Source organism: Canis lupus, chromosome 12 (assembly GCF_048164855.1).
Source record: "Canis lupus baileyi chromosome 12, mCanLup2.hap1, whole genome shotgun sequence".
Classification (NCBI taxonomy): domain Eukaryota; kingdom Metazoa; phylum Chordata; class Mammalia; order Carnivora; family Canidae; genus Canis; species Canis lupus.
In genome coordinates, this window is record NC_132849.1 from 6,021,101 (window position 1) to 6,163,169 (window position 142,069).

Here is a 142,069-nt window from a genome sequence, read left to right on the forward strand (position 1 = left end):
GGGTAGAAATGAAATTTCATCTCTGCTCCCTTAAAGTATCATTCCATAGTATCAATCAATCTCTTTTTTACCCCCTACCCAACCCCAGTTGAAACCATGAGGCATGGGGTGCCTGGATGGCTCAGCAGTTGAGCATCTGCCTTTGGCTCAGGGTGTGATCCTGGAGTCCTAGGATCGAGTCCCACACGGACTCCCTGCGAGGAGCCTGCTTCTTTCTCCCTCTGCCTGTGTCTCTGCCTCTCTCTCTCTCTCTCTCTCTCTCTCTCTCTCGGTGTCTCTCATGAGTAAATAATAAGATCTTAAAGAAAAGAAAAAAAAAAAAGAAAGAAACCATGAAGCATGGTTCACATACTGAACATGAAAGCCAGAGGAACTTCTTTGTTAAACCCAATTATCAAAGGGATCTAGTTGGAAGTTACACCATTTTATATTGGATTTAAACTCCAAAGGCATAGCTTAGCTCTCCCTAGAAGTTCTAAGAATACTGTGATTCAGTTAATTGAAGAAGTCAAGAAGCATATGATGCATTGGTAAGTCTCTGAACTTCAGAGACAGATGTAAGGGGAAGAATTTTTGGCACTCTTAGATTAAGAAAATTCACTGGACATTACAACCATATCTGGTTCACAGAGTGAATGAATCCATACTGCATGTTTTTCTCTGACAGTTAATTTTTGTTTCTCCACCAGTTTTATGAACCATCTCTTCCCAACATTATCTTTAGGTCCAGGGATCAAAGCTCTGGACTAGCAGTTCAGAAGCAAAGTTCAAACTTTAGTGGGACAAGAATCAGAAAGTAAATAAAGAAACCAGCTTAGCTAGTCAAACATGCATATGGGGAATTCTTTTTTTTTTTTTTTTTTTATGGGGAATTCTTATACAATGAGAGTTGCAACATGAAGTCATGTGCAGGTTACTTAAAGAAGACCAAAAAAGATTTTTTTTTTAGGATCTTATTTATTCATTCATGAGAGACACACACACACACAGAGAGAGAGAGAGAGAGAGAGAGAGAGAGAGAGAGGCAGAGATACACAAGGCAGAGGGAGAAGCAGGCTCCATGCAGGGAACCCGATGTGGGACCCAAAGGCAGGCACTAAACCACTGAGCCACCCAGGCATCCCAACAAAAATTTCTTTAGGGAATTGCTCCCCTGGAAATCTAGGAAAGATAGCTGCATTTACATAAATCCTTCTGTTCCACCCCTAAAACTTTCTGCCCCACAAGAGTTTCCACATGATACTCATCAGCTGTAGAACTCAAAATTGGATCAGGTGGAAGTAGATGGGGTTGTTCCAGCTGTGTGACTTGTCTTTGTGTGGGTTTCTAACTTTAGCCAGACTTATGAACATGAAGAGGTGGAGAAAATCAGAGAAATCACAAGATCTCTATGTGGAAAAAACGGGACGAGAACACCAATAATAAATTACTTAAGAGTAACCACCAATCAAAGAAAGGATAAAAGAATGGGATGAAACAAGTTGAATGACTCTGCCGGGAATAGTCCCTAGGTGGATGTGAATCACTACTTACTACATTAAGAACCAAGCATACTCAGGGGGAGCACAACCAAAATATTTAGCCCTCTTATCCACCATAAGTTTCACAATATGATTGCTAAAGTCTGGTTCTAGCAGCTTCTGGAAACTAAGGGGCTTTAACATAAAAATTCTATCAATTCTATTTATCATAAGGTAAAAATTCTATCTATCTTCTACCCTAAATTGGAAGCCTGGCCCAGAGACTAGACTACAAACCCAGCTATTGATTCTCTAGAACATCCACTGGCATGGACTTATGGTCACCAATTCTTCTCCCAAAAAGGTGTTCGGGACCCAGCAACAATTCAAGAAGGCTTGGGAATGTGCCCAAGTTACTAATGAAAATCTGTGTGATACTCTTGCCAGGTGAACTGAGGACACCCTGGGCCCTTAGTCTTTGATCCAGCCCATCCCAAAGATGTTGGCAAAGATTCTGGGTCTTGTCACAAGAAGGAATTCAAGGACAGACACACAGCACAGCAGAAGAGGGACGGACACAAGTAAGAAAGTTTTTGTTTTTTTTTTTAATTTTTTAAATTTATTTTTTGGTTAGTAGAAAAGTTTATTAAAGTCAAAAGTATACTCTTGAGATATGAGACAGAGAGAGAGAACAAGTTATACTCCTTGGGGTTTGGGTTTCTATTTTTTATTGAAAGTTGTTGACTAGGGGGTGGAATATTTATTACTTGGAGTGGGGATCTCTCAGAAGCAGAGTGTCTCATCTTTTCTTCCTTATTTGGTCAGGTTTCCAAACCACTTTGTCACCCATCTTGGAGCTGTTTGGTTTGATCCAGCTTCTGGGTGGCTTTGTTTTGAAGTGTTACCTGGATAAGCCTGACTTTCTTGATAGCTGGCTCTGACTTTCTCTTTGTTGGCCTCCAGGCATCCTGTTAGAACGTGACAAATTGCCTCTAACAACACTTGAACTTTTCTTATCTGACCACTTTTGAGTCTCTGGAAAAGGCAAACATTGTGTGATCCTTCTTTTAATCTCCTGTGTTTTAAAGGGCAAATAAGTGAAAATTAACTTCAAGATGTCTTTTCTTTACCATGAAAGAAAGCCAGTTCAGGGCAAAGCAGTTTGATTACATTTCAGATGGACAAGACCATTATTTCTGTGAAAAAGAAATCCATAGGCCCAACATGGTGCCACTTGCCCCCAGGACAGCAAACCAAGACTTAATGGCAGTTTCAGTCTCTCCAAGAGTAGAATTCTAAGCCAATCAATCTAGACTTCTCTGGTCAGCACCAAGGAGGAAATATGTCCTATGGGCCCTCTCCTTTCCTTAAAGGAAAATAAGGTAATGCACCTAATTAGACTCCCTGCTGTGACCTTACCTGAAACAATCCTTTGAAAGAGATTGCTAATCAATCTTTCCTTTCCTTTTGCTAATACCTTCTCGTCCCACTCTCTTTCCTATAAAAAACATTTTGTATAAAATCTTGAAGCTCCCACCCCTACTTGTTAGATGGCATTCTGCCCAGTTCATGAATCACTTAGTAAAGTGAATTAGATCTTCAAATGTACTCTGTTGAATTTTGTTTTTTTTTTTTTAACACACCTCCATTCAGTTTAAAACTTTTTACCCTTTGCCTTTGTCTGAGAATCATATTAATGGAGGATAGTTGGGAGAAAGGCAGGCCAGGGCAAGGCAAGGGGCACCATCCTAAGAATAAACTACCTTAAAAGGAAAAAGACCTCATCCTGTTATTCCACACCATCCTGAGAGGAGCACTCCGCCCTTTCCCACACAAACAACTACTTGATAGGTAGATGAGTATGTGGACAAAAACCTGATTGGGTGACAGGTGCAAGGAGGGTTAATCAGATTAAAACATCCAGCCATGATCTCATAAAAACCTTAGATGTAGAAACTCTGAGGGCAAACTTCTCTGTTCCCTTCCCTCTTGGGAAGCGTGTACTATTGCTCAATAACTTTGCTTTGCTGTCCACCACTCTTCATCTGGTCTACCTCTTCATTCTGCAAAGTGGTGTGACCAAAAACCACAGGCACTAAAGGAAAAATTCTGAAATTCAATATTTTCCCTCCTTTTAGTTATTTCATGATTAGCTTGGTACAGATTTGTTCTACTCTTAAGATTTACCCCCTTTCTGTCTACTACACTACTGTAACTGGAATTTACTTTCATACACACGTGTACAAGACTTGAATCCATTATGATTACCAGTATTTAGTCTTGTGTTGGGGATTTCCGACACAGTTGGTCTCATTTCCACCATATCATGTATTTAAAAAAAAAAAAAAAAGTTTTTCTTATGTTTTTCACTAGACTCGTTTACACAGGTACAGTTTTCTGTTTCCCTAAACTGTTCAAAAAATTCTATTTCCCTGATTAGTATATGTTTTTAAATCCTGGGTGCATAAGATTATGTTCCTTAGTTCAGGAAATATTAACATATGTGCTCTAGGCAAGGCTATGAGTGACAGCTCACTCTCTCCTGGGATGTGGGCAGGAACTGCCTGCAGGTCTCTGTGGCGCAATCGGTTAGCGCGCTCGGCTGTTAACCGAGAGGTTGGTGGTTCGAGCCCACCCAGGGACGAGGTGGCCTTTTTAGAACCTAGAAAACGTCCTTTGGCAGGGGCACAACCCGAGGGCTGACGCCGAGGCCGAGGCCGGCCATAAGGCCATCGCGGACTCTGGAGGAGGAAAACCCATGGCTGAGAATCCGGAAATCCTCGAAGGGCTGCAACCCTCTAAATGCCTTTTAACAGTGCAGTTGCTGCCATCCTTTGTCCCTTTCCTTATACTCTCCGGTAAGTTGGTCCTAGGTGTTTATGGTTACAGATAACGGCTGTCATCCTCGTTCTCGTGCACATATTTTTGGCCACCTGACAAATATTTCTGCAGAGTAGAGGCCCGGAAGAGCAATTACTCTAACATAGTCTTTCCACGGTTCCTATATCATCCAATTTGTTTTTCCCTGTTGACGGGTTAGTTATAACTCTTTCTTTTGTTATTTCAGCGACCGCTTCAGGCTTCATAGCAGCACACACCTGTAACTTACCAGCCTCCCTCCAAGCCATCTCCTACCTCTTCACATTCCTCCAATTTAATATCATTGGAAGAACTTAAAGATGACACTAGACCTTGAAATTGCAGATTGACTTGACAAATGATGGAGAAATGCATGTTCGGATTTATATAAGATACCTTAAAAGGTTTACCCGCCGTCCCCACTCTCACCCCCAAACTGTAAGAATAATAAGTCAGTATGATGGCCAGAATTATAAGACATAATCTCCATTAAATTTTATTATATATGTAACTTACTGAAATACATACTTTGGTATCGTATAAGCTCTTAAATAGTATTGGAAGGAAAGCGTGTTCGTTAGACCAGTAGAGGAAATTTAGGCAGCTAAGTGTTCCTAGGAGTTTGAAGAGAAAATAAGCCCAAGACTTGTATCAACTACAATACTGTCTATCAATATTTTCTGCATTATTAGTAAATCTAGAAGGCAACATAAAGCAGTTTTTAGATCAAAAACATCAAACCAATCTGATGCACACTAGGAGTCCTTTTATGAAATATGACATGATATATACATCTTCTGTGCCATTATATAGAAAATATTAAAATCCTTTGAAGTGTTTAAGTATTTGAGATTCATCCTTACTGTCCACCTGATTTTTTGTTCTTGTACCTAGCACTGAGACGACTAATTTATCTACAGCTAAACTATTTCTTGGTTTTGTTTTTGTTTCCTTCCCTGAGTCACAGATTCAGCGGGAAAGGAAATGTGAGGGGCACCTGGCTAGCTCACTTGGTAGAGCATGGGACTCTTCACTCTTGATCTCAGGACTGTGAGCTCTAGCTGACACACCTTGGGTGTAGTGATTACTTAAAAATAACACCAGAAGAAAGTAAGAAAGAGAGAAAGAAAGAGAGGGAAAGAAAGAGGGAGAAGGAAGAAAACAAGGAAGGAAAGAAAGAAGGAAGAAAGGAAGGAAGGAAGGAAGGAAGGAAGGAAGGAAGGAAGGAAGGAAGGAAGGAAGGAAGGAAGGAAACCCCATCAATAGCATCTTTGGACCCCCAGTGGGGGTCCCAGAAATAGAAGCTCCGTCACTACCCCACTTTGGGGAGAGGCACAATTGAATACACACCTCAAATCAGGTTGCCTGTGTCTGTTTGGACTCAGACTGGAGCTGGGACCAACTCAAGGCAGGACAAGACTAAGCTCCATCATCACAGGGCAGCCACCTACCTGACAGCACCGATGCAGATAATTCCAGAAAGCTCTTGAAAACTTTCCCCTTCCCTTTGGAGAATTTTCCACCTGCTCCCTTCCCCCTCCCACCCCAGGAAAGGATTCTTCAGCTTTGGCTGGGCCAGGACCCTCTAAGATCCCTGTAGGGTAGAGAGAGCCAGGAGGGCAGGAGCCAAGGGGGCAGCTGCACTTCCCTGAAGGGTCTCTCCCCGGGGTGGGAAGGTTCTAGAGCTCAGGCTGACCCTAGACCCACTGCCCACCAGAAGGAGCCCAGAGGGCAGGCAGTGCTGGGGGCATGGCCACCTAATCCTGTTCCTACAAGCACAGGGCACGCCTGGCCTGCACTATCCCGGAAGAGGCAAATAACACTCCACCTGCCTGAAGCTTCTCTGCAGCCTGCAGGCAAGAGATGTCTGGTTCCTGAAGGGACAAGCGGGGTCTCCTCCAGAGGACAAAGCGCTCCCCTGGCCTCTGAAGAAAGGTCATGCTGGTTTGGAGGGACATTGCCCAAGGGAGGGAGCAAGAGCAGCCTAACCAATTGTCTTGAGATGTCTGCCAGGTGCCTTCAAATGATGTCCAGTCTGTAAATATGAGGATGGAGGGAGAAAGTAAATGCGGGAAAATGTTCACTGGTGCACTTAGGGGAGGGATACAGTATATTACCACTCCTGCAACTTGTTCTGTATGTTTCAAAGTTTGCTTGTTGGCCTTAGAGGAGTGACAGAGTGTAGTCCCAAAGGGACCCATGCTTTGGCGCCAGCAGATGAAAACCCAGAAAATAAAGGTTAGATTTCCCAGTCAGAGAGAGCAACAGCGGGGTGGGGAGGTGTCCCATGGGCCCAGGGCTGAATCCAGCTGCCAATGGCTTCCAGCCCTACCCCCTGCTCCTCACCTCTCCCAGCCTCAGCCACACCTGGGGCTCTGAGGCCTGACCACGAGGGCACTGGCCTGTGCTGCATTCTGGTCTAGCTTAGCCCTGTGTGTGGCAGAGCCAGGGCCATGCTCTCTTTCTGAGCCTCCGTTTCCTTAGGAGTAAGGGGCGGCCTTGGCTCTCAGCAGGCAAGGAGCAGAGTCCCTCTACTTCATGACCTCGAACTAGTCCAAGGGCCCTGAGGACGGTACCTGAAAGGCTCCTTTGGCGTCCCCGTGGGCTCATTAGGTGGAGCCCAAAGCTCTTAATCTACGCATCTTTGGATTGAGTCCCAGGTGCTGTTGGTTTTCTTTAGTTCTGACAGGGAAATCTACCTTTCAGTAATGGTGGGGTGTGTGTGGGGGGGGGGTTGGGGGGAAAGCCAAGGTTGCTGCCCAAGGTTGCTGCACAGGGAAGAACGTGTTGGTTTTCAGAGCCATAGCACCCGTCAGCCTGTAGAGGAGACTTAGGGCCAGAGGAGCAGATCAGGGGTCTTCTGGATGTAAAAGTAACCTGAAGTCCAGGTTGCCCTGTGTGCTCTTCTTGGCCTGATCTCCAGCGTGAGGGGGAGCAGACCAAGGAGGCCAGTCAGGTTGTTAAGTGCTGGCGAGTCTGAGTCTTTCAGGCAGCAGCAGAACCCCATCCAGCCTCAGGCGTGAGGTTTGTTTTGTTTGTTTATTTCTGAATGGCAAAGGGAGCTGCGCAAGCCGGCCCAGGCCCCATTGGCCGAGCCCATGGTCCTTTGCGTGTTTGGAGCAAGAATAGAACTTGGGGTAAGAAAGAGGGCTGTTTCCGCCCGGTTTCGAACCGGGGACCTTTCGCGTGTGAGGCGAACGTGATAACCACTACACTACGGAAACCAGGCCGCCGGCGGCGCCCTCTGCCAGGACCCTGAAAAGCCTGGTGCTGCCACTACTGTTCTGCCCACCAGTTTCTTTGCCGAGTGCAAAGGCCCCTGGGAGCACCCGCGAGCCCGCAGGCCGGGGGACCGCAGCCCCGAGCGGCCCGGCTGGGGTTCCGCGTCTCCACCATCCCGGGCGCCCAAGACTCTGGGGGCCTCGGCAGTCCGGCTTCGGGATCCGCATCCAACGCAGGGTTTCCAGATCCGATTGGAGGGACCCCAGTGCTGGGACCCCCTTCCGGGAGAAGGGGGGGCGGGTCAGCTGCGTCCGAGCCCCAGGCGCCCCCGCCGCCCCCTTGGGGTCACCCGCCCTCCGGGGCGGTCGCCGGGGCGGTCCCCGCGGGGCGGTCAGCGCTCGGGGCTGGGAATCCTCCCAGGAGCCCGGGGACCGGCTCCCCCCGCCCCCGCGGGCCCCGCGGCCCCGGCCCTGAGCGCCTCTTCCCAGCCCTTCGCTGTGCGCTCCTCCGCGGTCCCCTCGGCCCAGGCGGTCCTTCCCATTCCTGCCGCTGTCACTTTTTCTACTGGACTAAGTCCATATTTTATTTTTCTAAATTTTATTTAAATTCAATTTGCCAACATAGAATACCACACCCAGTGCCCATCCCATCACATGCTTTCCTTAATGCTGGTCACCACCAGTCACGACATCCCCTCACCCTTCTGCAACCCTTTGTGTGTTTCCCTGAGTTAATAGTCTTTTATGGTTTGTCTTCCTCTAATTTTACCCCATTTAATTTCCCCCTCCTCCCTTATGGTCCCTTTCACTATTTCTTATACGCCACGTAGGAGTGAAACCATATTATGATTGTCTTTCTCCAATTGTAAATCCAATATTTTAATCACACTTTCGTCTTTTAGCAGGTTCGTAGCAGAAGGTGATGTCCTTAGGTCATTTGTCTGTTTGAAGATGTCCAACATAGGCCAAACCATGTATTGTGGCCTGTATTAAATATACTTGAAGATCAGGCTGTCAGGTGGAATACAGACCACAGAGATTTCAGAATTTGCCTGAAGGTGGAGGACCCAGGGACAGCCCATGCAGATTTCATGATCATAGGATTTCTCCCTCAGTGGTCTTGGGATTCTTTTTTTCTGGGCAGTTTTATTTCAACTTTTGCAAAACCCCAAATTTTTTATTTGCCTTTTTAGTTTTCCTGCTCAACAGGTCTTGGAGTGTGAATTTTAGCAAAGAAGTAAGGATAGTTTTCAGAGAAAGGTAATGTCTGGTATGTTTTCAGGTTTGCCTCTGTTAAAGAGCAAAAATGCAACTTAATAATTTGAAGATCTAATGACTTTATTAGATACCAGGCCAAGATCGTTGGCCTTTTTCAACTATGGCTCAAACTGGAGATGGGGACAGGAATGGACCATATCATTCTCATCAGCAACTGTGGGTAGGAGGGGAGGGCATTTTCAGACCAGGCCGACTTAGATCAGGAAATTTCATGACATGTTCCCCCTTTCTTTCCCTTCTTGATCTCTGTGTTTCCCTGCCCAGTCAGAGGAGAAGATCTATCATTTTTCCGTTTTGTCAGACACTTTTGAGGTCCCTCCTGGACAGAACAAAGGGAGCAGCTGCCTTCCCTCTACAGTTGTGTGAAGGTTTGCAGTCACTGGAGAAACCATAAACACTCTGAGCGCACGTGCACCTCTCAGGATCCTGCCATTATCTACCAAAGTGCCGCCTGTAGCTCCCCTGAAGGCTGAACTGGAAGGTGTTGGATTCCTGACTCCTCTAGGGGAGAAGCGGTACAAAGAGTGGACAGACCAGTAAGAGGCTGAAGTTGAGGGCAGAGCCAAAGAAAAAGTGCAAAGACAAGCCAACCCCAGGGATGATATAACAAAAGGCAAGCTCTAGAAGGGAAAGGCAAACTGATACTCCACATATTCCTTCCCCTCCCACCCTCGGTAGGATATGTGTGACATCCTCCTGCCCAAGAACAAAGAAATAAAAAAACACATGGTCAACTGATAAAAGATCACAGCCATGCAGGACATGAAATTCCATCAATTTGTCACTGTCTTACTGATTTACAAGAAAAACACCATCTTAATAATAGCCAGATCTCCAGGAACCCATTAGGTTCAATTTCCTGGAGCCCTAACATCACCTTCCCCTCCACACAGGATTGAAAAATAAACAAACGAAGGAACAACAACAACAACAAAAAAAAAACCCTGCATAATCAGTCACCTCTCACAGTTAAAATGTGACTTTTTCTGCCCATGAGTCCTAATCCTGTGCTGTAATAAAACCACCTTTTTGCACTGAAAATGTCTCAAGAATTCTTTCTTGACTGTTCACTATCAGACCCAAACATTGAATCACATTTACCCAACCATTCTGAGACTAAGCTTCTGGAACCTAAGACTTTGAGAGAGACAAGGATAACTTATTTTAATTGACCTCTCCATGTTTATCAAGAGAGTTTGCTCTAATTCGGAGATCAAGAACAAGGAGGATAGCATAGACCAATATCCATAGTTGACTGACAGGAAAACATGAATTCTGACATGATGTGGAGGTTGAGCAAAACATTGGAGTCAGAACTCTTAAGTGTTTTTGCTCAGAGCATTGGAAAGATGGGAACAAAGGATTCCAATGGAGATGGAAACACGGTCCGTTACAAATGTTCTAGAGGAAACACCAGGAGTTCTGTTCAAGACCTTGCTTGAAAATCTCCATACACCCTGTCCGCATTCCTGCTCCGTCTGAATCCTCCTTTTGTCAATCCTCAGTGCTCGCCCCCTCCTCACTCTGGGTGCCTTTCTTCCCGCCGCCTCCTCCCTGCAACCTGCTCTCCTCCTTGTTGCAAGGAAAAGGTGAGTTTCCAGGTCAGTGCTGTGCTGTAGCTGAGAGGTGCAAATTCCCTCTGTGACTTGGGCACCTGGCCGCCTAGGAAGCGTTCTACTTGGGGGACAGGATACCTGGGGTTTCGCCTGTGGGCTTGCCTTTTAGAGAAAATTTGGAAGGTAGGGTCTTTTAGATTATCCCTGGAGGAGCAGGCGAGACAAGGAAAGATAGGGGGAGGAAACCAGCTAGAGTACTATTCCAATGTTGCTATCATGAGAGGGCAGGAGAGACCTAGACGTCAATTCCCCAGTGGTCTAGTGGTCAGAATTCAGTGCTTTCATAGCTTCAGTCCAGCTCGATTTCCAGCTAGGGGATGTGCTTGCTTGTTCAGCCTCAGCACGCAGGAGCCATCTCCTTTGTGTACAGAGGAGTTTGATGGTGTACCATAATGGGGCAGATGCAGAAGGGTCTGGTCTCCTTGCAATTTGTGAAGCCCTAAAACTGATGAAGAAAGAAAAGTGGTGATGCTCTGCTTGAGTCCACTGCTGGTGACTCTTTGGAGGGGTCAATCCCTTTACTTGTGTCCCTATTTATCTTCTTCCACACAACTTGGTTTTTGTCATATCTCCTTTTCACACTCGGGGCAGTGACTTTAGAGATCTATTAAGCAGCTTGTGCCAAACGTAGACAACCATGCAGAGATTCAAGCCCAATTTGCTAAGCTGCTATTACTGAGAGAATGAGTTAAGCTTCTGGTAATGATTGCTTACTTTTTTCAGAGTACTCATACAGATAACAACTAAAACTAGGGAAACATGTTTCTAAAATATTATTTCAAGGTGCTAGGGAGATGAACAAAGCCAGCAGACACAAGGTAGAACCGCATATGGTGAGTTTTCCACTTTGCAGTTTTGGCTGAGAGCACACGTTGGTCTGCCCTATTTGGGTCAGCTAAATCCCAGTACACAACCAAACTGTCTTATTGGATTAAAGGAACAGAGGACAATGTTTAGGCAAGCATAACAGTTGAGAAACCAAGAGGTGGAGAGGAATCTCAAAAAGGAAAAAGCCACTGAAGGGAAGTTCTAAATTGTGTGTAAACTTCTGCCCAAGTTTCTGGCTGACTCCTGCATAATACATGTTGGGCAACCTCCAAGTGGTTCTGCAAAAGCTAAAGTGACAACTGAGATTTCACCTGTCATCCACTGCGAGGCAGAGAATTTGCAATTTGTTATCAACTAAGCCTGTTTTTATAAAAATCCAATGCTTTTGTAATACACAGCAATCCAGAGTCTGTATGTGTACCATTCGCAGTATCCACAATACAACCCAAAATATTCTGGTATATTACTCTGATATTACTCTACCCATACTCAAGATAAGACAATCATGGAAGACTGACCTAGACTTCATCCAAATGTTGAAAGTAAGAGGTAAGAAATACTAAGCCAGAATTATAAATATTTTGAGATTGTAAAGGAAAATATAACCATAATAAATAAAAAGTTAGAAAAAAGTATCAGGAAATAGAAATAGTAAATAAAGGACCAAATGTAAATGTTGACATTGGAAAGAGTTCTCAAAAAACAATCACTGGATGGATTTAACTGCATAATAGAAATGGCAAAAATTCAGTGAATTTCAAGGGAGAGAAACAGAAATCATCCTACCTGAAGCACAAAGAAAAATAATTGAAAAAAAGAAAATAAACAGAACCTTAGCAACCTGTAGGGCAATATCAAAAGTTCTAACATATGTAGAGTTCAAGAAGAGGAAAAAGAATAAAGCAGGGGGAAATTTTGACATCTTAATTTGTTGAGAAATATATATTTAGTACACAAAGAGCCTTTCATTGTTGGCTACAGCCTACAAAAGTCTGTCCCGTTTCAGGAGAGGGTAACAACCTGCGAACAACTGCAGCTCTTCCGCGGAGCGAGGACCTCACCCACCGCTCCTGTGCCTCCCTTCCTCGCCCCACGGCCTCCAGGCATCTCCTCCACACGCCCCCAGAGCAGTTCACAAGCACAGAGAACCGGACCCGCTGAGCAGAGCAGCCCATTTCCACTTCCAGGGGATGCCCAGAGGCTGTGCCTGTCGCTCACCGTCCGCAGAGCGGCTCAGGCGCGGCGACCGCGAGAGCGCGGGGTCGGCCCGACCAGGGCGAGGTTCCTGTCTGCGCTTGACCGGGTCAGTTCGCACAAGCGCTTTGGTCGCTTTTCAGGCACACAGCCCGCGTGTGAGATGCAGGCAGGACCAGAGCGGGGGTCCTCCGACGGAACGCAGGGCGCGCACAGGTCAGAGGGTCCCCTGTGGCGAGCGGGGGGCTGGGTGCTCAGCACTGAGTCTGAGAAGCCACCAGGGGACCCCCACCACCTCCCCTTCTTCCCCGGAGCCTCTTCTGCAGCCGTCTTTTGCAACACGCCGAGGACTCAGGGCTAAACAGAATTCCCGCGTGAAGGGAGACGTGGCCAAAACTCCTGACCCAGAATCTAGCCCAAGCCGTGGCGGGGAAAAGCGCCGAGTCCCCGCCACGACGTCACCAGGGCACCGCATGTTACTTGGTTTTCTCGCCCCCTCCGTCCCCTCCGTAGACCTACGCGCCAGAAGCTCCGACCACTCACCGATCCTGGGGTCCTGGGGGCCGCCGCCCTTCCTTCCGGGGAAGATCCAGAGGACTGTCCCTTGCCTTCTTCCCCCAAAACCAAGCCCTCGGGCCACGCACTGAGCGTTCAGAGAAAGCAAAGGCGCGCCCGAGCCCCGCCAGGTCCACACGTCCGGCCGCACCTCGGGGCTGCCGCGGAGACGCACCTTTGGGAGGCGGCCGCGGGCGGACACGAGGAGCCGCGAGGGCGCGGGAGGGGAGGCGCCGGCGTGAGAACCCGGGGGGGGGGGGCGCCTCGCCCGGAGGACCCCGAGGGACGCGGCCGCCGAGCCGCGCGGACGGAGACCGCCTCAAGGAAGGCCGGGCGGCCCAGCTGGACCCCGGGTCTCCGCCACAACCTGCGGCCCCTGCGGTTCTTCCGCTTTAGCTAATGCCAACTCTGCCTCCCCATGATGGGCCCAGGCCAAAGTCTTCTCTCTGACACCAGTTTTCCTCAGACTCTATATCCAGTAAGTCAGTAATTAGTATAGTCTGGTAAATACAGTGTGGACATTGATCTACACCACGGGGTCTCAGCATCGCACCACCCATACTGATGTGGTAACTCTTCGTTCTGCAGGGATTTCTGTGCATCATGCTATTTGAATGCACCTTAGGCTGGGGCTTCCCAGGCCTCTGCTTACTAAGTGCCAGTAGAGGCCAAACACACTCTCAAGTGATAATCAAAGTTTCCAGACCTTAAGCAATGTCCTAATGGGGAAGGGGAATGGGGATAGGGGTAGGCAAGCTTGTCCTCTGTTGAGAAACACTGATGGGCGCTACGACTCCTGTCCAGTCACTGAATTTGGGCTAACGACTCTCTTTATAAATGTGGGAAAGCCATCCAATGCATGGCCCTTACCTTATTCAGAGGTTGAGATTTGAGACTTTGGTCTCCGAATCCTCCAGTTGTGCTACCATTGCTCCTTTTCTTTGGTTTTATCCTAAAATTAGCCCCATTCAAGCCTGTCCTGGAAGGCCAGGGCAGTAAAGTTCAGTAAAGTTGTTCTTGACCTTTTTGAAACCTCACACCTTATTCAGTTTAGCCTGCAGAGAAGATTTAGCGATAGTATTTTCTTTACCAGAAACCCAGGGAGCAAGTGAACAGTACCCTCAGGGCAACCTGGGCTGAATTGTAGTCTCTACAGCCTGCACTGCTATCCAGATCCTTTGTCCCACAAGCAGGGGTTCTGTCATGGGTCACTTCTGGTCATTGAAAAACAACCAGATTGGGAGAGACGCCTAGAAGTCAGCTACCTACCCTGGACATGTCCATGAGGGACCCCAAACGAGTGCTGACCAGAAAGAAAAGCAGTGAATCCCTCCTATTATTAGCTAAGACTTCGTTCAAAGAGAAGGGAAGAAATCCCATGAGTTTTCAGGATCTAAAGTTACCAAAAGTCAACCTCATCAGGATCCCTGTTGGCTCATGGCTGGTGCAAATGAGTTGAGTCTCTTTGCCAAAGTAAAGCAAACAGGCATTGGCCAGACTATAGTGAGTGGACAATCTCCAATCTTGCCCTGAACTTCCTTCGCCAGTATTTCTGTGGATTCCAAGGCTGCAACTGAGTATTTTTCATCTGCCCTTGTTCAAAGAAGAAAGGAAGTGTTGGCTAGCTCAGAGGAGCATGGGACTCCTGATCTCTGGGTTATGAATTCAAGCCTCATGTTATGTGTAAAGATTATTTAAACTTCTCAAAAAATAAGGAATCAGGTATGAAGGGAATAGGAAAACTGCTACATTAGGGAAAGCTATCTTTGAGACAGTCACTACCTCTCTCCTTAATTTTAATTGCACTTTCCCAGGTAGATCTCCAGTGTGAGCCCATTTTACCCTCAGTGCACAGCTGACAGGGCCATGTATGTGGTTATGAGATTCACAGATGAATATCTTAAGTATAACTTTTTAAAAATACACATTCCAGGGGTGCCTGGTTAGCTCAGTCAGTAGATCGTGCCACTCTTGATCTCAGGGTCGTGAGCTCAAGCTCACATTGGGCATAGAGCTTACTTTAAAAAAAAATAAAGTAAAAATAAACATTCCAAAGAACATATAATACATCAAGCTCAACTTTGCCACATTTACAAAGATGGAAAAGAATTATATATTAGCAAATAAACAATGTCATAAAAGGGACTTTAAATGTCGGTTTTTCTAAGTAGGCTCCACACCTGATGTGGGACTTGAACTCACAACCCTAAAATCAGGAGTTACACACTCTACCAGGTGAGCCAGCCAGGCACCCTGAATGTCTGTTGTTTCCACTGAAGTTTTTTTTCCCTAGTTATGTTCATCCAATCTCTTCCCTTTCTCAAACTGACATTTACTGCCAAATCCTAATATTAGTATTCTGTTTCCAGACTATTCTTCCCCTTCTGTATCTTTGCCTCTCTCTCATCTTCTTTCATAATCTTCAGTTTGCAACATAGATCTTATAATCTGGTTAGCAAATTAGGGATCCTATATAGGACTCTATTTTCTGGGGCACCTAGGTGGCTCGGTTGGGCATCTGCCTTCAGCTTGGGTCATGATCTTGGAGTCTCTGCTTATTGGGGAGTCTGCTTCTCCCTGTGCTCCTCACCCAGCTGATGCTCCCAATAAATAAATTTTTTTAAAAGGCTCTATTTTCCTAGAAAGAAAAATTATAAATAACACAAGGCTTTATAAGGTTTTATTTCACAGTTAGAAATAAGTAAAGGAAACACACCTAAGATCAAAGACTAGAAAAGTGATCTAAATTTTTTTTGTTCAGGAAAAATCCAGATTCTGCTGAGTGTCACAGCAGACATTTTGCCTGTTCCTCAGCCTGCAGATAATAGATCTACTTTTCCTAGAGAATACAACAGAGAATCTTTGACCACAGGGGTCAACCAATACATAAGTAAGCATGTGTCCTACAATGAAATGAGATGAAAATGACAGCACATCTTAATCTGTTACATAGAGTTTTACATTTTTCAAAATTGAGCTGTTGAAAAAGAAGGCCAGAAGTAGAGGACTTGCACTACCTGATTTAAGACTTTTTGGGGTGCCTGGGTGGCTCAGTCCATTGAGCATCCAACTCTCAGTTTCCACTCAGGTCATATCTCAGGATTATGGGATGGAACCCCCCAGACCTGCCCTGCAGCAGTAGGCTCCATGCTCAGTGGGGAGTCTGCTTGAGGTTCCTTTCCTCTCTCTCTCTTCTTCCCCCCACCCTCTCCCTCTCTAGAACAAATCTTTTTTTTATTTATTTTTATTTTTTTAAACATTTTTAAAATTTATTTATGATAGTCATACAGAGAGAGAGAGAGAGGCAGAGACACAACAGGCAGAGGGAGAAGCAGGCTCCATGCACCGGGAGCCTGATGTGGGATTCGATCCCGGGTCTCCAGGATTGCGCCCTGGGCCAAAGGCAGGCGCCAAACCGCTGCGCCACCCAGGGATCCCCACAAATCTTTTTTTTAAAAAGACTACTTATTATAAGCTATGACAGGCAAGGCAATGTGCTAGTGGCAGCAGGATACATACACTAATAGGCCGAATTGAGAGCCCTGAAATTGACATCTATTTGGTCAACTGGTTTTCAGTAAAATGCAGTTCAATGAGGGAAGGAAATAGGTCCAATAAATGGTGCTGGAAGTAATAGTATCCCTATTGATGGGGAATGGAGATAAACCCATGTAGACCTATGGCTAGAGGAGTTTGGATTTTATTTAAAATGCACTAAGCTCATCCTCATTTCTCCTAAAAAGTCCCCACTATTTTAAATATCTCAACCAGAAAAATAGCTATGATGGCACTATTGCATCAATGGAAACTATAGACAGGTCTCCTTGAGAGGAAGCATTTTGGAGTAGTCTCTGCACATGCTCAGACATGAGGCATGTCCAAGTTTCCCAAATGCTTGGCTCTGGAAGTGCTTACTGTGGGTTTTCCTTCCCTTCTGACCACATCTGCTGGTGAGTCAGCAGTAAATCTCTGCAGGCAAAACATGGTCACAGTCAGTGCTGGGATTAAAAGCAAACCAAAAGACTAGTCACAGATGCCAGACCTAGTTTTGGATTGGAGCTGAGGCTACTGCTGCCACAACACAGAGTTTGCTGTGCAGATGCTGCATTTCCTTTAGTATTTTCAATGTAAAAGTATTCACAATATTTTGTTGCTTTGTTCTTGAACAGCTTGCTTGTTGACAGGATGCAACAGGAAACACAAATACCAACATTTTTGAAAAATGTTGATCAGAAGGTAGGATACTGAACAAGATAACTAGCCTGTCCTCTTCAAAAATGTAATGCCATCAGAAACAACAAAAACAAAGATATCAGAACAGAGTTCCAGGTAATAAGGACTGAAGTGTAAGTTGATTAGAGTCAGGTAGGGGGGCCCCTGGGTGGCTCAGTGGTTGAGTGTCTGCCTTCAGCTCAGATCAAGATCCCGGGGTCCTGGGATCCTGGGATTGTGTCCCACATCAGGCTCCCTGCAGTGAACCTGCTTCTCCCTCTGTCTGTGTTTCTGCCTATCTGTGTCTCTCCTGAATAAATAAATAAAATCTTTTAAAAAAATATAAAAATAAATAAAAATTAAAAATAACAATTAGAGCCTGGGAAAATATCAGTACCATAACATACACTCCTTTTTTTTTTTCTAAGAATTTATTTATTTATTCATGAGAGACACACACAGAGAGAGAGGCAGAGACACAGGCAGAGGGAGAAGCAAGCTCCATGCAGGGAGCCTGACGTGGGATTCAATCCAGGGTCTCCAGAATCACGCCCTGGGCTGAAGGCAGGCACTAAACCACTAAGCCACCCAGGGATCCCCCATAATATACACTTTTTTTTTCATAACATATACTCTTAATCCTTAATCTCTCTCATATATGTATGATACAGCCACAGATATTAAATGCATCTATATCTATATACATATATATAGATAAGACATTTTCTAAACAATGGAAAAAGTTATAAATGCAGCATATATTAGATATAGTTCTTAAATGTGATAATTGAATTGTATTAATTGTATAATTGTATGGTTATACAGAATAATGACCTTAATATCAGGAAATATATTCTGAAGTATTAGTGGTGAAGTGGCCTTGCATTTACCAAACCAATGGGAATGCAGGTTTGGGTCTATGTAGACAGAGAAAAGGAACAAGCAAACATTGTTGAATTCAGATGAACAGAATAGAGTGATAATTGTATTCTTCCAATTTTTCTATAGGTTTGAAATGTTTCAAAGTAAATTATTTTGAGGGAAATTGATTGTAAAATATGGGAGACTGAATGGCTGAGTCCTGAACTAAAAATGTCCCTCTATGGGTCTCCCCCTTGCTGGAGGGTATGACAGTTCTCAATATTACCTTCCAGTACAAGAAAATGTAAGTCACTAGTTTGCTGTGACTAGTGACTCATCTAAAGAATCCTTTCCTGGGGGATCCCTGGGTGGCGCAGCGGTTTGGCGCCTGCCTTTGACCCAGGGCGCGATCCTGGAGACCCGGGATCGAATCCCACGTCGGGCTCCCGGTGCATGGAGCCTGCTTCTCCCTCTGCCTGTGTCTCTGCCTCTCTCTCTCTCACTGTGTGCCTATCATAAATAAATTAAAAAAAAAAAATTTAAAAAAAAAAAAAAAAAAAGAATCCTTTCCTGGGATCCCTGGGTGGCGCAGCGGTTTGGCGCCTGCCTTTGGCCCAGGGCGCGATCCTGGAGACCCGGGATCGAATCCCACGTCGGGCTCCCGGTGCATGGAGCCTGCTTCTCCCTCTGCCTATGTCTCTGCCTCTCTCTCTCTCTCTGTGACTATCATAAATAAATAAAAATAAAAAAAAATAGAATTATAAAAAATAAATAAATAAAATAAAGAATCCTTTCCTGCCATCCAGGATTTGTCTTAATCAGCTTTACAGCCTGGAAATCTGGTAATTTTGAGGCTACTTTATATGTTTCATAGCTCCAGAATAAGATGTCTGGCTTTTATATTTAATTGCAAAAGACTAATCAATGGATACTTATTTTCAGAAATAAACTAACTGCAGAAAAAAAAAATCCAAATGAGAGTGATCTGAAACCTGCCAGTTCCTATAGATATACTACTTCTCCCTGTGTATTCTAGAGACCTCTGGGATGTAACTTTTGCTAGACCTGTTCAGGAAGTACAAGAGTGAACAAAAACTCTCAGGATTCTATCATTATTTCTTTGGGTCCTCCACAGGTAGACATGTATAAGACTGCTGCTCTGCTTACAGATGCCTGTGAAGGCAGAATTTTTGCCTGACTTATCTCAGTTCCCACGGTGTGAGACACAATGTAGTTTTGGTATCTGATACCAGGTGCTCAATAACATTTAATTTTGGAATGAAGTGATGCACCCAGACTTGGTTGCTGTCACTCTGGGATATAAATACAGTGGACATATTGTTTGAGTTTCCTGCTGTTAGCTGGAGAACAAAAACTTTGTAATTTTGATTTGTCAAAAAAAAAAAAAAAACAGGCAACAGAATGTTATAAAATAAACTCTATTATCTGAGATTTCTAAACTTTTATCCTTCAATGAAAATGAACACATGCTGAAGAGCTGATGAATAGTCTGCAACGACGACATTCGACATTTGGACTTATTCTTGATCCAAGTCCTTGACATTTTCTTCCAGCTGCTGTTGACTCCAGTTATCCATAGGATGAGGGTAGGGAGAGGAAAGGTTAGGCATCTCAAGATCATCTGTGAATCTAGGTGTTGATGTCTCTTACATAGTTATCAAATTTGCAGACTGAAAGGGCTATTATTTCTGCAATCAAGCTATCCCTTTGGAGTAAAAATCTAGAGTGGCTATGAAATCTGAGTCTTAGAGATGGAGCCCTCTTGCTTTCAGATTTAGGACTTTCTCTGTTTTGTTGTTTTAGTTTTTCTCATCAATGGGGGAACTGTTTGTGACTAAGCTTTGTTGAAATAAGAAATTTTCATATTTCCACTATTACTTCTTACCTGAAACAGAAGAAGGGGAGAAAAAAACTAAATTAAATGAGAATCTTCCACTGGTTCTACTGATACCTGAGGCTGAAGTGACAGCTAAGGAAGAAGAGGCCAAGTGCACCCTGAAAAGTGGATAAGCCATGGTGGTAAACTACAGTGTGGAAAGAGTTATATGAGCAGATTAAAGGTAAGAAAAATTAAGGGCCCTCACACCTCCCAGGAGATGTGCCTTGTTTCAAACATGCACATTCAGAAACAGTCTGTTCTAGAAATGAGAGGATATTTTGCATGGAAATCTTGCTCCTAAATGCATGTCATTTTTGGGGGTTTTTTTTATAGGAAGGTGGTGCCAAGGGAAGAGTCCTAGAATGTGAAAAACAGCAGAGTCCTTAGATACTATCTGTAATATTGTGGTTTATAATAAGAAATGTAAATTTGGTCTTTGTTCCAGTTTCTGGCAGAACTCCTAAAATGCTTATAATTACTCTTTTGTTATGTTAATGAGGTGACTTTTGGAAACTGCTGGAGGGCTGGAAGGTGATTCCCCAGGGAACCAACCATGATTTGGAAGACTGAAACTTTTACTTTTTTTTTAAAAGGCTTTATTCATTCATGAGAATACATAGAGAGGAGAGAGGCAGAAGGAGAAGCAGGCTCTATACAGGGAGCCCGACGTGGGAATCGATTTCAGGTCTCCAGGATCACGCCATGGGCTGAAGGCGGCGCTAAACCGCTGAGCCACCCAGGCTGCCCTGAAATTTTTACTCTTATCCTCCTGACCTCTGAGGATGAGAGAGGGCTGAAGTTGATTTCAGCCATCAGCTGCCAATGATTTATTCAATCATGCCTATGTAATGCAGCCTCCGTTAAAAACCCAAAAGAGGGATGCTTCGGTGGCTCAGCAGTTAAGCATCTGCCTTCGGCTCAGGGCGTGATCCTGGAGTCCTGGGATCAAGTTCCACATCGGGCTCCCTACATGGAGCCTGCCTCTCTATGTGTGTGTCTCTTGTGAATAAATAAATTAAATCTTAAAAAAAATAAAACTAAAAGGATGGGGGCCTCAGTGAGCTTCTGGGTTGGTGAACACACAGGTGCTGGAAGAGTGGAGCTCCCAGAAAGGACATGGAAACTCTGCACCCTTTCCCCATGACCTGCCCTATATACCTCCTCCTTCTGGCTGTTCCTGAGTTATATCCTTTTGAAATTAACCAGTAGAGCTCCTGGGTGGCTCAGTCCATTAAGCATCTGCCTTCAGCTCAGATCATGATCGATCCTAGGGTCCTGGGATTGAGCCCCGCATCAGGCTCCATGCTCATCGGAATCTGCTTCTCCTTCTACCTCTCCCCCTCCCCCTCTGGTCATGCTCTCTCTAATAAAATCTTTTTTTTTTAAGATTTTTAAAATTCATTTATTCATAGAGACACACACACACACACAGAGAGAGAGAGAGAGAGAGAGAGGCAGAGACACAGGCAGAGGAAGAAGCAGGCTCCATGCAGAGAGCCCGACGTGGGACTCGATCCAGGGTATCCAGGATCACACCCTGGGCTGCAGGCAGCGCTAAACCACTGCACAACCGGGGCTGCCCTCTCTAATAAAATCTTTAAAAAATTAAATTAAAATGGGATGCTTGGGTGGCTCAGCGGTTCAGCGTCTGCCGTTGGCACAGGGCATGATCCTGGTGTCCCAGGATCAAGCCCCACATTGGGTTCCCTGCATGGAGCCTGCTTCTCCCTCTGCCTGTGTCTCTGCCTCTCTCTGTGTGTGTCTCTTATGAATAAATGAAATCTTTAAAAAATTTAATTAATTAACCAGTAATCAGGGCTTCTGGCAGGCTCAGTCAGTGGAATATGCGACTCTTGATCTTGGGGTCATGAGTTCCAGCCCCACCTGGGGTGCACAGATTACATACATACATAGAAAAAAATAAACCTGTAATCTAGTAAGTAAAATGTTTCTGAGTTCTGTGAGCCACTCTAACAAGCTAATCAAACCCTAGGAGGAGGAGGTTCTCAGGAAACTGATTCAGTCAGATGTACAGGTAAAAACTTGGATTTGCTACTAGAATGTGAAGTGGGGGCCAGGATGGAAGCAGTCTCACAGGACTGAACTATTAAGCTTTGGAATCTGATGCTATCTTCTACGAGGTAAACCTAGTAGGTAATGTCAGAATTGAGTTCAATCGTAGGACACCCAGGTGGTGTCCCCAAAATTTATTTTTCCAAAATTTTTCTGTTGGTGTGGGAAGGACCCATTCTATATTAGAATTGGTACAGGAATCTATTTACCATCCAAATACAGTTCCACTTTTGCCATGAGGAAAGAGTGGTATCAAGAGGCTAAGTATTAACTAAAGCCACAAGACCTATAAATGAAAAATTTGAAGCTAAAATCCATACCTTGAGCCCTTTCACTACATCTCAAAGTTTAAGAAAAGAGAGAGGAAAGGCTCCAATCTAGAGGAAGCCAACAGACTCTACAGTTTATTGGGTACTGCGGCTGGGACAGGAATAAAACATTATAGAAAGTCTCTTAAGTATTCTTCTTAAGAGATTAGAGAGAAAGAAAGGAATCATCAGAAAGGGAAAAGGGGAATATTAATAAAGGGCAAAGTTAAACCTTGGACTGATCTATTTACACCCTGTAGAGACCATTATCCTGTAACGTTAATTCTACAGCAGGTTGTTAGAGGAGGCAATTAGGTTCTGACGGGGTACCTGGAGGTCAACAATGAGGAAGTCACTGGCAGCTACTGGGAAGATTAGAGTCCTGTCCTGGCAGGGCTCCACAAGAAGCCAGATCAAACCTGACCAACCAAGATGGCAGATGCCATCCATCCCAGGAAACCCCTGCAAATTAGGAAGAAAAAGCCAAAACTCTGCTTCCCACCCCAGGTAATAAATATTCCACCCCCTAAGTTAACAACTGTGAATAGAAGAAACCCAACCTGAGTTGGTCTGGTCTGCCTGAGTTCTGCCTCTCTCTCTGTGTATTCTCTCATGAATAAATAAATAAAATCTTTTTTTTTAAATAAAATCTTTTTTTTAAATTTGTTCCTTAAAGTTTTAGGTTTTTGGGTTGTTGTTGTTTTGTTTTGTTTTGTTTTTTCTGCTATCAATTCTCTTTATGATAGTAAGATCTAGAAGCTTTTGAAGGTATCATATATTTGGTGTAAAGATTATTTTCAAGTTAAAATATCTAAAATCTTATCTGAATTTCATTTATCTGACTAGAGCAGAACATCCTCAAAATACAGCTGCCACTTGAACCTCCCCCCACTCCAAGGGAGTTTCCTGAGAATTCAGCTGCATAGACACAGACCAATAGCATCAAAAAGTCCAAGAGAATTTTCCATACTTTTCCACTGAAACCCTGAAACCCTTTAAGTTGCTTTACAAACTTTTACCTCTGGGTATTCTGGGAGTTCTTCATTACTATGCAACTCCCACATGCATATGTAAATGAACCTTGTCTTTTATCTAATGCTAGTTAATTCAAAGGTCCTGGATCATTCAAACCTAAGTGGGTAGAGGAAAAATTTTGCTCCCAATACTCCTTTAGAATTTTGCTTAATCAAAAGCAAAATTTTTCAAACTGCAATTGGGAACCACTAATAGGTTGTAAAATCAATAGACTAGACTGTTTACTACAGGTTTTACTTAAAGAATGAGGAAGGAAAATAGACACATTACATATAATAAGGCCTTTTGTTTGTTTTAAACATAATATTGGGTTAATAAAGATTTGTGTTTTTTACTGTGTCTTGTAGTCAAAAAAATCTGTAAAACTGCTCCAGAGAGAATATAGATCTAATCCATCTACCCCTTCTTTTCTCTTTTTTCATGCTATACAAACATGATAGTTGAGAGAGGAATGCAAATCCCATCAATGGCTAGTGTTGGTCTTTCATAAGTAACTGTACATTTGGGATATTTCTATATTGGTGACCTGAGATCTCAGTAGGTTGTGGTCCTTCTCACATATTTCAGTTACCTAGTAACCTTTAAAAAATACCCCAAACTGGGATCCCTGGGTGGTGCAGCAGTTTGGCGCCTGCCTTTGGCCCAGGGCGTGATCCTGGAGACCCGGGATCGAATCCCACATCGGGCTCCCGGTGCTTGGAGCCTGCTTCTCCCTCTGCCTATGTCTCTGCCTCTCTCTCTCTCTCTCTCTCTCTCTCTGTGACTATCATAAATAATAAATAAAAAAAAATACCCCAAACACATGTGAAACCATTTTAATCAACCTCTAGCTGTGATATCTAGGCTTTTGTGTCAGGCAAAACCTTACCAGGTTCTTATAATGACAGCATGATTTAAAGCTACTTAGGAGGCCTGCCCTATTTCCCATGGTTCTCTTTATTTCTCTCTAACTCTTCCACCATGGGCTTCTTTTCCATTGGGCCTAAAGATTTTAACCTTCCTTTTTATGATCTGAGATGAATCTCTCTTTCTTAATTGGATTGCCAAGGCAAGAATCTCCTTCTGTTTATCTACCTGGGTCTTTACAAAGTTCACCTCTAGATTCCTCTTCCCAAAGCTAATTCACCACAAAGTCTTCCTCAAGTCAAGTAGCTGGGCTTCCCTATGCTTGTACTTGTCAATCATGGATAATGATTTACAGGTAGGGTCACTGGGTGCTGTGGGATTAACATAAACTTCCAGGTCCTTCCATTTTTCTGAGCCACAAGGCAACTGGTTCTAGTAATCTGAGAATAGTCCTATTCAGAAGAGGCCTTAGAAACAAAAGCAACATAGGTACAAGAAGGTAGAAGGAGAAGTGCCTGGGTGGCTTAGCCACTTAAGCGTTTGCCTTTGGCTCAAGTGATGATCTTGGGGTCCTGGAATCAAGCCCCACATCAGGCTCCCTGATCAGTGGGGAGTTTGCTTCTCCCTCTCCCTGTCCCCCTCCTCTGCTCCTGCTCTCTCTCTCTCAAATAAATAAAATCTTAAAAAATAAAAAATAAAGAAGGTAAAAGCAATCTTAGGTGACCTTTCTTAACTGGCACCTAACAGATCAGGCAGGGATGTCTATCGGGGTGGGCACTGCACACAGCAAAAGCTCAGTAAATACCGAGTCTGGTGTTTAGGGGATAGGCTGAAGATATTTTGGAGGTTTGTATATATTTTTGCCAATCTGAAGGTAATTTGGTTTGGTTTGGCTTTTCTCAACATAAGAGTTGAGAATCAAAAGGTGACTGGAATATTATAGTTTGAGTGCAATAAATTTGTATTTTGCCAAGGATCAGTATAAGCTATACTTATTTCAATTTTTTAGTACTTTATTTTTTTAGTACTTTATTTAGTACTTTAGTACTTTATTTTATTTATGAAAATAAAATTGAATTGAATATTGGGGTTTTGCTCCTTTTAAGCTCATGGCACCTTTCTGGTGCCACATTTCTCACATTTCCTCAAAGATTACTGACTTAGAATCTAAATTCTGCTTGCTTGTTCTTTTAGCATTATAAGACAGAGTTTATCTAATCTTGGCAAATTTTACTCAATTAAAATAATTGTTCTCTTACAATTTCCCATCTTTGAGGATTGTTCTTTTCTTCTTAGGCTTGCATTAGTGAGGTGTGATTTGTACCTAAATGATGGATTTCCCAGAGCTACTCATTCCCGGAGCCTAGAGTCTGGGGACATATGGAAGGAGCACCTAGGAGATAGCCCACTCTAGATTGAGGATTATGAGTCATGAGGCTTTGAGTAGCTGTGGCCTCCCCATCATCTTTTGTTTTCATAGCTGAGTATGGCAAGAGAAAAGAAGGCTCGGAGAATGACCTCCTCTTGTGGGTTTTGACCACTTACCTCTGGAAATACGATTCAGGTGAGCCAGAAGGCTCAGACTCTGTTCCCTGATATCTCTGTTTTCATTATACAGCTGGGCAACAGACTCCAGGCTCTGCCTGTCAAGGTTTGTTGTGTGTCCTATTCCAGGAAATAATTACAGTTTAGGCAAGTTAAACAGATTTGCTTGAGATAATGCTTTCTGCAATTCCCTTTCCCTTTCTTAGCCCAGAAGAAAACCCTGGGGACTCACACATTGGGACTTTAATGTGATGGGCCAGAAACTTAATTTTCACAAGGCCCTTAACAAATAGAGCTCATTCATTTGTGTTATCACACCTAATGTCTGAAATGATGAAGGAGACTTTTCTCATGAAATAGCTGCTGCTTTGGTGTGGAAAAAGAGGCCCAGTCACTGTTCTGGTCCAGCCCAAGACTGAGGAATAATGGGCACTGTGTGAGTACAATCCAGGAAGAGGATGTGGGAAGAAGATCCACAGTGTAGACAATGAAGGGTAACCAAGACATTAGGGAAGGAGATGAGGATGAGAATGGCAGCAGCAGAGACCCTCACTCTGAATGACTATCACACGAGAGGAGAGGAGCAGCAGAAAGTATATAGCAGAGGAGCCAACAAGATGGGTTTGGAGATCAGACAACTCTAAGATGGAGGGATAGCTCAGCCTTGGGGCCAATCTCTATCTGAGCCTATTTACTCATCTAAAAAGCAGGAATATTTATCCATGCCCTCTTCTCCCTAGTTGAGTCATTTGTAAGAATAAGTGAAGTAAGGTATATCAAGTTCTTGAAATCTTTGAAGCCTTGCAACACACAAGTCCTTAGATACATACTGCCAGAAGCAGGCAGACTTAGGCCACCCCTACTGTTTCCTTGATCAGAAATGCTGAGATGATGTTCCAGCTTTTCTTGAAGGCAGTCAGTGATGAAAAGAATCCCTTCAGGTGCTGGTGCAGGTTCTGAATCTCATCTTCTGGAGCCATTCCACCAAGACAGGGAATGAGGTAGAAGATGGAGAATCCTTATCACTAATGGGGTGGCCAAGGGCCTCTCAGCAAGATCCCTGCCTTTTACCATTCTTCTGCCAACTTCCTCTTTCATCAGGGATAACAGAGAACTTCCTTTAAGAGCCCTTAAAGGCCCTGAAACAAAGTATGGTCCAGTGTTAAGCAAACTCCACAGGACCACCTCTCAACACAAGGATATGGGAAGTATAAAGGAGGTTGACACAGGTGGAAAACTACCTGAGTAAGGTTTATCTGGTACTAGGAAAGATAAGGCCACCTTTTATGTAAGACTTCTGGGTACTAGTGGATGTCCCTACTAAATACCTCTCCCGCATGATTTATGACTGAACATCTTTTAATAGATGAAAAGACCTCCCTCTACATCTCAAGGTGAAATAGGAAATAGGAACAAGGAAGGCTTTGTAAGGGGACTGCCTGAGTAATAAAAGGCACCTACCATTGGCAAAAAGACAAAACCTGACATGGATTATATCACTATTTAAAAACTCAGTTAACACTGAGTGGATTAAGATAGTTTCATTCTCAGGGTGCATAGGTGGTTCAGTTGGTTGAGCACCTGACTCCTGAGTTTGGCTCAGGTCATGATCTCAGGGTTGTGAGACTGAGCCCCATATTGGGTTCCATGCTCAGCACATAGTCTGCTTGTCCCTCTCCCTCCACTCCTTCCCCTGCTCTCTCTTATAATTTAAAAAAGAAGTCTCTTTCTCATGCCTACAAGAGGACAGAAGACATACAGTTCTCTAATAATCCTAACCATTAACCCCAAAGGAAAGTCAAACAGTCAAGGGAAAGGAGATGAAGGTTGAGGTTTTAATCTTAATCTACACACACACACACACACACACACACACACACACACACACCAGTGTCGCTGCTACACCTTGGGACTCTTACATACCTGGAGGAGCTACACTGGCTAGTTTGGGTTTTTTTAGGAGAGGGGCATGCTAGTGGAATGGCTATTAGATTGGGCCTTTTTTCTAGTTAATAGGCTGGTTGTTGGTTTAGATCAGATGACAGCGCTAAGACTAAATCCACAGCCATTTTTTAAAAATGGTGTCACACAAAGAATGGGAACCCGATCATTTATCTGAAGGTTGCCAAGAGCTGAGCCTTGTCTTTAGGGAAACCACCTGATATTCTGGTACTAACATGAAACAATAAGAAAGCAAGTCATCTGAGGGGAGATGAAGACTGGATATTGGAACCATGATTCTGCATCTCCAAAAATATAGGCAAGACTCTCAGTATTTTGGGATGCTTAGGTGGCTTAGTGGTTAAGCACCTGCCTTCGGCTCAGGGCATGATCTTGGGGTCCCAGGATCAAGTCCCACATCAGGCTCCCTGCATGGGGCCTGCTTCTCTTTCTGCCTGTGTCTCTGCCTCTCTGTGTGTCTCATGAATAAATAAATAAAACCTTTAAAAAAAAAAAAGACTGTATTTCTCAGTTAGAAAAGCTTAAGGGACACTGTTCAGGAACTATAATTAGCAAGGACATTCCCTGAAAGCTATGATGCTTCATTTTAGACAAGGTCTATTAGATTTTATACACATGCTGAAGTAGTGGCAGAGAATCTGCCATGATCCCTTTAACTCTCAATCTGGTTTTTGCCTGGAGTCCATCAGTTTGTAAATGCCAGTGGGAGCCAGAGTGACTGAGGTGAGGTAGACCAGGAGCAATGTATATTACCTGACTCACCAGGGACCTGTATCTGAAACTTGGTCCCAGGTCTGTGTTCAGCCTAATCCCTTTCTCAAGGTTAATCTTTGGGGCCTGCCTACAGAGATGATCTCATTCAGCCTAGACAGAGGTACTAAGCATGTAGAAGTTACTGGAGTTTTATTCTCCATTCTTCCAGTGTTGGAGTTTTATTTTCTTTATAACAGGAGTACTCACTGGTGACTTCCACAGCAGAGCTGGCTTCCTGCACATCAGACAGGAAGGCATTGCTGCTGCGAGGTTGGTGAGAGTCACGGCGACTGGAATGAGTCAAATACCGTTCATCTAGTGAGTCTTCCAGGACTTCATTCACTTCTTGCTGGAGCTCCCTGCTGAGCCTGATGTGGTGATAGGGAAGGAGATAAGACAAGAGATTAAACTAAAGCAACCTGGAACCACAGCTTCACAGCTGGTCCCACCCGACACTCCTGGAAGAGTGCCAGAAACCCAAGAGGCCACTCAGATGAGAGAGCATAACAATCCACTTCTGACTGGGCTTAGTGTGCCTAGAGTTGGGTAGAAGGGAGCAGCCAGAGCTCAGTGTGCTGACTTCACCACAGGCAGATGGGGAAGTAGACTAAACTACTCTCAAATACACTCATGACATGTGCAGACCTAGGATAGTGGTTTGAAAATGCTGCAGACAACTTTTGCTTAATATAATATGAAATGGTCCATTGTATCCTGGCTTCTGAGACAATATTTTGCTTTGTTTTTGTTTTGTTTTTTTACCATACGGATTTTTAGAGTACAGAAACCAGGGATCTCTGGCTACTTTGCCTTTAGGTCAGACTAACTCCAGCTAACTAAACTTGATGAATTACTAGGAAATGGTAACCAGTACAAGAACCAGAGAATAAACAACATTGTTTAAAAGGACATATCACTGTACGATGAATGAATGAAATAGGTACAATTGGCAGTTTCTGAGGGGTTTTTTTCCTGGATCTGGGACTTTGGCCTCTCGGTCTCTTGCTTCAGGAGTCTTCTCTACGACTTTACCATTCCATTATCATTTCATCACTGAGTTACCTGGGTGCCAGTGGCTCCTGTCTATCTCCATCCTTCTTATCATTGTGACTTTCTGCGAATCACAAAATAGAAACAGCTAGTCAGAAATTGAGCAGATCCCATTTCACACATTACAAATATGAGGGCCTATATGACCAGAAATGTAATACTCTACATGTTTGTTCAGAATGCTCTGAGAGAGGGCTTAGGTTGTGTCTTCAGAGAAGTAGCCTGGCAGGCTTTCCTGAGTAACACTGGACAGTGTGTTCCTAGTGTGGTGAATCATCACTATGACATCTGCTACATCTGACATCAAGGCAAAAAGTTTATTTTTTTTTAAGATTTTATTTCAAAAAGTTTAAAATGTCTTTTGTCCAGTGCATAGAATACTTGCTCGGCTACTTTCTGGACTTCTCCAGCTGTAACCTTCATTTTTGCCACACAGCTAACTGGTGGCTAGACCATGGTTGTGTGTCCTATTAAGCTCTCATAAAGAACTCACTGCAGTCTCTGAGGAGCAAAAACTTCAGGAGAAACTACCTAACTCTTCTAACCAAATGACTGGGAAAAGGCACCTATGCATGCCAAAGTGTATGGAGAGAATTTTCCCTCCTTTTTTTCCCCTCCTCTTTCCTGACCTCACCTAGAGACCAGCCCAGTTGCAGAACTGCATTTATTGTCAAGGCAGCTAACAGTGATCTAACCCACAGGAGAGAATCTAGCTCTCTGATCAAAAGAAACAGGATAAAAGGACCTCTTGCCTAAAAAGTGTGAAGAGTGCTCCCTTTTATTTTCTATTTCTCAATTTTCTTGCCTCCTTGCTCTTAAAGTTATGCAGAACTGCAACGTAACGTATGAAGAGACATCTCTGAGAGAACTCAATTTTTCTGAACAGAGGAACTTGGAAAAGGGACTCCTGGGAACCTGAAAGTATGGAAGAAATACCAGAGAGAAAAGAGGCTGAAAAATGGTCTATGAGCTGATGACAAAAGCCCCAGGGCTCATCCCCAAACTGAGTATGTGTAGAATAGACCCAATGAATCATGACAAAGGATTAGAGAATTGAATTACCACACAAACCACCACCTACTCCAGACTAAACCAAGTAACATATTTGCTGGACAGACCCAAACAGCATATCAAAAGCATTGAACACGACCTGACATTGGAACTACTGACTATAGAAGGTGAGACAGAACTTGGAGTTGAACCTAATGGGGCTGATTGTCCCAAAACTTAATTTCCAGAGGGTTTTAACAGGACCCAGGGTCTTACAATATTCAAAATATCCAGAGTACACTACAAAAATATTCAACATAATAGAAACATATAATCATTTCAATAGATGAATAAAAAGCATTTGACAGAATTCAATATCTAGTCAAAATAAAACTCTCAGAAAATAAGGAATAAAAAGGAATTTCCTCAAATCAGTTGGAAACATTTCTTGGTTGGACCATACCTATTCATGTTTGCATTAAGAGACATATTTTTCCCCCTGTTGTCAGCAGTCACTAACATAAAACAAAAAAAAAAAATTCATTTGTTCATTCAAATATGAATAAATAAAACATAAAAAACCCCAAAGGGAACTTCCTCAACCTGATAAGGCACTACGATTGTTAATTAGAAAACTCAATATTATTTTAAGATTTATTTGAGAGAGACTGTGTGAGGGAGGCGCAAGGAGAGAAAACCCATACAGGGCTCAATTCCACAACCCTGATCATGACCTGAGCCAAAATTTAGAGTCAGATGCTCAAGTGACTGAGCCACCCAGGGGCCCCAGAAAACTCTGTATGATTAAGAATGTCAATTCTGCTCAAACTTTTCATAGATTCAAAGCAATGCCACTCAAAATTCTGGGAGATTTTGTTGCTGTTGCTTTTTTTAAAAAAAAAAAACACATAATGACAAGCTAATTGTAAAATATATATGGTAAGGTGAAGGACCTTGTTTTCCAAAAGGAGTTCTTAGATACAACTACAAAAGCATGATCCATAGGTTGGACTTCATTAAAATTAAGAAATTCTGCTCTCTGAAAGACACTATTAAGAGAATGAAAAGATAAGCCATAGATGGGGAGAAAATATTTGCAAATTAAATATCCCATAAAAGGACTTGTATCAAAAAATGTTAAGAACCCTCAAGATTTGATCATAAGAAAACAACTCAATTTTAAAATGACAAAGTGTGGGACCCCTGGGTGGCTCAGCAGTTGAGTGTCTGCCTTCAGCTCAGGGCATGATCCCAAGGCCCGAAGTCAAGTCCGGCATTGGGCTTCTTGTGGGGAGCCTGTTTCTTCCTCTGGCTGTGTCTCTGCCTCTCTCTCTCTCTCTCTCTTTCTCTCTCTCTCTCTCTCTCTGTATGTGTGTCTCTCTCATGAATAAATACATAAAATCTTAAAATAAAATAAATAAAATAACAAAATGTTTGAACATTGGCTTTACCGAAGATACAAGGAGAGTCAACAGGCATATCAAAAGATCCTTAAAATCATTAGTCATCAGGGAAATGCAAATTAAAACCACAATGCCATATACCCCACACTTACTAAATTACTGAAACAATAAAAAGAAAAAGAAAAAGAAAAAGAAAAAGAAAAAGAACAACAACCTAAAAATATCAAAATATCGAAAGTTGATATTGGGGAACAACTGAAATTTTCACCACACTGTCAGTGGAAATTTGAAGTGGGATGGCCACATCGGAAAACAGTTTGGCAGTTTCTTCTAGGTTAAACATACACTTACCACATGACCCATCAATCCCACTCCTAGATGTTTACCCAAGCGAAGTGAAGTGCAGTGAAAATGTATTTTTACACAAAAATCTGTATGTGAATCTTTATAGCTATTATTCATAATTGCCCCAAAATGGAAATAACTCAAATGCCCTTCAGTGGGTGAACAGATAAATAAAACTGATATATCTATATAATGGAATAGTACTCAACAGTTAAAAAAAGAAACCAACTACTGATACATTTTGCAGATGGAAAATCTGTATGGACAGAAAACAGATTCAGGGACTGGAACTGGGGCAGGAGACAATAGTTGACTACAAAGAAGCACAAAAAACTTTTAGTGGTGATAGAACTGTTCCGTATCTTGATTATGGTGTTGTTTACATTACTGTATGCATTTCTCAAAGCGCACAGAACTGAGGCTACAGTGGACTATTTTTATGTAAATCAATAATCCTTAAAAGAAAGAGGAAATACCTGTGAGGGTTCACCTTGGGCCCAGGTGAGTGACTAGGTATTTCTACCTGATAGCATCACTATTAATAGGCTGAGAAAAAGCACAAAACAGCAGGACATCTGGCTAAAAAGTCACTCTTAGAGTCTTTGAAGCATGGAGACTTACTTATGTGAGGATCTAAAAGGTCTCCGTAGCATGCAAGCCAACTTACCAGTGGTGAGTTTGCTGGCTAGGCTCTCTGCCAGCTGGCTTCCTTGGGCCAGTTGCTCACAGAATCTCTGCCCCTGGTAGGAAGCAATGTCAGTGCTCCTGAGGAAGCCCTCAAAAGACTTGACCGTGTTCTTTGTATGCTGAATAAAAAGGTAACAGACACCTTTCCCTTCCTGTATCCTCTGTCGTAAGTGGGTCAGTTCTTGGGCCTGAGCCTGAATTAGGGGATCATATTTCCTAAAGTAAAAAGAAAAGTAAAAGGTAACAGTGCATAGGTTACGGAAGTTTCAGCAGAGATATCTCATAGAATGCCCCTAAGGAATTTCCCAAGTTGAATTCTTACACAAGTTGTGGGACTTGCCTGTGGCAGAGGGAATGAGGAAACAGCATTGGGTTTGTTTCTTTGTTTTTCATTAACCTTACTTTGAAAAGATGCCCCTTCAGTTTCTCAGTTAAGCCCACATCCATTTCCATGGAATATATATCATCAAGCATTATGCAGAAAGTGACATGCACACACACACACACAAACCTCATATAAAAGTATTCGATAGGTAGATGTGGTGTTGACTCAAAGGATGAAAAGAAAATCCATGAAAGGGTCAAGAAGGACAGCATTCTTTGAAAAAGAATGAAAAAAAAAAAACCATAATAAGTAAGAAGACACTAAAGAGTAATAAAGTTCCAAGTAACAACAATTACATCACTCTAAATGGGTTTTCACCATTTTCTAATGATTATACAAATACTCTACATGGATTCTAATCTAAAATGTGAGCTCTCTGAAGCTAGAGACAGTGCCACATACTACCCAACTTACAGTACCCAACAGAGTGTATAACACAGGTAGGCACTCAGTCAATACTTAGAACCACATAATCCTAAAGCTGGACTAGACATTTATAGTCATCTACCTCATCTGATGCCTGAATCTCCTCCCTGCTGTCCTACTAAGTGATACTCTACAGATTGTCTTTCAAACTCTATTCCACAGAGTTCCTATAAAGTGTCAGAGCTGGTAAAGGCATAGACTAAAGAGCAACAGAAGCTCCAGACCTGGGCTTCCTGCAAACAATTATCTCTGTTTTAGTAGGTTTAATGAGTTTCTCAGATTTAATTTCAACAGAGTTAAAAGATATCTTGAATGCCACAATCCACCCTGTATTTGAAACCCTTCTGAGGATAAACAATGCTGGTCCTCAGCACATTAATAATCTATTTTCTATACAACAGCTGCTTGATTATCTATCTACCTAATAGCCCTACCAGTTAGTACTTCATATAGTATGATACTTAGAAAAAAAATCAAAGTTGAGAAGGAAAAACATTTTTATCATGAAAAGGCACTTTGGAAAGCTTGGAAAATATCTCTTGTGGTAGAAAATGCTAGTCCATTAATGACAACCACCATACCTATAAAAAAAAATAAAAGCATAATAATTACAGAAAATATTTGTTGAGATGACCTCCATATGTGTCAGAGATGGTTCTAACTTGTAATCATGCATTTAATCTTCATAACCTTCTGAAGGTTATGATACTGTTCATATTTTCATTTTACAGATGAAATAGCTGAGGTAACTGAGATGTAGGAAAGTTAAGGAAATTTGCCCAAAGTCACACAGCTGGAAGCCACATTGTTAGTATTCTATCTCAGGCATCTGTCTCCATTTTATTTATATGCTATTTAAGGAAGGACCCCAGAGACTTAACTACTCTACCAACTCACTCCCATAACCCCACAGTTGTCTTTATCTAGTTCTGTGCCTACCATGTACTTTTCTGTTTCTGTCCTTGGACGAATGTGCTCCTTATACTAGCAGCCTGGGCTACCCCACTTCAAAATAGTAATTCACACTTTCCCACAGGTACCTCCTTACCCAAGTCTTGCAGATGGTTTCATCTTCTCTGCCAGCTCCCTGCCAAACTGCACTTCCTCCTCCAGCATGGGGTCAATGAGGGCTTTGTACTCTTCATTCTCTGAGAAAATAGACACACTTGCCTCAGTGGAAAGCTGGACATGCTGCTATAGTCACTGCCTTCAATGGAAGAGGCAAGGTCCATCCCAAGTACAAATATAACTCCATTACCAAGCTCCATACTCCGATATCCACATCTCATTCCTCAATCTCCTACAATTTATTATCAAATTCCTCAACATGGCATTTGAGATATGAGGATAGAGAAGTTCATGGGCAGGTAACTTACTGAAGATTATTAAACTAGAAGGAAACAAGTCAGAATTCACATTGAGGTCTGGCTCCAAATCTTGGGCCACTTTACTAAGCCTAAGCCTCGTAGGCTCTTAGGTAAACCATTAACCTGGGACATGAAGTAGTGATTTCTTGTGTGTTGAGGGAAGGCTCCAAAGATTTTTTTTTAGATTTTATTTATTTATTTGACAAAGAGTGAGGAAGTGAGACAGAGAGAGAGAGAGAGAGAGACCATGAGCAGGGGGAGGGGCAGAGGGAGAGGAAGAAGCAGACTTCCCTCTGAGCAGGAAGAGGTGGGGCTCAATCCAGGGACTTCAGGAAGATGACCTGAGCTAAAAGCAGCTGCTTAATCAACTGAGCCACCCAGGCACCCTAGACCTCCGAAGATTATAGGACTGATAGTCCTCCTATGTTGAGAGTTTCAATAATCCTCATATTTCAAAGATTTCAAAGTTTATCTGGATACAACTGTGTAATATGTATATGAAGGGGAAATATCTGAAAGACATGTTCAAATGCTACCAGGTGTTGTGTTAGATTAGAGGGAGAACTAATACATAGTGCTTCCATGGCACTGGTCTAGTAGATTTTTCAAGAATTATCATCATGCTGTCATCACCACTAGTTAAAAAGGTAAATATTCTTATTACCATTAGAGATGAGGAAATTGAGGTATAAAGAGGATAACTTGGATTTTAACCCAGAAGTCTGACGCAAGGATACATGCTGTTGTTAATCACTGCACTGTAATATCTTTACACCGAGATCTAGGATGATATCTTTTTTCTTCTTTAGCTTCAAAAAATTTGTCTTACAATTGTGGTTTTAATGAATGATGTTAATAAAAAAAAAACACTTATATTTCCATACCCCAAAGCTCATCTTTTTTCTTTAATAAGTAGGCTTTTTAATTTTTCTCCATGTCTAGTAAGTTGGATAGCAAATTTTATCCCCCATTGATTTATTGAAATATAACTGTAGAAATTTGGAAGCAAACTCAACTTCAATATCAGCAAGAATCCTCCTAATATTCCTATCTCTCATGTGCCCTCACTTGCATCATGTTTCCTTCAGTCACTATAGCTTCCTGCGGGCCCCATTACCAACAGTTTTGGAATTGTCCAAGGATTTCCAAATGTGAGAACTGAGCATGGAGACGGAAGGGCCAGCTCCTACACTGACCCGGTCTGCTGGACTAAAGGCCTTGCCCACTTAGCCTCATTCTCATTTTGGCCACACATCTCAAAGTCCAGATCCTGGACTAGCTTGCTGTCTGCAAAGCTCATATTCAGGGAGAGATTGAAAAGGTGTTACAGAGTCTCTGACTTTCCTGGAAATACTTTCAATATCACCAGCGTGTGAGGAACAGCTTCTTAGAACTTGTGTAGGGAAAAAAATCTTGCTCCAGGCATAAGAACTTCCCTCTGTGTCTGCTACTGATGTTCTGATCTCCAGGTATCTGTGGTTCAGTTGGGAACAGATAGTTCTAAGCTCCTATAAGGCAGGAAGAGAATACTAACTAGTACACTTCTAGTGCATCTAGTATAATGCTTTGCAAATGGGTACTTAGTAAAAGTTGGAATTGAATCCTGAGATTTAATTAAGCCAACAGTGATGCTATATGTTTCTAGAATCTGACACATGTTCCTGAGACAGAAAAGACAGCTTAGTGCCGGAACCAAGATTTTAGCTTCTGTGCTTCTGTAAACTTTATCCCTTTCTGCCTCAGTGTTTCCATCTTTTGCAAACTGAGGGTAAAATACTCACTTCTACCTTCCTAGGACTGTGGTCAGGATGAGATTTATTTTGATGAAGAGAGAAGAATAAAGTAGAGTGTTTAGTTTCTCCTAGGGAAGATAGGCAATCATTTATCACTATGGTGACTGTGAACCCATAGGGCTTACTATATTTCTGCAGCTGGTTGGCCAAGATGTAAGCAGTAGCCCTGGATGTAAGGAATCTCTCTGTGAGGTCTCGGAAGTTCTGTTCGTTTTTTTCCAGCTGGGAGCACAAGTACTGATTGGTTTCCAGGCTGCTTATTTCTGTCCTTGGATCAGAGAAAGTGGTGAGCGATTCTGCCATGATGAAGCTTGTGGTGGTAGAAGTAGAGCCAGAACCTGGGGAGCAGAAACCCAAACAAATAATTAGAAACAAGTGAATAGATTATGGTGATGGTTGCACTGCCTGGTGAATTACTAAAAATCCTTGAACTGTACAACGCTAATAGTAAGTTTTATAGTTTGTAAATTATACCTTGCAGTGTCATTAAGTGGGAAAAAATGGACTTAAACAGGTCAAGAGTATACAGATGCAATTCATACTTACTTTGGGGCTAAACTTTGTAAGCATTCCACAGCTGTAACAATTCTTAACCACAAAAACAAGGCCAGAGCTCAGAGCCTAGGGCACTGCCTGCACTCAGGCTCTGTTAACAGTGCCAGACAGAGCATCCAGCCTGCCTGGTAACTGTTCAGAGTCACAATAACAGAACTAGAAAGTGGGGAGTGTCATGGAATCTTAGATGCCACTGCCTTCCAGTAGCTGAGGCCATGCTGATACACAAGGCCACCTGGTTTGTTGTGAAGGTCACCACTGACAGGACCACCCTCGAGCCCTAAGCAGCCACTCTCAGTATTTGTATGTCCATGTGCTGATACCACAAACTTATCTCTTTCTAAATTTAAACATATTTTCATTGTTTATTCCTTTAAGTGCATAGAAAACACGAAGGAATCAATAATTTTCCAAATTATTTCATTGTCTTAAAGACTGTTATGAAGTCACTTCACTTTTCCTTCATGAAAAATTTAAAACTTTTAGATACTCTTGGTGTTCTTTTGTTCTCTAGGTTTATTCCATATTAGTCTAATACTATAAGAAAAAATTCTGAGTAGAATATTTAATGTGTAAATAACTGTAAGGATTTCTATCTCATGTCTGAATTTTCTTCCTGCCATAGTCCAGGGTTATGTCCTGGGGAAGCATACTGACTTTTCAAAACACTTGAAGTCAAGTTTGACTTCCCTACTTCCTAGCCCTGTCCTACCTTTGTGGGTTGCTTTGTGTTTTAATCTCTATATACATATTTTGAGATTGTCACTTATGAATTTTATTCTTGCTCCACAGGGTATCTTTCCCATTTGTCAAAGTCATGAAAGAGTTTTTGTATAGGTCTTTGAATGCATGTAGTGGCCACCCTGGGATGACTTATAAACTAATTGTATCCTTTACGTCCAGAGTAGTTTTTGCAGAACACTGACAGTTTGTGTTGGCCCATGTATATTGACTTGCAGTTGTTTTCTCAGAACAAGGTAGAAATCAGGTCGTGGGTGGATGGTGGTTGGTTGTGATTCACAGCATTCCTGTGCAATGACTTCATGATGTAGAGGCTGAAGTTTTCAAGAGAGGCACAGTTAGGAGAGCAAGGCATCCCCTGACACCTCCTTACTTCCTACGGAGCCATTTCTCCCTCAGGTTTTGTGAGTCTGACACTAGAGAAACTTCTCTGGAGTATCTGTCTCTTCCCATTTTTCCAGGCTAGTGGCCCATACTTGTATGACAATGGCCACCTCCATATGTGTCACTGAACATTCATGACAAAGTGAAAGATGACCTGACAACCTACCTACCCCACTTGCCAACTTGAACTGGACTATGTGATAGTATTGGCTTGTGAGATATCTCAAAATTTTATGATTTCAGTCCTTTTAAATGTATTGAGGCTTTTTTTATGGCTTAGTGTATGGTTGAATATTCTAAGTACAATTGAAAAAAATGTATTATTCTGTTCTTTTTGGGTGGAGTGTTCTATAGATGTCTGTTATGTCATGTTGTTTAAGTCTTCAATCTCCTTATTGATTTATTGATCTTCTGCCTGGTTTTCTACCTACTATTCAGAGTGTGGTATTGAGGTATCCAACTATTATTGTTTTGTTTTGTTTTGTTTTTTAAGATTTTATTTATTTATTCATGAGAGACACAGAGAGGGAGAGAGAGAGGCAGAGACATAGTCAGAGGGAGAAGCAGGCTCCATGCAAGGAGCCCAATGTGGGACTTGATCCCAGATCCAGGGATCACACCCTGGGCCAAAGGCAGACACTCAACTGCTGAGCCACCGAGGCATCCCTCCAACTATTATTGTTGAATTGCCTATTTCTCTCTTTGATTCTGTCAGTTTTGGTTTCTTGTGTTTTAGGACTATTAGATGCAAATGTTTTTATTAGTATTATAACTTCCTCATGGTTTAACCTTTTTATCATTATAAAAGATCCTTCTTTATCTCTCATAAATTTTTTTAAAGAATTTATTTATTTATTCATAGAGATGAAGAGAGAGAGAGAGAGAGAGGCAGAGACACAGGCAGAGGGAGAAGCAGGCTCCATGCAGAGAGCCTGACGTGGGACTCGATCAAGGGTCTCCAGATCACGCCCTGGGCTGCAGGCGGCGCTAAACCGCTGTGCCACTGGGGCTGCCCTCTCATAAAATTTTTAAAAATTTATTTATTTTTCTGAGAGAGAGCACACACAAGCTGGGGGGAGGGGCAGAGGGAGAGAATCTCAAGCAGCAGACTCCCCGTTAAGAACAGAGCCTGATCCAAGGCTTGATCCCAAGACCCTGAAATCATGACCTGAACTGAAATCAAGAGTCAGACACTTAACCGATTGAGCTTCCAAGGTGCCCCTCTCATAACATTTTTTATGTTTTAAAGTCCCCTGTCTTTTTTGTCTGGTACTAGTATAGTCATTCCAATTTCCTTATGATTGCTATTTGCATAATTCTGGTATGTTATATGGCAAAAGGGATTTTGCAGATATAAATAAGTTGACCTTAAAATGGGGGAAATTATCCAGGTGAACTGACCTAATTACATGGACCCTATAAATTTGGGTCTAGAGGTCAAAGAGCCGAGAAGTCAGAGAGATTCAAAGCTTGTCAGGGATTCATTGAGGGAGAAACTCCTCATTGCTGGCTTTGAAGATGGAGGGAGCCATGGGCAGAGAAACCAAGTCCTTGATCCTACAACTTCATAATTAGTGGTACCTAAAATCATAAGCTGATAATTTTTTAATGCATTTATAATATCTGCCATACAGATTCAGACAGACTCTCACTGCTTCTGTGCATCCTTCTCTTCTGTTTTGTACTTGCATGTTACTATGTCTATCTAGATTTGGAGGCATAACTGCCAGTTATCATTCAGCCTTTTCTCTTTTTTTTGCACGTTCTACGTCTCTTTGGAGCCAAAGTCACCACTGAGGGAGGCTGAGTACAGGCAGCTGGTGTTACTGGAAGCCACAGGATTCTGATTCATCTAGACTCTGAATTTCACCCACCTGGAAGGTCCAAGCACACTCCTCACATCTTCCGGTCCGCAATATGTGGTTACTGCATAAAATCCTTGCCCTTCCCTGGACCCATGACATCTTTACTATTATTGGGGTATCTGGCCTACCCCAGAGCTACTCCTTTTCCTGGAGGTTCAGTACCTCAACCCCACTGCATAGGAAGAAGCTACTTACTAGGTGACCAGCTCAAGGCCAAGTATGCAAATCAAGGTTAAATGGTGACCATGATACTTTGTCTGGATCAGTCAGAGGTGTAGGCAAATGTGCCAAGGATATCGTATCTAAATATTCTACACTACAGAATCACACCAGAACTTAACTCCCCACCTTGAAAGATATAACCTGGAAGAGTACTTGTTATACTTCAATCAGAATACTAATCCTTCCAGAATCATAACTTGGCCCCTAATGCTTTTATTTCAAAAATCATTGCCAGGTTCTCCATATTTTTTTCGTTTCACAGCTTCTAGTTGCTAGATCTCTACATAGACCAGATTAACCTGTACAATAAACAGTCTAACAGAAGTAGTAAAAAGAATTACTGTTCTAATCTTGTATACACAATAAAGATTCCCACTGATACTCTGCAGAGGCAGCAAATGAACTGTGTTAGAGTGAACAGCAAACAAATACATTGGCCAGGAATCAAAACTAGGTAGTCCACATGAAGCCACGGCTACTGCCACTGAACTACCAGTGGTCTGAACTCAAGGCTCCTTGCATAGTTCATAACATTCCCAATAGTTCAGGTTCAGGACTCAGTGACTCCATAGGTGCCAACTATGCTGAGAGCCCTTCTGGTTTTGGAGTTTGGTTTGGAAAGAATCAGCTAAAAGAGAGCTGCACTACATGAGGCTACAAATTCCCAGCCGGGGTCTGAAATCTAAAATTGTACAAAGGTCTCCATGCTCCAATGACACCTTGGAGACTTGACTCCTAAGAACCTCTCTAAGACCAAGTTCCATAACATTTCTTCCATGGGAGCTTCCTTAGAGGGATTTTTAGTGGCCTTTATTTATTTCAGCTGTTAGAGAACTGACTTGAAGCCAGAAGGTCAAGGCACACCAGGGTTGTTATTTGCTTTCGTCCCTGTTTTCTAATTTCTAAGCACTGGCAGAGGTTCTTCCTTCTTCCAATATGAATCCATGTTTCAAAGCTAACACAGTATAGTTCCCATTGCCTCAATTAAAGTCAGTTCCTGGCAGTTGGGCCCTGCAAATCTTCTTCCATCATCTCTCAGGGTCAGTATGGTCCCAATAGCCAAGGGAGAGAAGATTGCTCCTGGTTGATTACTCCTTTGATTAGCGTGGTCCAGATGCCTTCAGGACCTTGATAATTAGGAACCAACATGTGAGGGTGGTGCAAACTTTTGGAAATTTGTCTTCGAAGAGTAAGACCCAGGCAAAGCAACCACAAACTCAGTCTTAAGCCACCACATATATTGCTGTGTTTTTTCCACACTTGGGAAATAAACCAGCATCACCACTAGCAAGAGCAAACTGAGAGCACCCTGGCAGCATTTAGTGAAAGTAAGTGTGCACACATCCTGTTCTCCAACATCCCACCCTTATGTGTATACCACAGAGAAATTGTGTGATTCCATGATGAGGTATGAATGGGGATGATCTTTTTAGCTTTACTTGTAGTGTCCAGGACGTGGGAACAAATTAGATGCCTATAAATGTGAGGAGAGAAAATAAAGATAATAAAAAGAGACAGGCCACAGTATTCTGTGCACCAGAAAGATATAATGAGCTAGATATTGAAAATCGTGCTAATAGGAAAGATTAGGAAAAGAAAAAAGATCTGCGGACTAATCTTTTATATCAATTAGAGTTCAGTTTAGAAAAAAATACTAGAAAGCTATTGATTTCATCTTGGAAGGACTGGAGAACAGTGCTCACACACTCTCTCTTCATCAAAGAAATAAAATCTTTTTTTAAAAAAGTGGTTTTAGGGTGCCTTGGTGGCTCAGTTGAGTGTCTGATTTTGGCTCAGGTCATGATCTCAAGGTCCTGGGATGAAACCCCACATCTGGCTCCCCACTAATAGACAGTCTGCTTGTTCCTCTCCCCTTTCCCCTCCCTTGCTTGTGCATGCTCTCTTTCTTAAATAAAATATTTATTTTAAAAAAATGGTGGTTTTAATCTATCCCCCTAAAATGGGGACCATGTTTTTTTTTTTAAAGACAAACACATTTAAATATACAAAGAGAAGCTACAATAAAAGGACCTATACTATACTCATTAGAGTGTATGCTTTTGGGGGTGGAGAAGGGAATGGGAGATGAACTAATAATGAAAGAGAAGGAGGGGGAGCCCGGGTGGCTCAGCGGTTTAGTGCTGCCTTGGGCCCAGGGCCTGATCCTGGAGACCGGGGATTGAGTCCCACATCGGGCTCCCTGCATGGAGCCTGCTTCTTCCTCTGCCTGTGTCTCTGCCTCTCTGTGTGTGTGTCTTTCATGAATGAATAAATAAATAAAATCTTAAAAAAGAAAAAAAAGAAAAAAGAGAGAAGGAGGAAAGGGCCTTGCTCAGAGCACCCAATTGCCACCATGTGTTCTGAACTAAGGAACAATGTTATCTTTGTCCTATGCCCCTAGGATCTAAGAAAATCCATAGGTCATCAATGACATGGAATTTCAAAAAATGCTGAATATTTGGCCAGTTAAAATAGGCAGGAAGAAATTTGTTTTTAACAACAGAAATCACACAATGAGGTGGGTAGAAGTGAAAACAACTGTCAGCAATCTCCAACCAACACTAAATACAACTAATTATGATGGATTCAAATCCTCTCAAATTGGATGTAAAAATAAATTCCAGCTATGGCAGTGTGTTAGACAGACAAGGGCTATATATTAAGAACAGTACAAGTCTGTCCCAGGCTAATTTTAAGGCATTGTAAGTGAAAATATAACTCTCAGACAAAGACAAAGGGCAAGGTGAAGCTTTTAAATTGGCTAAAGAAGTGATATTCTAGTGTCTACAGGAAATGTCAAATTGTTTTTCCCTGGCTGCCTTCTGTGGCCAAGATGGTGAGATAAAGGAAAGAAATCTTGGAATCTCACTTTTTATTCATCCTGTATAGGTTTCTGCAAGGCATCACAGTTTGAGGGGCACCTGGGTGGCTCAGTCGATTGAGTGTCTACCTTTGGCTCAAGTCATGATCCTGGGGTCTTTGGGGCATCTTGGGATGGAGCCCTGCATCAGGCCTGCATAGGCCTCCCTGCTCAGTTGGGAGCCTGCTTCTCCTTCTCCCTTTCTCCCTCTCTTTCTGCTACTCCCCCTGCTTGTGCTCTCTGTCAAATAAATAAATAAAAGCTTAAAGACATCACAGTTTAAAAGCTGCACTATTTGATTCTTGGTCTTTTCTAGACACTCAAAAGAAGCTTCAGAGGTGAGAAATTCAATTATCACCCAGGTTTTCCTGAGTAACTCAGCACATACTCAGAGCCAGCTTCCTGAACCTTCACTGTCTAAAGAACTGGTGAAAAAAATGGAAGGAAAGGTTTGGGAGGCACCAAGCAATGGGAAGGCAAAGAGACTGCTTTAGCCAAGGAGGAAATTAACTTTCCATAGGTCCACACTAGATTTAGGACCAGACACAAGAGTCTGAACTAATTTTTTTTTTTTTAAGAATTTAAGTAATCTCTACACCCAGCATGGGCCTCAAATTTACAACATGTGAGATTGAGTCACATGCTCCACTGACTGAGCCCGCCAGGTGTCCTATTTTCTGATGTTTTTCTAGAAGTCTGTTATCTACTTTGGAAAGAGATTTCCTCCCAGAATTAGGCTCTTTCAAATTAGATATATTTTTTGAAGATTTTATTTATTTATTCATGAGAGATACACAGAGAGAGGCAGAGACATACAGAGGGAGAAGCAGGCTCCATGCAGACCCGATGCGGAACTCGATCCCGATACCCCAGATCACACCCTGAGCCAAAGGCAGATGCTCAATGGCTGAGCCACCCAGGCGTCCCTCAAATTAGATTTTTTTGAGTGCCATTGCTTTATAGAGCTACCTTACATAAATCCCCTAGTCAAGCCTCTGCTGCAGGTGTTTTCTATGTGCTACCAGTTCCAAAGAGAACAGCCGTGGAAAGCTATCTGAGACTTGCTGTTTCAAAGTCCTTCCTGAGACACTTTTTGATTAGACCTACTGCAGCAGTTGAGAAACAAACATCTCTGAATTCAGTAGCAGAATTCTGGCTTCCATGTGGGAGGTCTGGGTTCCATTTGTGGTCAAAGGAGTGTTTTCCTTGCACTTTTATGTGTCCAGTGCCCTCTGTTGTATTATCTATGGCACTAACAGGACAGGTTATTACAGGGTTGTGAGACTCAGGAGGCAACACTAGAAAGGAAAAAAGGCAACTATACCCCTTAGGTTAATTCCAGAGCAGAACATGCTGAGGTCTAAACAAGGGATTTTTCAGAACTGTCTTTGAAAAGACAAGTATGGTGGGTCATTCTGAACACTTGAAACCAAAGCCATTGCTACTTCTGTCCTTACCGAGGGCAGATATCTGGAATTTAAGGCGTTATGGGTCACTGATTAGCATCTGGGTCTTGGGCTGACCTCCGACCAGCATCTCACTCGGGAGTATCAAGAAATGAAGGTCCAGGAAGGAGAGAAGCTGCGGGGCCCAGCAGACACCATAATGACTGGGGAGGCGTTAGCAGCCTAAGGAAAGATTTGTGCAAAGGAATTAGCGAGGATCTGAGGGATGCTACAGAGAAGGGACCTCAGACTCTTCTGTGGAAGTAGGCCCTAAAATATTTTTGTCACTCCTGTTTATTTTATACCCCCCTAAGCAAGACTTTTGGTAGAAGGTTCATTTTAATGCTTATGGGTAAGCAGCACTGGGGGCAGGCCATGACAATCACTCGCTCGGGAGGTTTAGAGGAGACTCTGGGAAAGGAAAGCTCTTAGACTCAAGTCGTTTGTGTAGGTCTGTTTTCATCAACTCTTTTCCTCAGCAGAGTAGACGAGTGTGGCGAGGGGAGGCGCCGGCGTGAGACCCCGGGGCCCCGCCTCGCCCGGAGGACCCCGAGGGACGCGGCCGCCGAGCCGCGCGGACCGAGACCGCCTCAAGGAAGGCCGGGCGGCCCAGCTGGACCCCGGGTCCCCGCCACAACCTGCGGCCCCGCACTGCCGACCCACCTCCGCTGAGGCTCCGCACGCTCGGGCCGCACCGCGTGCTCGGACGCCGGCCTCCCTCCCCGCCACACACCCGCCGTGTCGGAAACCGCGCGGCTTCTCTCGTCAGCCCCGGTCCCGGAGCCACGCGCTCTCCCTGCGGCCGGTCTCCGGCAAACGGCTGTCCCGACGCCGGCGGAGAGAAGGACTCCGCTCGCGACCGCCGCTCCGCCAAGACTGCAGGGTTTGCGACCTTTAACCTGGGGACCGCCGGCTGGGCCGCCGCGGAGCCGAGTCCTGGGCGCTGCGCGTCACACGAGCCTCTCCCGGGCCGGCCTCGAGGGGCAGGACAGGGCCGGGCCCCCTCGGCGCCGCCGCTCCCGCCGGGTCGAGCCCCGCACCCCCGCGTGCGGCCGGCGGACCCGCTCCGGGCGGCGGCGATTCAAGGTGTCGCAGCCGGCGACGCGCAAGTGCGCGGGGCGCGCGGACGCACCTCACCGCCCTCGCGACCCGCGCGGGCCCCCCGCCCCCCGCCCCCTGCGGCCCTCGCGGCCCCGCGTCCTCCCCCGCGGGCGGTAACGTCCCGGCCGGCCGGAGCCGCCCAGACGCCCAGGCCCGAGGGCCCGGGAGGAGAGGGGCCGCCTCCCCCGAGGTCCCGTCCCATATTCGGCTCCCGAAACGCTCTGGGAGAAACGGAAGGGGAGAGGTGGAAATAGAGCCGAGGGGAAGGAACAACTGCAGGCCATTTCCTTCTCTAAACGCGGCGGAAGATGAAACCGGGGTCCCGTGGCTGCCGAAGGTGAGTGTCGTTCCCGTCTTGGGGGGAGCCTCGGCCTGGCGGTCAGTGAGGAACCCGCCCCTGATCCATCTCTCCCGGGGCTTTCTGTGGATTCCAGGAATGCAACTGGGAAGTGTATCTTTAATGCACTTCCTTGACGGAAGAGTACTTTAAAATATTCTAGCAAAGGAAATGGCTCCTGATGGGCTTTGAATGCAGACTTCCAGGTGTGGGGGAAACCCGAGAAACCAACTGTAGAGGCTACTTTTAGGCAACAGGCTTGACCAATAGAAAGTAGAAAGGGCCCAGGGCCGGCTATACACCCCTCCCCCCTCCCCCGGCGGAATACAGACAGGCCCTCAGGTGACCTACCTCGAAATATTCATAGGCCCTAACTAACTAATGGGCTATTTACAATCAGGCACAGTTACTGAAAAAGGGAAAATGCCATAGTCGCCATACCTTCTCACCTTTTGCCTTTATTTTTTTTTTAATTTTTTTATTTATTTATGATAGTCACAGAGAGAGAGAGAGAGAGGCAGAGACACAGGCAGAGGGAGAAGCAGGCTCCATGCACCGGGAGCCCGACGTGGGATTCGATCCCGGGTCTCCAGGATCGCGCCCTGGGCCAAAGGCAGGCGCCAAACCGCTGCGCCACCCAGGGATCCCACCTTTTGCCTTTAAATACAGCCCCCACCCACTGCCTGGGTTGCCCACAGTCTCTGCTTGGTGACCTGCCCACCACTCCCCTGCCGTGTATTCAATAATCTTCTTTTTGTTCTGCCTCAAATGAATGCTTTTACTGCCTGTGCCACTGGGCCCTCTGCCTCCATCAGTAAGGCCCCCACATTTGGGGTCCCCCATCCCAACAGGAGACACCACAGCAACTAAAACTAAGAATGTCACACACACGTAGGGGCACTTCAGCTTGGTAGACTTGACTCTCAGGTTAAGCCTCTCTTACTTTCAATGCATTGTTTGTGGAACTTACTTAAATATACATTCAAAAAATATATAAGGAGTACATCAAGTCCACTTTTTGCTATTTTTACACAGATGGAAAAGAAAAATCAATGATAAAGTATCATAGATAGTCTTTAAATATCTGATATTTCCGTTAGAATCTTCCTCTCATATATATAAATAACCAGCCAGCCTCCTTTTTTTTAAAAAATATTTTATTTATTTATTCATGAGAGACACACACAAAGAGAGGGAGGCAGAGACAGAAGCAGGCTCCACGCAGGGAACCCGACGTGGGACTTGATCCCCGGTCTCCAGGATCACATCCCGGGCTGAAGGCGGTGCTAAACCGCTAAGCCACCTGGGCTGCCCCATCCAGCCTCCTTTTATCCAAAATGTGATATTCATAGCCAAACCCTAAAATCAGTTTACTCGTTCCAGCCTATTCTGGAACTGTATCTAAACCTCACTCCCATCTTCCTTTGTATGAAAAAAAAAAAAAAATTTCACTCTCCTGTAGTTGTCACCGTGCAACCTCATTTGGCAAATCAACCCAGCAAATGAGGCTCTCCATGAGACACTCTCCCTAGAATTAAGCAGAAAATTTAAATAACACATTATTTTTCCTGAGCAGAAATAATTAAAAGGCCTTGAAAGTGAACTAATGTTTACTTCAAGAAAAAATTCAGAGTAAACGCTAAGTATTGTAGACATTGTGCCTTTCCATCATCTTGGCAGACAACTGAAGATTTATTCTCTTCAGATCAACCAGTACATGTACAGGCTTGGTACAATACTAAAGTGAGAAGGGAAAGTAATAGCATACTTTGATCTGTGTGATGATTACATAAGAATATGCATATTTCAAAATGTATTGAGCTGTGCAAAAAAAAAAGTACAAAACTGGCAAACTGGGTGGCTCAGTCAGTTAAGCGTCTGACTTGATTTTGGTTCAGGTCATGATCTCAAGGTTGTGAGATCAGGCTCCGTGCTGGATATGGAGCCAGTTTAAGATTCTCTTTCTCCCTCTGCCCCTCCTCACTTGCTTTCTCTCTCTTAAAAACAAATAAATAAGTTGGCAAACTTGTACTACCTAACTTTAGACTTTCTATAAGCTCTTCTAAGCAAAACAGTGGGAAGTAGCATAAGAAAAATAATATAGACAAATGGAAATTAGTTGAGAGGCCTGAGATAGACTCTCCTACTTATATGGTCAGTTTTCAATAAAGACTTAACATTCTTTTAACCATTGAGTTGGTTTATTGAAACCAGTGGTGCTGTAAGAAAACTCTATTCCTACTTCATAAAAGTCACAAAAGTTAACTTTTTATGACTCATAGATCAAAACATTATAATTCTTAGAAGAAAACATATGAAAATATCTTTGTGAGCCAAGTAGGCAAATATTCCTAGCACATGGCACAGAAAAAACTTATTTTAAGAGAAGGGAATAGTAAATTAGACTTTATCAGCATTTTGAAAATCTACTCAAAAAGACACCATTATGAAAGGAAAAAGGCAAGCCATAGACTGAGACTAAATATTCAAAAAAAATACCTGACAAAGTACCTGTGTTCAGAATATATTATGAACTCCTAAAGTTTGTTTTTAAAAATCAAGCAATGCATTTTTAAAATATGGGGAAAAGACTTGAACAGACACTTTAGAAATAAAGATTTGTGTTTATTGACTATTATATCTTTATTATAAGAGTGCTCAGTATCATTAGTTGTCAAGAAAATGGAAATTAAAACCACATTGAGATATCATTACACTCAGTAGAATAAATAAAATTAGAAGTCTGAAAACACCAAGTCTTGGTAAAGATGTGGAACTATGTTAAAAAAATCATTCATGAGAAGGACGCCTGAGTGACTCAGCGGTTAAGCATCCGCCTTTGGCTCAGGGTGTGATCCTGGTCCCAGGATAGGGTCTCACATCTGGCTCCTTCAGAGGAGCCTGCTTCTCCCTTTGCCTATGTCTCTGCATCTCTCTGTGTGTCTCTCATGAATACATAAAATCATTTAAAAAAAAAATTCCTGGGGGCACCTGGATGGCTCAGCAGTTGAGCCTGCTTCTCCCTCTGCCTGTGTGTCTGAGTCTCTGTGTATCGCTCATGAATAAATACAATCTTTAAGAATTAAATAAAAAATCATTCATGACATTTGTTAAAGAACAGTGAGGCAGGCTTTATTCAGGAGGACTACTATTAGGGGGTTTTGCTGTAGATGATGTGGGGAACCAGTTGCAGAGTTTATCTGAGAACTGAATCTCATAGTCCTCAGCACTCTGGGGATATGGGAGGTCCTGAGTCCCCACACAGATTCTTGACCACATTGTTTTCCTGATACAGCTCCTCCGCTCCCCTTCCTTGAGTCAGTAGCCTATTCTTTTACCCTTTGAAGTAAACATGTTTTTCTCTGCTCCCCAAAGTTAATCATTCCTATAGCCAATCTGCTAGCTCTCTTAATAAAAGCTGGAGGAGACTCAGCCTCGGTCTGAGTCCAAATCCAAATCTGAGGCTCGGTCCCCTGTCCCGCAGATTAAAATTCAGTGAGACTCCGAGTCTTTCTTCATAATCCTCATCTCTGACTGTCCTGGCTCCATGGCAAGATGAGACCAGGCTCAACTCCGAATACAAGGGAGAGTGGGAATGTATAGCCTAGAGCAGAAGCAGTGAGGGTTAGTGAGCAAAAATTTACTAAGAGGGATCCCTGGGTGGTGGTTTGGCAGCGGTTTGGCGCCTGCCTTTGACCCAGGGCGGGATCCTGGAGACCAGGGATCAAATCCCACGTCGGGCTCCCGGTGCATGGAGCCTGCTTCTCCCTCTGCCTGAGTCTCTGCCTCTCTGTGTGTGTATGTGTGTGACTATCATAAATAAATAAAAATTTATTTTAAAAAATTACTAAGAAAATGTCAGGAGTAAGGGGGAAGATTCTGGCTAAATCAACCCAAGGGACTCTTGCTGAAGGCCTGCCAAAATGATCAGAGTTTAGTCAAGGAGAGAATTTTTGTGAACAACTAGAACTCTCTCTCCTACATTCTTGGCATGACTACAAAATATACAGCCACTTTGGGAAATATTTTGACAGTTTCTTATAAAATTAAACATATACCTCTTCCTCTTTGGTTCCATCAAACCCTCCTTTAGGTGTTTGTCCAAGAAAAATGGGGAAAAAATGTGTCTACAAAAATCCTAGTAATAAGAATGTTCATAGCAGCTTTATTCACAACAGCTCAAATGGGAAACCCAAATATCCATTATCAGGAGCATGGTAAAGAAATTGTGAATTTCTATGCAGTGGAATCCTACTCAGCAATAAAAAGGGAAAAAATCAGATATACACAATAACATGGATAAAATTCAAAGACATGCTGAGAGAAACAAGCAGACATCAACATACAGTACATCACAGAGTACTGTGATCCCATTTATAGGGATTTCTGGAAAGAGCAAAACTAAGTGAAATAAATAAGGATGTGGGTGCTTGGGTGGCTCAGTGGTTGAGCATCTGCCTTTGGCTCAGGTTGTGATCCCAGGGCCCTGGGATTGAGTCCCACATCAGGCTCCCTGCAGGGAGCCTGCTTCTCCCTTTCCTTGTGTCTCTGCCTCTCACTGTATCTCTCATGAATAAATAAAACCTTAAAAAAAAAAACCCCACTTCAAAATAAACAAGGATAGTGGTTGTCAAAAGATTCAGAGGATGACAATATTCATTCATACTTTTCATTCATACTTATTCATTCATACTTTTAACGTGAATGATCTAGTAAATCCCAGCACATCTGACGACAAATGAAATAGAATGCTTTTAATTAGTCCCATTTTACAAAACAAAGAATGAGGTACTTGACGTGTGTTTATCCAAAGCCATACAAGGGCAGAACCATTTTTTTCTTTTTTTTAAATTGAAGTATCATTAGTGTTATATATTAGTTTCAGGTGTACAGTATTCTATACCAAGATTTCTATACCTTACTCAGTGCTCCTCCTGATAGGTGTACTCTTAATCCCTTGTATCTATTTCACTAGTCCCCCTAGGAGCAGAACCATCTTTACACCCAAGAGCTGGTCCTCTGGAGCATGCATTACTTAAGTCTTTCTTCTCAGACTTCATTATATCAGGATTCCTCAATTATAGGGAGGGGAAGAAAAGGAAGAGGAAAATGGCAAGTGACAGAGGGATGGAAGTACAATTTTTTTTAAAGATTTGTGTGTTTTTTCATGAGAGACACAGAGAGGCATACATAGGCAGAGGGAGAAGCAGGCTTCCTGCAGGGAGCCTGAAAGCAGGTCTTGATCCCAGAATCCCAGAATCATGACCTGAACTGAAGGCAGACGCTTAACCACTAATCCACTCAGACTTCCCAGAAGTATAAATTCTTAACATTCCCTCCCCATCTCTTTCTCCCTCCCTACTTTTCTCCCCCTTTTCCTCCCTCCTGATTTCTCTCCCACACCAGCCCTGACCCTTCTCCCCCATTCTGTTAGTCAGGAACAATTCTCACCTCTCTGGATCCAGCTTCTGAACTCCTCCCTGCCCCCACCCCACACAAGCCTCCTAGGAGGTCTCGTTTCCCTTTCTGACTCCCACCACTTCCCCCACCCCTGCTGATATTTCCTTCCCCACTCCCAGGGATGGACTCCATCTACCTCTATGAATACACTGAGCTGGTGAGCTGGGCTTGGAGAGCTCTAGTACAGAGGATGCACAGTAGACCTTTCCTGTTACCTGCTGTATGGGAAGCTAAGCAGTCAACCCAAAAAAAGGCTTTTTACAAAGAACTTTCTGCCTTGAAAGACTTTTCATTCTTAGGGTTCTTCAAGGGACTAGAAGCTAAAGGAGAATTTATCCAACAAGTCTGAACAGAGCTTCCTGGTGAGGTGTTCTTGGGGAAAAGACAGGAGCGACCATCACCATGACCTCTGCCTTCATGGACTCCTTTGATAGACACAGGAAACAAAAGCAGAGGCCTCTTGGAAGGGCAGGCAAACTCTCATCACTGGGTGAAGACACAGCAATGGAAAGAGCCACCCCGGGAGCACAACAGGCCTTCAGTTTCCCAAAGACCCACAGAGCTCAGGTCCTGGGAATTGCAGCCCTGGGGTCTCTGCAGGTGCTGGCAATAAGGCAGGAAAGGAGCAGGTTGTGGCAAAACGGTTCTGTTGCCCTTTTAGTTTCAGAATCCTCAAGTGCACCAATTTCAAACCAGGCAACGTGATTGAGCTCTGTTTTGCGGAGCTTTAGAATTTGTGGTTTTCCTAGTGGATGGGCAGCAGAACATCCTGGGTGCAAGTGACAACTGCCTATGATATCAAGGGAAAGGCACAATATAAAGTCTCTGTGGTGCAATTGGTTAGTGTGTTTCGCTGTTAACTGAAAGGTTGGTGGTTAAAGCCCACCCAGAGATGGAGTGCCTGACTTTTAACTCCATGCCCTGTGTATCACCTGCACACTGCCTCACATAAAATCTGCATGACTGGATTCTGGGTCCTAGCCAAATCACATCAGTTAACTCTTTTTTTTTTTTTTTAAGATTTATTTATTTATTTATTTATTTATTTATTTATTTATTTATTTATTTATGAGAGAGAGAGAGAGAAAGACACAGGAGGAAGGAGAAGAGCCCGACAGGGGGGACTTGACCCCGGGACTCCAGGATTGCGCCCTGGGCCAAAGGCAGGCGCTAAACCACTGAACCACCCAGGGATCCCGACATCAGTTAACTCTTAAGTAACAGCCTCCCCATCTCCCCAAGTGAGGGGTATGATGTGGGAGTGTGGGATGGAGATTACCCTGTGAGACCTGGGGTGGGAAAAGTCATGGGATTTCTGTGGTCTGTTAATGTTCTGTACATTAGTTGGTACTACATCAGTAGTTATTCAAGTTGCTTGCATTGGTAAGGTTTTTTTAACGGTACAGATTTTATACTGTAGATTTAGTACACCTTGGTTGAAAAAATTTGGGGGTGCCTAGGTGGCTCAGTGGGTTAAGCCTCTGCCTTTGGCTCAGTTCATGATCTCAAGGTCCTGGGATCAAGCTCTGCATCTGGCTCTCTCCTAAGCGAGAAGTCTGCATCTCCTTTTGCCCTGCAAGCCCCATACCCCATAAGGAAATCTTAAATAAAAGTTTAAAGCCACTTGGCTATGTTAACGTTGAAGTTGATACTTCTGGTTTGGACAAGGCAAGGAGGCAAAGTAAGTTGAAAATATTTGTTGTGATATTTTTGCTGTCCTCAGATTTTTGGTTTTCCTCTGCTATCTGCTGTCTAATTAATTCTGTGTTGGTCACAGCCATTACCTTAAGCTGACACCCAACTGTTACATACAGGTGTGTCAAGGAGAGACCAAAGTGTTCATGGTCAAGTCTGCTCTTTTGAGAATAACTATGACTCAACAAGGGTGGTGGTGAAGTTGAGAAATCCTAATGGAGATTGGGGTGCAGTTAGGCTTAAATAATTCAGAGATGCCAAAGGAAGGACTCTGGCAGGTATTACACAAAGAAAATTGAGGGTAGGGGAGTCACCACATTCATCCCACAACTAAACTTTCAAGAACTTTTGGAGCATTCACACGTAGCCAAAAGATTGATCTGACGGGTTGGTCAGCTTCACCAGAATGAACTGTCCAGACTAGCTATTTGCTGGCTTTCAGCTCATCTGTCTGCCAAGGAAAGGAAAAAAAAAACAAAAAAAAAACAACTCCCCATTCTCGAACCTTCTGTGTTTGTTTGTTTGTTTTTTTCCTTTCTGCTCTCTTTCCCATCTCTCTTATAAATCCTGGCTTTGTCTTTGTTTAATGACATTCTTATAACTGTTCCAATTTCTGTAAGTCAACAATGAGAGATAACTCATTCAAAATCTCTTTACTACTAAGATTGACATATAATTTTCATATTCATCTCTGTATATACATCATAGCTCGGAGGTGGAGATGCTTCTGAGGAAAATGTAGCCATTGGACCATCCCAAGACAGATCCTTTCTAGTCTTGAAACAAAGCCAGTTCCCAATTAGAGGGTATGGTTCACATGCCCACTGTGATTTTCTCTGCCACTCTCCATTCTGGTCCTTTGTGTTCCACTCTCAGCTTCTGGTGGATCTGAGAGACCTGTTGTTTGCTTTGCTCTAGGATACTCTTTCATTCTGGGACAGACTTGGGGAGTGAAGGGTATTGGCATCCAGAGTCAAAGCTCCTAAAGTGCCAGAGCTTTGCTGGCAACCTTTTGGTTCCCATCGAAGGCCAAGACCTCCCCATCACTATTTAAGTCCTACCTCAGAATTGTGTCTTTACTTGTCCATCACGACCATTGTTTCTGTGGCTTCCATTTTTGTTCTGCGGTCTTGGCTGTGCTATAGAGAAATTAGCTTTGCAAAATTGAGTAAAAATGCTGCTCTTGGATATCAAACGCAGTGACCTGGGGAAGGGACAAAAATTCTACCAGAGACCCTCAATGGCTGACATGACTCTCTGATTCCTTGCATCAATCACCTAATCCACACAGAGATTGCATGGCTCTGTATGGCCTCCTGCCAGCAAGAGCCTGGAGTCATGCTCTTGTCCCAGGAACTTTCAAAAACAAGGAAACTTCTGCACCGTACAACAGTGGACCAACACAGAGCTTCAGCAACATCAGTCAAACCCGGGAGGAAAGGCATGAAGCCACCACCTGGTGGCTGGCCGAATGACCAGCCAAGGGACTGAGACCCCATCTGTGAGAGAGCAGGACTCGCTGAGGCTCCCTTGACTCAGGAAGGTGTATGGCTCTGATGAGGAAGCAGAGACAGCTGGGGACATATGGTCCCTAGGGTTGAACTGACGTTCAGCTGTACCTAGGCAGCTGAAAAAAGCCCTCAAGAATTGTTACTGGGGGCTCCTGGGTGGTGCAGTCCATTAAGCATCAGACTCTTGGTTTTGCCTCAGGTCTTGATCTGTTGGGCTCTGCACTCAGCAGAGTCTGCTTAAGACTCTCCCTCCTTCTCCCTTGGCACTTCCCTTCACGCATGCTTGCTTGTGTGTGTCCTCTCTCTCTCTCAAAGGCATCTTTAGAAAGAATTATTATTAGATGTGAAGTGTCATTACTTTGCTTACTGCCACAGAGAAATAAGGCAGATGATTTTATGGTATGATGATTATTCTCTAACCTGTGTTATCTCTGCTCTAGCCACTGGCCACGTGTAGCTATTTAAACGGAACTATGAAGTACAAAAAACAAATTTGAAACTTCGCTTTCTCAGCACTAGCCACAATGCAAGCACTCAACTGCCATATGTGTCCAGTGGCCTCCGCATTTGAAAATGCACATCTGGCTCTTTCATCTGGTGTGTCAGTTGCACATAAGATGATTTTATTTCAAAGTCCTGACTTCTTCTTCAGCATTAGATTCATTTTAGTCCATCTGGTACATCCCTAGCACCAGCAGCTCCTGTGTCTGTACTGATCTCTTGGTTTTTCCCTGAGCTTTATTTGAGGGGAGGGCTCTCTGCTTTTCCCTTGGCTGCTAAAGAAGCCAGCATGTCATGTTTTCCCTTGGCTGGCAAAGAAGAACCATTCCATGCCCTGGCTACTGCAGGGCAGTGGTAAAACCGGGCATGACCGGGGTTTTCTTGTGTTGATCATTCCAGCCCCAGCATTGCTCTAGGTTCCTGTAAGGCTGCCTCAAGGGAAAGCTTGTGGAGGCTCCTGAGCTCTGCTGATTACCTCTGTTCTTAACCATAACTACAAGATTTTTTCCTTTTATGTAATTTTATAGTTACATCCTGTTTGTGCCAATGCCTACTGGTGTTAGAATTGTGATGCTGATATACAATTAATTTTTAAAATAAATTTACTGCATAAAAGATGTAAATCAAAGTATGGAAAATATTACCTAATCGATGCTAAAGGTCCATGGATGTGGCCAAATATGGAAGTGCTATGTTCATTAATGAACTTTGAAAAGCATGGTTCTGTCTCATCTTTATGGGATACCCTCCCTTCCGCTTGTCACTCCAAAGCACTCCCTTTGCCCTAAGTCAGTAGGCAGGAGTGCTCAGCGTCTGTCTCCTCTACACTTTGAACACAAAAGGCAGTCTTTTTTTTTTTTTTTTTTTTTTTCCGTCGAGCTTCAAGGGAGCTTCCATGTTCAGACCATTAAGAAGAGTCGAGATTTAGAGAGAAGATGACTGGGAAAAATTAGAGAGGGTGACAAAACATGACAGACTCTGGGAAATGAACAAAGGGTAGTGGAAGGGGAAGGAGAAGTGGGCGGAGGGATGGGGTGACTGGGTGACAGGCACTGAGGGGGGCACTTGACGGGATGAGCACTGGGTGTTATACTATATATTGGCATATCGAACTTCAATAAAAAATATTTTTAAACTTTAAAAATTAAAAAAGAAAGAAGAATCGAGATTTAATAAAAAGTCCTGGTTGGGACATGTGATTGCATGGTCTCTGGAGCCATGGAGTCTGTTTCGGGGGAAGACTAAATTGCTGTGTGTGTTCTTTCTCCTTTATTTCACCAAATGATTCTCAGTGTTTCGTAGGCTTTACTTTGAATCTTCTCTCTCTCTCTCTCTCTCTCTCTCTCTCTCTCTTTCAAAATCAGGGAGGTTAAGAAAAAAAAAAATCAGGGAGGTTGGGCAAGAAGGAGGGGAAGCAAATCTTGGTGAAGTCTTCTCAGTTAACACTGGCAGGATGGTCAAGCCCAATGGCTCTGGAGGCAAACTGCCTGGCTCTGAGTGCCAGCTCTCACCATCCCAGGGCTAGGGCCCTTTGAAAGTCAGCTTGGCCTTTCAGTGTCTGGGTATTCACACCTGCAACGAAGGGTGGTAATAAGCTACGCTATCTCAGGTCGTTACGTGGACTAGACAAGTTATACGCGGTACAGCATGGAGGGACGTTGTGCTGGTAACACAGTGAAGCTCTGAGAAAACAGTTAATAGTATTATAATTAAGACTTTTCTTTCCACCTAACTGCACCACTGCTGACTTTCGACATTCCCCAGAATAAATGAGGAGTATTAAAAGGTTTAGTTGGCCTCTTCCCCTCCATATTGGTGAGTAGCACTTGGACAACCGGTTACTTGATAATTTTGATGGTGATTTAACTGACAGTGGAGATGGCATGGCAGGGAACTGGATCCAACTTCATGAAATCCTTGTAGCTTGGACAACCATGATGAGATGGTTTAGCTCATGGAGGACAGTCTTCTGCACATGCTTCTAGCAAGTGCTTTTAATATCCAGCCAGGCTTACCCTAAATATTATTAGAAAATTTCAAATATGCACCAGTGATCCCCTCCTATTTTAAGAAGAGGGAGAAGGAGAAGAAGAAAGAAGAAGAAAGAAGAAAAAAAGAAAGAAGAAGAAAGAAGAAGAAGAAGAAGAAGAAGAAGAAGAAGAAGAAGAAGAAGAAGAAGAAGAAGAAGAAGGAGGGGGAGGGGGAGGGGGAGGAGGAGGAGGAGGAGGAGGAGGAGGAGAATAATTATTATTTATCTGGAAGATGTAGATTTCCTCTTTCAGTGATGATGGAGTATTTGTAGTAAACCAGTATTCACCCTGAAAGGCAAGAAATAAAAATAGATAACAAGATAAAAATTTTCATCAGAGAAACAGAATCAATCTTATTTTCTTCAGGTCTGCTGTGAAGTCACAGAGAGACTCCAAGGCAGCCCACCCAGTAGAAACGGCCCTGCCCTCCGAGTCACGGCTATGCCACTCGTGGGCTCTGTGCCACTTAGAACGGTTTCTCGCACTTCCTTTTCATCCCTCCGTTCCAAGGCCTGGATTTCTCTGGACACTGTTCGACGGTAATGGCCACAGGCCTCCTGTCAGCGGCTTTAAAGCAGCCCAGGCAGGAACCCAAGGGACCACTTTTGCCCAGAGGGTACCAGAGTCCCCCCCTTCAGCCCAGAGGACCGCGGAGGAGCGCACAGCGAAGGGCTGGGAAGAGGCGCTCAGGGCCGGGGCCGCGGGGCCCGCGAGGCCCGCGGGGGCGGGGGGAGCCGGTCCCCGGGCTCCTGGGAGGATTCCCAGCCCCGAGCGCTGACCGCCCCGCGGGGACCGCCCCGGCGACCGCCCCGGAGGGCGGGTGACCCCAAGGGGGCGGCGGGGGCGCCTGGGGCTCGGACGCAGCTGACCCGCCCCCCCTTCTCCCGGAAGGGGGTCCCAGCACTGGGGTCCCTCCAATCGGATCTGGAAACCCTGCGTTGGATGCGGATCCCGAAGCCGGACTGCCGAGGCCCCCAGAGTCTTGGGCGCCCGGGATGGTGGAGACGCGGAACCCCAGCCGGGCCGCTCGGGGCTGCGGTCCCCCGGCCTGCAGGCTCGCGGGTGCTCCCAGGGGCCTTTGCACTCGGCAAAGAAACTGGTGGGCAGAACAGTAGTGGCAGCACCAGGCTTTTCAGGGTCCTGGCAGAGGGCGCCGCCGGCGGCCTGGTTTCCGTAGTGTAGTGGTTATCACGTTCGCCTCACACGCGAAAGGTCCCCGGTTCGAAACCGGGCGGAAACAGCCCTCTTTCTTACCCCAAGTTCTATTCTTGCTCCAAACACGCAAAGGACCATGGGCTCGGCCAATGGGGCCTGGGCCTGCTTGCGCAGCTCCCTTTGCCATTCAGAAATAAACAAACAAAACAAACCTCACGCCTGAGGCTGGATGGGGTTCTGCTGCTGCCTGAAAGACTCAGACTCGCCAGCACTTAACAACCTGACTGGCCTCCTTGGTCTGCTCCCCCTCACGCTGGAGATCAGGCCAAGAAGAGCACACAGGGCAACCTGGACTTCAGGTTACTTTTACATCCAGAAGACCCCTGATCTGCTCCTCTGGCCCTAAGTCTCCTCTACAGGCTGACGGCTGCTATGGCTATGAAAGCCAACACGTTCTTCCCTGTGCAGCAACCTTGGGCAGCAACCTTGGCTTCCCCCCGCCCCCCCCCACCATTACTGAAAGGTAGATTTGCCTGTCAGAACAAAAGAAAACCAACAGCACCTGGGACTCAAGGCAAAGATGCATAGATTAAGAGTTTTGGGCTCCACCTAATGAGCCCACGGGGACGCCAAAGGAGCCTTTCAGGTACTGTCCTCAGGAGGGCCCTTGGACTAGTTCGAGGTCATGAAGTAGAGGGACTCTGCTCCTTGCCTGTTGAGAGCCAAGGCCGCCCCTTACTCCTAAGGAAACGGAGGCTCAGAAAGAGAGCATGGCCCTGGCTCTGCCACACACAGGGCTAAGCTAGACCAGAATGCAGCACAGGCCAGTGCCCTCGTGGTCAGACCTCAGAGCCCCAGGTGTGGCTGAGGCTGGGAGAGGTGAGGAGCAGGGGGTAGGGCTGGGAGCCATTGGCAGCTGGATTCAGCCTTGGGCCATTGGGACACCTCCCCACCCCACTGTTGCTCTCTCTGACTGGGAAATCTAACCTTTATTTTCTGGGTTTTCATCTGCTGGCGCCAAAGCAGGGGTCCCTTTGGGACTACACTCTGTCACTCCTCTAAAGCCAACAAGCAAACTTTGAAACATACAGAGCAAGTTGCAGGAGTGGTAATATACTGTATCCCTCCCCTAAGTGCACCAGTTAACATTTCCCCACATTTACTTTCTCCCTCCATCCTCATATTTACAGACTGGACATCATTTGAAGGCACCTGGCAGACATCTCCAGACAATTGGTTGGGCCGCTCTTGCTCCCTCCCTTGGGCAATGTCCCTCCAAACCGGCATGACCTTTCTTCAGAGGCCAGGGGAGGGCTTTGTCCTCTGGAGGAGACCCCGCTTGTCCCTTCAGGAACCAGACATCTCTTGCCTCCAGGCTGCAGAGAAGCTTCAGGCAGGTGGAGTGTTATTTGCCTCTTCCGGGATAGTGCAGACCAGGCGTGCCCTGTGCTTGTAGGAACAGGATTAGGTGGCCATGCCCCCAGCACTGCCTGCCCTCTGGGCTCCTTCTGGTGGGCAGTGGGTCTAGGGTCAGCATGAGCTCTAGAACCTTCCCACCCCGGGGAGAGACCCTTCAGGGAAGAGCAGCTGCCCCCTTGGCTCCTGCCCTCCTGGCTCTCTCTTCCCTACAGGGATCTTAGAGGGTCCTGGCCCAGCCAAAGCTGAAGAATCCTTTCCTGGGGTGGGAGGGGGAAGGGAGCAGGTGGAAAATTCTCCAAAGGGAAGGGAAAAGTTTTCAAGAGCTTTCTGGAATTATCTGCATTGGTGCTGTCAAGTAGGTGGCTGCCCTGTGATGATGGGGCTTAGTCTTGTCCTGGCCTTGAGTTGGTCCCAGCTCCAGTCTGAGTCCAAACAGACACAGGCAACCTGATTTGAGGTGTGTATTCAATTGTGCCTCTCCCCAAAGTGGGGTAGTACCGAGCTTCTATTTCTGGGACCCCCACTGGGGGTCCAAAGATGCTATTGACGGGGTTTCCTTCCTTCCTTCCTTCTTTCTTTCCTTCCTTGTTTTCTTCCTTCTCCCTCTTTCTTTCCCTCTCTATCTTTCTCTCTTTCTTGCTTTCTTCTGGTGTTATTTTTAAGTTATCACTACACCCAAGGTGTGTCAGCTAGAGCTCACAGTCCTGAGATCAAGAGTGAAGAGTCCCATGCTCTACCAAGTGAGCTAGCCAGGTGCCCCTCACATTTCCTTTCCCGCTGAATCTGTGACTCAGGGAAGGAAACAAAAACAAAACCAAGAAATAGTTTAGCTGTAGATAAATGAGTCGTCTCAGTGCTAGGTACAAGAACAAAACATCAGGTGGACAGTAAGGATGAATCTCAAATACTTAAACACTTCAAAGGATTTTAATATTTTCTATATAATGGCACAGAAGATGTATATATCATGTCATATTTCATAAAAGGACTCCTAGTGTGCATCAGATTGGTTTGATGATTTTGATCTAAAAACTGCTTTATGTTGCCTTCTAGATTTACTAATAATGCAGAAAATATTGGTAGATATTATTGTAGTTTACACAAGTCTTGGGCTTATTTTCTCTTCAAACTCCTAGGGACACTTAGCTGCCTAAATTTCCTCTACTGGTCTAACGAACACGCTTTCCTTCCAATACTATTTAAGAGCTTATACGATACCAAAGTATGTATTTCAGTAAGTTACATATATGATAAAATTTAATGGAGATTAAGTCTTATAATTCTGGCCATCATACTGACTTGTTATTCTTACAGTTTGGGGGTGGGGGTGGGGACGGCGGGTAAACCTTTTAAGGTATCTTATATAAATCCGAACATGCATTTCTCCATCATTTGTCAAGTCAATCTGCAATTTCAAGGTCTAGTGTCATCTTTAAGTTCTTCCAATGATATTAAATTGGAGGAATGTGAAGAGGTAGGAGATGGCTTGGAGGGAGGCTGGTAAGTTACAGGTGTGTGCTGCTATGAAGCCTGAAGCGGTCGCTGAAATAACAAAAGAAAGAGTTATAACTAACCCGTCCACAGGGAAAAACAAATTGGATGATATAGGAACCGTGGAAAGACTATGTTAGAGTAATTGCTCTTCCGGGCCTCTACCCTGCAGAAATATTTGTCAAGTGGCCAAAAATATGTGCACGAGAACGAGGATGACAGCCGTTATCTGTAACCATAAACACCTAGGACCAACTTACCGGAAAGAGTATAAGGAAAGGGACAAAGGATGGCAGCAACTGCACTGTTAAAAGGCATTTAGAGGGTTGCAGCCCTTCGAGGATTTCCGGATTCTCAGCCATGGGTTTTCCTCCTCCAGAGTCCGCGATGGCCTTATGGCCGGCCTCGGCCTCGGCCTCGGCGTCAGCCCTCCGGTGGTGCCCCCGCCAAAGGACGTTTTCTAGGTTCTAAAAAGGCCGCCTCGTCCCTGGGTGGGCTCGAACCACCAACCTCTCGGTTAACAGCCGAGCGCGCTAACCGATTGCGCCACAGAGACCTGCGGGCAGTCCCCGCCCACGTCCCACTAGAGAGCGAGCTGTCACTCGGCGCTAGGGGGAGCCACCCGCCTTCCGTCGGCGGCGACCGGGCAGGGCGAGGCAGACGCCCGCGGCTCCCGGACGGTTCCTCCCTCCTGTCCCTCCCTCACCCACCTTGGGTGCCGGTGGCGCTCGGCTCACTCCCCTCCACGGCGGTCGGAGCTGGGGAGCTGCGGTGGTGCTGGAGGGGGTGGTCAACAGGGGCAAACGCCCAGGGCCGCGCGGGGCAGCGGGGGGAGGGGGTGGGGGCGAGGTGGCGCGGGCCGCCGGACATCCCCAGGACCCCGTGCGGAGGCTCGGGCCGGATGGGGGTCAGGAGATGGAGGCTGGGGGTTCTTCGCCGCGCATCGGCGTCGAGGGGAAGGGGAGGTGTATCCCCTCCCCAGGGTGGTGGGCCCGCAGGGGACGGCGGCAGCAGCCCTGCGGTTTCTTCGGAAGGAACGCGGCGCCGTACCTGGAACGACTTTGCGTCCAGAGGCCCCGCAGCGGCGGCCGAGCCCGCGGCCGGAAGGGTGGCGCGCCGTGATCGTATAGTGGTTAGTACTCTGCGTTGTGGCCGCAGCAACCTCGGTTCGAATCCGAGTCACGGCACTCTTCCCGGGCGCTCGCCGCCTCTCCCTTTTACCTGGCGTGGAAACCCGCCCGCGGCGCTGGTCCCGGGGAGGGGGGGGGCGCAGACGGCCCGGGGCGCCAGCAGGCCTTCCCCCGGAGCAGAGGGAAACTCCTCAGTGCACTAACCCGGGCACAGTCTCCTTCTGAGTCTGAGCGCAAGGAACCTGAAGAAATGCTTCCCCCCGCCCCCTTGGTGTTTTTTTTTTTTTTTTTTTTCCCCTGCAAAAATCTTTATTGCCTCCATTTGGTCCACGTTTTGGGAAAGGGCTCCAGGATGGTTAAAAGCTGCCTAAGTGGCTGCAGGGCCTAAGGTTCAGGCACAAACCCTGGCACGGGGGGGGGGGGGGGGGAGGGGCTGGGTGTGCCAGAGGAGCCCCTCAAAGCCTGCTGGTCTCCAGAGGCTCCTAGTCGTGCTTGAGAGTGAGCCTTTCGAAAAGACAGTCGCCCAGCCCAGCCTGGGGGGGCAGCTGCGGAGGTTAGTCAGGTGGTCGCCCATCTTCCTGATGAGTTTTACCTCCTCATCTAGGAAGTGGTTCTCCAGGAAGTCACAGAGAGGGGGATCCGCGCGGGCAGAACCCAGGCCCCGAATCACCACAGTCGTCGGCCCCCGACCGGCCTGCAGGGAGCCGCGGGGCCGCAGTGGCCCGGAGGCGGCGTCTCCGGGTTCCTCACTGCCTGCAGGGGCTGAGAGGCCCGAGAAAACTTCCGGTCGGATTAGCGACGCCTCCTCCGTAGACCCGCTGAGCCGCTCGAGCCCCGGCTCCGGGGAATCCGCTTCGGGGCCTTTTTCAGTCAGTTCCTGGCTGGCGCCCTCCCTACCGTGCGCACAGTAGCGCCTCCAGTGACACCGGCTACGCCCTGCGGGACTGTGAGATGCCGGCGGGCAGCCACCCCACGCCACAAGGGGTTTATTCCTCAGGAGACCCCCCGAGGGATCTCGGTCCCACGTCTTGGCCAAGACTGGGGTTTCCTGCCTGTCCTCACAGCTTGAGCCGCGCTGCTGGGAGAGTGGTGAGCGGTGCTGCCTCCGCGGGATGCGAATAGCCAGCGTCCCTGACGGCTGAACACGCGGGCACTGTCTTAGCGCTTTGCTGGCCTGCGTGTCTTCTTTCCCCACGGAGCTGTGCCATGGCCTCTGCCCCCCTAAAACACGGGGGCCAGTTGGCAGGAGCTCCTGACACATTATAGTTACAGGTTTGGGGATTTGCTCGCCTGCTTGTCTTGTCAGATTCGTCGTGGGAACATCGTCGCCCTGTCTGTGGCTTGCTGCTTTCACGGTCTTGCTGGCCTCTGCAGGAGCAGATATGCTTACGGTTGATGGGGTCTGATTCATCAGGTCTTTTTTTATATATACACATTTTCCCTGGGTCCTGTTTAGTAAACCGTTCCCTGCCAAGGGAACCTTTCCTGGGACTTCGGAGTCCCAAAGTCTCCTCAAAAACTGCTTTAGACCGTCAACCTCTATGTCTCATGAGGCACCTCCAATTAATTTTTGTGTGTAGTGTGAGGTAGAAATAAAGCTGTTCTCCCCGCCCCCAAACATTGATCCTATTTTCTTTCCACGAGGACATGTTTTCATTGAAAGCGAACTCACCGGGTCAGCTGTTCGGCAGTTTCAGGGTCTCGGTCCATTTATCTGGTTGTGTCTCCTGATGCCACTGGCACATTGCGCGGTCCGAAGGGGCTCAGAGTCGGTCCTCACGTCGGTAGCGTAGCGTCAGCCCCCCCCCCCGCCCCCCGGGTCTGTGCGTTTTCACACAGCGCAGTACGTTTTGAAACGACTAACTCATCAGACCGTCACCCAGACCCAGACACGCGTTCACTTCATCCCTCTCACCTCAGGGTGGGGCACGTCCCTCTCCCCGCCCCGTCCCCCAGGGGTCTAAGGGCCTCTCTCGCACCGAACCGGCCCCCCCAAGGTGAATGAGGCTCCGGTTGTCTGCAGGGCGGATGAACAGGCCCAGCGTCGTGGGAAAGCTACAGGGGCCGCAGGTTGTGGCGGAGACCCGGGGTCCAGCTGGGCCGCCCGGCCTTCCTTGAGGCGGTCTCCGTCCGCGCGCCTCGGCGGCCGCGTCCCTCGGGGTCCTCCGGGCGATGCGCCCCCCCCCACGGGTCTCACGCCGGCGCCTCCCCTCCCGCGCCCTCGCGGCTCCTCGTGTCCGCCCGCGGCCGCCTCCCAAAGGTGCGTCTCCGCGGCAGCCCCGAGGTGCGGCCGGACGTGTGGACCTGGCGGGGCTCGGGGCCTCGGGGCCCTGGCGCGTCTCCCGCGGGCTCTCGTTTGGAGAGACGGGGAGGGCATGCCATCCTGAAAGGGCTCCTGGGAGGCCGGGGGACCTCCTAGAGGCCGGACGCCTCCCCCAGCGCGGGGGAAACGGTCCCTCCCGTGGGAGGCCCCCGGGAGAGGGAACTGGCACCGTCTCCCTGGTGGTCTAGTGGCTAGGATTCGGCGCTTTCACCGCCGCGGCCCGGGTTCGATTCCCGGTCAGGGAATCACCTTTTGCCCGTCGCGCGAAGGGACTTTCTTTCCTCTCCGGAGGTCCGCGCGGTGTGCGCCCCGCCCCGAGTCTCCAACTTCCGCGGGCCGGGCGGGGATGGGGGTGGCGGAGACGATACCGGGCCCCTTCTCAGGGCGCACGGTGCTTGCTGCCCTCCAGTCAACCGCCTGCAGAAGCGGCTTCAGAGGCTCCCCGGCGGCCAGCTCGGGTATATGCTCCGCCGCAGAGCTTCAGATCCTGCGGGGATGCCCCAGGGGCGCAGATCCGGCTCTGCTCCGAAAAACTGAGCTCCGGGGGCCAAGCCACGTCGCGGTGTTGGTGTGCACCCCGGACAGCGGCCGGTGGGCCCAGCTCCCGCAGCTCGGCTCTTGCTGAGCATAAAAGGCTTGCTACGCGTTCGCGCGTTCGCGTTCGGAACAGGCGCCTGGACCCGACGGCCGCGAGAGTTGGGAGGAAGAGCCGCGGTGGGAGGGGTGCGGTCCTCCTCCAGGGCCGTCCCATTCGCAGATTGAGCGGTGTAGGGAAGTGAGGTTACTGACCCAACAAAGGCAGCAGGTGAGGTGTGCACAAGATGGAAAACTCTTACTGCTTCCTTCAGCCGAAGGTAAGAGTAAACATCAACACCAGGACATCAAAAACGATGATACCGCAGGCAGATCCCACAGTTTCTTCCGGGGCCGTTGCATTTAAACCTTGTAGACTCTTCCCAGGCGCTGGGCATACTTTCCCATTTTACCTTTGATACTGACTCCGAACACCTGTGGGGATGAAAGCGACGTCTATCCTGAAGCACGAAGACAGCAGCGGGGCCCGGGGAGGTCTGTGCACCCAGGCTGCAGACGCAGCAGGTGCGGTAGGAGACGCGGCAGCGCGGGGGTGCGGGGCGGGGGCGTTGGATGCGGTGGGTGCGAGCGGCTGCTGAAAGGCGGACGGTCTAGGCGGCGAACTCGTGGATTCAGGTGAGGCGGGGCGGAGGGGGGTGAGTAGCCTGAAGTCTTTTGGGAAGCGGTTTGGAGGAATGGCGAGGGTTGAGTGGCGATCAAGTTGGTGACCCTGTGCGTCTGAGGCCGCTAGCCGGTCCTCCCCCCAAACCCCCCGCGGGGGTCCTAGGATTCTGAGTGTGGGTCTTCCGGGGGAGCTCCGTCTGGTGCATTCTGGCTGCTCTTGCCCCCTGCGGGTCCCTCGAGCGTGGGGGACTCAGCTGCACGAATGCTGTGGGTCGGGACCGGGGCTGGCGCTTTCCCGCGACGTCTCCCAGTCCCGGACTGATGCCGGCTCTTCCGTGGCGTCACCCGGTTCTCCTCCTGCCTTCTCGGGCCGCACTGCCACTTCCCTTGTGCCCGCGCTGGTGACCGGGAGTCGCCGAGCTCAGAGTTGGCGGACGCCTATCACCGGCCTCCTGCTGGTTTTCTTTCCTTAGCAGCAAAATTGCGATGGTCCCGAGAGCCTTTCCGGAAACCCTGGGGCTCGCGCCCTCCCCTCTCCCACGGGCCTAACCTTGGGCCGAGAGTCCCAGAATCACTCGCCCAAGTAAGTGAGGTGTTTTTGTTTTGTTTTGTTTTTTTGCCCCCTGTGTGCTTTGCGGATCTTTCCTCCTGGGGTTGTCAAACGGAGGGCCAAACTTGCTCCTTTCCCCTTTTGTTGGTTCATACTCAGACCCAGGGCTTGTGCGCAGTGTGGCATCGAGAGGCTGCTTTTGAAGAGACGTTCCGCGGATGGAGCGTGGATGCTGTATTGCAGGTGAGACCACCTGGCTCTGGCAGGCCAGCGGGCAAGCCGGCACCGGAGGTTCTCGCAGGCTTCCTTCCCTGGTGTTTCACTCCAAGAAGTCCAGGAATTTTAAGTCCATTCCTGTCATCCTGGGTAACCTAATGGTAGACTTCTCAAAGTAAGAGAATACAGGCTATTTCATTTTCGATTGCAAAGTCTTTTTGGTGTTCGTTTGTATGTTTTTCCTTAAGCTGGTCGGGATCTTTGAGAGAGAGAGAGAGAGAGAGAGAGAGAGAGCCTAAAGGTAGATGGCAACCTTACCACTAACATTTGCAGGTGCCAGTGCAAAGAGTAAAAAAGAGAGGCAACAAAGCTCCTTAGGCTGCTGGGTGGATTGCCAGGGTAGCTTATTTTGTCTTCTATTCGTGGTCCTCGAGGGCCAGGAACAAGGAAATCGACTTCTCAGTCCCAGGCTCGCGCTAGAAGGATTATAGCAGGTCCTCACTACAATAAGGTGGGATTCCCAAGGTCTAACTAAGCCCTTGGGGGTAGGGGTGATCATATCTAGTCCTGCCCCTTCCGGTCCCAGGGCTCTTTGGACAAGGCGGCCTTGGCGCTACAAATAATATAAGGAAAAGGAATGTTGAAAAAGCCCTTGAGAATAAATAAATAAGGAAGGAAGCCCAGAAGCCAGCAGGCACCTGGCTGGCTCACTGGGTAGACCATGGGACTCTTGATCCTTGGGGTTCTAAGTTCCAGCCCCACGATTGCGCGTAGAGATGACTTAAAAATAAAATCTTTAAAGATGAAATAAAATACTTATAAGCCCCTGAGGAAATGTGGCCACGGGCTTGACCTCTAGTGAATTTAGCCTTGAGTACACATAGCCCGGGTAGTATGGGAAACCTTAGGCCATCAACTTGTTTCCCAGTCTTAACAAACCCCAAGAGCCTGCCAGAGGATGACATATTCTAAGGAGAACATATTCATCCTGGTGCTGTAGGGGTACCCTCCAATGACATTTATTTCAAGAGAATCAACTAGCATCTCAAATTCAGTTATGAGACATAAGAACAAAATCTCATGTATCTGGAATTTTAGAGATGCTTCTATCAATCCTTGTATCAAAGCAGACATGAAGACGGAAATTAGGAAATAATTCTGAATCAAACAAAACTGAAAATACTACAGCTACTGCCCATGAGGTGGCAAAACCAGTCTTCGAGGACAATACACAGCTTTAAATGTAAATCAGGACGATTAGGGCGGATCCCTAATGAGCCAAACCTCCATCTCAAAAAGTTACAAAAAGAATGACAAGAACAGCAGAAGCAGATGGGACCAGAAATGAAATAGAAAAGCAGGAATTTGAAACTTAGAAATAAATGTTAAAATTTTAAAAAGAAATAAAATGAAAAAAGAACATTGGAAATAAATATACAAAAGAGAAAAGTGAACGGTTGGATCTTTGAAAAGACTGCTCTGATAAAACCGGGAAGAGGAAAGAAGGAAGTCACGACTATTGAACTGCTAGACATAAGGAAACAATACGTGAATATCATAAACACGTGTATGCCAACCAATTAAAGGCTTTAGAGGAAATGTAGGTATATTGCCATAGCGATTTGGGCAGGGGTGGGGAGGAGGACTAGTCCTACAAGCTTCACATTTAAAAAAAAAAAAAAATTAGAATTCAAAAGTCTTCCAGCAAATAAAGCTCAAGGACCAAAAAAGTTCATTAGAAGAAGTGACTCCAAAAGCAAAGAAATTCTAAAAACATCAAAGAGCGGCAGAATTCCTCAACTTGGTGTTATGAGTTTGGGTTGAAACCAAAAACTCCAGAAAGGCAATTTGTGAGAAACAGAAATGAGAGGCCCGACTTATTGCTGAATATCCATAGCTTCAAAAATTATTTAAAATACTGAATCGCGGGGCGCCTGGGTGGCTCAGTAGTTGAGCATCTGCCTCTGGCTCGGGTTGTCATCCTGGGGGGAGAGGGGGTCCAGGGATTGAGTCCCGCATCAGGATCCCCACAGGGAGCCTGCTTCTCCCTTTGCCCATGTCTCTGCCTCTCTCTGTGTCTCTCTTGAATAAATTAATAAAAGCTTTTTTAAAAAAATGAAGTACTGAATCAAGATATATATTTTTTAAATATGTCGTGATGAAATTGGTCTTACACCAGGGAAACAGTTGATTATCATTAGAAAATAGAGTAATTCATCACATTAACGACTTAGAGAGGAAAATCATAATCACTAAAAACACAGAAAAGGTGTTTGAAAAAATTCATTATCAGCTTATGATTTTTAAAAGCCTCTTAGCATAACAGGAATAGAAGGAGCAGCCCTAATCTGCTAAAGGGAAGCTTCCAAACTAAAAACAAACAAAAAACCTTCAGCGTGTTAGAGTTGATGATAAGATGACCTTCTCCACCACCACCCTACCAATTAGGAACCATCAGGAAGCAGACAAATAGGCCCCCTGCAACCACTTCTCTTCCCCACTGTGATGGAGATCTTAGCCAGTAAGAAAACGCAAGAAAAGGTATGAGAAGTGAAAATGAAAAATGAATACTATAATTATTTACATCTATGGAATAAGTTACTAAAAGTATTAAGGAGAATCGAGTTTCTTTGGTATGTCCACAAATAGAATCAGAGAAAGCGGGCTAAATTGAGGATTCAAAAAACAAAGGTATTAAAAACATTATAAATGTTCAATGACTATAGCATATAATAATTCGATCCCATGTAGGAGGTGGGGGGGGGGGGTTGACAAGGGAGGATGAAATGTGATCCCTATCTCCACCATAAGCAAAATCACTTCTAACATGGATCAGGCACCAAAATGTGAGACGATAAGGCAGATGATTTTAGTTGGTATTAATGTAGCAGCGTATTCCCATGATCCCAAGCGTAAGCAAGGATCTAAAAAATAAGACAGAAAGACTAATTCTTAATGAAGAGGCTGAATCTCTGTCCATCACAACACAGAATCGAGAGTAAAAGGTCAAGTCACAATTTGGGCGAACTTATTTGCAGTCAGCATAATCAACTGGTACCGAAGATACTTAATGAGATCTTGCAAAACAAGAAGAAAAAGTCAGACCTATAGGAAAATCACCAAGGTTGGGAAAGAAACAGGAGAAAATTCAACTGGCTAACAAATACATAATGGTGCTCAAATCCATTACCCCTAAGGGCTTTCACAATGAAACCCTAATGATAGAACACTACAGAGAGGAAAAATAACACCACCACCACTAAGGATTAAATGGGAGTAGGGGGACACTTCTGGGCGTCTCAGCGGTTGAGAGTCTGCCTTGGGCTCAGGGCGTGATCCCGGACTTCCCAGGATCCAGTCCCGCACTGGGCTCCCTGCAGGGAGCCTGCTTCTCCCTCTGCCTTCTCTCTGTGTCTCTGATGAATAAATAAATAAAATCATTAGAAAAATAAATAAATGGAAGTAGGGGATGAGGTAGAAGGTTATGACCCAGTAAAGCATGGGAGTGATCTATTTTACCTCTTCATCTGTGTGTAGATTACACAGGTGTGTGCGTTGTAATCTTTTGTGATATGATACATACAGGTTCTGTGCACTTTACCTTATGTTTGTTACAATTTTTCAACAACACCCCCTCCCCGCCAGCCTCAGTCCTCCCAACCCCCAGTCCTCCCCAGGGCACCCCCAATGAATGACAGAGAGGATGTTGTTGAGATTCCAAGATTTTGTTTCAAGAGAAAGATGTGGACATTACTCTTTATGACATACCTCCAAAGACAACCCTATGCAGACCAGGCCCATGAAGTTGACTTTTGGGTTGATGTGAGCTCAGAGACTGCTCTCCAAGAACCAACCCTAATTGAAAATACCTATAAAGGCTAAATTCCTTTAGTCCTATTATTGGAATACTCTGAAAAGGCTACTGTAGGCAGGAGCCTCCTTTGCTTTCTCCTTGTTTATTTCACAACTCTTTTTCCTCCTCTCCCTCTCCTCTAAGCTTTCCAGAAATTTCTCCTGCAGTCCTGTCCTTGTGGGTCTCCTCCCTGCCCCCCCACCCCCACCCCACCAACTTCCTCCAGCTTCCTCCTTGAAGATGGAGAAGGAAGAGGGGGAGGAAGGGGAGACCGCCTGAATAGGAAACAAGCATCTCACAGGCCAGGAAGAGGGGAAGGAAAGGAGGCAAGGACAATGGGTCTCAGCAAACAGTAAAGGGGAAATCTGGGGGATGGTACAGCCCTTAAAACCTTTACTCCACCCAGTGAGTGAGTCATCCATCATTTCCTTTACATGAATCAGAACTCCTCCTCCCTGCCCAGACCCCCACCATCTAAATCCCAATTCCTGTTTCCAGAGAAAAGTGTGTATCACTGTTCAGAATGTATTCATTAAAATTTCGGATTTCCAAGAGTTTAAAAATAATGGCTGAAACAACTTCTGTGGTTCTAACGTAGTATCGCCATCATTCTATACTCAAAGGTACAAGGACATCTACGGGAATAACAAAATTCTTGAAATTGAACAAATTTCAAGTTATTTTTAAAATTTTTAAAGAAAAAATGTGTCTATTTATTTGAGAGAGAGACAGAGACAGAGACGGGGGGGGGGGGGGAGGTTGAGAGAGCCTGAGCTGGGGAAGGAGCAGAAGGAAAGGGAGAAGCCAAATCCCCCTGAGCAGGGCCCCCCAGGCGGGCTGGATCCCAGGACCCCGAAATCACCACCTGAGCTCAGGGCAGCCGCCTTAACCAACTCAGGCGCCCCTAAAATCAAGTTTATTTTTTAAATGGCAAGGGGGGAACCTCCTCCAATGTCACTGATCTTCGATTTTAAGCTATTGTTAGGCAGGTGAATCCTCCAAAGATTTTCCGGTGAAAATGAATCACCCGACGTGTCTAACGCAGTGGTGCCCTCGAATCCGAATCCTTTCCGAGGAGCTTCCAAGAGCCAGAAAACAAACCCGGTCAACAGTCCCCAGAGTCTTTAGTTCCTTCTCTCTTTTTAAAAATAGACTCTCCGGGCTGACACCTGTTGGGGCGCATCACGCGGCCGGCGGCCTCCTCCCGGGGAAACGCGACGCGCCCGCAGGAGGAGCTCAGGCCGCGGCGGGCGCCGACGGCAACCAGCTGGGCGGCAGGTGTGGGGGCGGCGGCGCGACCGGGGGCCTGGGGGCGCAGCTCCCCTCGCGTCCACGCGGGTCCCTCTCCGCCTGCCTCTGCCTTCCTCGGGCGGCCGGCGCTGCCGACCTCCCCCCTCCCCCCGGGGGGTGTCTGCGGGACCCCGCGGCAGCTCTCCTCCGGGGACCTTCCTGTCTCCATCCTCGCTCGGTGGTGGTGAGACGTGGACCAACAGGCGACCCAGGCCCAGCACGCGCATCAGTGACCCGGTGGCTCTTTGGGTTCCGTGGGTCCTCCAGGGCTGGAGGCTGGAAGTAACTGTGGTCTTAGGTCCAAATGGTCTACACCGCAACCCCCGCGGAGACACCTGCTCGTGGCAAGGTAAGAACTCGCGCGTGAGGTGGTTGCTGTGCCGCGCGCCAAATGCTCTTCCACGTAGGCCCAACCCCGGTGTAGATCGACTCCTTATTGCTCATGGATTCCCCTCCTCAGAGTTGCCCTGAGGACTTGGGGTCTCATTTCCCTGCTCCTGGAGGCCAGAATCACGAAATCACGGGACTTGCCCTGTGTGACGGGAAAGCAAGGAGGGGACGCCTGGTGGGAGGTCACAGGTCTGGGTGGAATAAAAAGACAAGCGAGGCAGGATGCATTGACCGGGAATCGAACCCGGGTCTCCCGCGTGGGAGGCGAGAATTCTACCACTGAACCATCAATGCTGCGCTCGGACAGCTACCCCGGGTAGGTCGGTCTGTAGAAAGAACTTCCAGAGTGACCCCGGGGTGGGGCGGAGGAAACGAACACGCTCCACAACAGGTCTACGCGGTCGTCTTTGGAAGACTGAGCTAACAAACCCACAGGCACTCGAACCAAAAGCTTGAGAAGGAGACTTCCATCAGACAACAGCACGACGTGGTGTTTGAACCAAATAGCAAAATCAGCTGTTTCGTTGGCTCACCCCACTACTCTGAGAAAGGCTCTTTCCTACTGTACGGCAGAGCCCTGCAAGAAAACGTTGGGAATTCATCCGGACCCCTTGAGGACTACCCCAGACCTTCAACCCTCAACCTCGGGCTGTCACCTTAGAGAGTCTGACAAAAGTTGCCTCGCTTGCCAGTTTAGGCAAGTGAAATCTCTAAGGGGGTGGGGGTGGTGGTGGACGGGGAGACGCAGAAGCAGATTGGAATTAGAAGAAGGAAAGCCAAAAAAAAAAAAAGAAGAAGAAGAAGAATCTCTCTATGCTTCAAGTCATCAAGGGACCAATATGTGAACAGTTCAACCATCAATAGTTTTCTAAAAATCAGCCTGCTCCTTATATGGTCAATACGCCAAGGCGTGTGCTTCATATGCATCTCAGAGTCAGCAAATGCAGCAGGGATTCCAGTTTAGGAGATTAGAGTCTCCCAGGATCGATTAGTTATCCATCACAAGCCTACTATTAATCTCGTCAAAATTATGATACAACGCATATCCATCGAAATGCTTTGAACAGCTGAAAAGGCAAACGCGCGCAATTGTTATCATGATCACAAGACTGACTTCTAGTTCTTGTGCAAAAGGACGGTTCGAAAGAATTCATTCCATTGACCGAAATGCATCCCTCCATCAGCTCTGTTTTGATTCGGGGGCTTTCCTTCTTCTTCTTCTTCTTTTTTTTTTTTTTTTTGGCTTTCCTTCTTCTAAGTCTCCTTCTCAAGCTTTTGGTTCGAGTGCCTGTGGGTTTGTTAGCTCAGTCTTCCAAAGACGACCGCGTAGACCTGTTGTGGAGCGTGTTCGTTTCCTCCGCCCCACCCCGGGGTCACTCTGGAAGTTCTTTCTACAGACCGACCTACCCGGGGTAGCTGTCCGAGCGCAGCATTGATGGTTCAGTGGTAGAATTCTCGCCTCCCACGCGGGAGACCCGGGTTCGATTCCCGGTCAATGCATCCTGCCTCGCTTGTCTTTTTATTCCACCCAGACCTGTGACCTCCCACCAGGCGTCCCCTCCTTGCTTTCCCGTCACACAGGGCAAGTCCCGTGATTTCGTGATTCTGGCCTCCAGGAGCAGGGAAATGAGACCCCAAGTCCTCAGGGCAACTCTGAGGAGAGGAATCCATGAGCAATAAGGAGTCGATCTACACTGGGGTTGGGCCTACGTGGAAGAGCATTTGGCGCGCGGCACAGCAACCACCTCACGCGCGAGTTCTTACCTTGCCACGAGCAGGTGTCTCCGCGGGGGTTGCGGTGTAGACCATTTGGACCTAAGACCACAGTTACTTCCAGCCTCCAGCCCTGGAGGACCCACGGAACCCAAAGAGCCACCGGGTCACTGATGCGCGTGCTGGGCCTGGGGTCGCCTGTTGGTCCACGTCTCACCACCACCGAGCGAGGATGGAGACAGGAAGGTCCCCGGAGGAGAGCTGCCGCGGGGTCCCGCAGACACCCCCCGGGGGGGAGGGGGGAGGTCGGCAGCGCCGGCCGCCCGAGGAAGGCAGAGGCAGGCGGAGAGGGACCCGCGTGGACGCGAGGGGAGCTGCGCCCCGAAGCCCCGGGTCGCGCCGCCGCCCCCACACCTGCCGCCCAGCTGGTTGCCGTCGGCGGCCGCCGCGGCCTGAGCTCCTCCTGCGGGCGCGTCGCGTTTCCCCGGGAGGAGGCCGCCGGCCGGGCGATGCGCCCCAACAGGTGTCAGCCCGGAGAGTCTATTTTTAAAAAGGGAGAAGGAACTAAAGACTCTGGGGACTGTTGACCGGGTTTGTTTTCTGGCTCTTGGAAGCTCCTCGGAAAGGATTCGGATTCGAGGGCACCACTGCGTTAGACACGTCGGGTGATTCATTTTCACCGGAAAATCTTTGGAGGATTCACCTGCCTAACAATAGCTTAAAATCGAAGATCAGTGACATTGGAGGAGGTTCCCCCCTTGCCATTTAAAAAAATAAACTTGATTTTAGGGGCGCCTGAGTTGGTTAAGGCGGCTGCCCTGAGCACAGTGGTGATTTCGGGGTCCTGGGATCCAGCCCGCCTGGGGGGCCCTGCTCAGGGGGATTTGGCTTCTCCCTTTCCTTCTGCTCCTTCCCCAGCTCAGGCTCTCTCAACCCCCACCCCCTCCTTCTCTGTCTCTGTCTCTCTCTCAAATAAATAGACACAATTTTTCTTTAAAAATTTTAAAAATAACTTGAAATTTGTTCAATTTCAAGAATTTTGTTATTCCCGTAGATGTCCTTGTACCTTTGAGTATAGAATGATGGCGATACTACGTTAGAACCACAGAAGTTGTTTCAGCCATTATTTTTAAACTCTTGGAAATCCGAAATTTTAATGAATACATTCTGAACAGTGATACACACTTTTCTCTGGAAACAGGAATTGGGATTTAGATGGTGGGGGTCTGGGCAGGGAGGAGGAGTTCTGATTCATGTAAAGGAAATGATGGATGACTCACTCACTGGGTGGAGTAAAGGTTTTAAGGGCTGTACCATCCCCCAGATTTCCCCTTTACTGTTTGCTGAGACCCATTGTCCTTGCCTCCTTTCCTTCCCCTCTTCCTGGCCTGTGAGATGCTTGTTTCCTATTCAGGCGGTCTCCCCTTCCTCCCCCTCTTCCTTCTCCATCTTCAAGGAGGAAGCTGGAGGAAGTTGGTGGGGTGGGGGTGGGGGGGCAGGGAGGAGACCCACAAGGACAGGACTGCAGGAGAAATTTCTGGAAAGCTTAGAGGAGAGGGAGAGGAGGAAAAAGAGTTGTGAAATAAACAAGGAGAAAGCAAAGGAGGCTCCTGCCTACAGTAGCCTTTTCAGAGTATTCCAATAATAGGACTAAAGGAATTTAGCCTTTACAGGTATTTTCAATTAGGGTTGGTTCTTGGAGAGCAGTCTCTGAGCTCACATCAACCCAAAAGTCAACTTCATGGGCCTGGTCTGCATAGGGTTGTCTTTGGAGGTATGTCATAAAGAGTAATGTCCACATCTTTCTCTTGAAACAAAATCTTGGAATCTCAACAACATCCTCTCTGTCATTCATTGGGGGTGGCCTGGGGAGGACTGGGGGTTGGGAGGACTGAGGCTGGCGGGGAGGGGGTGTTGTTGAAAAATTGTAACAAACATAAGGTAAAGTGCACAGAACCTGTATGTATCATATCACAAAAGATTACAACGCACACGCCTGTGTAATCTACACACAGATGAAGAGGTAAAATAGTATCACTCCCATGCTTTACTGGGTCATAACCTTCTACCTCATCCCCTACTTCCATTTATTTATTTTTCTAATGATTTTATTTATTTATTCATCAGAGACACAGAGAGAAGGCAGAGGGAGAAGCAGGCTCCCTGCAGGCTTCCCTGGATCCTGGGAAGTCCGGGATCATGCCCTGAGCCCAAGGCAGACTCTCAACCGCTGAGACGCCCAGAAGTGTCCCCCTACTCCCATTTAATCCTTAGTGGTGGTGGTGTTATTTTTCCTCTCTGTAGTGTTCTATCATTAGGGTTTCATTGTGAAAGCCCTTAGGGGTAATGAATTTGAGCACCATTATGTATTTGTTAGCCAGCTGAATTTTCCCTGTTTCTTTCCCAACCTTGGTGATTTTCCTATAGGTCTGACTTTTTCTTCTTGTTTTGCAAGATCTCATTAAGTATCTTCGGTACCAGTTGATTATGCTGACTGCAAATAAGTTCGCCCAAATTGTGACTTGACCTTTTACTCTCGATTCTGTGTTGTGATGGACAGAGATTCAGCCTCTTCATTAAGAATTAGTCTTTCTGTCTTATTTTTTAGATCCTTGCTTACGCTTGGGATCATGGGAATACGCTGCTACATTAATACCAACTAAAATCATCTGCCTTATCGTCTCACATTTTGGTGCCTGATCCATGTTAGAAGTGATTTTGCTTATGGTGGAGATAGGGATCACATTTCATCCTCCCTTGTCAACCACCCCCCCCCACCTCCTACATGGGATCGAATTATTATATGCTATAATCATTGAACATTTATAATGTTTTTAATTCCTTTGTTTTTTGAATCCTCAATTTAGCCCGCTTTCTCTGATTCTATTTGTGGACATATCAAAGAAACTCGATTCTCCTTAATGCTTTTAGTAACTTATTCCATAGATGTAAATAATTATAGTATTCATTTTTCATTTTCACTTCTCATACCTTTTCTTGCGTTTTCTTACTGGCTAAGATCTCCATCACAGTGGGGAAGAGAAGTGGTTGCAGGGGGCCTATTTGTCTGCTTCCTGATGGTTCCTAATTGGTAGGGTGGTGGTGGAGAAGGTCATCTTATCATCAACTCTAACACGCTGAAGGTTTTTTGTTTGTTTTTAGTTTGGAAGCTTCCCTTTAGCAGATTAGGGCTGCTCCTTCTATTCCTGTTATGCTAAGAGGCTTTTAAAAATCATAAGCTGATAATGAATTTTTTCAAACACCTTTTCTGTGTTTTTAGTGATTATGATTTTCCTCTCTAAGTCGTTAATGTGATGAATTACTCTATTTTCTAATGATAATCAACTGTTTCCCTGGTGTAAGACCAATTTCATCACGACATATTTAAAAAATATATATCTTGATTCAGTACTTCATTTTTTTAAAAAAGCTTTTATTAATTTATTCAAGAGAGACACAGAGAGAGGCAGAGACATGGGCAAAGGGAGAAGCAGGCTCCCTGTGGGGATCCTGATGCGGGACTCAATCCCTGGACCCCCTCTCCCCCCAGGATGACAACCCGAGCCAGAGGCAGATGCTCAACTACTGAGCCACCCAGGCGCCCCGCGATTCAGTATTTTAAATAATTTTTGAAGCTATGGATATTCAGCAATAAGTCGGGCCTCTCATTTCTGTTTCTCACAAATTGCCTTTCTGGAGTTTTTGGTTTCAACCCAAACTCATAACACCAAGTTGAGGAATTCTGCCGCTCTTTGATGTTTTTAGAATTTCTTTGCTTTTGGAGTCACTTCTTCTAATGAACTTTTTTGGTCCTTGAGCTTTATTTGCTGGAAGACTTTTGAATTCTAATTTTTTTTTTTTTTTAAATGTGAAGCTTGTAGGACTAGTCCTCCTCCCCACCCCTGCCCAAATCGCTATGGCAATATACCTACATTTCCTCTAAAGCCTTTAATTGGTTGGCATACACGTGTTTATGATATTCACGTATTGTTTCCTTATGTCTAGCAGTTCAATAGTCGTGACTTCCTTCTTTCCTCTTCCCGGTTTTATCAGAGCAGTCTTTTCAAAGATCCAACCGTTCACTTTTCTCTTTTGTATATTTATTTCCAATGTTCTTTTTTCATTTTATTTCTTTTTAAAATTTTAACATTTATTTCTAAGTTTCAAATTCCTGCTTTTCTATTTCATTTCTGGTCCCATCTGCTTCTGCTGTTCTTGTCATTCTTTTTGTAACTTTTTGAGATGGAGGTTTAGCTCATTAGGGATCCGCCCTAATCGTCCTGATTTACATTTAAAGCTGTGTATTGTCCTCGAAGACTGGTTTTGCCACCTCATGGGCAGTAGCTGTAGTATTTTCAGTTTTGTTTGATTCAGAATTATTTCCTAATTTCCGTCTTCATGTCTGCTTTGATACAAGGATTGATAGAAGCATCTCTAAAATTCCAGATACATGAGATTTTGTTCTTATGTCTCATAACTGAATTTGAGATGCTAGTTGATTCTCTTGAAATAAATGTCATTGGAGGGTACCCCTACAGCACCAGGATGAATATGTTCTCCTTAGAATATGTCATCCTCTGGCAGGCTCTTGGGGTTTGTTAAGACTGGGAAACAAGTTGATGGCCTAAGGTTTCCCATACTACCCGGGCTATGTGTACTCAAGGCTAAATTCACTAGAGGTCAAGCCCGTGGCCACATTTCCTCAGGGGCTTATAAGTATTTTATTTCATCTTTAAAGATTTTATTTTTAAGTCATCTCTACGCGCAATCGTGGGGCTGGAACTTAGAACCCCAAGGATCAAGAGTCCCATGGTCTACCCAGTGAGCCAGCCAGGTGCCTGCTGGCTTCTGGGCTTCCTTCCTTATTTATTTATTCTCAAGGGCTTTTTCAACATTCCTTTTCCTTATATTATTTGTAGCGCCAAGGCCGCCTTGTCCAAAGAGCCCTGGGACCGGAAGGGGCAGGACTAGATATGATCACCCCTACCCCCAAGGGCTTAGTTAGACCTTGGGAATCCCACCTTATTGTAGTGAGGACCTGCTATAATCCTTCTAGCGCGAGCCTGGGACTGAGAAGTCGATTTCCTTGTTCCTGGCCCTCGAGGACCACGAATAGAAGACAAAATAAGCTACCCTGGCAATCCACCCAGCAGCCTAAGGAGCTTTGTTGCCTCTCTTTTTTACTCTTTGCACTGGCACCTGCAAATGTTAGTGGTAAGGTTGCCATCTACCTTTAGGCTCTCTCTCTCTCTCTCTCTCTCTCTCTCTCAAAGATCCCGACCAGCTTAAGGAAAAACATACAAACGAACACCAAAAAGACTTTGCAATCGAAAATGAAATAGCCTGTATTCTCTTACTTTGAGAAGTCTACCATTAGGTTACCCAGGATGACAGGAATGGACTTAAAATTCCTGGACTTCTTGGAGTGAAACACCAGGGAAGGAAGCCTGCGAGAACCTCCGGTGCCGGCTTGCCCGCTGGCCTGCCAGAGCCAGGTGGTCTCACCTGCAATACAGCATCCACGCTCCATCCGCGGAACGTCTCTTCAAAAGCAGCCTCTCGATGCCACACTGCGCACAAGCCCTGGGTCTGAGTATGAACCAACAAAAGGGGAAAGGAGCAAGTTTGGCCCTCCGTTTGACAACCCCAGGAGGAAAGATCCGCAAAGCACACAGGGGGCAAAAAAACAAAACAAAACAAAAACACCTCACTTACTTGGGCGAGTGATTCTGGGACTCTCGGCCCAAGGTTAGGCCCGTGGGAGAGGGGAGGGCGCGAGCCCCAGGGTTTCCGGAAAGGCTCTCGGGACCATCGCAATTTTGCTGCTAAGGAAAGAAAACCAGCAGGAGGCCGGTGATAGGCGTCCGCCAACTCTGAGCTCGGCGACTCCCGGTCACCAGCGCGGGCACAAGGGAAGTGGCAGTGCGGCCCGAGAAGGCAGGAGGAGAACCGGGTGACGCCACGGAAGAGCCGGCATCAGTCCGGGACTGGGAGACGTCGCGGGAAAGCGCCAGCCCCGGTCCCGACCCACAGCATTCGTGCAGCTGAGTCCCCCACGCTCGAGGGACCCGCAGGGGGCAAGAGCAGCCAGAATGCACCAGACGGAGCTCCCCCGGAAGACCCACACTCAGAATCCTAGGACCCCCGCGGGGGGTTTGGGGGGAGGACCGGCTAGCGGCCTCAGACGCACAGGGTCACCAACTTGATCGCCACTCAACCCTCGCCATTCCTCCAAACCGCTTCCCAAAAGACTTCAGGCTACTCACCCCCCTCCGCCCCGCCTCACCTGAATCCACGAGTTCGCCGCCTAGACCGTCCGCCTTTCAGCAGCCGCTCGCACCCACCGCATCCAACGCCCCCGCCCCGCACCCCCGCGCTGCCGCGTCTCCTACCGCACCTGCTGCGTCTGCAGCCTGGGTGCACAGACCTCCCCGGGCCCCGCTGCTGTCTTCGTGCTTCAGGATAGACGTCGCTTTCATCCCCACAGGTGTTCGGAGTCAGTATCAAAGGTAAAATGGGAAAGTATGCCCAGCGCCTGGGAAGAGTCTACAAGGTTTAAATGCAACGGCCCCGGAAGAAACTGTGGGATCTGCCTGCGGTATCATCGTTTTTGATGTCCTGGTGTTGATGTTTACTCTTACCTTCGGCTGAAGGAAGCAGTAAGAGTTTTCCATCTTGTGCACACCTCACCTGCTGCCTTTGTTGGGTCAGTAACCTCACTTCCCTACACCGCTCAATCTGCGAATGGGACGGCCCTGGAGGAGGACCGCACCCCTCCCACCGCGGCTCTTCCTCCCAACTCTCGCGGCCGTCGGGTCCAGGCGCCTGTTCCGAACGCGAACGCGCGAACGCGTAGCAAGCCTTTTATGCTCAGCAAGAGCCGAGCTGCGGGAGCTGGGCCCACCGGCCGCTGTCCGGGGTGCACACCAACACCGCGACGTGGCTTGGCCCCCGGAGCTCAGTTTTTCGGAGCAGAGCCGGATCTGCGCCCCTGGGGCATCCCCGCAGGATCTGAAGCTCTGCGGCGGAGCATATACCCGAGCTGGCCGCCGGGGAGCCTCTGAAGCCGCTTCTGCAGGCGGTTGACTGGAGGGCAGCAAGCACCGTGCGCCCTGAGAAGGGGCCCGGTATCGTCTCCGCCACCCCCATCCCCGCCCGGCCCGCGGAAGTTGGAGACTCGGGGCGGGGCGCACACCGCGCGGACCTCCGGAGAGGAAAGAAAGTCCCTTCGCGCGACGGGCAAAAGGTGATTCCCTGACCGGGAATCGAACCCGGGCCGCGGCGGTGAAAGCGCCGAATCCTAGCCACTAGACCACCAGGGAGACGGTGCCAGTTCCCTCTCCCGGGGGCCTCCCACGGGAGGGACCGTTTCCCCCGCGCTGGGGGAGGCGTCCGGCCTCTAGGAGGTCCCCCGGCCTCCCAGGAGCCCTTTCAGGATGGCATGCCCTCCCCGTCTCTCCAAACGAGAGCCCGCGGGAGACGCGCCAGGGCCCCGAGGCCCCGAGCCCCGCCAGGTCCACACGTCCGGCCGCACCTCGGGGCTGCCGCGGAGACGCACCTTTGGGAGGCGGCCGCGGGCGGACACGAGGAGCCGCGAGGGCGCGGGGGGGGAGGCGCCGGCGTGAGACCCGGGGGGGGGGGGCGCATCGCCCGGAGGACCCCGAGGGACGCGGCCGCCGAGCCGCGCGGACGGAGACCGCCTCAAGGAAGGCCGGGCGGCCCAGCTGGACCCCGGGTCTCCGCCACAACCTGCGGCCCCTGTAGCTTTCCCACGACGCTGGGCCTGTTCATCCGCCCTGCAGACAACCGGAGCCTCATTCACCTTGGGGGGGCCGGTTCGGTGCGAGAGAGGCCCTTAGACCCCTGGGGGACGGGGCGGGGAGAGGGACGTGCCCCACCCTGAGGTGAGAGGGATGAAGTGAACGCGTGTCTGGGTCTGGGTGACGGTCTGATGAGTTAGTCGTTTCAAAACGTACTGCGCTGTGTGAAAACGCACAGACCCGGGGGGCGGGGGGGGGGGGGGCTGACGCTACGCTACCGACGTGAGGACCGACTCTGAGCCCCTTCGGACCGCGCAATGTGCCAGTGGCATCAGGAGACACAACCAGATAAATGGACCGAGACCCTGAAACTGCCGAACAGCTGACCCGGTGAGTTCGCTTTCAATGAAAACATGTCCTCGTGGAAAGAAAATAGGATCAATGTTTGGGGGCGGGGAGAACAGCTTTATTTCTACCTCACACTACACACAAAAATTAATTGGAGGTGCCTCATGAGACATAGAGGTTGACGGTCTAAAGCAGTTTTTGAGGAGACTTTGGGACTCCGAAGTCCCAGGAAAGGTTCCCTTGGCAGGGAACGGTTTACTAAACAGGACCCAGGGAAAATGTGTATATATAAAAAAAGACCTGATGAATCAGACCCCATCAACCGTAAGCATATCTGCTCCTGCAGAGGCCAGCAAGACCGTGAAAGCAGCAAGCCACAGACAGGGCGACGATGTTCCCACGACGAATCTGACAAGACAAGCAGGCGAGCAAATCCCCAAACCTGTAACTATAATGTGTCAGGAGCTCCTGCCAACTGGCCCCCGTGTTTTAGGGGGGCAGAGGCCATGGCACAGCTCCGTGGGGAAAGAAGACACGCAGGCCAGCAAAGCGCTAAGACAGTGCCCGCGTGTTCAGCCGTCAGGGACGCTGGCTATTCGCATCCCGCGGAGGCAGCACCGCTCACCACTCTCCCAGCAGCGCGGCTCAAGCTGTGAGGACAGGCAGGAAACCCCAGTCTTGGCCAAGACGTGGGACCGAGATCCCTCGGGGGGTCTCCTGAGGAATAAACCCCTTGTGGCGTGGGGTGGCTGCCCGCCGGCATCTCACAGTCCCGGAGGGCGTAGCCGGTGTCACTGGAGGCGCTACTGTGCGCACGGTAGGGAGGGCGCCAGCCAGGAACTGACTGAAAAAGGCCCCGAAGCGGATTCCCCGGAGCCGGGGCTCGAGCGGCTCAGCGGGTCTACGGAGGAGGCGTCGCTAATCCGACCGGAAGTTTTCTCGGGCCTCTCAGCCCCTGCAGGCAGTGAGGAACCCGCAGACGCCGCCTCCGGGCCACTGCGGCCCCGCGGCTCCCTGCAGGCCGGTCGGGGGCCGACGACTGTGGTGATTCGGGGCCTGGGTTCTGCCCGCGCGGATCCCCCTCTCTGTGACTTCCTGGAGAACCACTTCCTAGATGAGGAGGTAAAACTCATCAGGAAGATGGGCGACCACCTGACTAACCTCCGCAGCTGCCCCCCCAGGCTGGGCTGGGCGACTGTCTTTTCGAAAGGCTCACTCTCAAGCACGACTAGGAGCCTCTGGAGACCAGCAGGCTTTGAGGGGCTCCTCTGGCACACCCAGCCCCTCCCCCCCCCGTGCCAGGGTTTGTGCCTGAACCTTAGGCCCTGCAGCCACTTAGGCAGCTTTTAACCATCCTGGAGCCCTTTCCCAAAACGTGGACCAAATGGAGGCAATAAAGATTTTTGCAGGGGGAAAAAAAAAAAAAAAACCACCAAGGGGGCGGGGGGAAGCATTTCTTCAGGTTCCTTGCGCTCAGACTCAGAAGGGAGACGGTGCCCGGGTCAGTGCACTGAGGAGTTTCCCTCTGCTCCGGGGGAAGGCCTGCTGGCGCCCCGGGCCGTCTGCGCCCCCCGCCCCCCGGGACCAGCGCCGCGGGCGGGTTTCCACGCCAGGTAAAAGGGAGAGGCGGCGAGCGCCCGGGAAGAGTGCCGTGACTCGGATTCGAACCGAGGTTGCTGCGGCCACAACGCAGAGTACTAACCACTATACGATCACGGCGCGCCACCCTTCCGGCCGCGGGCTCGGCCGCCGCTGCGGGGCCTCTGGACGCAAAGTCGTTCCAGGTACGGCGCCGCGTTCCTTCCGAAGAAACCGCAGGGCTGCTGCCGCCGTCCCCTGCGGGCCCACCACCCTGGGGAGGGGATACACCTCCCCTTCCCCTCGACGCCGATGCGCGGCGAAGAACCCCCAGCCTCCATCTCCTGACCCCCATCCGGCCCGAGCCTCCGCACGGGGTCCTGGGGATGTCCGGCGGCCCGCGCCACCTCGCCCCCACCCCCTCCCCCCGCTGCCCCGCGCGGCCCTGGGCGTTCGCCCCTGTTGACCACCCCCTCCAGCACCACCGCAGCTCCCCAGCTCCGACCGCCGTGGAGGGGAGTGAGCCGAGCGCCACCGGCACCCAAGGTGGGTGAGGGAGGGACAGGAGGGAGGAACCGTCCGGGAGCCGCGGGCGTCTGCCTCGCCCTGCCCGGTCGCCGCCGACGGAAGGCGGGTGGCTCCCCCTAGCGCCGAGTGACAGCTCGCTCTCTAGTGGGACGTGGGCGGGGACTGCCCGCAGGTCTCTGTGGCGCAATCGGTTAGCGCGCTCGGCTGTTAACCGAGAGGTTGGTGGTTCGAGCCCACCCAGGGACGAGGCGGCCTTTTTAGAACCTAGAAAACGTCCTTTGGCGGGGGCACCACCGGAGGGCTGACGCCGAGGCCGAGGCCGAGGCCGAGGCCGGCCATAAGGCCATCGCGGACTCTGGAGGAAGAAAACCCATGGCTGAGAATCCGGAAATCCTCGAAGGGCTGCAACCCTCTAAATGCCTTTTAACAGTGCAGTTGCTGCCATCCTTTGTCCCTTTCCTTATACTCTTTCCGGTAAGTTGGTCCTAGGTGTTTATGGTTACAGATAACGGCTGTCATCCTCGTTCTCGTGCACATATTTTTGGCCACCTGACAAATATTTCTGCAGGGTAGAGGCCCGGAAGAGCAATTACTCTAACATAGTCTTTCCACGGTTCCTATATCATCCAATTTGTTTTTCCCTGTTGACGGGTTAGTTATAACTCTTTCTTTTGTTATTTCAGCGACCGCTTCAGGCTTCATAGCAGCACACACCTGTAACTTACCAGCCTCCCTCCAAGCCATCTCCTACCTCTTCACATTCCTCCAATTTAATATCATTGGAAGAACTTAAAGATGACAATAGACCTTGAAATTGCAGATTGACTTGACAAATGATGGAGAAATGCATGTTCGGATTTATATAAGATACCTTAAAAGGTTTACCCGCCGTCCCCACCCCCACCCCCAAACTGTAAGAATAACAAGTCAGTATGATGGCCAGAATTATAAGACTTAATCTCCATTAAATTTTATCATATATGTAACTTACTGAAATACATACTTTGGTATCGTATAAGCTCTTAAATAGTATTGGAAGGAAAGCGTGTTCGTTAGACCAGTAGAGGAAATTTAGGCAGCTAAGTGTCCCTAGGAGTTTGAAGAGAAAATAAGCCCAAGACTTGTATCAACTACAATACTATCTACCAATATTTTCTGCATTATTAGTAAATCTAGAAGGCAACATAAAGCAGTTTTTAGATCAAAATCATCAAACCAATCTGATGCACACTAGGAGTCCTTTTATAAAATATGACATGATATATATATCTTCTGTGCCATTATATAGAAAATATTAAAATCCTTTGAAGTGTTTAAGTATTTGAGATTCATCCTTACTGTCCACCTGATTTTCTGTTCTTGTACCTAGCACTGAGACGACTCATTTATCTACAGCTAAACTATTTCTTGGTTTTGTTTTTGTTTCCTTCCCTGAGTCACAGATTCAGCGGGAAAGGAAATGTGAGGGGCACCTGGCTAGCTCAAATGGTAGAGCATGGGACTCTTCACTCTTGATCTCAGGACTGTGAGCTCTAGCTGACACACCTTGGGTGTAGTGATTACTTAAAAATAACACCAGAAGAAAGTAAGAAAGAGAGAAAGAAAGAGAGGGAAAGAAAGAAGGAGAAGGAAGAAAACAAGGAAGGAAGGAAGGAAGGAAGGAAGGAAGGAAGGAAGGAAACCCCATCAATAGCATCTTTGGACCCCCAGTGGGGGTCCGAGAAATAGAAGCTCGGTCACTACCCCACTTTGGGGAGAGGCACAATTGAATACACACCTCAAATCAGGTTGCCTGTGTCTGTTTGGACTCAGACTGGAGCTGGGACCAACTCAAGGCCAGGACAAGACTAAGCCCCATCATCACAGGGCAGCCACCTACCTGACAGCACCAATGCAGATAATTCCAGAAAGCTCTTGAAAACTTTTCCCTTCCCTTTGGAGAATTTTCCACCTGCTCCCTTCCCCCTCCCACCCCAGGAAAGGATTCTTCAGCTTTGGCTGGGCCAGGACCCTCTAAGATTCCTGTAGGGAAGAGAGAGCCAGGAGGGCAGGAGCCAAGGGGGCAGCTGCTCTTCCCTGAAGGGTCTCTCCCCGGGGTGGGAAGGTTCTAGAGCTCAGGCTGACCCTAGACCCACTGCCCACCAGAAGGAGCCCAGAGGGCAGGCAGTGCTGGGGGCATGGCCACCTAATCCTGTTCCTACAAGCACAGGGCACGCCTGGCCTGCACTATCCCGGAAGAGGCAAATAACACTCCACCTGCCTGAAGCTTCTCTGCAGCCTGGAGGCAAGAGATGTCTGGTTCCTGAAGGGACAAGCGGGGTCTCCTCCAGAGGACAAAGCCCTCCCCTGGCCTCTGAAGAAAGGTCATGCCGGTTTGGAGGGACATTGCCCAAGGGAGGGAGCAAGAGCAGCCTAACCAATTGTCTTGAGATGTCTGCCAGGTGCCTTCAAATGATGTCCAGTCTGTAAATATGAGGATGGAGGGAGAAAGTAAATGCGGGGAAATGTTCACTGGTGCACTTAGGGGAGGGATACAGTATATTACCACTCCTGCAACTTGTTCTGTATGTTTCAAAGTTTGCTTGTTGGCCTTAGAGGAGTGACAGAGTGTAGTCCCAAAGGGACCCCTGCTTTGGCGCCAGCAGATGAAAACCCAGAAAATAAAGGTTAGATTTCCCAGTCAGAGAGAGCAACAGTGGGGTGGGGAGGTGTCCCAATGGCCTAGGGCTGAATCCAGCTGCCAATGGCTCCCAGCCCTACCCCCTGCTCCTCACCTCTCCCAGCCTCAGCCACACCTGGGGCTCTGAGGCCTGACCACGAGGACACTGGCCTGTGCTGCATTCTGGTCTAGCTTAGCCCTGTGTGTGGCAGAGCCAGGGCCATGCTCTCTTTCTGAGCCTCCGTTTCCTTAGGAGTAAGGGGCGGCCTTGGCTCTCAGCAGGCAAGGAGCAGAGTCCCTCTACTTCATGACCTCGAACTAGTCCAAGGGCCCTCCTGAGGACGGTACCTGAAAGGCTCCCTTGGCGTCCCGTGGGCTCATTAGGTGGAGCCCAAAACTCTTAATCTATGCATCTTTGGATTGAGTCCCAGGTGCTGTTGGTTTTCTTTAGTTCTGACAGGCAAATCTACCTTTCAGTAATGGTGGGGTGTGTGTGTGTGGGGGGGCGGTTGGGGGGAAAGCCAAGGTTGCTGCCCAAGGTTGCTGCACAGGGAAGAACGTGTTGGTTTTCATAGCCATAGCACCCGTCAGCCTGTAGAGGAGACTTAGGGCCAGAGGAGCAGATCAGGGGTTTTCTGGATGTAAAAGTAACCTGAAGTCCAGGTTGCCCTGTGTGCTCTTCTTGGCCTGATCTCCAGCGTGAGGGGGAGCAGACCAAGGAGGCCAGTCAGGTTGTTAAGTGCTGGCGAGTCTGAGTCTTTCAGGCAGCAGCAGAACCCCATCCAGCCTCAGGCGTGAGGTTTGTTTTGTTTGTTTATTTCTGAATGGCAAAGGGAGCTGCGCAAGCAGGCCCAGGCCCCATTGGCCGAGCCCATGGTCCTTTGCGTGTTTGGAGCAAGAATAGAACTTGGGGTAAGAAAGAGGGCTGTTTCCGCCCGGTTTCGAACCGGGGACCTTTCGCGTGTGAGGCGAACGTGATAACCACTACACTACGGAAACCAGGCCGCCGGCGGCGCCCTCTGCCAGGACCCTGAAAAGCCTGGTGCTGCCACTACTGTTCTGCCCACCAGTTTCTTTGCCGAGTGCAAAGGCCCCTGGGAGCACCCGCGAGCCTGCAGGCCGGGGGACCGCAGCCCCTAGCGGCCCGGCTGGGGTTCCGCGTCTCCACCATCCCGGGCGCCCAAGACTCTGGGGGCCTCGGCAGTCCGGCTTCGGGATCCGCATCCAACGCAGGGTTTCCAGATCCGATTGGAGGGACCCCAGTGCTGGGACCCCCTTCCGGGAGAAGGGGGGGCGGGTCAGCTGCGTCCGAGCCCCAGGCGCCCCCGCCGCCCCCTTGGGGTCACCCGCCCTCCGGGGCGGTCGCCGGGGCGGTCCCCGCGGGGCGGCCAGCGCTCGGGGCTGGGAATCCTCCCAGGAGCCCGGGGACCGGCTCCCCCCGCCCCCGCGGGCCCCGCGGCCCCGGCCCTGAGCGCCTCTTCCCAGCCCTTCGCTGTCCGCTCCTCCGCGGTCCTCTGGGCTGAAGGGGGAGACTCTGGTACCCTCTGGGCAAAAGTGGTCCCTTGGGTTCCTGCCTGGGCTGCTTTAAAGCCGCTGACAGGAGGCCTGTGGCCATTACCGTCGAACAGTGTCCAGAGAAATCCAGGCCTTGGAACGGAGGGATGAAAAGGAAGTGCGAGAAACCCTTCTAAGTGGCACAGAGCCCACGAGTGGCATAGCCGTGACTCGGAGGGCAGGGCCGTTTCTACTGGGTGGGCTGCCTTGGAGTCTCTCTGTGGCTTCACAGCAGACCTGAAGAAAATAAGATTGATTCTGTTTCTCTGATGAAAATTTTTATCTTGTTATCTATTTTTATTTCTTGCCTTTCAGGGTGAATACTGGTTTACTACAAATACTCCATCATCACTGAAAGAGGAAATCTACATCTTCCAGATAAATAATAATTCTCCTCCTCCTCCTCCTCCTCCTCCTCCTCCTCCTCCTTCTTCTTCTTCTTCTTCTTCTTTCTTCTTCTTTCTTTTCTTCTTCTTTCTTCTTCTCCTTCTCCCTCTTCTTAAAATAGGAGGGGATCACTGGTGCATATTTGAAGTTTTCTAATAATATTTAGGGTAAGCCTGGCTGGATATTAAAAGCACTTGCTAGAAGCATGTGCAGAAGACTGTCCTCCATGAGCTAAACCATCTCATCATGGTTGTCCAAGCTACAAGGATTTCATGAAGTTGGATCCAGTTCCCTGCCATGCCATCTCCACTGTCAGTTAAATCACCATCAAAATTATCAAGTAACCGGTTGTCCAAGTGCTGCTCACCAATATGGAGGGGAAGAGGCCAACCAAACCTTTTAATACTCCTCATTTATTCTGGGGAATGTCGAAAGTCAGCAGTGGTGCAGTTAGGTGGAAAGAAAAGTCTTAATTATAATACTATTAACTGCTTTCTCAGAGCTTCACTGTGTTACCAGCACAACGTCCCTCCGTGCTGTACTGCGTATAACTTGTCTAGTCCACGTAACGACCTGAGATAGTGTAGCTTATTACCACCCTTCGTTGCAGGTGTGAATATCCAGACCCTGAAAGGCCTAGCTGACTTTCAAAGGGCCCTAGCCCTGGGATGATGAGAGCTGGCACTCAGAGCCAGGCAGTTTGCCTCCAGAGCCATTGGGCTTGACCATCCTGCCAGTGTTAACTGAGAAGACTTCACCAAGATTTGCTTCCCCTCCTTCTTGCCCAACCTCCCTGATTTTGAAAAAGAGAGAGAGAGAGAGAAGATTCAAAGTAAAGCCTACGAAACACTGAGAATTATTTGGTGAAATAAAGGAGAAAGAACACACACAGCGATTTAGTCTTCCCCCGAAACAGACTCCATGCCTCCAGAGACCATGCAATCACATGTCCCAACCAGGACTTTTTTTATTAAATCTCGATTCTTCTTTCTTTTTAATTTTTAAAGTTTTAAAAAAATGTTTTATTGAAGTTCGATATGCCAATATATAGTATAACACCCAGTGCTCATCCCGTCAAGTGCCCCCCTCAGTGCCTGTCACCCAGTCACCCCATCCCCCCGCCCACTTCTCCTTCCCCTTCTACTACCCTTTGTTCATTTCCTAGAGTCTCTCATGATTTGTCACCCTCTCTAATTTTTCCCAGTCATCTTCTCTCTAAATCTCGACTCTTCTTAATGGTCTGAACATGGAAGCTCCCTTGAAGCTCAACGGAAAAAAAAAAAAAAAAAGACTGCCTTTTGTGTTCAAAGTGTAGAGGAGACAGACGCTGAGCACTCCTGCCTACTGACTTAGGGCAAAGGGAGTGCTTTGGAGTGACAAGCGGAAGGGAGGGTATCCCATAAAGATGAGACAGAACCATGCTTTTCAAAGTTCATTAATGAACATAGCACTTCCATATTTGGCCACATCCATGGACCTTTAGCATCAATTAGGTAATATTTTCCATACTTTGATTTACATCTTTTACGCAGTAAATTTATTTTAAAAATTAATTGTATATCAGCATCACAATTCCAACACCAGTAGGCATTGGCACAAACAGGATGTAACTATAAAATTACATAAAAGGAAAAAATCTTGTAGTTATAGTTAAGAACAGAGGTAATCAGCAGAGCTCAGGAGCCTCCACAAGCTTTCCCTTGAGGCGTGGGCAGAGGCAGCCTTACAGGAACCTAGAGCAATGCTGGGGCTGGAATGATCAACACAAGAAAACCCCGGTCATGCCCGGTTTTACCACTGCCCTGCAGTAGCCAGGGCATGGAATGGTTCTTCTTTGCCAGCCAAGGGAAAACATGACATGCTGGCTTCTTTAGCAGCCAAGGGAAAAGCAGAGAGCCCTCCCCTCAAATAAAGCTCAGGGAAAAACCAAGAGATCAGTACAGACACAGGAGCTGCTGGTGCTAGGGATGTACCAGATGGACTAAAATGAATCTAATGCTGAAGAAGTCAGGACTTTGAAATAAAATCATCTTATGTGCGACTGACACACCAGATGAAAGAGCCAGATGTGCATTTTCAAATGCGGAGGCCACTGGACACATATGGCAGTTGAGTGCTTGCATTGTGGCTAGTGCTGAGAAAGCGAAGTTTCAAATTTGTTTTTTGTACTTCATAGTTCAGTTTAAATAGCTACACGTGGCCAGTGGCTAGAGCAGAGATAACACAGGTTAGAGAATAATCATCATACCATAAAATCATCTGCCTTATTTCTCTGTGGCAGTAAGCAAAGTAATGACACTTCACATCTAATAACAATTCTTTCTAAAGATGCCTTTGAGAGAGAGAGAGGACACACACAAGCAAGCATGTGTGAAGGGAAGTACCAAGGGAGAAGGAGGGAGAGTCTTAAGCAGACTCTGCTGAGTGCAGAGCCCAACAGATCAAGACCTGAGGCAAAACCAAGAGTCTGATGCTTAACGGACTGCACCACCCAGGAGCCCCCAGTAACAATTCTCGGGGGCTTTTTTCAGCTGCCTAGGTACAGCTGAACGTCAGTTCAACCCTAAGGACCATATGTCCCCTGCTGTCTCTGCTTCCTCATCAGAGCCATACACCTTCCCGAGTCAAGGGAGCCTCAGCCAGTCCTGCTCTCTCACAGATGGGGTCTCAGTCCTTTGGCTGGTCATTCGGCCAGCCACCAGGTGGTGGCTTCATGCCTTTCCTCCCGGGTTTGACTGATGTTGCTGAAGCTCTGTGTTGGTCCACTGTTGTACGGTGCAGAAGTTTCCTTGTTTTTGAAAGTTCCTGGGACAAGAGCATGACTCCAGGCTCTTGCTGGCAGAAGGCCATACAGAGCCATGCAATCTCTGTGTGGATTAGGTGATTGATGCAAGGAATCAGAGAGTCATGTCAGACCATTGAGGGTCTCTGGTAGAATTTTTGTCCCTTCCCCAGGTCACTGCGTTTGATTTCCAAGAGCAGCATTTTTACTCAATTTTGCAAAGCTAATTTCTCTATAGCACAGCCAAGACCGCAGAACAAAAATGGAAGCCACAGAAACAATGGTCGTGATGGACAAGTAAAGACACAGTTCTGAGGTAGGACTTAAATAGTGATGGGGAGGTCTTGGCCTTCGATGGGAACCAAAAGGTTGCCAGCAAAGCTCTGGCACTTTAGGAGCTTTGACTCTGGATGCCAATACCCTTCACTCCCCAAGTCTGTCCCAGAATGAAAGAGTATCCTAGAGCAAAGCAAACAACAGGTCTCTCAGATCCACCAGAAGCTGAGAGTGGGACACAAAGGACCAGAATGGAGAGTGACAGAGAAAATTACAGTGGGCATGTGAACCATACCCTCTAATTGGGAACTGGCTTTGTTTCAAGACTAGAAAGGACCTGTCTTGGGATGGTCCAATGGCTACATTTTCCTCAGAAGCATCTCCACCTCCGAGCTATGATGTATATACAGAGATGAATATGAAAGTTATATGTCAATCTTAGTAGTAAAGAGATTTTGAATGAGTTATCTCTCATTGTTGACTTACAGAAATTGGAACAGTTATAAGAATGTCATTAAACAAAGACAAAGCCAGGATTTATAAAAGAGATGGGAAAGAGAGTAGAAAGGAAAAAAAACAAAACAAAACAAAACAGAAGGTTCGAGAATGGGGAGTTTTTTTTTTTTCCTTTCCTTGGCAGACAGATGAGCTGAAAGCCAGCAAATAGCTAGTCTGGACAGTTCATTCTGGTGAAGCTGACCAACCCGTCAGATCAACTTTTCGGCTATTTGTTTTTTGTTTTTTTATTTTTATTTTTAAGATTTTATTTATTTATTCATGGGAGACACAGAGATAGATAAAGAGAGGCAGAGACAAAGGCAGAGGGAGAAGCAGGCTCCATGCAGGGAGCCTGACGTGGGACTCCAGGATCATGCCCTGGACTGAAGGTGGCACTAAACCGCTGAGCCACCTGGGCTGCCCTGTTTTTTGTTTTTTAAAGGGAATTTTTCCCTCCCCCATATTATTGAGAAGTGGGACAAAGTATACAACTGTTTGAATTTTATTTTTTTTAAGATTTTATTTATTTTTTCATGAGAGACACAGGAGGAGAAAGAGATATAGACATACAGACAGACAGAGACATAGGGAGAGGGAGAACAGGCTCCATGGAAGGAGCCCAATGTTGGACTCGATCCTGGGACTCCAAGATCACCCCCCCCACCCCCCCGCCCACCCCCCCATCCCCACCCCACCCCCGGAGCTAAAGCAGACCTCAACTGCTGAGCCACCCAAGCCATTTGTGAATCCTCCAAAAGTTTTTGAAAGTTTAGTTGTGGAATGAGTATGGTGACTCCCCTCTCCCCAACTTCCTTTGTGAAAGAAAGATTCATATCTTTAAGATTTTATTTACTTATGGGGGGGGGGGTGGAGGGCAAAGGGAGAAGTGGACTCCTTGCTTAGGAGGGAGCCCAATGTGGTGCTTTATGCCAGGACCCTGAGATCATGATCTGAGCCAAAGTTGAGGCTTAACCGACTGAACCACCTAGGTACCCCCAAACTTTTTATTTTTTTTATTTTTTAAAAAATATTTATTTATGATAGCCAGAGAGAGAGAGAGAGAGAGAGAGAGAGAGAGGCAGACACAGGAAGAGGGAGAAGCAGGCTCCATGCCGGGAGCCTGACGCGGGACTCAATTCTGGGACTCCAGGATCACACCCTGGGCCAAAGGCAGGTGCCAAACCACCGACCCGCCCAGGGATCCCCACACGCAAACTTTATTTTTCCCCCAAACTTTTTTAAACCAAGATGTATTAAATATAAACCTGTACCATTACAAAACCGTTACCAATGTAAGCCAACCTGAATAACTACTGATGTAGTACCAATTGAAGTATAGAACATTAACAGGCCACAGAAATCTTTCTCATGTCTTTTCCCATCTCAGGTCTCACAGAGTAATCTCCATACCACACCCCTCATTATAACCCCTACCTATAACAATAGATGTTAATTCTTCTTGCCCCTTACATTCACATAAATTGAATCATTTCTGTTGGAGAGAAGCACTGGTCTGACTTGTACTCAACATCACGTCTGTGATTTTTATCCATGTTTTCTCTGTACTTCTTGTTTCCATATTCCTTGTGTGAATTGTATCTCAATATATGTATTCTGCTCTTGGACATTTGAGTTGGTTCCAATTTATGATATTTTGGATTGATATGAATATTCTTTGATAGGTCTCTCAGTGGCCATATATATTTCTCTAGGACAGCCCATTTCAATGAAGTATAATGCCAGTCACATATAATTCTCAATTTTCTAGCACATTTTAAAAAGTAAAATGAAAGAGATAAATCTATCTTACTATTATTGTAATAGACCTACTACACCAAAAATACTGTCATTGCAACATGTGATACTAACAACATTTCACGTGTTCAGTAGCTTCAAGTAGCTTGTGTCTATCATACTGGACAGCACAGGACTGAGGTATGTAGTTAAAAGTAGTATTTCTGGGCTACAATATATGACCATGAATATGTGACCCTTAGTTGGCACGACCAAATTTTTTTCCAAAATTTTTAGAATTTACTCTCCAGAATTAAGGGTCTCCAATGCTCCTCATCCTGTCAGCATTTGTGATTGTCAGTCTTTTTAAAAGTCAGGTTTATTGAGATGTATTTTACATGCAATAAAATTCATGAACATTAGATTATGCTACTTTCTCTTCAATGATATCTTCACAAAACTGGATTTGGTGGTTGCTGTGATAAAAGCAAGCACCACGCAAAAAAAAAAAAAAAAAAAATCAATGTGTGACAAGGAATGAAGGTGGCAGTTTGAGGTCTGAGAAGCTGTGCAGTGCGTAACACCAAGGATATGATTTTGAAATTTTTCTTTAAGGAAATATCCCCTTTAGGGGCACCTGGCAGACTCAGTTGATAGAACATGGGCCTCTTGATCTCAGGGTCGTGACTTCAAGCCCCACTTTGGGGGTGGAGTCTATATGAAAAAATAATTAAAATAAATAATATTAAATTAAAATAAAGGAAATATCACATTTAAAGCATACACAATAACATTTTTCTAGACATTCTTAGTTTTATTTTAAATTTACGTAAGTATAAATTTACATAAGTGATTATGATTACCCTGACTAGTTAGATGTTTAGAGGCCTAATCTGTTTTTTTCTCTGCAGAGGAAGAGAAAGTATACTGATTTCTTTCTTTCTTAAGATTTTATTTATTTATTTATTAATGAGAGACACACAGAGAGAGGCAGAGACACAAGCAGGCTCCATGCAGGGAGCCCCATGTGGAACTCAATGTGGGACTCGATCCCGGGTCTTCAGGATCAGGCTCTGGGCTGAAGGCAGACACTCAACCACTGAGCCACCCAGGGATTCCCCTACTGATTTGTTTCTAAGAAAATATGTATAAAAGGGAAGAATTCCATCAGACTAGTGGGCATTCCCAAGTGTGGTAAGTAACACATTTAATGTGGAAACAAAGGCCAATAGAATCTATGAACAAGGGTTAACAGTGAAGGACACAGAAGAAAATGATTAAGCAAAATGACCTCCTTGAAGGACCCCCATTGCTGATAATCTGAGTAATTCTGTGATACCCTTTTGAGTCTCACAGGGCAGTCTCTTCCAGGTGATAGATCTATGCCTGAAGTCATTGCTTTCATCCATTTTTATCAAGCCAAACTTACAATTATAGAAAGTGGTAATGAATATTAATTTGTCAGAAAAGCACATGCTGTTGATTTAATTTCTTGTCTGTTATGATACAAATGTCTTTCCTTACTTTGTGCTCTGATTTAAAATACAATCCTTAATGGACATTAACATTTTTTCAACTATTTAGAAACCTAAGTATTCCAATCAAAGAAGGTTGCCCCTTGCAAGTTAAAAAAAATTGTTTTCTTCCTGTGCTAAGATCTCTTTTAGATATAGCAGTTTATTAAAGCCAAGAGTTCCTACAGGGACATCACTGTGGATGAAGATCATCCTTATCATTGGCATTCCACTCTTGCAAGTATTGACAAGTATTAGGTTCATACCAAATTTTGGAAGGACAAGATGTGAACAACTTGTTGTAATCTCAAATGCCAGAAAATACCGACCAGAATCCTCAGCACAACAGACAATCAAAAAGACTCAGGCTACATGAGTTGTCATCTACCTAACAGGGAATAGATCTCTGTCAACTACCACTCAACAAAGATTAGCCTCAGGAATTGATTTTGTAGAATTAAAACATGGGACGCCTGGGTGGCTTAGCAGTTGAGCATTTGCCTTTGGCTCAGGGTGTCAGATGGAGTCCCACATCTGGCTTCCTGCTTGGAGCCTGCTTCTCCTTCTGCCTATGTCTCTGCCTCTCTCTCTCTCTCTCTCTCTCTGTGTCTCATGAATAAGTAAATAAAATCTTTAAAAAAATCATGCACTGATGCCTGCTAATAGAGGGAAATAATGATGCAAAAATAAGAAAGAAAAAAAAAAAACTTTTCCAATCACCCGACTAAGTGTATGAAAGGCAAGAAGCTCACTTGCCGTTCATGAGATTCAACAGAAGAACTGAGCCAATAGCAACACGGTCCAGGTGTGTAAGAGGAGCCAGTCAAGGGTAGGATTCTACTGAACATATTCTAGGATATGTTCATAATAACATAAACATATTCTAGGATATGTTTCAGATGGGCTCATTTTTATGGACACAGCAAGACAAAACTGTCAAGGAAAAATACAGAGACAGTTATGTGCATGCCAACTCACCACTGCATAGCAAGGAGAACAGGCATTAGAGTCTTGTCATCAAATAAAAGCAAAACCAAGATTTCCTTTTTTAAAAGTTTTATTTATTTAAGTGATCTCTACAGCCAACATGGGGCTCAAACTCACCATCTCAAGATCAGGAGTCACATACTCTTCCAACTGAGCCAGCCAGGCACCTCCAAGACCCTGAGATCAAGAGTCACATGCTCCTCCAACTAAGCCAGCCACGTGCCCCCAAGATTCCTTTTTAAAAAGAAGAAAAGCCATCTGGAGTCAGATTTTTCTCCCCTTGGATAAGCTACTTGGGAGGAAGCAAAGCAATCACCCTGAGCCCTCTGCCCTAGACTCAGCTGACTACAGAAAACAATGACAGTAATTCGAGGACTTTGTATTCAATGACTGCATCCTGAAAGTTTAGCTGTCCAACATATGCAATAGAATGCCTCTGTAATGTTCACAATGTCCCTCCGTTGTACCTGCTCTTTAGTTAAGTCAGGAGGGTACCACTTCCCTTATCAGAATATCATAGATAGAGGTTCAGAAAGATTGTTGTCTTCGCAAGTAAATGAAGAAAGGGACATTGATAGGCTGGGAAAGAAATTGGAATATAATTTGATACTGCTTCTATGGAAGGCAAGTTTGCAGGATTTCCTAAAATTGGAAGCATATGAATACTATAATATAGTAGTTGCACTTCCAGTTTTGTACACTATAGAAACACCTGCACAGGTAGCCAAAGATAGGTGTACAAGAATGATGGTGCTTACATTTCATAATCACAAAAGCATAAAACCAACTTAATTGCAAAAGCAATATGAAAGAGGTAAAATAAATATTACATATACTATGGGAGAAATGCTTCTGTCCAAAAAATGCAGAGGATAATTATGATGAGGATTCCACTGATTACAATATTATTGATAGAGCAATTACCAAATCCAGGCACTTCCTGGGGACAGGTTACCATTGTTGACCTCATGCTACACATGAAGAAACTGAAGCACATCAACACCAAATGTTGGCGAAGATGTGGAGCAACAGAACCCTCATTCATTGCTGGAGGGAATTAAAAATGGTACAGCCACTTTGGAAGACAGTTGGGCAATTCCTAACAAAACTAAAAATATTCTTAATATGTGACCCAGTAATCAGGTTCCCTGCTTTTAGCCAGAGGAGTTGCAAAGTTACATCCACACAGGAACCTGCCCAAGGATGCCAAGAGCAGCTTCACTCACAATTGCCAAAACTTAGAAGCAATCAAGATGTCGTTTAATAGGTGAAGGGATAAATGAACTGTGACACATACAGACAATGAATTATTACTCAGGAGTAAAAAGAAATGAGTAGCCAACCCATGAAAAGACATTGAGGAATCTTAAATGTGTATCACTAAGTGAAAGAAGGATATTTGAAAAGGCTACATACTGTAGGATTCCAACTATATAACATTCTGGAAAGGCAAAACCGTGGAAGCTAAAAGGATCAGTGGTTGCCAGAAAGGGGGCACAGAGGATTTTTAGGGTAGTGAAACTACTTTGTGTGATACCATAATGCTTTCATTTTACATTTGTCCAAACCCACAGAATGTACAACATCAAGAGTGAACCCCAATAAACTATGGCCTTTGCGTGATTATGATGTATTAATGTAGGTTCACTAGTTGTAGCAAATACATCACTTCCTTGGGGCGTGTTGACAATGAGGGAGTCTATACATGGGGTGGGTGGTAGGAAGTATATGGGAAATCTCTGTACCTTCCCCTCAATTTGCTGTGAACCTAAAACTTCTCTAAAAAACAATAAAGTCTTGGGAGGCCTAGGCAGCTCAGCAGTTGAGCATAGGCCTTTGGCTCAGGGCGTGATCCCATCCCAGAGTCACCGAAAGGAGTCTCATATGGGGCTCCCCACAGGGACCCTGCTTCTCCCTCTGCCTGTCTCTGCCTCTCTGTGTGTGTGTGTCTCTCATGAATGGATAAATAAAAATCTTTAATAAAAAACAAAGTCTTAATTTAAAAAAATGTAAGTACCCTTAAGAACAATCTTCCCAAAGTCAGCAGTTTAGAAAAATGTTTGCAAACAATTTTAGATTTTATTTTTTAAAAATTAAAGTGTAACTTATTCATCCACTCTTTCAGGGCAGAATAGAAAAAATTTTACCCACTGGAATCTGGGTTCTTATATCTGTTTGAGGAGTTCGGTTTAGAGCTATAAAACTGACAGCCCAGCAGGTACTGTAAGGGAATCAGGTTGGGGAGGTGGGTGCTTTTAAGAGTGAGCTTCTGTGAGTTGGCTGGGACCCAGCTTCCGGTACTGTAGTTTTTATGTGACGCAGAGTGCAGGTGCAGCACTGAATTAAAAGTCTGACAAGGCACTCACTCCGTCCCTGGGTGGGCTCGAACCACCAACCTTTCGGTTAACAGCCGAACGCGCTAACCGATTGCGCCACAGAGACACAGGGCGCTCTGCACCCCGGGCCTTCTTAGGTAGTGAGTACCTACTAACCTCGGGGACGTGCCCACCACCAGGCAGTGTAAGTTCCAAAGCCTCGGTAAACCGGGGGCTAGGAGTTGGAGCCCACGCAGCGTGTTCGTCACCTGAGAGGTGGCTTCCTTCTTCGTGTCCTGTGCCAGGCAGGGAAGCTCTACGAGGGCAGTGATCGCTCTTGCGTCCCCATGCGGGGAGCAGGTTCCACCTTCACCAAGACGCTCCACTGGGGCTCGTTGAATGAATTCCATTGTCCTCTTCAGCTCTTAGGCCCGTGACGAACCGAAGAGCCCCGTGAATGGGAATAATGAAAAGCTTTTCAAAGCTGAAATTTCTTTTTCAAACTTCTCAAACTTGTCACCGTTCATTGTGCAGCGTCTCCAGCGCCGGCAGCAGGAAAGGCCGCCGCGCGCCAGCCGCACGTGGGGCTCCGCACGAGCAGCTTCCCCGCAGGCGAGCTCAGCGCCGGGGGGAGGGGAGCAGAGGTGGGGGGCGGGGGTCGCCTAAAGGTCGCGAGACAGGAGCGTGGCGAACGGAGGCCGAGAAACTGAGGAGGCTCGTCCGGGGTCAACCAGACCTCCTAGACGGCCTTGCGCAAGCGGTAAGGGCGGGATCCTGGAGAGAGGACAATGGCTGTTTTAACGTAGCTGAATGAGGAGGAAGGAAGGAAAAAGAGACCCCGAAAGAACAAAACCTGCGTAGACCTGGAGCTCTCTTAAAAACAAAACAAAACGAGGGCAGCGGTTTAGCGCCGCCTGCAGCCCGGGGTGTGATCCTGGGGACCCAGAATCGAGTCCCACATTGGGCTCCCTGCGTGGAGCCTGCTTTTCCCTCGGCCTCTCTCTCTGTGAGTAAACAAGTTAAAAACAAAACCCAGCAAAATATAGAAGCTTTTAGTTACTTTTGCTTGCTTTAAGATATTTATTCATTAGAGACACAGAGGCAGAAGCAGGCTCCGTGCAGGGAGCCCCTTGCGGGACTCAATCCCAGACCGCAGAATCATGCCCCAGCTAAAGGCAGATGCTCAAACGCTGAGCCACCCAGGCGTCCCCGAAGGCTTTTAGATAGAACTTCAAAACACAGCTGCAGGCCGCCCGGCCCTGGGTCTCTGTGGTCTCTGGGTCTCTGGGTCTCTGTGGTCTCTGGGTCTCTGGGTCTCTGTGGGTACTCTGCCTCGTACTTCTTAGCAAGCTCGGTTCCAATCCCCCTCAAAGCAATATGTCAGGTTGTGGCGAGGGATAAAAACCTGCGTGAGGGGCGCCCCTCGCCAGAGGCTCAAGAGCACGGTTTCCCGGTTTCCTGTGACTCCCGGGGTGCTGCTCCAGACAAGGGGAAACCCCACGGTGCACCCTTGAGTCACAGGCATCTTGAAATGCTGCACTGCCCCAGGCCTGGAAGGAGGTGAGGGACGTGCCATCCGGCGTTGATATCTTCCTAAAAATGAATGGTGAGGCTACAGTCATTTTTCTCGTCGAGATATTTCAAACAGCGGGACCTTCTTAGACCAAAAAAGAAATGAGATGAAATGGGAGTTCGCACTCCAACTGAATACTTTAAATAAAATCTGATAAATAAAATAAAATCTTAATTTGATGACATTTCCCTCCACCCCAATTTTTTTTTTGAACAGTAAACGATTGAACATAGAGTACACAAATCTTAAGTCCACAGTCCAGTGAATTTTGCTAAAAGTAACTGGTATCCAGATAAAATTAGGGAAAATTTATATTAGTCCAGAAATTTAGAACGCCTTTCCAGTTGTTAAAAAATCTGAAAGATGCAATGGAATTGGGCCACTTGCATGAAGGGGTTTTAAAATGAGCCAGGAAGCCATTAAGGAGATGGGCTTTAAGCACCTCTCCACTGGGTAGAACCAGGAACTTTTTTTTTTTTTTTTTTTATTCATGAGACACAGAGAGAGAGAGAGAGACACAGAGAGAGAGAGAAAGGCAGAGACACAGGCAGAGGGAGAAGCAGGCTCCTCACAAGGAACCGGATGTGGGACTGGATCCTGACTAAGCCAAAGGCAGGCGCTCAGCCGCTGAGCCACTCAGGCCTCCGGAACCAGGAAATTTTCAATTGCCTCAAACCCCAAATATTATGAGAACTGATTCCAAAAACCTGTAAATTGCCATAGGAAGAGACTTTGCTTAGTGATAGTCTTAGCAATCAATTATTAGTCAAAATTAGCTTTCTGCCATCAACACCAATCAAAAGTTCTTATTATAGGACATTTGGGGATTAATGCACCATATCCTGGATCCCAAGGTCTTGAGTTCAAGCCCTGCATTGGACTCTGAACTCGTTGCAGAGTAGAGCCTAAAAAATTCTCACTAAGCAACTAAAATATTTAAATAACTATTAGCATTGCTAATCAAATATGTGTATGCCAAAAGGCAATTATTTGATCCCAAATAAATACTCTTGCTTAATTATTGCTTCCTGACGATTTTAGGTTGACATGCTTGCTCTCAGAAGCAGGACCTGGGGTGATTTCAGCATGGCAGGGCCAGTGTCTTCCGGAATCCGGTGTAGTAATAATCACAAGAGACTTGTGCTCACTGCCTGTATATGGAAAGCCTTCTATTTGCACTGAGCCCTCTTAGATACGGACTTCCCTCCTTTGGTTGAGGTCATTGCCTTTCTTCCTTCCTTTCTTTCTTTCTTTTTGAATTTTCATGGGATTTACTTCTCATTCATTTTAAACATTTATTTATTTTTAGTTTAAATTTAATCAATTAACATATAATGTATTGTTAGTTTCAGAAGTAGAAGTCAGTGATTTGTCAATCTTATAAAATACCTAGTGCTGGGATGCCTGGGTGGCTCAGTGGTTGAGCGTCTGCCTTTGGCTCTGGTCATGGTCCTGGGGTCCTGGAATCGAGGCCCTCATCTGGCTCCCTGCAGGAACTCTGCTTCTCCCTCTGCCTATGTCTCTCTCTTTCTGTGTCTCCCATAAATAAATAAACAAACAAACAAAACACAATCTTTTAAAAAATATCCAGTGTTCATTACAACACATGCCCTCCTTAATGTCCATCTTCCAGGTCCCCTTTCCTGCCACCACCTCCTCTCAAGCAACCCTGTTTGTTTCCTATGGTTTAGAGTCTCTTATGGCTTGTCTCCCTTGCTAGTTTTGTCTTTTTTTATTTTTCCCTCTCTTCCTCTATGACCCTGTTTTGTTTAAATTCCACATGTGAGTGAGATCATATAATTGTTTTTCTCTGATTAACTTATTTTGCTCAGCATAATACCCCCTAGTTCCATCCACATCATTGCAAATGGCAAGATTTCTTTTTTTTTGATAGTTAATATTCCATTGCATGTGTATACCACGTCTTCTTTATCCATTCATCTGTCGATGGACATCTGGACTCTTTTCATAGTTTGGCTACTGTGGAAATTGCTGCTATAAATGTTGGGGTGCAGGTGCTCCTTTGGATCACTACATTTGTATAATTGGGGTAAATCCCTAGTAGTGCTAGGTCGTAGGATAGCTCTATTTTCAACTTTTTGAGAAACCTCCATACTGTTCCTCACTATCTACTTGAGAGTGGCTGCTCCAGCTTGCATTCCCACCAACAGTGTATGAGGGTTCCCATTTCTCTGCATCCTTACCAACATCTGTCATTTCCTGACTTGTTAATTTTAGCCATTCTGACTGGTGTGAGATGGTATCTCAATGTGGTTTTCATTTGTATTTCCCTGATGACAAATGATGTGGAGCATTTTTTCATCTGTCTTTTTGCCATTTGCATATCTTCTTTAGACAAATGTCTGTCCATGGCTTCTGCCCATTTCTTGAATGGATTATTTGTTGGGTGTTGAGTTTGATAAATTCTTTAGAGATTTTGGATACTAGCCCTTTATCTGATAGGTCATTTGCAAATATCTTCTCCCATTCTGGCAGTTGTCTTGGTTTTGTCGACTGTTTCCGTTGCTGTGCAAAAGCTTTTTATCTTGATGAAGTCTCAATATTCATTTTTGTCCTTGTTTCCCTTTCCTTTGAAGATGTATCTAGAAAGAAGTTGCTGTGGCTGAGGTCACAGGGGTTGCTGCCTGTGTTCTCCTCTAGGATTTTGATGGATTCCTGTCTCACATTTAGGTCTTTTATCCATTTTGAGTCTATTTTTGTGTATGGTGTGAAGAAATGATCCAGTTTCATTCTTCTGTATGTGGCTATCCAATTTTTCCAACACTATTTGTTGAAAAGACTTTTTTTCTGTTGGATATTCTTTCCTGCTTTGTCAGAGACTAGTTGACCATAGAGTTGAAGGTCCATTTCTGGGTTCTCTATTCTGTTCCATTGATTTAGAAGTCTGTTTTTGTTCTGGTATCATACTGTCTTGATGATTTTGTAATAGCTTTGTAATAGAGCTTGAAGTCCATAATTGTGATGCCACCAGCTTTGGTTTTCTTTTTCAACATTCTATTGGCTATTTAGGGTCTTTTCTGGTTCCATACAAATTTTAGGATTGTTTGTTTCAGCTCGGTGAAAAAAAGTTGATGGTATTTGGATACGGATTTCCTTGAATGTATAGATTGCTATAGGTAGCATAGACATTTTAACAACATTTATTCTTTCAATCCATGAGTATGGAATGTTGTTTTTCCATTTCTTTGTGTCTTCCTCAATTTCTTTCATGAGTGTTCTATAGTTTTCTGAGTATGGATCCTTTGCCTCTTTGGTTAGGTTTATTCCTTGATATCTTATGGGTTTTGGTGACCTTGTAAATGGGATCGACTCCTTAATATTTCTTTCTTCTGTCTCATTGTTAATGTATAGAAATGCAACTGATTTCTGTGCATTGATTTTATATCCTGCCACTTTGCTGAGTTCCTGTATGAGCAGCAATTTTGGGGTGGAGTCTTTTGGGTTTTCCATAGAGTATCAAGTCATCTGCAAAGAGTGAGAGTTTGACTACTTCTTTGCCAATCTGGATGCCTTTTATTTCTTTTTGTTGTGTGATTGCTAAGACTAGGACTTCTAGTACTATGTTGAAAACAGTGGTGAGAGTGGACATCCCTGTTGTGTTCCTGACCTTAGAGGGAGAGCTCTCAGTTTTTCCCTATTGAGAATAATATTCACTGTGGGCTTTTCATATATGGCTTTTAAGATTTGAGGTATGTTCCCTCTATCCCTACACTGTGAAGAGTTTTAGTAAAAAAAGGATGCTGAACTTTGTAAAATGCTTTTTCTGAATCTATTGAGAGGATCATACAGTTCTTGTCCTTTCCCTTATTAATGTAGTGTATCACATTGATTTGCAGATGTTGAACCACCCTGGAAACCAAGGAATAAATCCCACTTGGTCGAGGTGAATAATCCTTTTAATGTACTGTTGGATCCTATTGACTAGTATCTTGGTGAGAATTTTGGCATCCATGTTCATCAGAGTATTGATCTATCATTCTCCTCTCAGGTTTTTGTCTGGTTTTGGGATCAAGGTAATCCTGCCCTCATAGAAAGGGTTTGGAAGTTTACTTCCATTTCTATTTTTTGAAACAACTTCAGAAGAATAGATATTGATTTTTCTTTATTTTTGTATGTTTGTTTATTTGTTTTGATTCTTCTTTAAATGCTTGGTAGAATTTCCCTGGGAAGCCATCTGGCCCTGGACTCTTGTTTGTTGGGAGCTTTTTGATGACTGCTTCCGTTTCCTTGATGGTTATGGGTTTGTTCAGGTTTTCTATTTCTTCTTGTCTCAGTTTTGGTTGTTTATATTTCTCTAGGAATGCAACCATTTCTTCCAGATTGTCTAATTTGTTGGTGTATAGTTGTTCATAATATGTTCTTAGAATTGTTTGTATTTCTTCAATGTTATTTGTGATCTCTCCTCTTTCATTCATGATTTCATTTATTTGGGTCCTTTCTCTTTTCTTTTTGATAAGTCTGGCTCGAGGTTTATTAATCTTATTGATTCTTTCAAAGAACCAGTCCTACTTTCATTGGTCTGTTCTACTGTTCTTTTGTTTTCTTTTTATTTTCTTTGTCTTTTTTTTTAATTTATTTATGATAGTCACACAGAGAGAGAGAGAGGCAGAGACACAGGCAGAGGGAGAAGCAGGCTCCATGCACTGGGAGCCCGACGTGGGACTCGATCCCGGGTCTCCAGGATCACGCCCCGGGCCAAAGGCAGGTGCCAAACCGCTGCACTACCCAGGGATCCCTCTTTTGTTTTCTATTTCAATGATTTCTGCTCTAATCTTTATTATTTCTCTTCTCCTGCTGGGTTTAGGCTTTATTGCTGTTTTTTCTCCAGCTCCTTTAGGTATAAGGTTAGGTTGTGTATTTGAGACCTTTCTTGTTTGAGAAAGGCTTGTATTGCTATATGCATGCCTCTTAGGACCACCTTTGCTGCATCCCAAAAGTTTTAAACAGTTGCATTTTCATTTGTTTCCAAGAATTTTTAAAAATCTTCTTTAATTTTCTGGTTGACCTATTCATTCTTTAGTAGGATGTTCTTTAGCTTCCACGTCTTTCAATTTCTTCCCAAATTTCCTCTTGTGATTGAGTTCAAGTTTCAAAGCATTGTGGTCTGAAAATATGCAGGGAATGATCCCCGTCTTTTGGTACCAGTTGAGACCTGATTTGTGACCCTGTGTGTGATCTATTCTGGAGAGTGTTCCATGTGCACTCAAGAAGGATGTGTGTTCTGTTGCTGTGGGATGGAGTGCTCTGAATATATCTATGAAGTTCATCTGGTCTAGTGTGTCATTCAAAGCCCTTGTTTCCTTGTTGATCTTCTGCTTAGATAATCTGTCCACTGTGTGAGTAGGGTATTTTTTTTTATGTGTGAGTAGGGTATTAAAGTCCCCTACTATTTTTGTATTATTATCAATGTGTTTCTTTAACTTTGTTATTAATTTTTTATATAATTGGCTGCTCCCAAGTTAGGGGCATAAATATTTATAATTGTTAGATCTTCTTATTGAGTAGACTCTTTAATTATGATATAGTGTCCCTCTTCATCCCTATCCCTTACTACAGTCTTTTTTTTTTCTTTTCTATTTTATTTATTTACGCATGAGAGACACACAGAGAGTCAGAGACACAGGCAAAGGGAGAAGCAGGCTCCATGCAAGGAGCCCAACATGGGACTCAATCCCGGGTCTCCAGGATCACACCCTGGGCTGAAGGCGGTGCTAAACCGCTGAGCCACCTGGGCTGCTCCCTTACTACAGTCTTTGATTTAAAATCTAATTTGCCTGATATAAGGATTGTTATCCCCACTTTCTATTGATGTCCATTAGCATGATAAATGGTTTTCTACCCCCTCACTTTCAATATGGTTGTGTTTTCAGGTCTAAAGTGAGTCATTTGCAGATAGCATATGGATGCATCTTGCTTTTTTATCCAATCTGATACCCTATGTCTTTTGATTGGGGCCTTTTTAAAAGATTTTATTTATTTATTCATGAGAGAGAGAGAGAGGTAGAGACACAGGCAGAGGGAGAAGCAGGCTCCATGCAGGGAGCCCAATGAGGGACTCTATCCCGGGACTCCAGGGTTCGTGCCCTGGGCCAAAAGCAGGCGCTAAACTGCTGAGCCACCCAGGGATCTCTTGGTTGGGGCCTTTAACCCATTTACATTCTGAATAACTACTGAAAGATATGAATTTAGTGCCATTGTATTACGTGTAAAGTCACTGTTTCTGTATATTGTCTCTGATCCTTTCTGGTCCATGTTACTTTTGGGCTCTCTTTTCACATAAAGGACCCCCTATAATATTTCTTGCTGGGCTGGTGTAGTGATCACAAATTCTTTAGTTTCAGTTTGTCCTGGAAGCTTTTTATCTCTCCTATTTGAATGACAGCCTTGCTGGATAAAATATTCTTGGCTGCATATTTTTCTCATTTAGCACCCTAAATATATCATGCCAGTCCTTTCTGGCCTGCCAGGTCTCTGTGGATAGGTCTGCTGCCAGTCTATGTTTCTACCCTTGTAGGTTATAAGCCTCTTGTCCTGAGCTGCTTTCAGGATTTTCTGCTTGTCTCTGACAGCAGGATTACAACAGAAGCCAAATCTCTGAGATTTGCAAGCTTCACTGTTATATGTTGAGGTGTTGACCTTGTTTTATTGATTTTGAGGAGTGTTCTCTGTGCCTCCTGGACTTGAATGCCTGTTTCCTTCCCCAGATTAGGAAAGTTCTCTGCTATAATTTGCTCCAGTATACCTTCTGCCATCCCCCTTTCCTGTTCTGGGATCCCAATTATTCCACTATTGTTTTGCTTTATGGTATCACTTATCTCTTGAATTCTCTGCTGGTGATCTGCTTATTATTTATCTCTTTTTCTCAGCTTCTTTATTCTGCATCATTTTAACTTCTATATCACTAATTTTTTCTTCTGCCCCATTTATCCTTGCAGTGAGAGCCTCCATTTTTGATTGCATGTCATTAATAGCCTTTTTTATTTCAACTTGATTAGATTTTAGTTCTTTTATTTCCTCCCAGAAGGGATTGGCTAGTGTCTTCTATGCTTTTATCAAGCCCAGCTAATATTGTTGTTTTTCTTTTTTAAGATTTGATTGATTGATTGATTGATTGATCTGGTGGGGGAGAGAGTGAGAGTTGAGAAAGAGCCCAAGAGTAGGAGAGAGAAGCAGACTCCTATGGGTGGTAGGGGCAGGGAGGGGCTCGATTCCAGGATGCTGGGATTATGGCCTGAGCCAAAGGCAGACTCTTAACTGATTGAGGCACCCAGATGCACCCAGGCCCAGCTAGTATCTTTATAATTGTTGTTCTGAACTCTAGTTCTGACCCCTTACTTATATCCATTCTGATTAGGTCCCTGAAAGTCAGTATTGACTCTTGTTCTCTTTTTTGAGGTTAGTTTTTCTGTCTTGTCATTCTTGCAGAAAGTGGTTGGTTTTTTATTTGTAGAGTTGCAGCCATTCTATTCTTAGATCTCCGGTTGAGTTCTCTGGTGTTCAGAATTATGTAATAGCTATCTAGCTCAATTCCTAGGACCAGACAAAATATAAGTTTCCTACTTCTCTGCCATCTTGGATTCCTCTGAGATCATGGCCTTTCTTAGGGATCAGGTGGGTGACTGCTCAGAGAGGGACGCTCATTATGCCTCTGGAGGAGTCTGTTTGTTTTTTTTTTTAAAGATTTTATTTATTTATTCATGAGAGACACACAGAGAGGCAGAGACACAGACAGAGGGAGAAGCAGGCTCCCTGCAGGGAGCCCGATGTGGGACTCGATCCCCAGACTCTGGGATCACACCCTGAGCTAAAGGCAGACACTGAACCACTGAGCCACCCAGGTGTCCCTATATTTTCCAAATTTTCTATAGTAAAAAAAATACATTGTTTTTTATAAAAGTTTTTTTTTTCAGATTTTATTTATTCATGAGAGACACAGAGAAAGAGACAGAGACATGGGCAAAGGAAGAAGCAGGCTCCCTGCAGGGAGCCTGATGCAGGACTTGATCCCAGGACCCCAGGATTACAACAGAAGCCAAAGGCAGTGGCTCAACCACTGAGCCACCCAGATGCCCCAAAAAGATAAGTTTTAAAATGAAAAAAAATACAATAAAAGAACTTCCCCCATTTTAAAAAACTACTTGTAAGGCTGGGATTCTGGTGATGGCTTCTTTGATATTTATACCATCTGCCATCTGTCCAGAACTTGTTCTATTTTTCAAATCTTTATTCTGCTTACTCAACTTAGAGCAACCCTCTTCAACAATATGGGAATCCTGTTGCCCCTGCCTGTTCTGTCATTCCCAGTCTAACAGAACACTGTCAAGATGAATCTATAAAAATGAATGAATTTCATACTGTAAAACTAAAACTTAATATTCTTTCATCCGCTAAAAGGACAAAGTTTTCCTGTACTATTGGTCTGCAACCTGAGAGGAGATTTAAAAAGGAAAGCAAAGATTTTGTGTTTTATCAAAATAATTTTCTGTGCTTTTTCAGGGCTTTTATGGGTTATGCTCAACTATGTAGCCTCTTGGTATTTGTCTTTAAAATATTTTATTGTCACTGTGGTCAAATACATAATTATTAAGTATTGATCATAATCTGAATTCATAGCCAAGTGTTTAAAAACCTTTTGATATTTTTTACAAACTTGCATCCGTCTTGGCCATTATCAAGGTTTCTGGACACTCAAAATTTGACTCAGGAAAAAAAAAATTAGACTCAGGAGAAGCAAAGACAAATTTTTGGTTGATCAAGCAGCAAGGACCACTGCCTTAAAATCTAGCAAAACCAAAATCCTCATAGGCAATATTAATTAACTCCTGAAGGAAAATCTAAAACTCCTTTTCAAGGATGGTCAATCTAGGGCATCCCATGAAGAAAAATCATATTGGGCTGACAACAGTTGTAGGTTCAGGCCACAGACTAATTTATTATATGGCCCAAACAAGAAACCTGTCTTTCCACAGTCTGTGAAAAGACACCTGATGGAAATGACTCATCACCTGACCCACTGTGCAGCTGATAAACATAGAAATCTCATGAAACAATATGGCAGAAGATATATTTATAGGGCTGCACAATTGACAGGTACACTGTCTTTTTTTTTTTAACCAATAACTTGGTATTTTTTTGGTAACACTTTTCATAATAATTTTATTGGGGGAAGCTCCTTTATCTATTTTTCTGTGAAGTAATATGACAGTATGTGTAACATGTGTCCTTCTTGTGGACCTATTTGCATGAAATGAAGAATTCTGCACCACCCTGAGATCATCTTATATTTGGCATTTTAATTTGGAGAACACCCTTCAGATTCTTTGGGGATTTAATCATGAAGTACTGTTGGATTGAGGTATTTGGGCTCTTATTTGTCCTAGTAAGTATGCTAATGCTTGTTGCTATATTACACACAGTAAGACTCCTTAGTTGGTGGTAAAACTCTGTAATATTGAAAAAGTCACTGCTTTCATAGGTTATTTGCTGTATGGACTGAATCTCTTACTTGTTAATTCGTCTATCTTGCCTGAAACTCATATACTAGCCAAAATATCTATTTTTATCTAAGTTCTTCTAACAATGGCCTGTTATTAGGAATAAATTTTAATTCCTGGGTTAACATATTATTTTTTATTGTGACCCTCATTGCTAATGGTGAAGCCTTATTATACCTTCTTGCTCTACCCTGCAAAAAACTCTCTGGCTCTACAAACCTGACTATTGATTTGTGCCAGAACAAACCATACTCATGAGATACCTGAATTAATAGCTTGGCCTCTGTCCCTGAGGGTTGGAAATTATTTTTTCTGGTAAAAACATACAGTACAACTTTCCTTTCTTTGGCTAATAACTTCTTTCCTATAAAAACCTTTCATTTTGTACAATTCCTTGGAGCATCTTGTTTGCTACATGGGATACTGCCCGATTCATGATGGCTTAATAAAGCCAATTAGATCTTCAAATTTTGGGATGCCTGGGTGGCTCAATAGTTGAGTGTCTGCCTTCAGCTCGGAGTGTGATCCCGGGACCCCGGATCCAGTCCCATATCGGGCTCCCTATGGGGAGCCTACTTTCCCCTCTGCCTATGTCTCTGCCTCTCTCTCTCTCTGTCTCTCATGAATGAATAAATAAAATCTTTTTTAAAAAATTCAAATTTAGCAGTTAAATTTTGTTTTTTACTACAGTCAGTCCTCACCCCATCCCCATTGAAGCAATCACTATTCTGATTTATATACCCACAGACTGATTTTGCCTTTTCTGGAAATTCTCATAAACGAATATACTTTCTGTGTATATATTTTTTCACGCAACATAATATTTTTGAAATGCGTCCATTTTGTCATGTGTATCACTAGACCGTTTTGGTATTATCGATGAGTGTTATTCCAATGTGTGAATACAGTATAGTTGATGGACAATTGGGCTATTTTTGGTTTTGGATATTGTGAATAAAGCTGCTATGAATTTTTTTTTTTTTTGCAATCACATGAGGGTTTATGCTATGAATATTCTTGTAGGAATCTTTTTGTGCACTTTTATGTTCATTTTGTTTGAGTATAAACCTAGTGGTAGAATTGCTGGGTTATGGGATATTTGTATATTTTTAAAGAGATTTATTTATTTATTAGAGAGAGAATGTGGTGGGGAAGAGTAGAGGGAGAATGGAGGGAGAATCCCAGGCACACTCCATGCCCAGCACAGAACCAATATGGAGCTCGACATGGGGCTTGATCTCACCACCCTGAGATCACAATGCTGAGATCACCACCTGGAGATCACAACCTGAACCTAAACCAAGTCAGTTGCTTAACTGTGCCACTCAGGCACCTATGGATATTTTTATTTTTGACTTTATTAGGATCTATCAGTTTCCCAGAATGGTTGAACTATTTTACTCTCTCACCAGCAACAAGAGATAAAGTTGCTAACACATTTTTGTCAGCATGAGTGTTCTGTCTCTTAAATTTTTTTTTTCTGTCTCTTAAATTTTATCCATTTTGATAGGTATGTAATGATTTATCATGGTATTTTAATTAATTAATTAATTAATTAATCGTGGTTATTTATTTATTTATTTATGCTCCTTGGCCATAAAGAAATCTTTTGTGAAGATATTTTAAGTGTTTTGTTCATGACAATGACTTTTACAATTGGACTGACCTTTTCTTTTTTTTTTGTTACTCTTTGTATTAGAATAGATTTAGATTTATAGAAGAGTTGAGAAGATAGTACAGAAGATTCCTATGGACCCTGCATTCTGTTTCCCCTACAATTAGCATCTCACATTAGAAGAGTACATTTGTCATAATTGAATGAATACATTATTATTAACTGAAGTTCGTATTTTATTCAGACTTCCTTAGTTTTTACATAATGACCTTTCCCTATTCCAGGATTCCACCTAGAAGATCCCATTATATTCTCCCTACAGTCCTCTTGACTGTCACAGTTTCTCAGATTTCCTGTTATTGATGATTTTGAAAATTCTCAGGAGTACAAGTCAGGTACTTTGTAGAATGTCCCTCAACTGGGATTTGTCAGATGTTTTTCTCATGATCTGATTGGGGTTATGGGTTTGGGGAGGTAAAGTACTATTCTTATCCCTTGGTATTATGGGTACTGTTAAAAAGGAAACCACAGGCCCCAAATGGCATCATTTAGGTTAAAGCCCCAGGTAAGTAAACTGAAACTTACTACCTAATCTAACTGCAGTTTTAACCCAGAAATGTAGCCTTTAACCAGTCAACATGGAATTTCTTGGTCAATACTAGGAACTTTACTGGTAGACCCCCTTCTCTTACCTTAGGAGGGCAACCTTGCCTAAATAATACATTCTTTGCTGATTCTTCTTCTTTTTTAAAAATATTTTATTTATTTATTCATGAGAGACAGAGAGAGAGAGAGAGGCAGAGACAGGGGCAGAGGGAGAAACAGGCTCCATGCTGGGAGCCCGACATGGAACTTGATCTGGGGTCTTCAGGATCATGCCCTGGGCTAAAGGCAGCGCTAAACCGCTGTGCCACCCGGGCTGCCTGTCTTTCTTTTTTTTTTTAAGCCTTCTCTTTGTCTTTAAAAACTTCCTTTAGGGGGCGCCTGAGTGAGACAGTTGGTTAAACATCTGACTCGGTTTCTGCTCAAGTCCTGATCCCAGGGTGGTGAACTCAAGGCCATGGCATCCGCTCGCATTGGGGCTCTGCGCGGAGTGTGGAGTCCGCTTGGGATTCACTCTCCCTCTTGCTCTGCCCCTCCCCACGGCTCCCCTCTCTTTCTCAAATAAATAAGTCTTTAAAACAACAACAACAACAACAAAACTTCCCTTTGCTTAGCCCAGCAGAGCCCTCCTCTGCTTGCTGGTTGAGATGCTGCCTGATTAAGGAATCTTTTTAAAAAGCCAATTCAAGCCTCTTCCCTGAAGCAGCATGAGGTAACCTCTGAAAATTGTTCGCTATCACTTGATCCAGAAAATCCTACAAAATCATGCAAATCAAAAGGTTCAAGCCTCCGTGTTCACTTTAAGAACACCTGTGAAACTGCCCAGGCCGTCAAGGGGAGGGGATGCATACCCGAAAAGCCACTGAGTATCTGAAAGATGTCACTTTGCAGAAGGAGTGTGTGCCATTCTGTCACTGGATTTGGTAGGCCTATCCAGGCCAGACAGTGGGGCTAGACACAAGGTTAGGTGGCCCAAGAAGGAGCACTGAACTTCTACTGTGTATGCTTAAAAATGCAGAGTAATGCTGAATGTAACAGTTTAGATGTAGATTCTCTAGTCATTTTTGTGCATCCAGGTGAACAGAGCCCCCAAGATGCAGCATAGAACTTACAGGGCTCATGGCCAGATTAACCCATACATGAGCTCTCCCTGCCACATTGAGATGATCGTTATTGAAAAAGAGAAGATTGTTCCTAAACCAGAAGAGAAGGTTGCACAGAAGAAAAACATATCCCAGAAAAAAACTGAAGAAACTGAAAATTCTGCATAGAAGAAATGCAAAAACATACAAACAAACCAAACCCCAATTCTGTCTTCAATTTTACTTGGTTGAACTTTTTTTTAAATTAATTTATTTTAGAGAACACACACATGGGAGTTGGGGTTGGAGGAGGGAAAGAAGCAGATTTCCTCCTGAGCCCAGAGCTAGACCCAAGGCTTGATCCCACAAACCTGAGATCATGACCTTCACCAAAACTAAGAATCTGACTGTCAATGGACTGAGCCACCCAGGTATCCCTGAACTTTATTTAACAATATGTACTGTTACCATAACTTACCACTGTTGATGTTAATCTTGATTAGCTAGCTGAGGTAGTGTTTGTTAGGCTTCTCCACTGTAAAAATAACTTTTTACCCCATTTCCTTGGAGTAAAGGGAGTCAGTGTGAGTAGCTCACAGTTAAGGAGGGTTGAGTATCTATGTAAATTTGGGATACTTCTCTGAACTAGCCTTTCTGGGTGGCCAGGTCAGAGCATATGATGAAGGGAGGAAATATTGGAAAATTTTTCTTTTATTCGGTTTTATAGAGGTCTGTGTCTGGCAGAAGAATTTAAAAGCAAGAGTCAATCCTTGGCCTTTTCCAGGGACTCCAAAGAAGCCTAGAAGGAGAGAAACTCAGTTATCACCCAGATCTTCTGGATTAAGTCAGACATATCCTCGCCCACCAGTCTAGCCTCCTGAACCATCACTGGATACTGAACACCTGCTTGGGGAAAAGAACTGGTGTTCATCCCCAGGGTGGGAGGAAAGGGTTTGGGAGATACAAAGCAATGGGTGAGCAAAGAGAATGTGTCAGCAAGCAAAAGAGTCAACTTTCCACAGGTCCATGATAGATATGGACCAGAGACAAGAAACAAGATGAATCTTGATGCTTCTCTACAGAGATCTGTTACCAACTTGTAAAGAGCTTACTTTAGAATTAGGCTTTTTCAAATCCTATATTTAGATTCAAATGTCAAAACTTCATAGCATTGCTTGACATTAAATCTCTTATGCAAGCCTTTGCTCTGGGTGTCTTTTTGTTTTTTGACTATGTTGTTCAAAGAGAGCACTGTGAAAATCTAGTTGACAGTTGCTTTTTCGAAGTCCTTCCCCTTGACTCTTTCTGATTTGACCTAGTATAGCACATCACTGGACAGTATTGGTGTTTCAGTGGTAGGGTGCTGGCCTCCCCCTTGGGAGGCCTGGGCTCAAATCCCAGCCAATGTTCAGTAGTTTTGCTTTGAACTATCTATTGTTCAGGCAAGTTAGGTCCCTTAGAGATTCTGACCTTCAGGGAACAGCTGGCACATTAGGGGAGGAAAGTGGGAACTAAACCTCTCCAGTTAGCGCCTGGGACTTCAGAGAGGCTGTGTCCTTCAAGTGGTAGGTGTGTCTGATGGGTCTCTGAAGTTTTGAGTATTTGGGTCTAAATTCAGTGTTACTTTTATTTTTTCTCCTGCTGGTTCCTGGAATCTAAAGAGTCATCTGGTCACTGATTCACATGCTGGACTTGGACAGATCGTTGGACCATGTCTCACTATGGAGTGGGGATCAAGAAATGAAATTCTCAAATAGAGAGAAGCTGCAGGGCTTGTCAGAAACCCAGTGGATGGGAAGGAATTAGGGGCCCCAGGAAGGGGGAGACGATGGAGAAGAATCCACAGGGAGATGAGAGGAACTCAGTAGAGGTGGACCTGTCTTTGGTGGTCTTGGTAAAATCAAGGATGAATGCCCGAGTGTAGAGCAGCACTTACAATAAAATAATTTACATCATTATTGTTTTATAGTCCTTCAGAGAAATTTTCTACTCAGAGGATCGTTTTTATGCTTATACTTATGGATGGGTAAGCAGCCCTGAGGGGAGGCCATTCCAATCATTGGCTCTGGAGTTTTGGAGGAAGAGACTCTGGAAAAAGAAATCCTAGGGTCCATCAGGTTTGTCGACATTTCATCTATTTTCCTCAACAAAGCTTATGTGGGTCCAGGGTATCAAACTGCACCTGTCCCTTTGGCAATTAAGTGCCACTGATAATTTCATTTTTGAAGGGTTAAGAAATGATTGAGACAGTGCCATCGGAGTGAGATGCAAGAGCAGAACTTACAATACTTTCCTCCATCTTGTCTCTTTGCTACCTCTGAACATCAACCTTCCATACACAACAGTTCAAAATAGCCTTCAGTCTCAATGGAGGTTTATAATTTTTTATAATTCTTGTAGGTCATGTTTCTTTCTTGCTTCTATAAGAAAAATCCAGGGTGGATTTTTGAGGAGCTGGTTAGCAGCCCAAACTAGTTCAACTTCCTGTATCATTTGTCTGGTTTAGGTATTGCCAGAGTAGGCAGTTAGGTCAGCAATGAGGAAGTCATGGGCGGCTACTGGGAAGGTCAGAGGCCTGTCCTGACCGTGCTCCACAAGAAGCTGGATCAAAACAGACAGGCCCAAGCCTGGCGGATGCCATGACAGGAAACCTCTGACTAAAGTAAGAAAAAACATTGGGAAACCTGGCTTCCTACTCCAGGTACTAAATATTCCACCCCTTAGTTAACAACTGTCAATAAAAGATAGAAACCCATCCCTTAAGGCATGCTGTTCCCTCTTGCTCTGGTTCTCACTGTCACTCTTCACTCTTTCTCTCCCTCTCTTCAAGACTGGCTGGATTGAGGCCCCAGGGCCTGGGGTCTCCCCAGTTCACTCCTCAATAGTATGTTAAAAAGAAAACCAGGCCCAAATGGTATCACTTAGGTTGAGACCCCAACCCAGTAAGACAAGACTTACTACCTAACCTAATTGCAGTTCAACCTCCCAGAAATGTAACCTTAGACCAGTCAATCTGGAATTTCCTGGTCAATACTAGGAATTTCACTGAGAGACCCCTCTCTCTCTTCCTAAGGGGGCAGCCTTGCCCAAACTATGCATTTCTTTTTTTTTTTTTCAAACTATGCATTTCTTGCTCAAAAATTCCTTTCTTTTATTTTTATGCCCTCTCTCTGTCTTTAAAAACATTTGTTTGGGATCCCTGGGTGGCGCAGCGGTTTGGCACCTGCCTTTGGCCCAGGGCGCGATCCTGGAGACCCGGGATCGAATCCCTCGTCGGGCTCCCGGTGCATGGAGCCTGCTTCTCCCTCTGCCTGTGTCTCTGCCTCTCTCTCTCTCTCTCTGTGACTATCATAAATAAATAAATTAATTAATTAAAAAAATAATAATAAAAAAATAAAAACGTTTGTTCTATTTAAACTCAAACTTAAATTTGGTATTTTTAACAGATTTGGTGCAGCATAGGGATTCAAAGTGAACTCTTGGTGGCTTTCAGGGACAGTGAAAAACAAGCATGGTGTCCTTTGAGCTCAGGGTCTTGCCGTTTCAGAGGACTATGGGTAAGTCTCTCTTGCTTTGAGCTTCTCTTTTTTTACTTCAGTTCGAGCTACTAAGAATCTAGGTAGCTTCCAGCCCAAGAGTAACCGGGTAGTCTAGACTGACAGGAGGCTCTGCCAGAGGGGCAGTCCTTAGCCCTTGGTTCAGTCCACTGGGCAGTTCCAGGTTGGAGTCCTTTCCAGTCCACAGTTTCCATTTGCTAGGATTGCAGGTTGGTCCTTTGCTCATTTTCTGTCCACTCTCCATTTTACTGGAATCTACTGGTTTTGCCCACACTGGGAATTGCGGGTGGTGTGCAGGGCCTTCCCTTTGCCAGTAACTTCTTTAGGTTACCGCTGGTGTGTTGAAGTGCCCTGGTTTGTCTTGTTTTGGGTGAACAAAGGCTTAGCGGATAGGATTTTGAAATTCTGAAGAGTCAAGCACGCCACCTTCTGGCACACCTGCTTACTTTACATCTGAAAACTCTGGTACCAGGAGCTGTGTGACTAGCTGTAGAAATGGCAAAATTTTACTAAAAACAACTTGGGATTACAAGGGCCAAGATGTGGAACATTCCAAATAGGTAAGATAGTTTGAGAAGTGTATTTAAAAGTCAGGGTTGTAGATTTTTTTTTAAAGATTTTATTTATTCATGAAAGACACAGAGAGAGAGAGACAGACACAGGAACAGAGGAGGAACAGACACAGGCAGAGGGAGAAGCAGGCTCCATGCAGGGAGCCTGACATGGGACTCAATCCCGGGTCTCCAGGATCACACCCTGGGCTGAAGGCGGCGCTAAACCTCTGAGCCACCAGGACTGCCCAAGGGTTGTCAAATTAAACAGAATGGGATACCTGTTTTAATTGGCAAGCAAAAGCCTCCAGAAGTCTTCCAGTTCATTGAAAGATTCATTGCGAAGGGCTCATGGAAAATTAAGGATATAAGAGGTACATGAGGGCCACCTGGGTGGCTCAGTTGGTTGGGCGTCTGCCTTCTGCTCAGGTCATAATCCTAGGGTCCTGGGATTGAGCCCCACATGGGGCTCGCTGCTCCACAGAGGGAGCCTGCTTCTCCCTCTCCCTCCGCCGCTCCCCCTGCTTGTGCTCACTTGCTCTCTCCTCCTCTCTCTCTGTCAAATAAATAAATAAAAATCTTTTAGATAGATAGATAGATAGATGATAGATAGATAGATAGATAGATAGATAGACAGATAGATAGGTAGATAGATAGATAGATACCTAAAACAAAAAACTGTAACACTGCTGTAACTGCTATACTATTATTGCTCTCCTCTATACTCCTTTGGGTACTCATTTTACTAATCCTCTGTCTGAATTGTTTTTCCACTCTGAAAACACTACACAACTGTAAATAAAAGTCCTCCAATTCGATGGCCTTATAGACACTTCCATACCTACCTTCAAAGGGGGGCACCATATGGGCCCCTCCTAGAGTTGATGAAAATGAGTGATTTTCTGGTAAACTGCTGTATTATTCCTTTAAACAGACCTGGGGAAATTGGTAGATACTAGAGCCTGCAGAGGGGATCCTGGAAAAACTGGCAGAAGCCAGTGAAGGGTGAAAATTCTTACCAGAATCAGTTCTGAATCTCTATCTGTAGTGCCCAACTGAGAGAGGAAAAATAAAATTTCACATTGTCTCTTTCTTTTCAAATCCAAACCCATTATAGTGATCCTTTCTTTCCTTGGGATAGCTATTGTCTTCTTGTTCATCTGGTTTTGCTTACTGGGCTAGGCTTTTTGTCTGCCTGGGGCATACAAGTTATTGGTTCTTTGTCTGGCTGCCTTTGAGAGTGACTTTGGATTTTGGAAAGGTAATATCCTTTGCACCCTCTTTAGGGACCCAGCTTACACCCAAGGAGGGTTATTCAATACTGCCAGAAATATTTAAAATTAAAACCCTGTACCCAGAGGGAAAGAAACAAAGCAGATAATGTAGTTGGATAGGTGGCTCAGCCAAAGGTGTCATTTAACTTAAAACCCAATCTTTGAGAAACTGATAGCAACTGTCCTTACCATATGTATCTTTTTGCAAAACAAAAGTTAGTTTTAGAAGCAATTCAGAATTCACATATTCCTTCCCAATCCCCACACTTCCCCTCTTTATCTCAAAAAGACTTGTAAAATATTTGCCTTAAAAAAACAAAGTCCTTCTTGGAGAAACTTAGATTCTTTCTCTGTCCCTTGAAGTTACGCATCTTATGTCTTTGAAATGTAAACACAGCCCACAATCACCTGAGACTAAAGGAGAGAAAAAAAGGGAGAGGCCACATAAAATACAAACTGCCAAAAGGGACTTGATGCCCAAACGTCTAGCACAGTCTCCGTAAAATTAATTTCAGGGACAAATACAAATCATAAAATCTCTAGAAATATTAGTAACTATAGAGTCTTCGCACCCATCTGTGTGTGTCTGTATATATATTGTAAATGTCAAATATTTTTCTACTTTTGGATGGTATTGTTGAAATTAATTTAGTTTTTTAAAAGATTTTATTTATTTGACAGAGAGAGAGTACGCACACAAGCAAGGGGAGCAGCAGAGGGAGTACTTCCCACTGAGCAGCCAGCCGACATGTGGCTCTGTCATAAAACCCTGAGATCATGACCTGAGCCCAAGGCAGATGCTTAACCGACTAAGCTACCCAGAGGCCACAGTATTGTTAAAATTAATTTATAAAAGAGCTCTATTTACTTGGTTTGAAAACCTAGAAATTGGGGTGCCTGGTTGGTGCTCTTGATTTCAGCTCAGATCTGTCGCCTCCCCACTCAGGTCTAAATCTCAGGGTCATGAGATCAGCCCCACATCAGGCTCCATGCTGTGAGTGGAGCCTGCTTAGGATTCTCTCTCTCCCTCTCTCTCTGCCTTCAATCCCTTCCTCTCTAAAAAAGAAAGGAAAAGAAAAAAAAAAAAAAACTAACCCAAGAGTTTTTCAAGTTTATATGATCTGGAAAAATACTAAATTATAAAAGCTAGTTTAAGGTTGATGGTTTAGTTAAAAGAGACATCTTTAGAGTTCCAGCATTAAATATAAAACTTTTATTCTACTGGAGTTTACTAGCCAAATAAATTCATGTTGTGTCAGCTTAAATAGTTTTCCCAAATCTTTTTGGTAACCTTACAGTTTTGCTAAGTTAGGTTAAACAGGAAGTTAAATTCAATAAATATCTAGATCATTTCCAAATACGACAAAATACTAAAACGTTAATTCCTAAGTAGTAGGTTTATCTACTTTTGGCTTCTTATTACAGAGAAACTTATTACAGAGAAACTAAACTAAACTAATACTTAAATGTGTTAGCGCCATATTAGAAAATCTAAAAAAATAAAGACCCAAAAAGTGTTAGGCCTAAGTGCTTATGCACCAGTTTGAGCCAAGAGTAGAAATCGTGAAAAAGTAACCAAAATATATGAGGCAAAAGACAGGGTCTGACTTCCAAATTTTAATTGAGATCCCGTATCACAAAAATAATTGAGAGGATGTGAAAGGAACCCGTTACTTTGTAATCCTAAATGTTCTACTCCACACTTCGTAAGGCATCATTTGAAAAAAGGCACGGGGGCGTCAGCAGCCGGACAGACACGCAGGTTCCCCGCAGGCTGCAGGTGCAGACCCCGCGCCCTCCGCCGCAGCGGGTGGGGGTGGGAGGGCGGGAGCGCAGGAGCGAGAGGCGGGCGTCACTCCCCCCCCCCCCGCCCCCCGCCCGCCGCTGGGTCCGCGGGACGCCGCAGGAGGAGGGAGGAGTGGGCGGGGCAAGGGGCGGGGGTGGGGCCGCTCCCGTGATGTCACAGACGGGGCGGGTCCTGGATAAATATGGCCTCGCGCGGCTACCGCCGGGGCCCCTGCGGCCCACAGACAGTATCGGGAGCTGCGGGAGGGAGTCTGGGAGTGTTGGTCAAAGCTGCGTGTGTTGCGGGTGTGAGAGAGCCAAGGAGGCTGAGAGGCGCGGGGAGCAAAGCGAGCGTGTGCACAGTGTAGGTCGTGTGAGGGTGTGTTGGGCCGCGGGGCAACGCGAGTTTTACTTCCTTGGTTGGGGAGATACAGTCGGGGAGGTGGTTTTCCCAGAGCGAGTTCTGTCTGTTACCCTCAGCATGTGCCGACCCCTGCGATTTCCTCAAATGTGGGGAGACTCGGCTGTATAATTTGTGGGGGGCTGGTAATGTGTTGGCCCTTTCCCTTGGTTTCTACAGTACAAAGAAATAGCGCGGGAAGATACCTTTTATTTTCTGTTTTCAAGTAGATGCAGCTATTTTTTTTTATGAACCTAATTTTTTTAATATGCATATTTTTTATTGGAGTTCAATTTGCCAACATATAGCATAACACCCAGTGCTCATCCCGTCAAGGGCCCCCCTCAGTGCCCGTCACCCAGTCACCCCCACCCCCCGCTCCCCTCCCCTTCCACCACCCCTTGTTCGTTTCCCAGAGTTAGGAGTCTCTCATGTTCTGTCTCCCTGATATTTCCCACTCATTTTCTCTCCTTTCCCCTTTAATCCCTTTCACTATTTTTTATGTGAAATAGTTTCACTAGTTTTATATTCCCCTTATGAGTAAAACCATATAATGATTGTCCTTGACTTACTTCACTCAGCATCATACCCTCCAGTTCCATCCACGTCGAAGCAAATGGGTATTTGTCGTTTCTAATGGCTGAGTAGTATTCCATTGTATATATAGACCACATCCATCCATCTTTTGGTGGGCACTCAGGCTCCTTCTTGGTGGAATATTTTGCTTGCTGGTTTATGTTTCAGGTTGTTCACTTTAACCCCACGTGGAGAAGGTGGGGTTAAATCTAGCATTGTTCCCATATCTCAGAATTAGGTGTACTTCTCTACCCAGCTGCTTTTCTTCACAACAGAGTCCAAGGAACATTTGCTGGGTCTTAGGATAGGAGGCGCTCTCACTTCAAAGTGCAAGGTAAAAGCTGCCTGCAACGGGTCAATTTGTGTCTTGGGCGTTTGTTTTGTTTTTTTGTTTGTTTTGTTTTGTTTTTGTTTTGTTTTGCTTTGTTTATTAATGAGAGACTGAGAGAAAGAGGCAGAGACATAGGCAGAGAGAAGCAGGCTCCACGCAGGGAGTCTGATGTGGACCTTGATCCCAGGACCCCAGGGTCATGCCCTGGGCCAAAGGCAGGCGCTAAACCGCTGAGTCACCCAGGTGTCCCATGTGTCTTGATTTACTTGAAATGTCACACACTCTCATTCTATGCAAGGAAGCGGCCCCTGACATCCGGGTCTTGGACACAGAGTCCACACAAGTCAGACCTGAACCTTGGTTGAATGCCCTGTGATGCTTCCAGGAACATAAAATAAAGGGTGTTGGGAGTGAATGGTGACCAGTGTCTTATCTGCTTATCTTGTGAGAGGTGCAACTAGGCTGTCTTCCCATCTCCTGTCCTTTAAATATCTAATCTTGCCTTAGCCTTCATTTTTTAAGTATTAGCTGCCTTGCTTAATTAATGTCTTGCTTTTACACCTTACAGCCATGGCTAGCCAGTTCCCAAGACAGCACCCACCCATCCTTCCTACCCCAAAGCAGCTTCTTCGTATTTCTGGCTTCGGTTTCCTCTTCCTCCCACCTCTTCTCTCAGGCTCTCAATACTTTCATATATAGAAAAATAATAGCTCTTTCTAAACCTCCAGTTTGTACCTGACATGCTTCAGTAGCTTGGCAAATTAGGAAGCTTCCTTAATATTCCTTCTTAAATGGCAGTAGGAATTGTAAATAACAGGTTGGTTTTTTTTTTTTTTTTTTTCAATTGTCAGAGGTAATTTTAGATTTTCCCTATCTGAAAATGCCCTTAAATTGAACTGGTTCAATGAAAACTGGTTCATAAGAAAACCAACCAGGAAAAAAAAAAAACAAAACAGGTCCAGTGTTGGCAGCTATGGGCAGTCGTGTTTACTAGTCTCTTTCGCAGGGTGTTGTCTTACCTTGTTCACTTCCAATGCACAATGTCCTGGCAAACAGAAATTACTTAGCCAAACAAAGTCATGGCCATGTCCCAAATGATTATCACACCTCCCTATTGGCCACCTTAGGAACAATATTAAGATCTGTTCAGCCCAGAAGTTACTGAGACCACCTATGACACAAGGTGTTGGGAGTGGAGGTGGGGAAGAGATGGTACAAAAGGGCAGGTCCAAAGAAAACCACCTAAAAAGCAGGGAATGCCTATTGAGTATCCAGGACACTGAAAGAGAAAGTCTTACGTCCTATAGACTGATCTAGTTTGATGAAGAAGAGCCGGGAACTTCTCCCCAGCAGCAGGATAAACAAATATAAAGTGTCCAAACCAAGGGGTGCCTGGGTGGCCCAGTCTGTTGAGCGTCAGACTCATGATTTCGATTCAGGTCATGATCTCAGAGTTCTGGGATGGAGCCCAGTCATCGGTGAGGAGTCAGCTTCAGGATGGTCTCTCCTCTGACGACCCCTTCCACCCCCTTCTCTGTCTCTCAAATAAATAAATAAATCTTTTTTAAAAAGTCTGAACCAAGACTGAAGTCAACTTTCAGTGTGTGCCTTACTGATGAGAAAACTTGGGTTTCTAGAGTGTTAAACGGATTTCCCAGCCTCAGTTGTCAGCACCGTTATGCTTCCTGATCAGAATGTTTCTGAACAAACAGAAGACCGATACAGCACTTGGATATTGATTTCCAAGCCTAATCAAACACCAAGGTTGTTATTACAGACATATTAGGTTCAGTTTGTGGTTAGGAGCACAGGCTCTGGGAGGCCTCCCTTTCAGTCCTGGCTCCACCATTTATTTGCCTTTTGTTTGACCTTGGGCCAGTTCCTTCTGTTGCTAGGCCAATTTTGCAAATGTCATATGAAAATATTAAGTACCTCAAAGAAGAATTGTTGCATAGATCCAAAATAAGGTTTTTTCCTCTTAATTATGAAATATAAAGAAAAATGTGTAGACTTCTGCTTAAGAGTTTTGTAACATTTGAGTGAATTTTGTATTTGTGAGTGTAACATCCATTCACAAAATAAGTTAGTATTAAAAAATTAAATTTTAAATGGAATTTATAAAACATATGCCTAAAAAAGGAACATGTTTATAACAGTCCCCAAACTGGAAACATAACCATTTTATTTTTAAAGAGAGGGAGAAATGGAGCGGGATGGGCAGAGGGAGAGAGAGAATCTTAAGCAGGCTCCACACCCAGCTCAGAGGCCAACACAGGGCTCTATCTCACAACCCTGGTATCATGATCTGAGCCGAAATCAAGAGCTGGATACTTAACCCACTGAGCCACCCAAGTGCCCCTGGAAACATAATTAAATGTCCATCAAGAAGTGAATGGATATAATTGTGATATATTCATACAAAGGAATACGACTCTTCAGTGCAATGGAACAGATTCCTGATATGTGGCAACAATAAGAATCTCAAAAATATCATGCTGAGTACATACTAAGAGTACCATACATAAATGGTTCCATTTATGTGAATTTCTAGAACAGACAAAACTAATTCATAATGACACAACTAGATCGTTGATTGCCTAGCATGAGGAATGGTGCGAGGATAGGCTGCAAAGGGATACAAGACATTTTGGAGCAATGGAAACGTTCTTTTTTCTAGAACGGGGTAATGGTTACAGGGTGCACCCACTTGTCAAAAGTCATCAAACTTGAAATGAATGCATTGTATTATTTACAAAACTGCATGTTAAGAAATTTGATTTTAAAAATAAGAAATCATTCAAATTTTACTGTCTTAATTTTAATTCATTATTATTCTTGTCTTTAGCCTTGGAGAGTTCTTTTAGAAAAGTATCTCATGTGGTGAACAATTTGATTGAACATTCAACAATTCCTTCATACTTGTTTTGTATCTCTTTTCTTCAGTTAAGTTCATGCCCTATTAAATTGAATACTTTCAAATAAAAATAGACCTATAAGAGCTCAATTTTATAAAAGCATATTTATAAATATATCATTTTCACTATAAATATACCAAGTGTAACTCCATTAATAATTACCTAATGTATACAAAGTTATTTCTGATTTTAAGATGTTTCAGAATTTTACATATATGCATTTTCTGCATCATTTGAATTTTGCCATTTGTACAATAAACGTGTATAACTTTTGCAAAAAATTAGAATAACTTAAAAAATAGATTTGAAGAAAAATAAGTAAAGATGGTAGACGTAGTTAATTCCAGGTGGTGGGAATAGGGGTGACAGCTTATCTTCTTTATGTATTTTTCATTTATTTGTTTATTTTAAATAGGCTCCATGCCCAAGGTAGGAGTTGAATTCACAACACAGAGGCCAAGTCACTTGCTCTATTGACTAAGCCAGCCAGGACCCCTATTTTTCATATTTTTAAATATAAAAAAATGAACGTCCTGGAAGTGAAAGAACAGAATAGATATGGAAGAGGTATGGGGTAGGTGGGAGGAAAATTTTAAGGGGAGGAAACACCTGGTTGTGGCACAAAGTGTGTTTAAGTTGGAGAGTTTGCAGGAGCAGCCATTAGGTAAGAAGGGTATTTGAGAGGCAGGGGGTGGGGGTCATAAGGATATTTAGGATAGGTTTATGCTTGTTGCATGATTCCCCTAGGTATTTTTTCAAAATAAATACACAGACTTGTATTTCTTGTCAAGTATTTTACCTTTTTTTTTTTTTTTTTTTTTTTTTAATTAGGAGGAGTGTAAACATGGTGGTTCTGAGCCTATCATCTGGAGCCAGGCTGTCTTGGGTTCCAATTTCTGCTTTCAAATCCCACTCACTGGCTGAGTGACTGGACAGGTTATTTCACCTTTCCTTTCTCAGTGTTCTCAGATGGAAAATGAGGATACTGATAGGAGATGGTCCTGTTGAAAGGAGTCAGTGAGTAAGCACATTTTAGCTTGTAGACCCTGGGAAATGGCACTTCGCATAAAATCATCCATAGGGTGTCTTGTATTGGGGAGGCGATACTACCTGAAGACTGGATGTGATGAAAACTGATTTTATTCAAGTGGCACCAGTGACGCTTTTCAGTGGCTGTGGCCCCTCCTAGGAGAGTGAAGTCATGCTCTCTTAGCAACTGCAATCTGGCCTGGGAGCATCCCGGACTTTATTAGCTCATCTGACCAGCTCCATAAAAAGGGAATAAGGTTTCAATTTCTTGGTTCAAAAATACCCACATTGTACTTCCAGCTTAGGTCTCTGAACCATCAACCTCAGAACAAAACAGCCTCCAGAGACTGAGCACCCGCTTCACAAGCTGCCTCTCAGACAGTGGGTGCAGTTATAGGACGCGGCGGGAGCCCCTCGCGGTGGAGAGTTTAGAGGCCGCAGCTTCAGCCTCTACACCCCCTCTCCGGAGGCCCCACAGGCCCCACGGTAACCCCAACTCTGAGAAGCAGGCTGCGGGGTCCTCGATTCCTGAGGACCAGGAGGCAGAGCGCGGGGGATGCGGCTACGAGGGAGGGGGAGGAAGGGGGCGCGGGTCCCCTGGATTGTGCTCCTGGGACCCAAAAGGCCCATCCACAGTAAAAAAATCACCCTTATTCCGGTTAAAGGGAAAGGTCCCACCGAGATTTGAACTCGGATCGCTGGATTCAGAGTCCAGAGTGCTCACCATTACACCATGGAACCCATGTAGGGCAGCAGGCAATCCCTTGCTAGAGGAGTGTAAGTACGGATTTAGCGTCCATACCCCCACACATAACCCCAAGTATTTTTCCTACTAACTTGACACGACTAGAGTACAGTTGACCTGGGTGGCCATCTGTCCTGCCTTCTCTCTGTCCCCCTCCTTTGATTGAATTCTCTCATGTCACTTCCACCTCAGAAAACAAAGTAAAGCCACTCTGGGCCTAGGGCTAGGGAAGAGCTCATAAACCACATATTCTGTCCTAGTTTTATCCAGAGTTTCCTGTCCAGAGGTGACATTTCTGCAAGTAGTACAGTTTTTTCCTCTTCCTTGCCTTCACACTTTTCTCATTGCCCAGAGAGGGCAGATGATTTGTCAAGGCAAGACTTGGGACTTCCTTGGCTACGTAGCACCCATCACACTCCAAAGCCACCACCGACTCCTATGTATAATATGTAAAGATGTGTCAGCAGTGGAGTGGGACTGGGAGGCAGGAGAACCTTCCTTTTTTTTTTCATACACTTCTGGGTTTTGTTGTTGCTGCTATTGTAAGTTTTTCTTATGTTTCTATATTCGTCAGATCCACAATACAAAGTAATCAGCCATGTTTAAGGTTTACACTGAACACTCAGACAAATCAGACCAAACTCACTTGCGTTGACTCAAAATCAACCACATGCCATTGAGGCCACAAGGCAGGGCTGTGACTCTTAGACACTCACAGGCTGTTTTCTGAGAGTTTGGCCAAGTCAACTTCCTTCCAATTTCTCGATATATTATGACCTAGAAACTTCACGTCTTAAAAAAAAAACATGTATCAGTGTACCCAAGAGTACCCATTACTGGGCCACAGGGTATGTGTACCCAAGGTGTCTTACAGTGTGTACATTACTTATATACACAAAATACCACCACACTAAATATTTACACACATAATATATATAAATCCACATTACATCTCAAAATAACAATCTGTGTATTTCATTCCCCTTTACCTCTTTATTTTATCCCAAAGCCATTCCTTCTCTTACCCAATACACAGAACAACAACAACAAATTGATATTGAAAGAAAAAAGCCACTGGCTGAAGAACAGAGTCAGAAAGATGCCCAGTGCTCTGGAAGTTATTTTGTTTCTAGAGATGGATAAGGCTTGAATCAAGGAAGGAGGCAAAGGGGCTACTCTTGTTAGGAAGAGGAAGGTGTTCTCCTCAAAGTTTGAGGAGAAGATGAAGTGGAAATTAACATAGGCCTGTATATTTAGAGCTGAATAAAAAAATGAAAAAGTTGAGAAGTAAGTACCATCACAAAGCATTCCTCCAGAACTTTAAGATGAGTTAAGGTTTGCGACTGCAAGGAACAGAAATAGACTCTGGCTGATTTCAGAAGAAAAGAAATCTGTTGAAAGGATGTTGAGAGATCACAGAAGGGTGGGGAAACCCAGAGAGCCAGGCTCTGACAAGGAGTGGGGAGAGGAACAAATGAGGTTGGAAACTGCGATGGGTGGAGAGACTGTCCTTGTGGGGTCTGAGAGCTGAAGGTGAGAGGTGGGGATTTGGGGGCGCGGGTGCTGTTATGAACAGAACGGCCCAGGAACGTAAGCCCTCTTCTGCCTCTATTGACTCCTCCTGCCTCCTCTCTATTCCTCCTCCAATTCTACTGCTGTATCTCTCATCTCTCCCATCTTCCTCACTCTCTTTCTCCTCAGCCCCTTGCCCCAGCCCGGGTTAACCCCTCACTGGAGTGGACCAATACCTGAAACCAAGGGTAGGCAGGGTTTCTTGCTCCAACATCAATGGTAGGTGACTTTTATTTCAAATGAGAGAAGTGACTGGGTTTTGTGCCAGTGGTAGATCATGATCTGCATGCCTACACCCCTGAGGCAACCTGGAGTCTCCTACCCCACCCTGTACAATTTGGAGATTGGGGTTATGTTAGGCCAGATTTTCCAGAGGCAGTTAAGAGCCCTTAGTGGAAGTCTGAGAAAAACACCTGATGGGGCATCTGGGTGGCTCAGTTGGTTAAGCATCTGCTTTTGGCTCAGATCATGAGCCTAGCTAGTAGGGTCCTGGGATCAAGCCCCATGTTGGGCTCCCTGCTCAGCGAGGAGCCTGCTTCTCCTTCTCCCTTTGCCCTCCCACACCATCCCCCCCCCATGCTCCTTCTCTTAAACAAATAAATAAAATATTTTAAAAACCTTGAAAAATGGGCAAAAGCTTGCTTTTCTTATGAGCCTCTGAGATTGTAAACTATCATGATAGCCCACACTTAGCTTTTAAGAAATGGTTAAAATTTCAGTTACTTTTCTTTTTCACAGCTTTTATGGCTGCCATCTTTCCTTTTCATTATCTGTGGGAGATGATATGGTTCATGTGCATGTGCCTCTTTGAGAGGTTTATTGTGCTTTGGACTTCAGTTTACCAAGTGGTTTTGCAATCTCAGCTCTCTGGTGGACTCAACACAGGCATGCTTTGGTAGATCATCCAGCTTTATCTTGTCCAAGTAGAAACAACTTTCTCTTACACTTTTCTATCTCTTAAGCACATGTGGAGTCACACTTTCTTTTTATGAAACCTTTGTCTTTTCATCTGCTTCTGAACTAATTTCCTTTTAGTATACCACATCAGTTCCTTCAACTGATGACAACTTGTCATGAGGCCATTAGGTGGGGATAATGAGCACCACGAAGATCCTTGCAAATGAACAGGCCTGTATATTTAGTGCTGAACAGAAACCTTCTACAGACCAGTTGAAACTTAAAATTATCATCCACAGCTATAGTCGAGTTTTGGTAATGAAGCTCTTTCTCCTTAATTACCATACTTCCCTTTGTACAAGTTGGAGATTGGGGTTATATTAGGTCAGATTTTCTAGAGGCTGTTAAGAGTTGCTGGGATTCCAGTTTGTGGTCAAATCAGGAGAACAGCAGAATGAAGATGACATTGTGGTTTTGGAAAAAGGACAAAGAGACATAATATTATGTCTCTTTATCACCCTTAGATGAGATGCAATATTACACATCACCCTTAGAACAGTGGTCTCAATGAAATGGGAATAGGTAATTGAAATGCTTGTTTCTCCAAGCACGTGAGATTGAAGCTGGAAAAACTGACTTAGGTGCTTATATGATTGTGTACTCAGACTGAATATGAGGGTACCTAAAGTATGGACTTCATTGAAAAAGTTTCTAAGGTCTGAAGGTGATGGGAGGATGTAAGAAACTTTGTATCTTTTTCATCCAATTTTTTTTTTTTCCCATCTTGCCTGATTTTGTGGTTCCCAGCTGCTCCGGGCATAAATATATGTGTAACTAAGGAAGGCAATGTCAGTGCAAAAGACATGATATTCATAGCATGAAATTGGATAATGCTTATTCTAAACATACTTTCCCTTATGTAGCCAGATTAAGTGAATACAACCTGGTTACTAAGTATTATATTAGTCTCCTTGGGCTGCAATAACAAGATAGCACAGGTTGAGTGGCTTAAACAACAGGCCAGAAGACCAGAGATGAGACTTCTTTCTGGCATTTGCAGAAGGCTGCCTTCTCACTGTGTCCTTGAATGGCTTTTTCTCTGTGCATGGAGAGAGATCTCTAGTGTCTCTTCCTCCTCTTACATGGACACCAGTTCTATTGGATTAGGAACCTGTTCTTATTACCCCATTTAACCATAATTACCTCCTTAGAGGCCCTACCTCCAAATACAGTCACATTGAGGTTTAGGGCTTCAACATAAGAATTTGAGGTGACAGTGAGGAGCACAATTCAGTCTATAACACCAAACAAGGACGGTCCTGTCAAATCCTATAACACTTGCCTAGTGGTGGGGCTAAGGGTTTGCAAGCCTGCTGATATTACTGGTTCTATGATTAGAACTGCACAGCTGAGCTGGAAAGCATGGTAATACAGAAAAGAAGGTAGGTCAAATGGGAGAGCACAAGGCTGCAAGGACAGGAAGCCAAAGTTTTGCTGGCGTCACTAGAAGTACTAGTGAGTGGTACCACTCCTATTTCTATTCTTTGATGCCTGAACCCATGAATCCTAGCTATGGGAGAAATAGTACCACATACTGGATGTCAATTCAGAGCATATACAGCCTCCTGGAGAATCTTGCTCAACCCTTCAAGGTATTGCAACCAGTGGCACTGTAACTGAGTCTTCAGAAGGCCTTTCCACTGGTGTCTCAAGTCAGCTGCTTCAGGATGGTGTGGATCATGGTAAGACTAGTGAATTCCACCAGCATGGGCTCACCGTTATACTTCATATTCTGTGAAGTGAGTTCCTTGATCAGAAGTGTATTAGTTTGGGGACACCTGGGTGGCTCAGTGGTTGAGTGTCTGCCTTCGGTTCAGGTCGTGATCCTGGGGTCCTGGGATCAAGTTATGCATCGGGTTCCCAGCAAGGAGCATGCTTCTCCCTTTGCCTATGTTTCTGCCTCTCTCTCTTTCTGTCTCTCATGAATAAATAAATTAAATATTTTTTTAAAGTGTATTAGTTAGCTTGGGCTGTCATAACAAAATACCATAGACAGGTGACTTAAACAACAGAGGTTTATTTTTCACAGTTCTGGAAGCTAAAAGTCAAAGATCATCATGGTACTAACAGGGTTGTTGGGTGAAGACTACCTTCCTGAGCTGCCTTTTCTGTGTCCTCATGTGGACCTTTCCTCTGTGCATGGGTGTGCACATGCATATACACACACAAACACATACACAGCTAACTCTGGTGTCTCTTCCTCTTCTTTTTTTTTTTTTTCTCTTCCTCTTCTTATAAGGACACCAGTCCTATTGGATTAGGGCCCCACCAGACCTCATATAACCTTGGTTACCTCCTTAAAGGTCCCATCCCCACAAACAGCACATTGGGAACTAAGCATCCTCATCTGAATTTGGTGGTTGGAGAGGCACAATTCAGTTCATAACCAGAAACAATCCTGCATGGAATGCCATATGGGTGGATAAGCCATTCTACAAATGCATGGGATAGTATTTTGGCAGAAACATTGTGTGCAGGAAGGCAAATCTGCATTCAGAGTAAGTGTCTTTTCCAGTAAGAACAAAAGACTGTGCCATCCATAATGAAGTGGCCCAATGTAATTGATCTGCTGCTAGGTAGTTGGCTGATCACCCTGGGGAATGGTGACTAAGTGTTGGTCTGTGCTCCTGGCAGATGGGGCGATCAGCAGGAACTGTAGGCAGGTCAGCCTTGGTGAGTAGAGGTCTATGTTGCTGAACCTACACATAACCTCCATTTCTGTCACCATGGCCCATTCATGAGCCCATTGTGTGATGACAGGGTGGCTGGGGAAAGAGGTTGACTGCTATCCAGAGAACAGGTCATCTTATCCACATTATTATTAAAATTTTCCTCTGCTGAGGCCACCTTTTGGTGAGCATTCAACTGGGACACATATCTTCATGTTTTCACTCATTCTAAGAGGTCTATCCACACACTTCTTCTCCAGACTTCCCTGTCACCAATTTTTCAAACATGTCCCTTCTAAGTAAAATGAACAACCAGGTAGACTACTCAAAGTTCTACCCACCGGAAGGGTTGCCTTTCACTACTGTCCTTCGAGGCTGTCCCAGAAAGCAGGTGTGGTGCTATAGCTGTCTGTTTTTGGGTGGTGCCTGCAAGTCATGCAGAACCATCTGTAAACAAGGCTCCAGTCTTCTTTTTCCACGAAAACTGTAGGGAACTCCCCATGAGGCCATAGATGTGGGCTGTGAGAGAAAAGGTAGTGTAGCAGGAATGGGGACTGTGGGCATTTGTGCCACTTCTTTGAGTAACTTCCTTGTACCTTCAGGGCTTACTTGAGCCCTATCTTGTATACACAATTTCTCTCCCTTTTTTTTTTTTTTTTGGTAAAGATTTTATTTATTTATGAGAAACACAGAGAGAGGCAGAGACATAGACAGAGGGAGAAGCAGGCTCCCGGCGAGGAGCCCAATGTGGGAGTCAATCCTGGAATCACACTCTGACCCGAAGGCAGATGCTCAACCACTGAGCCACCCAGATGTCCCTTGTATATACCATTTCTGTTTGATAATGGAATGAGCCAATCTCATTATACTTGTTAGTTTGACAAAAATGTTCAAAGGTATCATATACATAGTCCCCCCAGATACTTGCCTTTTCTAAGTGCTTGAGTAGGAATATTCAGTGATATTTTGCACATCTCTATTGCCACATCGTGCCATGGACTACCAGTGCAGTTTTTACTAGTGGAATAGAGTTTTTAGTGTTTTTAAGTTAATCAGATCAGAGGGCCAATTCCAGAAACTCCAGAACGAATTAAAAGACCTTCTTAGGGGATGCCTGGAGTCCCTGGATCGGGTCCGACATCGCGTCCCACATCAGGTTCTTGCAGGGAGCCTGCTTCTCTCTCTGCTTATGTCTCTGCCTCTGTGTCTCTCACGAATAAATAAATAAAATCTTAAAAAAAAATAAAAGACATTCTTAGGATTCTGTTCCTCTAGAACAACTCCTTATACCAAGATGGCTTATGGGACTGTAGAAGCTTGATGAATCCAACCTAGTAAGACAGCACAACAGGCTGGAGACTGAGTTGTGGTTGGTGTCTAAAGGCAGCCTGCTGGGGGAGCTCCTTCTTGCTTGTTCTATTAAAGCCTTTAACTGACTGGATGAGACCCACCCGCAGTATGGGGAGTTCTCCTTTACTAAAAGTCCACTGGTTGAAATGTTATCCCTATCTAAAAAACACCTTCCCAGAAACATCCAGAATAATGTTTGACTAAATATCTGGACAGTATGGCCCAGCCACTTTGGCACAGAAAATTAACCATCGCAGCATATAACACTCATAAAGTGCACAAAACCAAAGACAAAGCATCTTGAAAGAAGCCTGAAGGGCAAAAAAAAAAAAAAAAAAACACCTTATCTATAGACTAACAAGCATCAGTATTACATCAGAATTCTCTTCAGAAACCTTCCAAGCAAGAAGAGAATACAGTGAAATGTTTAAAGTGTTGTAAGAAAATCTCCACCAACTAGAATTCTGTATCCTACAAAAGTGCCCTTCAAAAGTAAAGGAGAAATAAAGACATTGAGACAGGCAAAAATTGAGGACTTTGTTGCCAGTAAATCTGCCTTGCAAAAAATGTTAAAAGAAGTTCTTCAGAGAAGAAAATGATATAGGTCAGAAGCTCATATTTGCATAAAGAAAGGAAGAACAAAAAAAAAGGAAGAACATTAGAAAGAATAGAATGAAAAGGCATAAATGAAAATAAATAAAATATTTTATTTTTCTTATTGCTAATTGATCTAACAGATGACAATTTGCTCAAAATGGTAATATAGCAAAAATGCATTTGATGATTATACCTTGTAGAAAAAATAAATGAATGGACAGCAACATTATAAGGGACAGTAGAGGGAGCTAGGAATGCTGTTATAAGGACCCGTACTACCCATGAAACCTTATAGTGTTGTTTGCAAGTTGACTTAGATTACTTGTAAATGTATATTGCAAACTACAGGGCAGTCACTAAAACATGTTTAAAAGGAACATAAGTGATATTCTGAGAGAAGAGAAAATAGAATCATGTAAAATGCTCACTTAATACCAGGGAAGGTTGAAAAAGAATGGAAGAAGAAAGAGACAATTAACAAAGGCAATGAATAGAAACAGTTACAAGTATAGTAGATATTAATTCAACTATATCAATAATTACTTTAAATATGAACGGTCTAAATACATCAATTAAAAAACAGAGACTATCAGAGTGGTAAACAAGACCCAATTATATGTTGTCTATAAGAAACTTTAAATATAAAGACACAGATAAATTAAAAGTAAAGACAAAAAAATAAAAGTAAAGACATAGAGAAAGATATACCATATTGATATTAATCAAAAGAAAACTGGAATGGTTCTATTAATTTCAGAATATACTTCAGAGCAAGAAAAAAAATATTTTTAAAGACTTTATTTATTTATTCATGAGAGACACAGAGAGAGAAAGAGAGAGAGAGGCAGAGACATAGGCAGAAGGAGAAGCAGGCTCCCAAAAGGAGCCCAGCATGGGACTCGATCCCAGATCCCAGAATCAGGACCTGAGCCAAAGGCAGATGCTCAACCGCTAAACCACCCAGGTGTCCCAGAGCAAGAAAAATTATAATAACAAGTGGCATTATATAATGATAAAGGGGTCAGTTATCCAGAAGGTATAACAACGCTTGATGAGTATGTGCCTAACAGCAGAACATCAGAATACATAAGGCAAAAACTGATAGAACTGTAAGGAGAAATAAACAAATTTACTATTAGACTTGGAAATTTCAGCATCTCTTTATTAGTAATTAACAAATCTAGTGGGCAGAAAATCAGTGAGGATGTAATTGAACTGAATAACATCAATCAAGTGAATCTAATTGGCATGTATATGTTACTTCATCCAACAATAGTAGAATACACATTCTTTTCAAGCTTACATGGACCATTCACCAAGATAGACCACATTCTGGACCATAAAACACATCTCAACAAATTTAAAAGACTAGAAATACAATACACACTCTCAGATCACAATGGAATGAAACTGGAAATCAGTAACAGAAAAATAGCTGAAAAACCCCAAATTTGTTTTTTTTTTTTTTTAATTTTTATTTATTTATGATAGTCACACACAGAGAGAGAGAGAGAGGCAGAGACATAGGCAGAGGGAGAAGCAGGCTCCATGTACCGGGAGCCCGACGTGGGATTCGATCCTGGGTCTCCAGGATCACGCCCTAGGCCAAAGGCAGGCGCTAAACCGCTGCGCCACCCAGGGATCCCCCAAATTTGAAGATTATACAGCACACTCTGAATAATATATGGGTCAAAGAAAAATTCTCAAGAGAAATTATTTTGAGCTAAATGAAAATGATAATTCAGTTTATAAAAATGTGTGATATGGGACCACCTGGGTGGCTCAGTTGGTTAAGTGTCTGCCTGTAGCTCAGTCCATGATCCTAGGGTTCTGGGATCCAGTCCTGAGTCAGGCTCCCTGCTCAGTGGGGAGTCTGCTTCTACTTCTGTCCCTCCATCTACCTGAGTGCTCCCCTCCTCTCTCACTATCTCTCTCTCAAATAAATAAATAAAATCTTAAGAAGAAAAATGTGTGGGATGAAGCAAAAGTAGTGCTTAGAGGGAAATTAATAATATTGAATGTGTGTGTTAGCAAAGAAAGATCTAAAATCAATAATCTAAGCTTCCACTTTTAGAAATTTAAAAAAGAACAAATTAAATTCAAAGTAAGCAGACAAGAAGAAATAATAAAAATTAGAGCAGAAATCAATAAAATTAAAACCAGGAAATTAATAGAGAAAAATCAATGAAATCAAAAGCTAGTACATTGGCATGATGAATAAAATTGACAACCCTCCAGCCAGACTAAACAAGACATAGAGAAGATACAAATTACTAATACCAGAAATGAAAGAAGGAGCCTTAGTGCTGATTCCATGGACATTAAATTATAATAAAGGACTATAATGAACAACTGCTCACAAATTTGATAATTTAGATGAAATGAACCAAATCTTCAAAAGACACAATTCTCCAAAACTCACACAAGGAGAAATTGATCATCTAAATAGGCCTAAACTGAATCAGCAATTTTTTTAAAAAAAGACTTTATTTATTTATTCATGAGAGATACAGAAAGAGAGGCAGAGACATGGGCAGAGGGAGAAGCAGGCTCCATGCGAGGAGCCCAATGCGGGACTCGATCCCAGAACCCCAGGATCGCGCACTGAGCTGAAGGCAGATGCTCAACCGCTGAGCCACCCAGGTGTCCCTGAATCAGCAGTTAATAAGCTTTTGAAAACAAAACCACACTTAGATTAGGTAGTTTCACTGGTGAATTCTACCAAACATTTAAAGAAATGATACCAATCACCTACAATATCTTTCAGAAAATAGAAGACAAAAAAAACATTTCTGGGCACATTCTATGAGGCAAACTTTACCCTAATACCTGTTTAAAAGCTAAATTCAACCAAGTACATTTGAAGATCCAATTAGTTTTATTATTAAACAATTCATGAATAGGCAGCATTCCATCTAGCAAGTAGAGAGGAGCTCCACTGAGTTGAAACAAAAGAAAGGTTTTGGAAGGAGGAGAGAGAGCATTAAAAAAGTAGGGAAAGGGGGCACCTGGTGGCTCAATGGTTGAGCACCTGCCTTTTCATTTTAATGAAACAGAGGTAATTGGCAAGGGGACGGGGCTATGGGCATACTGGGTGGATTCTTGGGCTCCTTATCCCTGGTAACGAATGCAGGGCCTCCCTTACTTTTGAAAAGGTACTGGGAGTTTTACCACTGATTTATTGTCTCTGAGATGGTTAGGCTATTTCCTAGCCTGGTAGAGACTGTCAGTTTTTGCACTCCCTTTAATTCTCTTAAAATCCTTAACTACTGAAAGTTTTGCATTTCTTTGTAGTTCTGAGACCTCCTAGCAAGTTCTCCGGAGAAGTGTGCTTAGGCAAGTGGAGAGGTAGGGCATCATAGATCACGGAAAATAGCCAGGAACACAAAATGCCTTCTCTTGTGTCAGGAAAGCTACCTCTAGGCTTTCTTTTTTCTGAGGACCCTCAACTCTTTCTGCTTACAGAATAATATGTGTTCCAGAAAGGGACTAGAAAAAGAAAATACAAAACACTTTCCCACATCTAAGGGTTGAAAGTGAAATTAATGAAATATTCTGTGAATAAAACTGACTTTCAAAAATGGAATAGATTTCCCCACGAGTTGTGAAGCTTAATGAATTTTAATAGACACACACAGTGCTGCAATCACAAAGAAAACTGGATTTGAAAGGAACCTGTTTCCTTTGTAATCCTAAGTGTTCTACTCCACACTTTGTAAAGCATCATTTGAAAAAAAGGCACATGGGCATCAGTAAGCCTGCCAGACACACAGGTTCCCTACAGGCTGAAGGTGCAGAATTTTAGATTTTCCCTATCTGTAAATGCCCTTACATTGTACTGCAGTTCATAAGAAAACCAACCAGGTCCAGTGTTGGCAGCTGTGGGCAGTTGTGTTTGCCAGTCTCTTTCCCAGGATGTTGTCTTATCTTGCTCACTTCTGATCCACAATGTCCTTGTATCCCCTTGATAATTTGTGAAAAACAATAGATTTATATAAATTATTTTTTAAAAGATTTTTAAAATTTATTTATTCATGAGAGACACAGGGAGAGGCAGAAACATAGGCAGAGGGAGAAGCAGGCTCCATGCAGGGAGCCCAATGTGGGACTCAATCCCTGGACCCCGGGATCACGACCTGAGCCAAAGGCAGAGGCTCAACCACTGAGCCACAGGTGCCTCAGATTTATATAAATTAAATTTTTTTCAGTGTCTATATTGTGCTTTTGAATTTATACATTTTTGCCACTGTTTTCAGTTTGATATCTTACACCCAAGCTTTAATTTTACTTGATGTTCACTATAGGTTGCTAAACATTGATGAAGATCAGCTTTTACACAACTCAAAAAACCAGGAGTCTTATGTAGACCTTGCTTCCATTAATCTAGAACTGCGATATAAAGTGTGCTTTTTGGAAAAGCCTTGTCATTTTATTTTGGTTTTACCGGCTGATAACTATATTCCTTTAGAACTTTCCATATTTGGTTTCTTAAAAAGGGTGTCCCAAAAGCATCCCAGGGCTTCACTAATAATAGGAGTTTGCATAAGATAGGATTCAACAAAGCTTTCTGGGATCCTGGGCCAACTTTTGCAGGGGACAAAGTGGAACAGTGAACCCCATAAAAAAAAAGGATAGTTGTAGAAGTTGTCTCAGTCTCTCAGCACTCGGAACTCTCAACCTTAAAGAAAGGAATGTCCAGCTGGCACTTACTGTCAAGGAGTTAAACATCCAGCAGGCCCAGGGAGCAGGGAAGCCCTAAAAGAGATGCGGTGGGAATTGTAGTTGCTGCAAGCCTTCCTGCCACCACATGCCCATAAGATAAACCAGCAATAAGTTGCACGTGTGAACTGGTGACCTCTGCTCAGTTTTAGAAGAATATGGCAGCCACTTCTGTTTATTTCCACCTTCCAAATCAATATGTCCAGCTAGCGCAAAACTTTGCAGGGATGGGAAATCTGGGAAATGTTCTTCCAGTTTAGGAATGAAAACTGACACAAATCCACCATTGTTCACCTCTTGTGGACTTGTTGTCTGTGTGGTATTCCTCTTGCTCCTTTTAAAACCATTCTTAACTTTCAAATAAAGACAATAGGAAAATCGTGTTTTCTTCAAACAATGAAAACAGGCCAAAACTTTCTCCAAAAGAATAAAATCTTTTCCAGTTGAATCACATTCATTCCCCCTTTGATATCCTCATCTAAATACTTAGATTAAAAGTTTACTACTATCAATACATCTTATGTTAGCTGGTAGTGGGATGGAAGAGGAAAGAAAAATATTGAGTAATATACACATACACAAAAATATTTACATCAAAATAAGCAAGAAATAGTCATATCTATTACAGTCCTCACTTCTGCAACTGTCACAGGTATTTATTACTGTCTTCTTCATTCATTATTCATTCCATATTTCCTTTGCCCTCAGCAAGCACCATACCTCAATGTTAACAGGTTTCTCGCCTGGTAGTGATTTGTAGGCCCTCATTCCCAAAGTCTCCAGACCATTTCTGTCTTGCCTGTACTGGATTGTTGGAGTTTTCCATTGACTTTTAAGCAGAGGGCAATGAGTTCCAAAGAGTCCTCCAAGGGCTTTCCTGCATTCCTCAAATACTCCTCCCTACTTCCATTGTGTAGTAGCAACCCAGCTGGTCAGGATCAGTCATCCCACTTAGTAAAGTAACCTTCTTTACCTGTTGACACCCTGTCATGAGGACCTCCAATTGGCCAGGGGGCAGGCTCAGTGTCCACTTCAATACAGCCATTTTTGCACCTGTTGGTGAAAGCATTTTTCTCTTGGGAACTAAGATTTCTAGGTCAACAGATCCCAAAGTTACAGAGGTGGGTGGGAAGCAAAATGTTCACTAGTATATCCTTAGTGGTAATAGTGAGAGGAACCACTCCCATTTCCTACCTTCCAGGAACAGCTCCTTATATTGGTTGCTAATTTAGGGTATAGACCCTCCTGTGAAATATCTGGCTCCTCAAGGCATTGTCATCCAGCTGGCACTGAAACTGAATTTTCAAAAACACGTTCCATCAGGTTAGCTTCTTCAGGGTAAAACTGGTGAGTGAGCGTGAACCCAGGGCAACTGTCAAACGAATGAGTTCTTGGTCAGCAGCAATACTGTCTGGAGTTTCATGATATAGAAGAGGCATTCTGGAAGTACACACAAAATGGTTGTTTTAGTAGAACCATTGCAGGCAGAGAAGGCAAAACCATAATAAAAGTGAGTATTGGGACATCTGGGTGGCTCAGCGTCTGCCTTCCACTCAGGGTGTGTTCCCGGAATCCAGGGATTGAGGCCCACATCAGGTTCCTTGTGTTGAGCCTGCTTCTCCCTCTGCCTATGTCTCTACCTCTCTCTCTCTCTCTCTCATGAATAAATAAATAAAATCTTTAATAAAAAATAAAAGTATCTTTTCCAGTGAGAACAAAATTGCTGCCCCTCCCATGATGCAAAGGTCCTTTGTGATCAACCAGCTGCCCTGTGCTAATAACTTCCCTGCTTGCCAACTGGGGACTGATAACATATCATAGGCTGGTTGTTCTTTGCTCTTGGCTGTTGGGCACTCAGTAGTGGTTGTAGCCAGATTAGTCACGGAGAATGGCACCCATGTTGTGGAAACCAAGCAGAATCTGCATCTCTGCTTATTTGTGTGCCCATTGGGCAGTTCTAGAATTCCCATTTGATTCTTTTTTATGATTTCCATTTTTGTGTGTGAGATTCTTTATTAGAAAACAGAACCACTGGGTGGCTCAGGGGTTGAGCGTCTGCCTTTGGCTAAGGTCGTGATCCTAGGATCCTGGGATCGAGTCTTGCATCGGGCTCCCTGCAGGAAGCCTGCTTATCTCTCTGCCTATGTCTCTGCCTCTCTCTGTGTCTCTCACAAGTAAATAAAAATCTTAAAAAGAAGAACACAGAACAGGGGCTTCTGGGTGGAGCAGTTGGATAAGCATCTGATTCTCAGTTTTCGGCTCAGGTCGTGGTCTCAGACTCTGCAAGAAGTCTCCTTCTTCTGAATCTCTCTCCCTCTCCCTCTACCCCTCTTACTGGTGTGCTCTCTCTCTCTCAAAATACATAAATAAATCTTTAAAAAGAAAACTAGGATACGCAATGACATTGTATAGTCCTTTTGTTTCATGTATATTGTTTATATAATTATATAAAATATACATATATAATGCATACATATAATGTATGTTGAAGTCTGCTAAATTTAGTATCTGGGAAATCTGGGAGTTGGTTTCTTTTGACTGCTATTTTTCTCTTAAGTATGAATTAAATGGACCTCATTTTTTTTCATATGTCTGTACTTTTTATTGTTTTGTTTTTGTTTATCTTATTTTTTATTTCTTTATGGTTTTTATTATTTATACCACACTTTGAATGATACATTAAAAGAATCCAGATTCTGATATCTTTCTCCGAAGAGTATCAATATTTGTTCCACTGAGTAATTTAAAAAAAATTATTTATTTATTCATAGAAACACAGAGAAAGAGAGGCAGAGACACAGGCAGAGGGAGAAGCAGGCTCCATGCAGAGAGCCTGAGGTGGGACTCGACCCCGGGTGGGGTGTCCAGGATCACACTCTGGGTTGCAGGCAGCCCTAAACCGCTGCGCCACCGGGGCTGCCCCACTGAGCAATTTGATTACTAGCTGATGACCTCGAATTTGTGCAGCACTGGATTTATGTTTTGTTTAGGTAGATCTTTGGAAAGTCCAAGGTGTTTCTCAAAGCTCTCTAACTTGGTGTGACTCAACTTGGAAAGCCCAGCTCCTCTGTTAATCTTATCAGGGCTTGGTTTTAATATTTGTTAGGGAGAGTCAAGAGTAAGCCTTACACTAAGGTGTGGTTTTCACACCTAAAACAGAGCATTTCTGGAGTATCAGCTGAATGCTCAGAATGATAGAGTTAACAAGGCCTGAATCCCAGTGTTGCCAGTGCCAATCTCTAAGATCTCTTCTGTTTTCCATCTTGTGGCATCTGTCATCTGGTAAGCCTTGGATAGTAGCTCTCTGCGCATGAGTGGCCCTACACTCATTAAAATGACCTATAGGGG

General features: G+C 45.0%; 1 protein-coding gene, 2 long non-coding RNA genes and 15 other non-coding genes across 20 annotated transcripts in view; 8 read left to right on the forward strand and 10 right to left on the reverse strand.

The window, feature by feature from the left end:
* Positions 1-4,030: 4,030 nt before the first annotated feature.
* On the forward strand, positions 4,031-4,104 carry TRNAN-GUU (transfer RNA asparagine (anticodon GUU)). Its single transcript has one exon. It is a non-coding gene; the product is annotated as a tRNA-Asn (tRNA).
* Positions 4,105-7,470: 3,366 nt separating this feature from the next.
* TRNAV-CAC (transfer RNA valine (anticodon CAC)) lies at positions 7,471-7,543 on the reverse strand. Its single transcript has one exon. It is a non-coding gene; the product is annotated as a tRNA-Val (tRNA).
* Positions 7,544-19,507: 11,964 nt separating this feature from the next.
* LOC140601000 (NBPF family member NBPF6-like protein) lies at positions 19,508-45,926 on the reverse strand. 3 transcript variants are annotated; one of them, XM_072769384.1, is made up of 8 exons: positions 45,688-45,926; positions 37,078-37,290; positions 34,841-34,940; positions 32,962-33,197; positions 29,569-29,620; positions 28,714-28,874; positions 25,792-25,911; positions 19,508-19,661 (listed from the first exon to the last, which is right to left on the reverse strand). In XM_072769384.1, the coding sequence occupies exons 2-8, from the start codon at positions 37,253-37,255 to the stop codon at positions 19,555-19,557; spliced, it is 954 nt and encodes a 317-aa protein (XP_072625485.1). In that variant the 5' UTR covers positions 37,256-37,290; positions 45,688-45,926; the 3' UTR covers positions 19,508-19,554. The 3 variants fall into 3 exon arrangements, with proteins under 3 accessions (XP_072625485.1, XP_072625484.1, XP_072625486.1); XM_072769383.1 differs by lacking the exon at positions 45,688-45,926 and adding an exon at positions 37,499-37,654; XM_072769385.1 differs by lacking the exon at positions 45,688-45,926 and adding an exon at positions 37,499-37,654 and having other exon boundaries at positions 19,508-19,990.
* A 12,900-nt stretch (positions 45,927-58,826) lies between these two features.
* Positions 58,827-58,899, forward strand: TRNAV-CAC (transfer RNA valine (anticodon CAC)). The gene has a single exon. It is a non-coding gene; the product is annotated as a tRNA-Val (tRNA).
* Positions 58,900-62,206: 3,307 nt separating this feature from the next.
* Positions 62,207-62,280, reverse strand: TRNAN-GUU (transfer RNA asparagine (anticodon GUU)). The gene has a single exon. It is a non-coding gene; the product is annotated as a tRNA-Asn (tRNA).
* A 559-nt stretch (positions 62,281-62,839) lies between these two features.
* On the forward strand, positions 62,840-62,911 carry TRNAH-GUG (transfer RNA histidin (anticodon GUG)). The gene has a single exon. It is a non-coding gene; the product is annotated as a tRNA-His (tRNA).
* Positions 62,912-65,350: 2,439 nt separating this feature from the next.
* On the forward strand, positions 65,351-65,422 carry TRNAE-UUC (transfer RNA glutamic acid (anticodon UUC)). The gene has a single exon. It is a non-coding gene; the product is annotated as a tRNA-Glu (tRNA).
* Positions 65,423-72,896: 7,474 nt separating this feature from the next.
* Positions 72,897-72,967, reverse strand: TRNAG-CCC (transfer RNA glycine (anticodon CCC)). The gene has a single exon. It is a non-coding gene; the product is annotated as a tRNA-Gly (tRNA).
* Positions 72,968-74,102: 1,135 nt separating this feature from the next.
* On the forward strand, positions 74,103-74,173 carry TRNAG-CCC (transfer RNA glycine (anticodon CCC)). The gene has a single exon. It is a non-coding gene; the product is annotated as a tRNA-Gly (tRNA).
* Positions 74,174-81,636: 7,463 nt separating this feature from the next.
* On the reverse strand, positions 81,637-81,708 carry TRNAE-UUC (transfer RNA glutamic acid (anticodon UUC)). The gene has a single exon. It is a non-coding gene; the product is annotated as a tRNA-Glu (tRNA).
* Positions 81,709-84,141: 2,433 nt separating this feature from the next.
* Positions 84,142-84,213, reverse strand: TRNAH-GUG (transfer RNA histidin (anticodon GUG)). The gene has a single exon. It is a non-coding gene; the product is annotated as a tRNA-His (tRNA).
* A 559-nt stretch (positions 84,214-84,772) lies between these two features.
* Positions 84,773-84,846, forward strand: TRNAN-GUU (transfer RNA asparagine (anticodon GUU)). Its single transcript has one exon. It is a non-coding gene; the product is annotated as a tRNA-Asn (tRNA).
* A 3,339-nt stretch (positions 84,847-88,185) lies between these two features.
* On the reverse strand, positions 88,186-88,258 carry TRNAV-CAC (transfer RNA valine (anticodon CAC)). The gene has a single exon. It is a non-coding gene; the product is annotated as a tRNA-Val (tRNA).
* An 11,101-nt stretch (positions 88,259-99,359) lies between these two features.
* TRNAN-GUU (transfer RNA asparagine (anticodon GUU)) lies at positions 99,360-99,433 on the reverse strand. The gene has a single exon. It is a non-coding gene; the product is annotated as a tRNA-Asn (tRNA).
* A 16,785-nt stretch (positions 99,434-116,218) lies between these two features.
* LOC140600629 (uncharacterized) lies at positions 116,219-125,125 on the forward strand. The gene is made up of 3 exons (XR_012003806.1): positions 116,219-116,356; positions 117,141-117,251; positions 125,014-125,125. It is a non-coding gene; the product is annotated as an uncharacterized lncRNA (long non-coding RNA).
* On the forward strand, positions 121,270-121,431 carry LOC140602027 (U1 spliceosomal RNA). Its single transcript, XR_012005080.1, has one exon. It is a non-coding gene; the product is annotated as a U1 spliceosomal RNA (small nuclear RNA).
* A 1,656-nt stretch (positions 125,126-126,781) lies between the features above and the next one.
* On the reverse strand, positions 126,782-126,853 carry TRNAQ-CUG (transfer RNA glutamine (anticodon CUG)). Its single transcript has one exon. It is a non-coding gene; the product is annotated as a tRNA-Gln (tRNA).
* Positions 126,854-135,652: 8,799 nt separating this feature from the next.
* The window catches only part of LOC140600630 (uncharacterized), a 9,475-nt gene continuing 3,058 nt past the window's right edge, over positions 135,653-142,069 (reverse strand). Inside the window, exons 2-3 of the long non-coding RNA XR_012003807.1 lie at positions 139,916-140,161; positions 135,653-139,774 (exon numbers count right to left, since the gene is read on the reverse strand). This is a non-coding gene — a long non-coding RNA (uncharacterized lncRNA). The remainder of the gene's footprint in view (positions 139,775-139,915; positions 140,162-142,069) is intronic.

Coding starts and splice junctions, on each gene's coding strand:
- LOC140601000 (XM_072769384.1), bottom strand. CDS start 37,255: ATGGCAGAATCGCTCACCACTTTCTCTGATCCAAGGACAGAAATAAGC. Junction 33,198..34,840: donor AAACCATCTGCAAGACTTGG/GTAAGGAGGTAC, acceptor TTTTTACTTTAG/GAAATATGATCCCCTAATTC. Junction 25,912..28,713: donor CTCTGCTGTGGAAGTCACCA/GTGAGTACTCCT, acceptor TTCCTGGAATAG/GACACACAACAAACCTTGAC.